The sequence below is a fragment of the Xenopus tropicalis genome, chromosome 8, assembly GCF_000004195.4.
Source record: "Xenopus tropicalis strain Nigerian chromosome 8, UCB_Xtro_10.0, whole genome shotgun sequence".
Taxonomy (NCBI): Eukaryota; Metazoa; Chordata; class Amphibia; order Anura; family Pipidae; genus Xenopus; species Xenopus tropicalis.
Genome location: NC_030684.2, coordinates 70,287,716 through 70,393,135, shown reverse-complemented (window position 1 = coordinate 70,393,135; position 105,420 = coordinate 70,287,716). Strand labels below are relative to the sequence as shown.

Sequence of the window (105,420 nt, the reverse complement as noted above, 5' to 3'; positions counted from 1 at the left end):
CCACTTTATATAAACTAAATGGAATTTAATAAGCTGTTAATATGAATAGACTTAAACAAATTCACATAGTGAATGCAGTTATACAAAACCATTGTGTAATTGCCACAGATACACATGGATAGCTGCCATACCATTGTTGAACATAACGTAGGAATGGTATGTGATCCTTTTCAACAGGAGGGCCACACAACTTTCCACTCTTTTTAGATACCCTTTCATACCCAGATACAGTGGCTTGCAAAAGTATTCGGCCCCCTTGAACTTTTCCACATTTTGTCACATTACAGCCACAAACATGAATCAATTTTATTGGAATTCCACGTGAAAGACCAATACAAAGTGGTTCCACAAAGTGGAACGAAAATCATACATGATTCCAAACATTTTTTACAAATAAATAACTGCAAAGTGGGGGGGGGGGGTGTAATTATTCAGCCCCCTGAGTCAATACTTTGTAGAACCACCTTTTGCTGCAATTACAGCTGCCAGGCTTTTAGGCTATGTCTCTACCAGCTTTGCACATCTACAGACTGAAATCCTTGCCCATTCTTCTTTGCAAAACAGCTCCAGCTCAGTCAGATTAGATGGACAGCGTTTGTGAACAGCAGTTTTCAGATCTTGCCACAGATTCTCGATTGGATTTAGATTGGGACTTTGACTGGGCCATTCTAACACATGGATATGTTTTGTTTTAAACCATTCCATTGTTGCCCTGGCTTTATGTTTAGGGTCGTTGTCCTGCTGGAAGGTGAACCTCTGCCCCAGTCTCAAGTCTTTTGCAGACTCCAAGATGTTTTCTTCCAAGATTGCCCTGTATTTGGCTCCATCCATCTTCCCATCAACTCTGACCAGCTTCCCTGTCCCTGCTGAAGAGAAGCACCCCCAGAGCATGATGCTGCCACCACCATATTTGACAGCGGGGATGGTGTGTTCAGAGTGATGTGCAGTGTTAGTTTTCCGCCACACATAGCGTTTTGCATTTTGGTCTCATCTGACCAGAGCACCTTCTTCCACATGTTTGCTGTGTCCCCCACATGGCTTGTAGCAAACTGCAAACGGGACTTCTTATGGTTTTCTGTTAACAATGGCTTTCTTCTTGCCACTCTTCCATAAAGGCCAACTTTGTGCAGTGCACGACTAATAGTTGTCCTATGGACAGATTCCCCCACCTGAGCTGTAGATCTCTGCAGCTCGTCCAGTCACCATGGGCCTCTTGGCTGCATTTCTGATCAGCGCTCTCCTTGTTCGGCCTGTGAGTTTAGGTGGACGGCCTTGTCTTGGTAGGTTTACAGTTGTGCCATACTCCTTCCATTTCTGAATGATTGCTTGAACAGTGCTCCGTGGGATGTTCAAAGCTTTGGAAATCTTAGCCTGCTTTAAATTTCTCAATACCTTTATCCCTGGCCTGTCTGGTGTGTACTTTGGACTTCATGGTGTTGTTGCTCCCAATATTCTCTTAGACAACCTGAGGCCGTCACAGAGCAGCTGTATTTGTACTGACATTAGATTACGCACAGGTACACTCTATTTAGTCATTAGCACTCATCAGGCAATGTCTATGGGCAACTGACTGCACTCAGACCAAAGGGGGCTGAATAATTACGCACACCCCACTTTGCAGTTATTTATTTGTAAAAAATGTTTGGAAACATGTATGATTTTCGTTCCACTTCTCACATGTACACCACTTTGTATTGGTCTTTCACGTGGAATTCCAATAAAATTGATTCATGTTTGTGGCTGTAATGTGACAAAATGTGGGAAAGTTCAAGGGGGCCGAATACTTTTGCAAGCCACTGTATACTAAAAAGGTGCATTATTCACCCAGTGCCACACAAAAGCCAATACTGATACTTCTTATATACCCTGTAGTATAGTAGATTATTTGTGCCAGTCTCATTACTATGTATTTTTAAAAGACTTACATGTACCAACCTGCACCAGAAAAAGATCTGGTATCTTATTGGGGCTGGAGATTAATGATTACTACAAAACAGTAACATTTTAGAGATATTAGCTTGAGCTCCTTGCAACTGCATTTGTGTCTACAAAGGGAGAATCTAGGAAAACACTTTTTAATCAGCAGTTTAAGTTAACAGCTCCATAATTAGCGAGCAGGCATATGTAGGATCCATCTCTCCAACCACACTGTTAATAAAGACTTTACAAAGATTTACTGAAACAAAATGCAATAACAGACTAAAAAAGAAAAAGCGCAATAGTCTTTTCCTGATTGCTATTCCTTTCTGATGTCCCAATAAAGAAATGATTTGTTTTATTGCTAGAAGTATGGCAGTATAACCAGAAGCCAATTAAGGTGTCAGCGTGTTTTGGAGAATAGGGCAGAAATCCAAGCAAACAGAGAGAACCTATAAACTCCCAAATGGTTAACTTTTGTAGTAAATCACTGCCAAACCCTTTAAGGGGTGGTTCACCTTTAAGTTAAAGGAACAGTAACACTAAAAAATAAAAATGTTTTAAAATAATTAAAATATAATGTACTGTTGCCCTGCACTGGTAAAAGTTGTGTGTTTGCTTCAGAAAGACTACTGTAGTTAATAGAAATAGCTGTTGTGTAGCCATGGGGGCAGCCATTTAAATTGAAAAAAGGAGAAAAGGCACAGGTTACATAAGAAGATACCAGATAAACTGTGTAGAATACAATGGGAATCTGCTACTTATCTGTTATCTGCTTAGTAACCTGTGCCTTTTCTCCTTTTTTCAATTTAAATGGCTGCCCCCATGGCTACACAGCAGGGTATTTATATAAACTGTAGTAGTGTTTATGAAGAAAACACACAACTTTTACCAGTGCAGAGCAATAGTACATAATATATTAATTATTTTTATACACTTTCATTTTTTGGTGTTACTGTTCCTTTAACTTTTAGTGTGTTATAGAATTGCCTATTCCTATTCATTATTTCTTATAGTTTTGAATCATTTTTTTATTTTCTTCTAACTCTTTCCAGCTTTCAAATAGGGGTCACTGACCCCAGCAGCCAAAAAACTATTGCTTGGTGAGCATACAGTTTTATTGTTATTGTTACTTTTTATAACTTGTTTTTCTATTCAGGTCCTCTCCTATTTATTTACCACCCTTTCATTCAAATTGCTACCTGGTCGCTAAGGTAATCTGGACTCTAGCTCTAAGATAGCTGATGAACAAAAAGTGAAAGAACTAAAAAAAATACTACAAATAAAAAATTAAGACCAATTGCAAATTGTCTCAGAATATTACACTCTACATCAGGGATCCCCAACCTTTCATACCTGTGAGCCACATTCAAGTGGAAAAAGTGTTTGGGAGCAACACAAGCATGAAAAAGGTTCCTGGAGGTGCCAATGAGAGCTATCATTGGCTATTTGATAGCCCCCATGTGGACTGGCAGCCTACAGAAGGTTCTGTTTGGCATTATACTTGTTTTTTATGGCTGCAAAACATGCCTCCTTTACCAGAAATTCAAAAATGAGCACCTGGTTTGAGGCCACTGGGAGCAACATCCAAGGGGTTGGAGAGCAACATGTTGCTCGCAAGCTACTGTTTGGGGAACACTGCTCTATATCATACTAAAAGTTAATTCAAAGGTGAAGAACACCTTTAAATCTGCTACGCAGTAAAGCTATCCATTCAGTTATTTTACACAATAGGACACTAAAAAGTGTACACATTTTCTGGTCGGTCTTCCAAATGCTTTTGCAATTCAGATTTGTTTTCAGTTTCAAAGTTATTAAGCATGTTATAAGCGTCTATTATAATTATTATGTAACAATTGCGCCACCTACTGGTATATCCCTCCAATTGCACAATCTGAGAAAACATGGTCAAAATGAAACATGGAACTGTTCTTATTGCGCTCTTTAGCGACTGAATTCCCAGCACAGAGCGTTGCCTTACATACTGGAACAATATTGGAATAAGATTTGCCTTGTCCTATAACCACTCTAGGAACTAGATGCGCCCTCTTTGTTAACTAATCCACCCCGCCTTTTCTCTGTCAGATTACGCCGCTGCCCCTCTGCGTAGCAAACTGGAGGGAACTTGTTTCGTGTCGATCACGTGGGCACGTTTCTACAGGCTTAACCAAATCAAGCAGGAACTAGCCGCTAAAGTGGCCCGGAAGCGGAAGTGGCCCTTCAAAGGAAGCGTTCTACACGCCGGGAAAACGTGAGAAGGGAAAGGAAAGACAAAAAGAAAGATGTGAGTAACTGGTGGAATATCTTCAGCCCAGCTTTAAATACTTAAAAATAAGGAAAAAAACTAGCCTTTTGTATCTACTTAAGTTTAGCTGATTGACGCTTAGAACGAATGCCTCTATGTAGCAGAGCATGCGATTGTACTAGCCGGAACTTGCCTGCACTTAGAAAATGCTGTGTAGTTCTGTGATTTAATTACTGTGGCAGAGATGGCAGTGCCAAAAAGCTTCCCTTGCAGGCTACCAGCACCAGGTCGTGTGTATAAACAGCTCCCCGGGTTTTCTCATTATGCAATTGCATGTGACACTTGCTCACTATATACAGGCATGTTAATAACATGGCTACCTGCAGCAAGTTCTCCATCATCCGGGTGTGGGTGGCACATCGCTATGAGCATTTTTTTGGACAAAATGGTACTGTTTCCCCCAACCTAAGTGCGGGTTCTATTAGCCCAATTCAAATCCGATATGTGTCTTTTAATACTAAGCAACTATTCAGTATACACGATTTAAACATTTTCAATGGTTCTAAATGTTTTCAATCAATTTCTAATCAATTCCATATCTTTCCTGGTTGGACCCACATGACAAGTTTCTACAAAGGAAATATTCTGCAGCTTTATGTGCTTGCACGATTATAGAGATCTGTGTGGTCAACTTAAACACTAATTTGTGTTTAAAAAATGCATATGACTGAAAAATATGCCTTTTAACACATTCAGCCCAGACTTTTTTGTTAGTTTATTAAGGCTTAATTGCTCTAGCAATAAGGGGTGGGACTTCACACATGCTCAGTAATGTTTTTGACTATGGGGCACTCCTTTAAAAACATGGAGGCAGCAAGTAGATAGCGATGGGTAAAAACAGCTTTAAACATGATTATTTGGGGAAAATTAAACCTAGTAATTAAAATCGTACCAAAATGGACAGTTAATAGGGTAACCCATTTTTAATAAAATTGTATTCTCCATTAAACAAAAAATCACCAGTAGACGTTTTGTTGTCAGAAAAATAGTGTTATATCTGATTTAGTACAGTGGTGTGAAAAACTATTTGCCCCCTTCCTGATTTCTTATTCTTTTGCATGTTTGTCACACTTAAATGTTTCTGCTCATCAAAACCGTTAACTATTAGTCAAAGATAACATAATTGAACACAAAATGCAGTTTTTAAATGAAGGTTTACGTTATTAAGGGAGAAAAAAAAACTCCAAATCTACATGGCCCTGTGTGAAAAAGTGATTGCCCCCCTTGTTAAAAAATAACTTAACTATGGTTTATCACACCTGAGTTCAATTTCTGTAGTCACCCCCAGGCCTGATTACTGCCACACCTGTTTCAATCAAGAAATCACTTAAATAGGAGCTACCTGACACAGAGAAGTAGACCAAAAGCACCTCAAAAGCTAGACATCGTGCCAAGATCCAAAGAAATTCAGGAACAAATGAGAACAAAAGTAATTGAGATCTATCAGTCTGGTAAAGGTTATAAAGCCATTTCTAAAGCTTTGGGACTCCAGCGAACCACAAATGGCAAAAACATGGAACAGTGGTGAACCTTCCCAGGAGTGGCCGGCCGACCAAAATTACCCCAAGAGCGCAGAGACAACTCATCCGAGAGGCCACAAAAGACTCCAGGACAACATCTAAAGAACTGCAGGCCTCACTTGCCTCAATTAAGGTCAGTGTTCACGACTCCACCATAAGAAAGACACTGGGCAAAAACGGCCTGCAGGCAGATTTCCAAGGCGCAAACCACTTTTAAGCAAAAAGAACATTAAAGCTCGTCTCAATTTTGCTAAAAAACATCTCAATGATTGCCAAGACTTTTGGGAAAATACCTTGTGGACCGACGAGACAAAAGTTGAACTTTTTGGAAGGTGCATGTCCCGTTACATCTGGCGTAAAAGTAACACAGCATTTCAGAAAAAGAACATCATACCAACCGTAAAATATGGTGGTGGTAGTGTGATGGTCTGGGGTTGTTTTGCTGCTTCAGGACCTGGAAGGCTTGCTGTGATAGATGGAACCATGAATTCTACTGTCTACCAAAAAATCCTGAAGGAGAATGTCCGGTCATCTGTTCGTCAACTCAAACTGAAGCGATCTTGGGTGCTGCAGCAGGACAATGACCCAAAACACACCAGCAAATCCACCTCTGAATGGCTGAAGAAAAACAAAATGAAGACTTTGGAGTGGCCTAGTCAAAGTCCTGACCTGAATCCTATTGAGATGTTGTGGCATGACCTTAAAAAGGCGGTTCATGCTAGAAAACCCTCAAATAAAGCTGAATTACAACAATTCTGCAAAGATGAGTGGGCCAAAATTCCTCCAGAGCGCTGTAAAAGACTCGTTGCAAGTTATCGCAAACGCTCAATTGCAGTTATTGCTGCTAAGGGTGGCCCAACCAGTTATTAGGTTCAGGGGGCAATTACTTTTTCACACAGGGCCATGTAGGTTTGGATTTTTTTTCTCCCTAAATAATAAAAACCCTCATTTAAAAACTGCATTTTGTGTTTACTTGTGTTATCTTTGACTAATAGTTAAATGTGTTTGATGATCAGAAACATTTTGTGTGACAAACATGCAAAAGAATAAGAAATCAGGAAGGGGGCAAATAGTTTTTCACACCACTGTATATATTCCCAATTCTTGCATAGACCAGTATGTTAATGAAATCTAAACTGTGGTGGGGCTAATAGTGACATGAATGGTTTATAATCTCTCTAAAGAGCTGCAGAATGTATCAGCGCGTTATAATAATCTGTATGTATACACCCTTTTATTGCACAGTGCCAATAAATATGTTGACACTTTATAGATCCATGTTAATAACATATTGCCAAATAATTCCCTGCACTTATACACAAAACTAAGAGTTGGACAGCGCATATTGTGATTTTGTTAACTGACACCATTGTTTGTAATTAAAAGGTTTAATAATTTAATGCCATCTCACACTGATTCTAAATCTCTTCAGGAGTCTCCTTAACAAGCCCAAAAGTGAGATGACACCTGAAGAGCTACAAAAGCGAGAAGAGGAGGAGTTCAACACAGGGCCACTGTCTGTGCTTACTCAGTCTGTGAAGAACAACACACAAGTTCTGATCAACTGCAGGAATAACAAAAAGTTGCTAGGCAGAGTAAAAGCCTTTGACAGGTACTATGTTGATAAAAACTTGGGAAATAAAGGGAATGAATCGGTGCATGTTTTCTGCCTCTCTAATAATTCATTATGTGCAAGTGCAAACATTTTTTTTTACAATACCACAACAAAATAAAATGCATTTATTGATGAATTAGTATTATCTCCCCCCTCTAATGTTTCCTAGCTCAGCAAGCCAGATTAATGGGCTTGTAAGAAGACTCAGGACATCTTTTTTTAGATCACAGACTTAATTCCTGAGGTTAGGTCACCTCCATTTTAATCTTGCACCTACGCAAGTAAAGTGTTTTACCACTGACCATTCAGATTTACTACAATCCAATTTTATTTTTTCATGTAATGCCACCTGTGCTGGAGGAGATAAAAGGACAACTAAAGCCTAAAAATGAATATGGCTACAAGGTTTAGCATCTCTTTAGTAGTAATGATCCAGGTCTTTAAAGTTGTCAGACTAGTTCCGTATCTTGGTTTCTGCTAGAAGTGTCCGTGTGTTCCGTGACACTCACATGCTTTGTGTGCTCTGGGCAGTTGTTGAGAAGCTAAGCTTACTGGGGGCAACTTTGTAGGCACAGATCTTCCCTGCTAAAGGGTGTGGTTGCCTTGGGCTGGTACAGAAGTTCAGAACATAATGTATAACATTTCTGCCCTACTTCTTTCATCAAGCTTTAGTTCTCTTTCAAGTGAGCATGTCAAAACATGCAGGGCTGTATTCCTGTCCAGTGCCACCATAGGCATCTGACCTCTAATAGTTCACCCCCGCCCAGGGACTGGTAGGTGTAAAGTAGATTTTGTATACTAAGAATGTAAGGAACAGCAAAGGAGGTCCCGGAGCTCAACCCCTGGATTTTGTCGATAATGTGTCTAAAGTGGGAATTTTTTTTAGTGTTCTTTAATATAGCCAGTTTTAGGCTAATCCCCCCCTAAAGCTGCTGCACTAGGCACAGGCTTAATAGGTGTCTATATTTAAATACTGCTGTGGTCCTCTGTTCTTCCCCATAACTGTTTAATACATTATACAGTGCTCGGCAACAGCAGAAAATCCTATTGACCATGGTTTGCTGAGCTTTACTAATCTACTAATGTCTGTGGTTTGGTGAGCTTAACAAATGTGCAATTTTTATTTTAGTTGCTGACATTTGGTGCATGTTGCTGAGAAATGTATTAACAATCAAACAGAATCAAAGTATTTTGACCCAATCACTCATTTCGATAGACTGCATGAAAGATAATTTTGTGCACACAGTAGACAAGAAATTTGAGGGAACACCAAGGCCAAAAACAGACCTGGCGTACATTCTGCTTCTCTCTGTCTTCGTTTTGAAGGCACGCAAATAGAAGCAGATCTGCTGTTGTCTGCAGCTCTGTGTAACTCCACTGACAGGCACAGCTTTGGGAGGAGCGAAGATCAGTCTGAAAACATAACAGGCATTTTCAGGCCAAGCAGTTTTGCTTCTCTCCACCTGCCTACAAAACACAGGTGAAGAGAAGTGGCCAAGTGTGACTTTGCTTAATTATGTTTTTTTTTTTACACTTGATTGTATCTGTTTTGCTTTAATTCTTTCATTATAACCATATTAGTATCTTTGTCACTTTAGACACTGTAACATGGTACTGGAAAATGTGAAAGAAATGTGGACTGAGGTCCCTAAGAGTGGCAAGGGAAAAAAGAAGTCCAAACCAGTGAACAAAGACAGATATATTTCCAAGATGTTCCTTCGTGGAGACAGTGTCATCGTTGTTCTGCGGAATCCACTGCTTGCTGGAAAGTGATAATGTGTAGCCTCTTTCTAAATTTCCTTGTTCTGGACAAATTCCAACCCTGGCATCAAATTGTTTTAATTTCTTTACTGAGGATCAGCAAATGTAGTTTTTTTTTTTTTTTTTTTTTTTCCTGCCCCCTTCCCCCCCCCCCCGCCAAAAAATACTTGTAGACTGTCACAAAGGTTGTTCTTTAACACCTTTTGTCCCTTCCACCATTATTTTTTTTCTAATAAAGATAATTTGTTAAAACAAGGTATCTTTTGTTAGTTTGTACTTTTCTGTCAGTGTTATGTTTCGTCACATGTTGTCAGTGTAAGAACATGCTTGGTATTCCAGGTGTTGCAAACAACCTCTCCTAATGGATTAGACTATGGGATTGAACTGTCCTGTCCATGTGCCAATCACACAGGGGAGGGGGCGAGATGGGAAACATGCCTAGGGCAGCATCGGATAAAAATCTGGCACTGTATATATTACTGATCAGTGACTGATGTAATAAATATGAAAAAAAAACACACACTGTTGCTTAACTGAGATTTCAGTTTATTATAATACACTTAATTAGGCATAAGCCTTGAAATGGTAATAAAATTATTTCCACTCGATTACCATATGCTAGATTGGCAACAAAGCAAGAATCACCAGTGCTTACAATAAATGTCAGTAGAGGAGTACTCGTCATGCACCTGTTCATTTGTTTAGAAATAAAAGTTCAGCCACAATTAAAGCGACACTGGCAAGTTCCAGATTCTTACATTCAGTATGTCTTCTAAAACTACCAAGAAAAGGGCAGGAACATGGCATTCCCATAATTCAGAGCTTATGAATATGGTTTTCAGATAAGGGATCCTATACTCACATTTAGAATTAACTTTTTATAACAATTTTTAAAAATGTTATAGTATGAACAGTTATGGTATCCCTTATGCAGAAACAGGTTATCCAGAAAGGCTCGAATTATGGGAATGCCATCAATTATAGACTCCATTAGAAACAAATAATATATTATAATAACTATTATAATATATTTTTTAAAATTAGTTACCTTTCCCTGTAAAAACAGCACCTTGTGCTTGATGGTAACTAAGTTGCATAAATTCATATTGATGGCAAAACAATTCAGTTGGGTTTATTTAATCTTTAAATGGTTTTCACTAGACAAGGTATCGTGATTCAAATTATGGAAAGATCCTTTATCTAGAAGACCCCAAGTATTGCAGATAATAGATCTTATACCTGTACTGGTAAGTTACCTACAACTTCCCCTTTAAAAGAGAAGGAAGGGCTAAATCGCTGGGGGGGGGCTAAATGTTATGCACCCCCAATGATTGTAATCACTTACCTGAAACCCCAGGCTGGTGCTCCTGTAAGGAGAAGACTGCACCAGCCCAGAGTAATGCAGGTGAGTGAACCTCTTCCTTCCCCGTTTTCAGTGATCCCGGGGCTGCAGATGCGTAGTTGTGCGAAAACAGTTTGGCTTTTCACTGCACATGCTCGAAAACTGAAGGAGGAAGAGGAACACTCACTCACATATATCCCGTTTTCTCCTAACAGGAGCACTGGCCAGGGTTTTCAGGTAAGTGATTACAGTCACTGGGGGTGCATTTTGGCACCCCCAGTCACTTTAACTTTTGTTCTCCTTTAAATTAACGTGCATTTGTCAACTTTTCAACTGATTTTAATTTTGTATTTTTTTTTTTTTTATTAATTGCCTTCTTATTTGGCCTTTCTTTCTACAACTTGCAATCTGGTTTGCAAAAAAACCAAAGGGTCAGCTTTGTTAAATACCAGACTTGGGAATCCAGAAAGATGGACAGCTTTTTTTTTATCTTATTTGTGATTTATCAAAACCTTTCTGTCTGGAAAATTTCCCCACCAATAAAAGTTTTTACAAATTGTCACAGTAATGAAAGCTGAGCATGTCAGACTGATTTGAGTATGCTTGGTTTAATGGGTCGGTAGTGCTCAGTGCTTTCCAGCAGCAGCGCTGAGCATTATCAATCATCCAAGCTCTTACTTGCTGATGCAAATCTTACTTGACTGGTATTATTTTACAGATTAGTAATCGTTAATATTCTTAAACGCTACAGATCATTAATGAGTTAGACACCAATTCTCTGCAGGGCTGTATTGTCTTTCTGTTTAGGTCCTCTACTATTCATCTTCTATACTATGCCATGGAGTATAAGGCCCCCGCCACACAGGGCTGATTCTCTGCCTGCGGATAAATGCAAGCAAGAATCCACCCCTAAACTGCTTGATTATGCAGTCATGGGCCAATATCTTCGTATGACTGCACCTGGGCCGATGCAATGGCCCTGGGTGCAGGCACAAAACCAGAACGTTCAATTTTAAATGGTGTATAAGAATGCAATAGGGGCATAATTGGTGTGCATCAAGGCTATCCTCTCCTTTTAAGAGATCACTTTCCAGGTAGTGGTTCATTCCTAATATTAACTCCTGTGTTCTCCTCTTTCACAGGTTTGACGTGTGTTGAACCAGTCCTACTTGCTACTGCTTTGGTTGCACAAGAGCAGGACAAGATGGCCTCCACAGCTCTTCGAAATGAACTCATGCGAAACACATAAATGATGGGGTTGAGAGCAGAGTTTACATGGGAGAGAATAACAGCAGAAAGAATTATGTCTTCAGGCACCACACAGCTTGGAAAAAAAAGCCGCACCACATTTAAAAGATGAATAGGAAGCCAGCAGATGACAAAACAGAAGACTACAATGAAAAGTGATGTGGCCATACGTAGTTCTTTCACCACTATTCGTCGCCGCCTTCTCCTCCTGCTCATTTCTACCTCCCATTCAGCAATCTGACGGATCTGTTTCCTTATTTCCAGAAAAATACGGGCATAGAGAACAAGCATGGCTGCTAAGGGTGGGATGACACAACCAAAAAATATAAGATAGACCATGTAGGATTCAGAAATGAGGCTATTAAAGAGGCATTCACTGTTTGGTGGAAATGATTTCCGCCATCCCATGAGTGGCATGAGGCCTGTAATTGCTGCTAGAAACCAAGTACCAAGTATAACAAGAAAAGAGGTCCGGGGAGTCACAAAGGCACGATAGTGAAAGGGGCGCATAATGCAAATGTAGCGCTCTACAGCCACAGCTAATAGTCCAAAGATTGAGGCTAGAGAGAAAGTCATGAGGTTGCACAGCATGAAAAGGCAGCAGTACAGACTACAACGTGCCACACCCATATCCAGAAGAATAGCACAGGGGACAGCCACAGCTCCAACCAGGATATCAGCAGTGGCTAATGAAAGAAGAAAGTAATTGGTGACAGTACGAAGCCTTCTGTCCCTTATCACAGCTAAGCAGATCAAAATGTTTCCTGTCACGGAGAGGACAGCAGTCAGCAATTCAGTGACAAAATAGGGGATGTTGGTAATGGTGACACTGGGACCAGAGATGCCACCCACATGAGGAGATGAAGTAGAGTTCATGTTTGCAAAGATAGTGAATATCTTATCATCCTGGAATTAGTATTGTTTTGAAATACAATGCTGAGCTGATGAACAAAAACACTGTGTTAGTTAAAAAGTCACTTAAATCAAATCATTTGGCAATGTTAATACTACTGTTAACAATAACAATATTAGTCTCTTGTTATTCTACTAGAAATAGATAATGATTGTGATGTGTAGTTTTATGCTACATTACATTTTAATTGCAATCTCAGTTTCCAATTGTCGCTAATTTCCTGGAATGATTCCTGGTTTTCATTTGTCCATGGAATAAATTCTGGGCTCATTGGCTGTTATGTATCTTTTACCAGAGAAACACCCCTACATGAGAGAAGAGAGATTTCATGTCTGTAGAGAGTTCATATCTTGGTGTCCTGTTAGTAGTGACAGTATATTTCAAAAAAGGATTCTTAAAAAACAGGTTCATTGTTAAAACCACTGAAATGATTAAATTATCTATTCCCAAAATAGGATGTGTTTCTCCAAGTGTTATCAAGCATAAACATGTTTAACACATTGGCTAAGAAATGCTCCTTCAAAGGTTATCTCATTGTTAATTGAACTTTCTTCATTACAACATCAATGCAATACAGTTAGAACAAAGTACTTCCAAGCTCGACAGTAGTAATAACTTTTATTGAAATTATAATGTTACTCCAAGCACAATAATGAAAAATTAAAATTTGGTCCAAGCAGTAGAAATTTGTATTAAACTTATATTATTATTAGTCTGCTTCAGGACACAGATATGCTCAGCAGTCTAGGTGGAGATCCTTAGGTGACCACAGCACTTCTGCCTATGTTGTCCTGTTCTGCTACTTAGCTGCATACTTTGTATGTGATTATATTCGAGGTAAGCAATTATGGCAACCCTTAAGGGCATACTTATAAATTTTTAAGTCCAAGGGGCAAAAAAGACAATCTACAACCAAATTTTTTATTCTCGAACATCAGCATATTTAAGAAACAATGTGGGCAGTGTTTTGTGGTTAAAAAAAAGTCACACAAACGAAAATCACATTGTTCCATTTGTTTTCAGTAATGTTGAAAATTGAGACTGTTTTAAACTAGAGGAAAAACAAAAATCTAAACAATTTAAATATGGAAAAAAGAACAAAAAGAAAAAATCTTTTGTGAATTGTCTAAGAACACCACTATCTACACACCATGCTAAAAGTAAATTTAACATGGACTTCCCCTTTTAACATAGAGTAAAATACAAGACAAGTTCTTTCTACAGCATTCTAAGCCTACTTTTGGAAGCTACAGCGTGGTTATTTCTGACAGAACTACACTTAACTAACTGCATTCAATTTGTCAGTGTTTACTATTACTGTTGAATTTCACATAAAAGCAAAATTGTTCCAAAACAGCCACCCACATTAGATTTACCTAAATTACACTAAATGAATCAAATTTTAGTGATGCAAAGTATTAGTGTAGTGGTTTGTACCAGTATTAGCAAGTAAGTCTATTTTTTGCCTTTCATGATTAAAATTAACAGGTCTGTCACTTACCATCAATGTGTCTTGTAGAATGCTTGATCAATACTTGTGTCCTGAAGGGTTTTGTTTTTTATATGATGAAAGCTCTGCATATGGATATTTTCTGAACAACCCAATGTTGGTATAAACTTCATGGAGAATGTTCTTCTAGTCTGTCATGGAGAACACTCAGCTTCTCTTTCTGTGTTCTGATCTTTCTTTTGTGCAGGGGTGTAATTCTCATAGCAAGGGAGGGGCAGGTACAACCTCAGGTCTATTCAACCTAGGCAAAGTGCATGCACTTTTTAAGGTTCTTGTTGTTAGACAGTGTTATACAACGTATTTGGATGGATATGTTCATATAAATGTGTAGATTGCAAACATAAGATATGTTATTGTCACTTTAGATCTACATATTCACGTGTTTTAACACTGCACAGACGATCAGCTGTTTTATCAGCTCTTTTTTTGGCTAAATATTCTTAACCTTTAATATATTTGTGTGTCTGTATATTGACTTAGACCATGATGTCACCAAATGGTACACAGTGAACTATCTGATGTGTACAGTGTGACCTCATGAGTTATTTTTATTGGTTCACCATTAGGACTTTATAGGTTATTTTTAAAATGCTCTATAATAATCTCCAAGGGTGATAGGTGACATTGTCCACCAATGCTTATCACACTTGCGCCTCGATAATTCTCTTTGTGCTTATAATGTTTTAATGCAGGCAAGCGTGAACTCTGGATGTTTACTGAAACAAATGCTAGATGAAGCGTGAGGTAAAAGAAAAATGAGGAGTGTGTTATGGCAGCAGCGAAAATTGCAGGGTGTTTGCAAAAGTTCAAAGCAAAATTTCCATTTCCAAAGTAATCTTGTAAAAGTACCTCATTTTATGGGTTAAAGAGCACATACAGTATGTGCAGTATTACAATGTAAAATAAATTGTTTGTTTAGTTGAATCAGTGCTTGCTAATGATGTACATGGTGCTGCATTTCCTTAAGGAGCAAAGTTAAGGATTGATATTAACAGTTAAGTTAAATAGTGATGTTTTCTTTAAACAACATAAACAGCCTAATCAGATTTAAGCTATATGCAGAATATGAATATAGTTTTCCTACAGAAAAAAGGAGTGGTTTTTCAGTCAATATCTGTAGACGTCAAGTAAACACAGATGAATAATTGGCGTCATCTCTGGATATCCGCAGATTACCACAAAACAGTTGCCTCGTTTCCATGCCATCATAGCACATATCCATTTCAGCTGGGTTTTTTCCCAGCATCTCCTATCAAAATATTTGTTCCAGCCTACCTAATATTTAATTGTATGTCAAATGTATGAACACCTCTCTAGCCACCTGTCTCTCAGTAATTTATATGCTTTCTTATTACAGAATCAAGCAAGGATAGCTCCATTGGTGTTGATAGAAGATTTATTCTGCCCTGACCTTTTTCTAACATAGATTGTTTAGGGATTTAAGATAAACAAATGGGCTTATATTGATACTACAATCCATGCAATAATACAAAATAATCATTTAAACAAATGTTATTCTAATACACTATTGAGCTCAATATTCAGTGAATTATATACTAAAATAATACATATAAACCATGAACAACCTCCATAATATATCATTAATGCTTAGGAATGTAATTAGTCATAAACTGCGATAAGTGATAATAAAATGAATGTACTGTTTAATATAAGGATAAATCACACTAGAGCTTTATGACCAGCAGCTTTGTTCTTGTGTGTATAATTAGATTACCAGTGCACAGATAATCCCCCTGCATAAAATGTCCTGCTTGCAAAACAGTGGTCAAGGAAGGGGGTTGTATTCTGGTAATCTAACTACCTACCTCACAAGGACCAAGCTTGGAGTAACTTTAGTTTCCCCATTTCCTATGTTTAGCTCAAGAAACAACAAAAAAAACACAGTTTTTTTGTGATTAAAACAATAGACAAAAGGTATGTACAGCAGAAGCCCTATTTATTGAACTGTTACAATGGGGGTATCCTACCGGCAACTCGTGGGTACCTGACCCACTGCAAAACTTTACCCTGGAGAATACAACGAATATTCTAGAATCTAGATGAAGCCTTAAAGAGATACTGACACCAGAAATAAAACTTTTTTTTACATCTTCATTGTCTTTGCATGTTATTTATAATTTTGCCATAAAAGTATTTGACTGATGCTTTTACATTACCCATCTGATCCCCCATGTTCTACTATGAGGGTGATGCCATATTTGTATTGCAGTAGTCTGTTAAAATTAGAAACTATAACTGACAGGCTAAAAAGGCACAGTCAGGTTGGCAAAACATTCAGGTTTAGGAACTTCAAGTAACAATTACGTTCAACTTTTTTATAGGTAACTTTTAATGCACATTCAGAATTTGAAGAGTAGTTTTTTAGTGTCAGTATCACTTTAACAGTACATTATAATGTTTATTATCCACAAGCCCTGTAGATTGCCAGATCCTGCTTGAAATTAATTGGCCTGCATCATTTTGCGGAATTGGCTATCATTGCTTACAATGCCCAAACTCAAGTCATTAGTGAACAAATTAAATCATTAGTAAACAAATTAAAGTGAGCCCAATACAAAATGTATGCATCACCCCACTAAGACCCTGACTCCAAGCAGAGATTGTACCACTGAAAACCACCCTCTGTACACAATCATTTAGTCAGTTTTCTATACATATATAAGTAATGTTATCAAGACCCATATGCTTTATCTTAGGGCTCTGGCACACGGGGAGATTAGTCGCCCGCGGCAAAACTCCCTGTTCGCGGGCGACTAATCTCCCCGAGTTGCCTTCCCCTGCCATCCCATCGGCGAACATGTAAGTCGCCGGCGGGATGGCAGACGCGGCGGCGCGATTTCAGGAAATCGCCGAAAAAGACTCGCGAGTTTTTGCGTGAAATCGCGCAGCCGCGTCTGCCATCCCGCCAGCGACTTATATGTTCGCCGGTGGGATGGCAGGGGAAGGCAACTCGGGGAGATTAGTCGCCCGCGAACAGGGAGTTTTGCCGCGGGTGACTAATCTCCCCGTGTGCCAGAGCCCTTAGAAAGCAAAGGTTTCTGCAGAACCGCCCAAATGCCTACTTACTTCATCATAAAAAGGATTAAATGTTTGAAAGTGAGTCTGTATGTTGCAAACTCACAAATCATTATTGTAAATAGTGTAACTATATAGGAAACAGATCCTACAACTGCTGGGGGCCCAGGGACTTTAGGAGGCCCAGTGGAACTGATAAGCAGCTGTAATATATGTTCATGGAAAATGCCTTGTTCCCAAAGTTTAGGAGTTATGTGGGCAGTGCAGTAACTATAGAGGAAGCAGACCCAGTCGCGGGGAAAACATGCATACGCATGTAAATGTATGTGCATGGGGGGGGTTAGGGTTTGGTACACACCGGGCCCCTCCAAAGACACGTAGCAGGGGGGCCCAGCAGTGTGTCATTATGCCACTAACTGTGGGCTCAATAAGTAATTTCACTGCTAAAAAGTTTATGTAAGCTCATATAATCAAGCATATAGGTCACAATATAACCCTATTTACAGTAAGTATTAATCTATTGATAGTTCAATTAATTCATGTGCTAACAAATCAATTTATTGTCAGTGGACTTTACCTAAGTAATTTTTAATTCAGTCGTGGTCAGTGGAATTTTCCTTAAGTTACACAAGTTTAGGTAAGTTTTTTAAACTTTTTAAAAAAGATACATTCATGTAACATTAAGAGCATTTCTATGTATGTTTCTATGTATGTTATGTACGTTTGCACAAAATTGTTCTTTTGTTGTTATTTTATGCTCTTTTATGATTCTTATACACTACTATGTTGTAGATTAGCAGATGGGGTTTGGCAAAGGAAAGGAATGACAGTAGTTTGGCAGCAATGACACATTAAAAGATGTAACTGAAAAAAAGAATGGTGTGTAAAGAAAAGAGGAGAGAATGCTGTGCAGAAGGAAGGGAACAATGAGGGGTGCAGGCATACCCATAACATGCTGTCCTCAATACCCAGACATGGAAATTACAAGGAGGTAAAATATTGGCCATGTGGCAAGCCCAGTACTCTTACAGCTACCATCTGCCATATAAAAAAAAAAGATAGATATATTTATTTATTTATTAACCAAGTAATTAGTTAATTTTACATCTATAGTGTGTAATTCCAGACTATTCATCAATTTTCAGACGGCAACCGTTTATACCTCAAACTAAAATAAATACTTTCAGTCATGACACGTTTGACATATATTTTCTTGGCAGTATATAAAATAACGCTTCTTTCCTCAACATAGAAACGGTGAAAATCTCTTTACTATTATAGCATTTACAGCAACTTGTAACTATTTTTACTTAGGGTACACGTGTTTTATGTTTAAAAACGATGTCAATGGAACAAAATGTCCATCGGCACCGAATCAGCAGGATCTGCTGTCCTGCAAGGGGGAGCGGGAGCTTCAGTCCCCAAGTGAATAGCGCTGTCATTTTGGCGGGCACGACTTCCCGCCCTTATTAGCTGAGCGCTGCTTCACACAGGCAGCCATGGGGCCGAGGGAAGAGCCGAGGCGTTCTAGGTGGGCGCATGTAATGTATTTAGAGTTAAGGTGGGATACGATGTTGTATTATAAACGATCCAGGTAATATCTAAAAGCACAAATTAAAGTGGCAAGGCAAAGTTGACCTTAAAGGTGCCATAGGAAGAATGAAGGGAAAGGAATTGTGGCAGAACTATTAACTAATACCCTTATGATTTGTATGTGAGAAATATTCTTAAAAGTGTTGATAGGTAAAATACCTATTATAGTGATATTTCATGTGAAGTCTTATTTAAATATGTATACTCATTATTCAGGAGTACTAATACAACAATACTTTAATTCCAATACCTTTTAATAGCTCATGGTTTGTTAATTAGCTATGTAGTCACAAATTTTATTATACAAAAAGGGACTTTTCTTGATTTGTTCTTACTTGTGCTTGATTTTTACAGAGGAAAAGGGAATCTGTAAAGAGGCAAGAATTGCTTATTTAAAGGGAAAATAGTGTCAAAAACAAGTTTTTGACATTGTATCATAAGAATCCTAGGGGGCACCCAGCAGCTTGGCGGACCCTGTAGGAAGTGGCAGTTCATCTTTCCCTGTGAGTAGGGAAGAGCTGTACTTCACTCAGGCTCACTGCCCATTTGTAACAGACATGGAACACTGAGCATGTATAGTGAGCTCATGTAAAGGTGTCATTTTCAAAAACATTGATTTCCCAGGGTGAGCCAAAAAAGCACCCCATCATTTCTGATTTGCTTGATTGATGCAGCTGATGTCCTTGCATCAAGATTACAAACCTGAATTCTCTGTGTCAGAGCCCCTATGTCATTATTGATGAACAAGAGGTTTTAAGATGCTTTCTGGCAAAGTGAACTGGGTGCCTGTGCAAACCTGGCGTGCCATCCAGCCTGACAATGACACATTAATGGCAATGTAATTTTGCCTTTCGATTGACCCCAATGCATTTTTGAGAAATGTAATGGTTGAGATTTTTGGCAAAGTGAGCCAGTTTTCGTCATCACTATATGGGACCACCATATAGGGTTTATATTGGTTTACATGTGTAACAAAATGCTTCTGTTTTTGAAAATGTTTACAGCTTGTTGAAGATTCCATAAAATTAAGTAAAATCTACACTTACAGTACAAATTAGTTAAATTGTGAATCATAATTATTTACAAGACAAATCTTGTACTAACTTGCTGTCAGCTTTGAGAAACTTATTGGGGAACATATAATATTTGTGTATTTGGTTAACTGTTACAGGGAGAAGGGGTCCCTGGATTTGGAGGTGTTGGTCAGAGCTCTACCAGGTGGACAAATGCCAAATAAGGGTGGCCAGGTATGTATTAAAATAATCAGCAATTACAGAATAAACAAAAGCATTTATTTCAAAAGTGATATTATAATGACATAAAATGTTATTTTGTAGACCTATTTACTGTTTACACAGACTTACTTCATTCAGTAGTATTCTGTTATATAGTATCAATTATTTTTAGTTATATTATGCATTAAAGCTATTAACAATCAGAAACATAAATACCCATGTATAGTAAAATAATCCAATAACACAAGAGCAACTGAATTTAATTGAATCATTATTAATTAAAATTATTTGAAGTATAAAAGAGCTATCATGGAGAGTTGAAATACTGACTAACCAGCTCAGGTTATCAGGGGTGTTACAAAAAATTGATGTAGGAGCATTTTAGCTATGTGCCCTTATGAAAGCCACTATCAGTGGGGTATAGGATACTCCATAGTTATATAGTTACATTTGGTTGAATAAAAACCAGAGTCCATCAGGTTCAACCCTTTCGAGTATACCCAGCACACACAAACCTATACTGACCTATCTATATACTCACATACATAAACCATATATACAGTGGCTTGCAAAAGTATTCGGTCCCTTTGAACTTTTCCACATTTTGTCACATTACAGCCACAAACATGAATTAATTTTATTGGAATTCCACGTGAAAGACCAATACAAAGTGGTGTACACGTGAGAAGTGGAACGAAAATCATACATGATTCCAAACATTTTTTACAAATAAATAACTGCAAAGTGGGGTGTGCGTTATTATTCAGCCCCCTTTGGTCTGAGTGCAGTCAGTTGCCCATAGACATTGCCTGATGAGTGCTAATGACTAAATAGAGTGCACCTGTGTGTAATCTAATGTCAGTACAAATACAGCTGCTCTGTGATGGCCTCAGAGGTTGTCTAAGAGAATATTGGGAGCGACAACACCTGAAGTCCAAAGAACACACCAGACAGGTCAGGGATAAAGTTATTGAGAAATTTAAAGCAGGCTTAGGCTACAAAAAGATTTCCAAAGCCTTGAACATCCCACGGAGCACTGTTCAAGCGATCATTCAGAAATGGAAGGAGTATGGCACAACTGTAAACCTACCAAGACAAGGCCGTCCACCTAAACTCACAGGCCGAACAAGGAGAGCACTGATCAGAAATGCAGCCAAGAGGCCCATGGTGACTCTGGATGAGCTGCAGAGATCTACAGCTCAGGTGGGGGAATCTGTCCATAGGAAAACTATTAGTCGTGCACTGCACAAAGTTGGCCTTTATGGAAGAGTGGCAAGAAGAAAGCCATTGTTAACAGAAAACCATAAGAAGTCCCATTTGACAGTCTAACCTCATAGTTTAAATCTCCCATCCCCTTTACCAGTTTAGTTGCATGTCTCTGCACTCTCTCCAGCTCATTCTTAAGGATTGGAAGCCAAAACTGCACTGCATATTCAAGATGAGGCCTTACCGAGACCCATAAAGAGGCAAAATGATGTTTTCATCCCTTAAGTCAATGTCTATTTTTATACAAGACAGTACTTTATTTGCTTTAGTAGCCAAAGAATGACACTGCCTGGAATGAGACAACTTGTTATCTACAAAAAAAACCCAGTCAGAGGGCCCATTGCAGAGATGGGCTCAAGAGACAAAAAGGTGTCATACTCTGATCACAAAGAGGGCAAGGCTTGTGGGGGGTTGGGGTGGATCATGGGAGGGATTGTGTCACAATGGGTGTTGGCATAATGGATTGGTTGAATCATGCATGCAAAAGGGCCTTTATTTTTCACTGGGGTGTCAATGAGTTTATGAAACTGTTAAAGGGGACCTGTCACCCTAAAAAATAATTTCAGATTCCTTTCTATTGTGTTTTTCAAGCAAATTAAACTTCACCTACACTATATAAATAATTTAAATCATGTTTCCTTCAGTGCCATTTTGTGGGCACTGTTAACGCAAGCTTTGTATCACCCTAAAATCTTGTTTATGTGCTAGAAGGGAGGAACAGATGGCCACAGGGTCAGGCTGGGGGGTGCAGGGCCCACCGGGGATGGTGCCTCAGGGGCCCCTGCACCACACAAAGGGGCCCCAACCACCTATCTGACCCTTACCTTCAGCGCGTTGGGGGAGGGAGACTGGAGGCTCGAGGGAGATTAACTGGGGCTAGAATGGAAGCTGTCAAGGACAAGGTCGATGAGTTGTTAGCCCAATCCTCTCTGCACACTGATATCGGACCTTCAGCGACAACTGAAAGATCTGAAATACCAAATGGAGGATGTGGAAAACAGGTATCACAGAAATAATATCTGCATCTGTGGCCTCCCAGATACATTTACTAACCTCCAAGATGAAATCCTGTTCCTCCAGGCAGAGCTAGTCCCAGATCTCCCGAATGCTTACTGTTGAACAGAGTCCATAGGGCGTTGGGAAGGGGGCCCTCCCAAATATATTAAAAAAAAAAGCTGATCCTATGACTGAGTTATTTTTGTTTTTCCTTTTTTATGCTATTTTATGGCTATTGTTTTTATCCAAATTAAGGCTGACTACTTTTATGCTACTACCTACTCCCCCCCCCCCCCCCCACAGCTTTCCCCTGCTAAGTGAGGTTAAATGTTAATTTTCCCTTTAAACACAATTTTAGCAGCTGTATATGGCCCAAATGACCATCAAAAAAATTCTACCAAAGTTTCTTTGCATTTCTAAAGAAACACCAAAGAGGCCAAGTTAAGAATAGATCTTCAATAAGGTGGTTAATTCGATCATAGACCGACAAGGCCCATTATCATCTAGCCCACAGCATCATGCACACTAGTTCTCACGATTACTGCAAGATTTTTTCTTAATCGATGCTTGGAGGGGGGAATACCATCCATTTAAGAGAGGTTACATTGGCTCGTACTCTAGATTAGATAGGCTTTTGCTTGATAAGACCCTTTCCTTAACATTGGAGAGCGCGTCTATCCATATATGCCCTTGGTCAGACCACTCCATAGTAAAAATTCAGTTATGAAATAATGCTCCCAGACCCTCTGAATTTTTATGTAAACTAGACCGTACATTATTGGCTAATCCAATAACTCAATATTATGGGCAGCCCATAAAACATATATAAGGGGGCTTGTAATTCATTCTTCAGCAAGACTCAGCAAAAAGAATAAGGAAAAAATAACAACTATTATGGAGAAAATAACCCAATTAAAAATTATTAATACAGCACGATCTACAGCCAATCTGGCATACTATAGATAAACTTAACTTAATGTTTACAGAGCAAGAAATCAGAACTACAATGGAAAAAACAAAAATAATTTCAAAAGGCTAAGGCAGATTTTTTATTGGCACGTAGATTAAAGATCAAATTTTATCAAACTCCCTTTACCCAGATTAGGACCAAAAAAGGTGTTCTGACAGCTAATCCCAATAAGATAATTTCTAACTTTGCACATTTTTACCAAACCTTGAATAAACAGAAGGTAAAACCCCAATGAGAAATGATCTCTAAACCTATTGAACCTGAGGAGATTGTATATGCTATAAAGCAACTTAAGCTAACTAAATCACCAGGCCCAGACAACTTCACTGGAAAGCATTATAAGCAATTTGCCCCATTACGCTCTCCTGTCCTTTTATCTTTTTTTAATGGCATAATGCAAGGCAGAGACACCTTTGACTGGTATGCACAGTTAGCTTATATAACAGTTATCCCCAAGCCTGATAAGGATAAGGCTCAATGCAAGAATTTTCACCCAGTCTTGGTTCTTAGTATAGATTTAAAGTTACTATCGAAAATGTTCTGCTACCGAATTAATAACTTTATAAGCAAGTAAATTCATAAAGATCAGGCAGGGTTTATTCTAAACAGGCCTGTATTTGATAATATAAACCACATGATAAATCTCATATATTTTTCCAAAAAGAATGGTGTTCCCTTTATGCTACTGTTATTAGACCTAGAAAAGGCATTTGACTCAGTTGGTAATATTTATTACAGATTATCTCAAGGTATCGTTTCCACACAGTTTTTATAAATGTTCTCAAAGCATTATACCAGCTTCCAACTGCCTGGGTTAGTCATTTAGGATTTCCTTCAAAGACCTACCAGGGCACTAGACTAGGGTGTCCTCTTTCCCCACTTCTTTTTGCCTTAATTATAGGACCCCTATAGGACGAATAAGACATAGTAATAATATACACGGACTACAAGTTGGAGAAGTTCACCACAAATGTGCCTTATATGCTGATGATCTTATGCTTTTAATAACTAAGCCTATACCAACCTAGCTAAGGCAGATTATTTAAAAAACTATCCCTTGCTTCGATTATGGGTGACCTTACGTTTATCTTGGCTTGGTAGAGTCCACGCTATTAAAATGTAATTACTGCCCCATTTATTAAATTTATTCCATACACTTCCTGTTTTACCTCCTACAGGTTCTATAATCATTTATTACATATTTGTTGGAAAGCTGCAAAGAAATTTTCTTTGACTTCGCTACATAAACCAGCTTTATCTATATTGGCCAATTCTAATTTTCCTCCAGGAATGGAAATAGGAGTTTTTGAATTGTGGCAAAGCAACAATCTCCATACATTATATTCACTGACAAGGAGGAATAACACATTTATCTCCTTTCAGACTTTAACAGAGACTTATGTACCAAATAGAGAATTTTTTTGATATGCCCAGATACTTACTGTATATACTAGTATAAGCCTAGTTTTCAGCCCCCAAAATGTGCTGAAAAAAGTCACCCTCCCCTCGAGTCAGGTGCCATGGGTCCCTCCAGACTAGCACCCTCTCTCCTTTGTGAGACCCTCCAGTGCCCTGGCCTAGGCTCCCACTAGCAATACTTATTTCCCCTTACATCCCTCTGGGTCTTCTGCCAGTTTGCCAATGTGCAATGAGCGTGGGGTAGTACTCATATTGTTTTTGTTGACCCTCTTCTCCACTTACAGAGCTAGTGTACTGTTTTTCTTTGAAATAAATATTGAATAACATATACCCCACTGATGCCTCAATTAATGTAATTTTATTGGTATTTATTTTGATGTTAAAACTTAGCAGTAGCTGCTGCATTTCCCACCCTAGGCTTATACTCGAGTCAATAAGTTTTTCCAGTTTTCTTAGGTAAAATTATGTACCTCGGCTTATAATCGGATCGGCTTATACTCGAGTATATACGGTAATTATTTTGTATCTGTATCAGGAAACAAAACAAAAGAATTTACCCCACCAACAATTTTTGAGTCTTTATACTTATATTTCCTACCCCGCAAAGGAGCTATTTCCAGAATATACAATCTGTGTATACATCAAACTCAGCCTAAGAGATACATTTTGTTACACATTGAGAGAGAGATTTACGTGTCTGTTTAGATGATGATACCTGGTTAGATATATTTAAAGATGTTGTTAAATGCTCCCCAAGCATACTGATACAAGAAACATCCCAGAAGGTTATGAATAGATGGTACTTAGTAACATAAAAAGTATCTTCTTCCTCTTTATGTTTTCGAGGTTGTGGACAGGCTGGGTCCTATTTACATATATGGTGGCATTGCCTGAAAGCTATTAGATCTGGACTAGGATTTATAGAATGATTACTAGTGTTACAGGTTTTATACTGCAAAAATCTCTGTTGAAGCATTGTTACATAAGTGGACTGTAGGTGGGAATAAGTATACACACTTCAAATCAGGCCTATTTTCTCAGCCATAAAGCAGATAATTGCAAAGGGATAGAAAACACCATAATTAGACATTCAAGTTAAAATCAGGTTAGACAAGTATTTGGTAATGGAGGAAAAATATGGGATCCTTGGATCCAATATAGAGGATTCAATAGATTCATACAACATTTCTTTTTGATCCATGGAGGTCAGTTATGGTTATTGTTTTAATTGAGTTTTTCTTTTTTTTTCTGTATTATCTGTATTATGCTGGATGTTAATGCATAATAATTAAACTAAGGTTAACTCTTCATGTCAGATGCTTTGTTCATTGTTGAATGTGGATGCATAATCCTTTAATGTACAACAAATCCCTCATTATTTACTAAGCAGTCTCCCCAATCTACAACTGCACTGTAATTTACATATACAAATTAGAATTTGTTTAGATTTGGTTTATTCTACCAAGTTATCTGTGAATGAATCAGTATTCAGTGAAATGAAACTGGCCTCTGTTGTGAGCAAGTCTAGTTTGGAAATGTCTGGTCAAAAGTATGCATTTAAATTCTTTCAATTCAATAGTTGTCAATAGTATTTTAGCCAAATATTATAAAGATAATATCTCAAATTGCATGTTTTACAGAAGGGATTAATTGATTGCAGAGGTAATGGGCTGAAAATAATTGTTGCACATACATATTCTATTTGGACTAGAATTGTAGATAAATGTTTATTTAATTTATCTTGTGTGCTAGATAATATCTCAAATTGCATGTTTTACAGAAGGACATATACAGTTTTCCAAGTGTTATATATATATAACATATATGTTATTAGTCATAATAGAGTGGTTGTTCAACTGGATCCTTGTTTGTTTGCATAAATTCTTCACATGCCCTACTCTGTTCTTCTCCCCAATAGAAAAGTTACATTTACATGGTCTCCTTGCCCCTTTTTCATATGGATAAGTTTACATCTCACTACAGCTAGGTTCTTCTAGGTGTGAAACTTTGAACACCAAGGCAACTTTTTGTTAGTCTCCAAAAGACTCCTACATAAATATTTACAGTGGCACAGAAATATTGTTTAAAACCTCAGTAAGTTAGAGGCTACACAACAAGTGTGCAAGCTAGTGAGTGATGTTGCATGTAACCAACTTTTAGGCTGATGCCACACCAGGCGTAGGGCTGATTTTTTCGGCAAGCGGAAAAACGCTTGCCGAAAATTCAGCCCTACGCCTGCTACTTGTGCCTGCACCCGAATGAATGGAATACGCTCAGGTGCAGGCACATGTAGCCGATATACGCACGAAAGCGAGAGACTTTGCATTCTCACGCGTTTTCGTGCGTATATCGGCTACATGTGCCTGCACCCGAGCGTATTCCATTCATTCGGGTGCAGGGCTGATTTTTCGGCAAGCAGCCTGGCATCAGCCTTAAAACAAAAAGGCATTTGATGGTTTGCTATGCATGCTGGGAATGATTAATAGGTGTAAGGTGGGAAATAGTGGGCTGCTGTGTTCTGAGTGCTGTCTGTCTGATAGAGATAAACTGATAGAGATAAACTGTGTGTTTCTGTGTGTTAAAGTGAGATTGGGGAGTGGGATTAATTGATTGCAGAGGTAATGGGCTGCAAATAATTGTTGCACATACATATTCTATTTGGACTAGAATTGTAGATAAATGTTTATTTCATTTATCTTGTGTGCTAGAATAGTTATTAGGGGCAGGTTTTGCTGAATTTTACCTCTAGGGAAAATTTTACTGCTAGGGCTAATTAGCATATGCTAATTAGCATTCAGAAAGGCTTAGATGGTCAGGGAGAAAAAATTTCTTCTTTTTATTTTTTTTCCCTGACCATTTAACCCTTTCCGAATACTAATTAGCATATACTAATTTATGCTAATTAGGATTTGGTTACAAAGAGGATAGATTACAAAGAGTGGTGGTAAATGGAACATTTTCTAAATGGACCAGTGTGGTTAGTGGAGTACCGCAGGGGTCAGTCCTTGGTCCTTTGCTTTTTAACTTGTTTATTAAAGGAAATGGAAAGGCAAAATTTATAAATACTACCATTACATAGTGCTAGTATTGATAAACAAAAACGCTACACTTAGGGGCCAATTATATAAAGAAAAACTTATAAAATCTTACTTTAAACTTTTTGCTCTATCTAAAGAATGGCGCGGCCATCTTTGAAGTTGTTCGCCCTCTTCCGTTCCTTCGGCGTCTGTACTGCGCATGCGCAAGCTTCCTTCCTTCCCCCAGCCTAGGCGCGCGTCCTTTTCTGCGCATGCGCTTATGGTGCGCGCTCCTAGAGGCCGGTTCAGAGGGTGAAGAGGGAGAGCGCGCCTGCCTGAGCGCGTCCACGACTTCTGCAGACTGCGCATGTGCTGCCTGGATTAGAAGTCGTGAAGTCTTCAGAAGCGCGATGCATCATGGGAGCGTTCCTGACACAACTCAGTGGTTTTTGCAGCGCTTTGGATTTAGTGCACCTAAACGATCCGGATATGGGGAGACTTAAGGGCAGCGTTGAGACCACAGATGGTAAGCCTGCTCTTAGAGATTAACTCTTGTGTAGCCTTTCCTTCTCCTTTAATGACCTGGAGGTGGGCATAGACAGTACTGTTTCTATTTTTGCTGAAGACTAAATTGTGCAAATCTATAAGTTCCATGCAGGATGCTGCCACTTTGCAGAGCGATTTGACAAAATTGGAAAACTGGGCAGCAAACTGGAAAATGAGGTTCAGTGTGGACAAGTGCAAAGTTATGCACTTTGGCAGAAGTAATATAAACACAAGCTATCTACTGAATGGTAGTTTGTTGGGAGTATCCTTTATGGAGAAGGATCTAGGGGTTTTTGTAGATAACAAGTTGTCTAATTCCAGGCAGTGTCATTCTGTGGCTACTAAAGCAAATAAAGTGCTGTCTTGTATAAAAAAGGGCATTGACATAATTTTGCCCATTTATAGGTCCCTGGTAAGGCCTCACCTTGAGTATACAGTGCAGTTTTGGGCTCCAGTCCTTAAGAAGGATATTAATGAGCTGGAGAGAGTGCAGAGACATGCAACTAAACTGGTAAAGGGGATGGAAGATTTAAGCTATGAGGATAGACTGTCGAGGTTGGGGTTGTTTTCTCTGGAAAAGAGGTGCTTGCGAGGGGACATGAATACTCTGTACAAGTACATTAGAGGGGATTATAGGCAGATAGGGGATCAACGCACTAGAGGTCACCCCTTTAGATTAGAGGAATGGAGCTTCCATATGAAGCAGCGTAGGGGGTTTTTCACGGTGAGGTTGGGGAATGCCCTTCCTAGTGATGTGGTAATGACAGATTCTGTTAATGCCTTTAAGAGGAGCCTGGATGAGTTCTTCAACAAGCATAGTATCCAAGGCTATTGTGATACTAACATCCACAATTAGTATTAATGGTTGTATATATAGTTATGTATGTGAGTGTATAGATTGGTAAGTATAGGTTGTGTGTGCTGGGTTTACTTGGAAGAGTTGAACTTGATGGACTCTTTTTTCAACCCTATGTAACTATTTAGGTCAGGGTTCCTAAAGTTTGCACTGGTTGTTTGTCATTCACTGGTTGACTGCGTATTTAGAACAGGTGGGTGGAGCCACCAACAGCCAATCCATTTCCACCTACTACATTTCATTGGTTTATATTTAAACTGATGCTATTATTTAAGTATTAATTCCAGGGTTGTTAAACTTTCCAATGTTAGTCACTGGGCATTTGCCGTTCGATGTTAGGGGGGAAAAGTGGGCGCAGTCTCCAACAGCCAATCACATTTCACCTATTTACTTTCAATGGTAAAGTGTAAAATGCATTCAGTCTCACAATTTTTATGCCTGAGTCCCCAAACTTTGCAAAATTGGTCACTAGGGGACTGCAGTTCAAAAAATAGGAAAAGTGGGTTGGGCTACTAACAGCCAATCAGATTTCATCCATTGAATTGTATTGGTTTAAATACTCACACTATTTATGCCAGGGTGCCCATTGGAGTGCCACAGGATTATATATTGGGTTCAATTTTATTTAATTTGTTCATTAAATCCATTGAGGATCAATGTCATCCTTGTTGCAGGATTGGGACACGCTAGCAATCTTGGCAGCAAAGTGGCACTGAAAGTGGCACTGAGTGATTACTGATGAATATAAGGTGATGGAATGGGTTCTAGGAGTGCATAATAAACTTCCAATTCCATTTAGCAACTGCAAGGGCCAGCACAGTTTGAGCTGTATTAAAAGGAGAATAGATTTGCAGGAGGAGAGGGTAATTCTCCCCTTTACAAAGCTCTGGGAAGGCCTGATCTTAAAAATAAAATGCAGTTATGGTTATCAGTAATCAAATGGGATGTTATTTAAATAGAGAAAGTCCAAAGAAGAGTAACAACACTGGTAAAGGAGGGTACAGATACACAATGAGCCAAGTTTGGAATGTTTCCTTGAGGAGCTTAAGAGGGTATATGATAACTACATTAAAAAAATAATGGAACCATACAATAAAACATAATGCTTTCTTTATTCACCAGTAAATGCTTCAATTAGGCACATGAAAAAAAGGTTTTGTTTCATAAGAGTTTCATCTTTAATCCAGTGGAGCTTACAATATAGGATCTTCAGATTTTAAGCTCTTTTCGGCAGGGACATCTACACCTTGAAGTTTAGAAATACCCTGTACTGTGCTACTAAGGGACAGTACTACAATGTTTAAAATTAGGGAATTACTCTGTGCACTATTTAACTATATATTTTAAACCTAGGACTCATCTTCCCAGACAAAATGTAAACAAAAGGTGTCTTTAGAGGTACAAATATTGCTTTACAGTTTATGTGTGTTTTTATCTCACAGCGCATACTCCTTCATGTTCTGTCATACATAGAATTTCTTCAGGGAAGAATTTGGGATGAACAAAAGAGACATATTTCAACAACTAGTCCACAAGGTAAAGTCAAAGTATTAAAAAATCAAGATACAGAGAGAACAGAGTGACTTCATTGGTTGTAAAAATTGGAAGAAGAAGAGTTTTTATTGCTGAAATTGCACTGTACAGAGATATGCTATTTCTGGGTTGCACTGGCAACTTGGCAATTCTATGTTTGTTATTAAGATCCTCCTTTATTAGCTTTAAACCCATTTCTAAACTATAAAAAGAAAATTAATTTGAATTGCAAACGTGCTTAGAGGAGCACTCTGTGTGTAAGTGCATATCAACTATTTGAGTTTAAATTCCTTTTAATAAACAGCTCAGTAGTTAATAAAGGAAAACTAAACCCCCCTCAACTGGTCTCCTTCCCTGCTACCTCTCTACACAGTTTATTCCTTTGAAATGTGTTTCTGGCTGTAAATCTGTCACATACATAGCTGCATCACACTTTTCTTTAATAGCTGTCTCTTTCTTTCCTTATCCTCCATGTTTTTTCTTTTAGTTTCATATCTTCCAGTAAGGTCTTTTGGAAATGCCTGCAATGTCACACCCATGCAACAAAAATCACACAGACAACCTCAAAAACCTAGGAAGTGCGGGTTTCTGAAAGGTAAGACACTTGTAATGGTGCTGGGAATTGTAAGTAAATGTATGGTAATGGAAAAAAGTTGGTGACTATAGGGCTCATTATATTCTAAATATTTGGACTGTAGTTTTATACCTAAAAAGCAACAAAGCGTGATCACTGCAAAATTTGTGCTTGATTCTCAAAACCAGGTGCAATTTGCATATGCTTCTTCAATAAGGCACAACTTGTGCGTCATTGTGGACATTTCCACTCTTTGTATGTGATTTAACTGGAACAAGCAGAAGCATCTATAAGTACAACATCCAAAGAAAATTAGAGCATCTTGCATAATTATTCACACACCCCCGTTTTACCACTTTATTTGTATTACAACCTGGATTTAACTGGAATTTTTTGATTTACACTGAAGACGCAAAATATTTTTTATTTTATAGGTGAACAGTATTTGAGATCATTTCATGCACATAGCTGTACTCCAGTTATCAAATTAATTGATTTCTGAAGGCAATTGGTTGCGCCAGAGCATATTTAGGCTTTCATAAAAAGGGGCATAGATTTTTATTGAAGCTAAAACCATTACTACAAAATTTTTACTAAGATTTTGGTCAATAGATTACAAAAGATATTTGCCCGACATCATAATACACAAATAGGACAATATTAGTGCTGCAGGTTACAGTGTGTGACACTGCAATATAAGTGCTAGTTCTCAGACCAGGAGCTGTGCAAGTGCCCCAAAAGGTAGTCTTTGAGTTTAGTTCTGAAACGAGGAAATTAGGGATGCCATTCCAAATGTAAGGAGCAGCAAGGCAGAAAGGTTTAAGGTGAGAAACGGCAGTAGTAGTAGGGGGTGCAACCAAGTGGTTGCTCTGTGAGGAGCGGGAGATTCAGCCAGGAACGTATGGAGACACAAGAAAAGAGATATAGTAAGGGGCAGAGAAATGGAGTGCTTTAAAGTTTAAAAGAAGGAGTTTGCTAGTTATTCTTTGTTTAATAGGAAGCCATGATTTTAGCAGTGGAAGGGCCTGAACTCTCCTAGATGAGAGGAGGAGAATTCTGGCAGTAGTATTTAAGACAGATTGTAGGGGGGATAGATGGGAGGCCAGTTATCAGATTACAGTAGTCTAGTGGGGATAGAATGAGAGCATGCATGAGCAGCTCTCACAGCTTAAAAAAAGGGATGGATTTTGCGTAAGAAAAAGTTAGTAAATGCCCCCTTAATTGTTTAATTTTTATTAGCAAACTTAAAGTATGGTGATCCAAATTACAGAATCCGAATTACAGAAAAATCCCTTATCCCAAAAAAATCTATGGAGATGAATATTTATGAAAGGCACTTATGCTTAAAGGGCACCTGTCACCCTAAAATTGTTTCCCCCACATCTCTGGTGGGGGTAACAATTTTTGGGGACAGGTGCCCTTTAAGGCTTAACTGGTATGTGGTTGTATTCTTACTTGGTACTCCCATTAGATAATTTTAATATGTCTCCTAATGGAGCAGGTGCTCCTTTGGTTAGTGGGTCTGGATTTACAATAATTCATCTACTGCACATATTAGCACATGGTGCAAGTGTAATAGAGTCCCAAAAATCACCAATTTTCTCTTATTTTTTCACCTAACTTTTTGAATTGAGATTGTATATAAAACATTCTATTGTGTATTTGTTTTTTTACAAAATTACAAAGTTTGCAAAATTGTTTAAGGATTTTAAAAGGAAGGATATTTGCACCAATATGGACAATACCCTTTGTGTTAAAAGAAAAGTAGATAACAGGGTTCATCTAGGACCTCTAAGGCAGTGTGCACACCACAGCATGACCATTTAGGCTAATGGCACATGGGATAAAGACAATGAATCAGAACTAGATTTTTCTGGAGGGAATATTTTGCCACAAGTGGAAATGCATACAAGGTGGCCGTAGCCAATATTAAAGCCCCTGAAAATGAGTTTTCAATTTAAAGGGACAGTTTAAATTAAAAACTGCACCCCCTAGTTCTCTATAGAAGTTGATGAAAAACATAATTACACATGGAAACCAATTCAAAGAATTCTTCTGACTGAAAACATTATTAAAGATGCAAGAGAATTGACCAATGAGAATGGTGATTCCCAGCACTATGTCAGGCCTCTTTCCTATAGAAATAATTATGTTACATTTTCCTTCATTATATGACACAGGAATCAGACATGGGGATAAAGGACAGACTTGTTCAGTGCTGGGAAACTGTGCTTAAAGGAAAAGTAACACTAAAATTTTTTAAGTAAAAAATCTATTCTACCCTGCCCCAATAATTGCCCTATCCTGCACACCGTTTATTATTTTGAATGCTTTATTAGAAAATACCTGCTAAAACTTGGCTTTCGGTCATTTGAAATAAGGTGATACGGTGATGCAGGGAAGAATCCACTATGCGACAATCGATTGATCGAAAGGAGTCAGGCTAGGCTTGATCACAGGGAATTCCTTTCACCCTTCATTTTATGTTACATTATTCTGGGATTTGTGGTTTAGCAACAGCTGAGTAAAGTTTGGTTGAGCAGCACTGTGCAGCAAGGTTTAGTGTCCCTTTAATCTCAGTTCAGGCATTGTCCCCTCTTAATCTTGATATGAAAAATGTTACATAAAATCATTACACAGCTTTGTAAATAATGGATATTTTACATGATATAAAGTAATATTAGTTTAGCAGTGTTTTACATAGCCCTATAAATATGCATTACACTCCTTGGTAGAATAATAATAAATTTGTTTTTCAGAGCATTGTGGACCTACCCTGAAGTCACATCAGCCTTTGTCTGTAAGTGCATACAAAGGCACTAAACTGTGGAGCCCAGTAAAGGACAGAGAAAAAAAAAGATTTTTTGAAGGTCTGCAGATGGTATAATTTTGTAATGAGTGAAATCTGTTTAGTGTTGTGTGATGCCCAGTATAGTGGAATCATGCTGGAAAATGTTCTTGTAGGTTTTGATGCACAGTTTGGTATGAATGTAAAGGAGAAACAAAGGTAAGAGTCTTTTAAAACTATTTCTGATAGATAATCCTACCCCTGCCAACTTTAAGGAATACTGTCATGGGAAAACATGTTTTTTTTTTTTTTTTTGGGAAATGCATCAGTTAATATATCTTTTCCAGCAGAGTCCTGCATTGAAACCTATTTTTTTTATAAATGCAAGCAAATATTTTTATATTTAATTTTGAAATTTCACATGGGGCTAGCCATGATCTTCATTTCCAAGATTGCAACAGCCATGTCACCTGTGCTCTAATAAACGTCAGTCACTCCCTTCCTTCCCACCCAGCAGAACAATGGGAAAGTACCAACATAGCAGCTCCCAGTAGATATCAGAAAAGCACTCAATAGTAAAATTTCTAAAAGTCTGGCTTGCGACCCCTCCAGTTACATGGGAGTAGTAGTAACAAAAGGTTACATGAAAGCAGTTTGAATGTGCAGTGCTGGCTCCTTCTGAAAGCTCAGACTCAAGCACAATGCACTGAGATGGCTGCCAACACCCAATATTACAACTAAAAAAATACATTTGTTGGTTCAAGAATAATATTTTAAATGTTAGAGTGAATTATTTGCTATGTTAACAGTGTAATTTAGAAATAAAAAGTACACCATAAAAATCATGACAGTATCCCTAGTATGTTTGTTATATAATATAACACACTCAATAGCAAAACTAAGGTTTGAAACTAAAATTTCTTTCTAAAAAATGCCTGAAAAGATAACCTGAGGGGCCTTACCCCTAAGTTGCTTATAGTTGTCAATCCACTCTTCTCTGTTTATCTGCCTCTTCATGTATCCTCTATCTGCTCTCTGATGTTATCCAAGAACTGTATTCCACATTATATCTGCAGTCCTTCTCCTTTCAGACAAAAACTGGTCCCATATCACTCACCCTCATCATCTGATAATGGTGATAATGGCCCATGGCTTCTGTCCATCTCCCTATCACCAAATTGTCCAGAAGGTGAGTCATATAACTGTTTTGATAGGGTATGGGACCTGTTATCTAGAATGCTCGGGACCTGGGGTTTTCTGGATAAGGGGTCTTTCAGTAATTTGGATCACCATGCCTTAAATCTTCTAAAACTCATTTAAATATTAAATAAACACAATAGGAGTGTTTAGCCTCCAATAAGGATTAATTATATCTTAGTTAGGATCAAGTGCAATGTACTGTTTTATTATTATAGAGAAAAAGTAAATCATTTCAAAAATTAGAATTATTTGATTATAATTGGAGATGACCTTTCCATAAATTAGAGTTTTCTGGATAATGGGTCCTATCATTATCTTGTTTTTCAGCTATCAACCTCCAAAAAACACCAACAATTACTGCTGTTCAACTTGGACTCAGTCCATCTCTCCTTTCACCTCCCACTGAACATTTTCAACAGAGCATTTCTTCTCCAGGTTAGTGTATGCAAAATATTTTACATAAAAGACAAGGTTTGGAATAAAGGTTCCAAATGGAGTTTAGTAACAAAATTTCTTTGTTTATTATACTGATTATATATTTTTATTAGTTAATTGAGTTGGTCTTTTTTTTAGGATAATAATTGATTAGGGCACTTATAATGATGCAAACACTGCATTTGTACTTTGCATTTAATTAAATCTGCCATATACCTTTGAGGATAGGCAGGTAAGAGGTAAAATCCCACATTTTGCACATAAACTCTATTTCTTAACAAAACTGCATACTTATATAACAGCACAGTCAAACTGCAGATCCACCTCCAAATGATTTTTAGAACTTCTGCCGAAAAATGGGCAGGCTATGTTACAGAAAAAGTGATTACAACCTTAAATCCATAGCTCTGGTTCCTTAAAAAGGGTCTAACACCTCAGATATCATACAAACCAAATTAATCCCACTTAAACATAAGACCCAAAAAAAGAAACATTATGTAACTAAATGCAGTTTACTAAAGCAGTTAACTAAATGGCTGTGTGAAAATGGGAAAGTAAAATACTATGTGTAAACCTAACTGATATGAATGTAAAATAAAATAAAATCAGGCATATTACCATCCTTTGCTTTTTTAGAAACAAAAAATGTAATAAAATGATGTCATCCTTGATAAAGTGTAACTCAACAGTGATGGTTGACAGTGCCGAAGGCCACCTCCGGTGTTGAGTGTAATTGTAACCAGGGTCAAAATTAACTAATTTTAACTACCCCTTGCTTGTTCATGTTCTAAAAATGACATCCTTTCATCCTTTTCACTTTTATAATTAGTGGTATTGTCTGTTTTGTTTTCATATCAGTGCTATTTGAAGATGTATTTCTTAGCTCCAGCTTTTCCCCTGATAGTCAGGTAAGAGCTAATGTCTTTTTCTGACTCATGTGATCCAGCTACTTTTGCCATACTATTTACTGGACCAAACTTCATGTTAACTCTTTTTTTTTTTAGAAGTCATTGCATCTTTCAACCTTTAGTGTTGATCACAGCTACCAATCTCAGAGTGAAATTAGCACAGATACTGATTACTGGAGGCACTTTAATCAACCTGAGCATGACAACATTACAGAGTTGCACAGGCATCAGGGAGGCAGAAGAAAAGGAAGAGCCAGACGAATGCTGGTAAAGATTTGGTTATTTTTTCTATGTACAAAAACATTTAGGAGATTAAGGGGGGCAGTATTTGTTGATGGAAGCTGAAAATTACAGACTTTGTTGAAGTTGAGGAAAGTGGTTGCCTAAAACCCCAGACAATAGGGCACATTTATTGAGCTCAAGCGCACCTGTCATGCAACTTTTGAAGCTGTCATTGTATGAACCCATGCCATTCATTAAAAGTGCATGTTTCTAAAGCAGTACTTGCATGTTTTGGCATGAACCATTAATTCACCCCACAAGTCTGTTCCAGTGATTCGTCTATTGATGCACAATAATCTTGGAGCTACCCATGACCCATGTGGCTTCCCCTAAAGTCACTGACTAACTAAGAGGTTAGAGAGCTGAAGCAGGAAGTTGAGTTTTGGCTATTATGTTAGACATCTGCGAACTCCAGCCCATATAGATTATATTTTTGCCTAACTAAATATTTTACAAATATTTTTATTTTGCACAGTCTGTCCATTTTACCCAGTTTCATTTTTGCACTAAACTGTTACTTTAAGAGCAAAAAGACAGCTTTTGCACACTGCCTGGGGGCCAAAGAGGTGAAAACTTCTAATTAGACTTTTTAGACTTCTAATAGAAGGCTTTTGGTTTAATTGAGAGTCAGCAACTGGAAGGTTAGTTGAATATAGGAATTGCATAGACAAGTTTGATGAACTCAAAAAGAGCCCCTAAACCTATTAGCATTCTAAAACTGGCTAAAAGGGCTAATATCTCAGAAACCACTAAAAAAATAAATTAAATTGCTGAAGGGCTCAGAAACAACTTTGAGTAAGTTGACACCAATTAATTTGTTTGTCTTTATTTCCCCCTTTAAGATGTATTACTAGTGCATGGTGCACTTTAATGTGCATAAAGGGGCTCATTTATCAATGTACGAATTTAGATTGTTTAAAATACGATTTGCGAAAATTTGTATAGTTAACGATAATTTCTGATATACGTAAATGTTATGAAAGTTACGTTCCGAAAATATTGTGGTACGATCCGAACATTACAATATTTTCATATCCAAACGATTGTAAAGGGCGCGAAAAACTTTCTCACTTTGGACCTTCAGAGCATGTTTTTGGAAGCCTTCCACTCAATGGCATTCTGCAGCTCCAACCTGGCCAAAGGAAAGTCACCATACTGAAACTTGAATTAATTACAAAACTTTCTTACTTGTTGCAACAAATACGATTTATTAACGAAAATATCGTAGAAAATACACAAAAGTTTTAAACTTTATAAAAAATACGAATTTTTAGTAATCGGACCTGTCATACTTTAATGAATGTGCCCCAAAGGTATAATATTATTTATTTAATATCTACCAGACTCCTGTTTTCTTTGGGCTTGACAGTGCATTGTGAGTATAGTCTTTCAAGCTATAAGATGCATATGCATATCATCATGGCTACAGTTCACAGCCAATAGCAGAGCTGGGATATAAAAACAAAAAGCAGGTTTTGACTCAGGTCACCCAGTAACACCAAGACTAAAGGGTTAGCCTCCCTGTTGTTAACCTTAATTATGAAGTCTTAAAGGAGAAGGAAAGGCAAAGTCACTTGGGGATGCCAAAATGTTAGGCACCCCCAAGTGACTTAAATCGCCTACCTTTTACCCTGGACTGGTGCCCCTGTTCGGAGAGAACAGCACCAGCCTGGGGTAGCTGCAGCGCTTCCTCCTTCCTGTTGCTCGCGCGCGCATGCGCAGTCGAGTGAGAAAGCCGAACTTTAACAGAGAAGTGGGGCCCCGGCAAAACAAAGCAGGAAGGAGGAAGTGCTCGCTCGTATCTACCCCGGGCTGGTGCTGTTTTCTCCTAACAGGGGCACCAGCCCGGGGTATAAGGTAAGCGATTAAAGTCACTTGGGGGTGCCTAACATTTTGGCACCCCCAAGTGACTTAGCCTTTCCTTGTCCTTTAATACCAAGATATAATTAGCTGTGATTCATTTTCATGGAAATAGGATAGAAAAGGAGAAAACTTTTTTCATTTTTTAAAATGATTAAAAAGGGAGACAAATAATGAGATTTATTTTACCTTGGTAATGGGATATGTATTGTCTAATAAGCTGCTTTTAATTAATATGTTAGTGGATTGATTTAGATGTAAATAAAAATATATGTTTTTTTTACTCAGGTATACACCTCTTTGTCCAATGAAGATTCAAATCTCAATTCATCTTTTTCCCCTCATGCAAAGCGCAGACGAAGAGGAAGGAAAGGGAAATCGGGACGTAAATGTGCCCCTCAATCACAACGCTTCAGAAAGAAATGTGTGAATGGGTTTATTATGTTCTGCAGAGTAAACAGGCGTCCTTATCTAAGGTAACAAGAAGGAGAGACAGGCCAAAGGAGAAAAGTTAGATGGAGAATGAGTGATGAGAGAATGGAATGGATGAAAAAGTTGGCAGGGAGTGGGTTTGTGACCTTATTCTCTCTGCTCAGTGCTCACCCCGGCACAGCATCTACAACAGCTACAAAGGAGCTGGCAGAACTATGGAGGGAAATGTCAGCGCAGGAGAGACATCCTTACTGGTGAGGGATAGAGCAAGAAATTAGGGTATGGGAGCAACAAATTTGGAAAGGATAAGTATAATATACTGGTCATATATATAAGGATATGGACTTGGAAGGAAATTCACACTAGTATTTTGCATTGGTATACATTAATTTATATGTCTTCTTTTCTCTCTCCTATTTACAGTGTTAAAGCAATTCAGTACAGTATCTTGCATGGCAGAATGGTTAAACAGTGCTCTCCTGGACTGTCACAGGATAATCTCTCATCACCGGAACCTCTTTCTGTGCTGCTGGCAAAAAGAAATTAGTACCCTTTTACACAGAAATTACACAGATTTTTTAATGACTTTGGTTGTCTTAGTTTTCTTCCCTATAAATATTAACTGAAAAGTTAAAACACATTGGAACTATTACTACCATATTTTCATGAAATGATAATGGAGGTTTCACCTCTGTATTATAAACTAGCAGATGCAACAGTGTATATTTAGTTTCTTTGAGTTTTACAGAAGTGAATTGCTGCAGTGCAGAAATGAATTTGGCCAAAACAAGTGCACCCTTGTCTTGTCTTCTGCTGCTTTGCTGCCGCTGTTCTTTCCTTCTGTTTTATTTTGGATATTGGTGTCCATTTTAATTGTTTTTAATGGTTTGTCCCTTTTTGTATTTTAGCTTTTTAATTTGTAGTATATTAAAGTTTACAATTACTTTATCTACTAATAGTAGATATCACTGGGGAATTTTAAATCATTGCTCATCCATTTAAGTTCAATTCAGCATATACTTTAGTGTGAAGAATCCTTTGTTGTTTGTATAATTATAAAACAATATTACATCTGGAGTGCTGCACATTATTATTATTGATTTGCTACTGATCCCTGAGCAGAAATGGTTTCATGTATACAAGTCACCTAATCTATTTGGTTGTTCATAGTTTCTGCTAGTAAATTCCTCCTTTTAAAAGAGAATGGTAGGATAAAGGGGTTATTCAGCTTCAGGTTAACTTTTAGAAAATAAAGTTTTCAGTTGATCATAATTTTTTATTTGTTGGGGGTCACTGACCCTTTTAGCCAAAAAACTTCCTCTGTGAAACTACAATTTTATTGTAATTGTTACTTTTTATTACTTTCTATTATACTTCTATTTAGGCCCTCCCCTATTTATATTCCTGTCTCTTACAAACCGCTGCCTGGTTGCTAAGGTAAATTGGACCCTAGCAACCAGTTTGCTGCTGAAATTTCAAACTGGAGAGCTGCTAAACAAAAGCTAAATAACTCAAAACCCACAAACAATAAAAAATGAAAACCAACTGCAAATTGTCTCAGAATAGTACTCTCTACATCAGTGATCCCAACCAGTGGCTCATGAGCAACATGTTGCTCACCACCCCATTGGATGTTTCTTCCAGTGGCCTCAAAGCAGGTGCTTATTTGCGAATTCCTGGCTTCAAGGGAAGTTTTAGTTGCATCAAAACCATCTGTACTGCCAAAAAGGTTGGGGATCCCTGCTCTACATCATACTAAAAGTTAATTTAAAGTTGAATACCCTTATAAGAAACTCTGAAGCTGCCACCTCCACGCTAGGCAATAACTGCAAAGTGGGGTGTGCGTAATTATTCAGCCCCCTGAGTCAATACTTTGTAGAACCACCTTTTGCTGCAATTACAGCTGCCAGGCTTTTAGGCTATATCTCTACCAGCTTTGCACATCTAGAGACTGAAATCCTTGCCCATTCTTCTTTGCAAAACAGCTCCAGCTCAGTCAGATTAGATGGACAGCGTTTGTGAACAGCAGTTTTCAGATCTTGCCACAGATTCTCGATTGGATTTAGATCGGGACTTTGACTGGGCCATTCTAACACATGGATATGTTTTGTTTTAAACCATTCCATTGTTGCCCTGGCTTTATGTTTAGGGTCGTTGTCCTGCTGGAAGGTGAACCTCCGCCCCAGTCTCAAGTCTTTTGCAGACTCCAAGAGGTTTTCTTCCAAGATTGCCCTGTATTTGGCTCCATCCATCTTCCCATCAACTCTGACCAGCTTCCCTGTCCCTGCTGAAGAGAAGCACCCCCAGAGCATGATGCTGCCACCACCATATTTGACAGTGGGGATGGTGTGTTCAGAGTGATGTGCAGTGTTAGTTTTCCGCCACACATAGCGTTTTGCATTTTGGCCAAAAAGTTCCATTTTGGTCTCATCTGACCAGAGCACCTTCTTCCACATGTTTGCTGTGTCCCCCACATGGCCTGTGGCAAACTGCAAACGGGACTTCTTATGGTTTTCTGTTAACAATGGCTTTCTTCTTGCCACTCTTCCATAAAGGCCAACTTTGTGCAGTGCACGACTAATAGTTTTCCTATGGACAGATTCCCCCACCTGAGTTGTAGATCTCTGCAGCTCCCCCAGAGTCACCATGGGCCTCTTGGCTGCATTACTGATCAGCGCTCTCCTTGTTCGGCCTGTGAGTTTAGGTGGACGGCCTTGTCTTGGTAGGTTTACAGTTGTGCCATACTCCTTCCATTTCTGAATGGTCACTTGAACAGTGCTCCGTGGGATGTTCAAGGCTTTGGAAATCTTTTTGTAGCCTAAGCCTGCTTTAAATTTCTCAATAACTTTATCCCTGACCTGTCTGGTGTGTTCTTTGGACTTCATGGTGTTGTTGCTCCCAATATTCTCTTAGGCTGATGCTACATGCGGCGTAGGGCTGATTTTTTCGGCAAGCGGAAAAACGCTTGCCGAAAATTCAGCTCTACGCCTGCTACTTGTGCCTGCACCCGAATGAATGGGATACGCTCGGGTGCAGGCACATGTAGCCGATATACGCACGAAAACGCGAGACTTTGCATTCTCTCGCGTTTTCGTGCGTATATTGGCTACATGTGCCTGCACCCGAGCGTATCCCATTCATTCGGGTGCAGGCACAAGTAGCAGGCGTAGGGCTGAATTTTCGGCAAGCGTTTTTCCACTTGCCAAAAAAATCAGCCCTACGCCGCATGTGGCATCAGCCTTAGACAACCTCTGAGGCCGTCACAGAGCAGCTGTATTTGTACTGACATTAGATTACACACAGATGCACTCTATTTAGTCATTAGCACTCATCAGGCAATGTCAATGGGAACTGACTGCACTCAGACCAAAGGAGGCTGAATAATTACGCACACCCCACTTTGCAGTTATTTATTTGTAAAAAATGTTTGGAATCATGTATGATTTTCGTTCCACTTCTCATGTGTACACCACTTTGTATTGGTCTTTCACGTGGAATTCCAATAAAATTGATTCATGTTTGTGGCTGTAATGTGACAAAATGTGGAAAAGTTCAAGGTGGCCGAATACTTTTGCAAGCCACTGTATCTAAACTTTCATACCAAATCAGGGAGGTTAAAGAGGCCCCAGCCTTCTCTACAGCCTTGACAGCAACTAATCTGATCACTTTCCTCACATGCGATGTGCTCTAAAGACAAATTCCATGTTACTGTGCTTGCTGCCCAGTTAATAGCTGTTTAGTGTATTTGGGTGTAGTTTTACTTATAGTAAATGTTTAGTTACACATATACAGCTCTAATGTGGGGTGTTTGTAAAAATAAATGGCCTGACTTGTAAAATCCACTACTATAGTCATCAGTATGACTAAGTACTAGTGTGGCTCATCAACACTGGGCAATATTGCCTGGGGCAGTAACCCATAGCAACCAAGCAATGATATACAATGCTTCAGAAGTTTCTCATTATTTAATATCAATGGATTACCTATTTTGGACTTTTGACTGCATGCAAACATGCCCTTTGTGTTCATATTTTGGTTTCATCCGGCCAAGTCTGATCTGGGGCACACTGCCATGTTTGCAATATGGCATACAATAACTTTATTATAATTTAAAAGAAAGTATTTTTGCACTTAAAATTAATCCCAACAGGCCCAGTAATAGCTAAATATAAAACTACAAATTAACATTTTTCTAAAATACTTAAAGTGTCTCAGGCTGATACGTATTTATATGTATATAAAGCTCATACTTTTTTTAGATTTGTATTTAATATATTGTCTCCCAACTATAAAGAAATCTTCATCTCAAAACGTCTGCCATTCACATTATGTCTACTACCCCTAAGTACGACAGCAGTGGTGCGTCATGTACAAGCTGTCTGCCATTCTCAATGTGGCCGCCGGATGTCGCAGCGTCGCTCTGTTAGTGACGTCTTCACAGTAACCGGCAGCGGGAACATGGCAGAGGCAGAGCGAGCTGAGGAGGCCGGAGGAGAACCAACAATTAGCAGGGAGAAGACTGCTGAAGAGCTAAAGGAACAAGCGAATGAATACTTCAGGGGTAATTAAGGCACTCTGAACTGTATACCGCAATATAAGTAAATAGCTTTACTACTTACGATAGTTGTGTGGTGAGTGGTCAGACAGCTCTTGGGGAATATCGCATGCGCATGTAATGGAGAGACGAATGTAGAACGCAGCCCGCAAGCATGGTGTGCCTTATCTGTGCGTCCTTTATTTCGTGAAACTTCATCTGTGTGCGATTATCGCACATATTGCTTTCTCAGTGTGTTGTAGTTTACTTTCTCTATAGGTAACTTTCTGCCCATGATAAAGTAGCAGATTCATTTCGATACATCTCATCATACATATGCAGCCCATAAACTTTGGTAGATGCATATCACAAAATGGTCCTTTATATCATTGCCTTTACAAGAGGGACATCTCCGAAGTCACACACTTAAATGACATCTGCCCTGCAGTACAAGTACATGAGCAGCAAGGAAGCGATGTGGCACTGAGGCACAGCTGCAGAGAAAGGTCAACGGGAAACATGTTCTGAATAAAAGGAAATCAATAGTTCTACGCTAATTAAAACTGTTAGTGTCTGGTAATGATTTAATATTTTGCTTTGTTTTTGCTACCACTGGATGATAGAGTAAGTGAGGTATTGCATTAGCCACTGAACATGTTCATAGAAGATTTTAAACAGGGCCTGTAATAGAATAGTCAGAAGCAGGTACCAGACATTTTACACAAGGTTTTTATTGTGCAGCAGCTAATTATTTTGAGTGCGTACATTAGAGATGCCAAACAGCCCATCACTTGTTGTTTATTTGCAACTTCTAGATGGAGGGCTTCAGATTTGTCATTCCTTATTTAGATAATTTGTCCATTTCCAAGTAAGAGCTTTAAGCTGCAAGCATTGCCAGGGCCATCACATCTGTAAAGCTGGTCATACATGTTGCAAGATCACCAACCAAGTGGATTTGACCAAGGGCAAAAAGATCAGATCACCTTGGGGCCTGAAAAGTAGTGCATCCATGGTCTTTGACAGTACCAAACTTGATTTATATGTAAGTAAACTCCCAGTGGAATAGAGGTGCCACTTGTCCAATTTTGAACCAGACAATCTGATTTTTACACAGGCTGTCTGGTTTGAAATTGCTTTGCCAGGTTTCTGGTCTCAAAACTGGCAATAGGGCAGAAAAAAATTGCCCAATTATTGTGGGATAGTCATAGTCTGGCACCTGAGTTCCCTTCAGACCTGGACTGGCAATATGTGGATTCTGGCAAATGTTAGAGGGGCTGTTGTAATGCCATAGATTCATAGTCATTATTCATTGGGCTGGTGGGGGTCTGTTTGATCCTCTATGTACTTAAATTGCCAGGGCCTGTTTTAAATACGAGTCCGGGCCCCTAAGTATAAGTGCATCACCCCTGGCATCACTGTCCCTGATGTCACAGCCTGCTTACATACATTGCTGCCCAAAGATCAAGTTAGCCACCTTTAACCCACTGTAGCCTATGTGTGTCTAGGTTAACACTGGTCTTAATTATCATTTAGATTTTCTGTTTGTGACTAGAAAAATTGGCCATCGCCCACAGTGATAACTGTTTGTTTTTGCAAGAGAAGCAGAATTCTTTTTTATAGTTAAAGGAAACATATCCTTTAAAAATTAAGAATGAACCAGTGAATTATACTCCTCTAGATATAGAAGGAATGTGCTTAAATAGTTGTATTTCAGACTGATTTATTGAGAAATTCCACAAAAACCCCACTAGTCCCACCCATCTGTTCCACTTCCTGCTGGCTAAATTCTCTGGATGTGCAGGGGGGCCTGCGGCCCTCCATACACTGCACTGTAGGATAGGAACCAATCAGCAGCTAGGCTGACCTGATAGGGAACTGAAGCCTGTCTTTGCTTGTGTGAGTACAGGGCTGTGATTGGCTCTCCCCCTCCTACTGTGCGTCTGGCAGGGACCGTTAGGACACGCCCACTCTTCATTTCAAACTCGGACAGAGAAGTGATAGGATCTATAGGAAGCTCCAATAAAGGGGCCATTTTTACAGAAAGGATTATTTTTTGGTACAAAGTGAAACCAGCACCGTATATTATTCATAATTGCCTACAAAATTAGGGTTTTTCCCATTTATCCTATATGCCCCCTTTAAATAGTTCAGGTATGTACTGAGCAGTCACACAGCATCCTGGGTAGCGCAAGCGGCCTGAGAATAGTAACCCTTCTTGCATTTAGGCATATTGACAAAGTTCCTTAGACTTACAGCATTTCTAGTGCAGTTTTGCCCAATGTAAAGTGCTCATCCTAGCTGCTTGGGCTGCCATTAAACCGCATCTGTTAAATATACAAGCACGTGAGTACCTGAAAATTCAGCTGCATTGTAATAACAACATTTCAGCTTCAATATTAAAGGAACAATAACACCAAAAAATTAAAGAGTTTTAAAGTAAATGAAATAAAATGTTTTGTTGCCCTGCACTGGTAAAAGTTGTGTGTTTGCTACAGTAAAGCTGGCCATACACGTGGCGATCCGACGATGTTTCGTACGACCATCGGTCGCACGAAACATCGTCAGATCCGCCACACACCATTCAGGGCTGAATCGGCAGGTAAGGAGGTAGAAACAATAGGATTTCTACCTCCTTCTGCGGATTCAGCTCTGAAGGGAGAATTTTGGTCAGGCACCTTCTATGGCGCCCGATCAAAATTTTCTAACCTGGCCGATCGACGAGCCGACCGATTTCAGCAGCTTCCTGCGACATCGGTCGGCTCGCTGACATACCATACACGCACCGATTATCGTACGAAACGAGGTTTTGTACGATAATATCGGTGCGTGTATGGCCACCTTAACTCTACTATAGTTTATATATAATAAGCTACTGTTTAGCCCCGGGGGCAGCCATTCAAGCTGGAAAAAAGGAGAAAAGGCACAGGTTACATAGCAGATAACTAATAAGCTCTGTAGACTACAATAGTGTTTTATCTGTTATCTGCTAAGTGCCTGTGCCCTTTCTCCTTTGAATGGCTGCCCCCATGGCTACATAGCTGCATTCTTTATATAAACCTTAGTAGTGCTTCTGAGGCAAACACACCAGTTGTACCAGTGCAGGGCAGCAGTACATTATATTGGAATTTCTTTCATACACTTGAATTGTTTGGTGTTACTGTTCCTTTAAAGAGAAACAGAGTAGTGCTGGGCGGTATGACCAAAAATTTATATCACGGTATTTTTTTTATTATATCGGTATCACGGTATTTGACGGTATTTTTTTTTCCCCATGCATGATTACGTGACCACCCCAAACACCCCCCATCCAACCCCAAACACCCCCCCCCCAACCCCAAACACCCCCCCATCCAACCCCAAACACCCCCCCATCCCCTTCACATAAATAAACCTTACGGGCCAGGCAGCCGCAGGCACCCCCGACAGCTCACAGAGCCTCCTGGCAATTTTTCTTACTATTTCCGGGTTGCGCGCGTGACGTCAGCGTGCGCGTGACGTCAGCGCGCACGTAACGTCAGCGCGCACAACCCGGAAATAGTAAGAAAAATTGCCAGGAGGCGCCCACACCGGTATGCCGGTAAGTTAAAATTTTTTATCATCTTTTTTAAAAAAACCGGTGTTCGGTATATACCGGTATACCGCCCAGCACTAAAACAGAGGTACAGAATGCAATTCTATGATCAGTTTATTGGTGCAAAACTTGCTCTCTATGCTTACTCTATCATTCAATACGGTCCCATATACCAGGTTTCCTTTAATAAATATGTTTCCAGACTTCTCTACTGGTTGATCTAAAGGTACTATAATACATGCTAGGACGAAAGATATTCTGGTGACAAACTCCTTTCAGCTGACAAATTTTGTGGGTATGCTATTGGGGAAGATTCCTTTGGGGAAAGAAAATCATGTTGTCTGAATGGGGTTTGACATCTGTATGAGTTCCTATTGGTCTTGCATCCTTTGGAGCACCGTGATGCAGCCTAGAAATGCAATTTGCTATTGAATTGCAAGCAAGTGAAATACTCCATGTTATAATGGAGGCAACCTGCTTATAGTATGTAGAGCAAAGTGAGCCCAGAAGGAAGCCAGAGTGTTTGCAGAATGTATTTAATCTATATGAATTTGGCTTCTTAGGTTACACTTACACTGTTTTATTACTTGCACAGTTAGTTATGGTGGGTAGTTTGCACAGGAATGTTTGGTCTGCTTTGAACTGGCTTCTTATGTGCTATATAAATTCAGTATGCAGCATTTTTTTTGCAATGGTGAACTGTTCGACTGTGCCTTAAATATATTCATTGAATTCTTAAAGGAGAAGAAAAAGTATAATCACTGGGGGGACTTCAAAATGTTAGGTCCTATCAGCAGAACACTACACTGGCTCGGGGTAACTGCGCGCAATCAATCCTCTTTCTCCTGTCTTCTTTCTTTGCAATCCCAGAGCCCACATATTCGTAGTACAGTGAAAAAGCTGTCTTTTTTGTTAAAGTTTGTCTTCTCACTCTACTGGAGAAAAATAATATGGGCAGGCACTCCGATTCCCAAAAAACGGTGTATCAAACAGCAGCAGTCATGTTGAATTTAAAAAAGTGTACAAATTTTATTTAATCCATATATAAAAGAAAAACAAAAGCCTTACGCATTTCGTACCAATAGGGTTCTTAATTATAGGCTCACTCTCACTCTACTGCCTGTGCAAAGGCAGAAGAAAGAAGTTCTTTTGCTTGCAGGTACCCTGGGCCAATGCAGGTTTTGGCTGACAGGAGGCACCAACTTGGGGTATAAGGTAAGTAATTACAATCACTGGGGGGTGCCTAATTTTATTGTACTTATTGGCAGAAAGTTGAATAGTAATCGTATAGGTGCTTTTATTGAGTTTTTTTGTGTACTTTTTTAAAGTCTTTTTGGTTACCACATTTGATTTGTTTTAAGATGTAACAAATACATTCTTTCTGTTCTGTTTCCCAGTAAAAGATTATGACCGTGCTGTGCAGTATTACACCCAAGCCATTGGTCTTAGTCCAGACACTGCTATTTACTATGGGAATCGCAGTCTGGCATATCTCCGAACTGAATGTTATGGCTATGCCCTTGCGGATGCTTCCCGTGCCATCCAGCTGGATGCCAAATACATCAAAGGTTACTACAGAAGGGCAGCCAGTAATATGGCCCTGGGGAAGCTGAAAGCTGCTCTAAAGGACTATGAGACGGTAATCTTAACCACATTGTGCTTTATATTTCATTTTTGTCATTACTTTCTCCATCACAGTTCTTTCTTTTACCTCTTATAAGAGGGCTCTCATGCATTTTTCATCCCCTTTTCAACTTTGTGTGGTCTTTTAATTCAGGTAGTTAAAGTTCGCCCTCATGACAAAGATGCCCAAATGAAGTTTCAAGAGTGCAGTAAGCTGGTCCGGCAGAAAGCTTTTGAAAGAGCTATCGCTTGTGAACAGCACAACCGTTCAGTGGTGGACTCACTTGATATTGAAGGAATGAGTAAGTGCACTAGAAATGAGAAAATGGTGAAAAACTTAGCTGATCATTTTTATCTCTTTTTAATGAGAATAATGTAACTTTATATTAATAGTAGCATTATACAATTTCTTTACCCTATATCTTTTTTTCAGCCATAACTCTATAGAGGTAACCAAACTACTCTTCTCCACACACCTAGCTCTTCACATATAAAATAGAACAGTGCTGTCCAACTTCTGTGGTACTGAGGGCCGGAATTTTTTCGGCGTACATGGTGGAGGGCCAATATTGGAAGCCAGTGTTGACCACTCCCCTTTTTTAAACCACACCCACTTGAAACCACACCCATGTTATTACATGACCATACCCATATTAATGGTGGTAGTACAGCTAAAACCTGCCATACTCTGCATTCCCTACCCTGCCTGTGTGTGCGCCATACTCTGCCTGCCCTATACTGCCTGTGTGTTCTATACTCTGCCTTCCCTACCCTGCCTGTGTGTGCCATACTCTGCCTGCCCTATACTGCCTGTGTGTGCTATACTCTGCCTGCCCTATACTGCCTGTGTGTGCTATACTCTGCCTTCCCTACCTTGCCTGTGTGTGTCATACTCTACCTGCCCTATGCTGTCTGTGTATGCCATACTTTGCCTGTCCTACCCTGCCTGTGTGTGCCATACTCTACCTGCCCTATGCTGCCTGTGTGTGCCATACTCTGCCTGCCCTATGCTGCCTGTGTGTATGACACACACAGGAAGCATAGGGCAGACAGAGTATGGCACACACAGGCAGCATACAGTGACACAATGCTGGCACTGCTCCTACAGTCTGCACAATAACTATATATTAAAAAAAACTTTTTAATTGCAGTACCACCTCAGTATATATTCTTTTTATAGTGTGTAGGGTTTATTTGTGGGTTTCTACTGAGGTGTTAACAGCAGAACAATGTGGATGCTTACAGTCTGAGCCTAAGGTGTGAACAATTAAAAGGTGTGAACAACATAGGGCAGTGCTGTCCAACTGGCGGCCCGCGGGCCGCATGCGGCCCGCGACCCCCCTCTGTGTGGCCCCCCACCTGTCTGGCTGCTTTGATGGCTTACCTTTGTGTAAGCTTTAAATGGTATCAGTACTGTGATTAACTGCCCCCCCTGCATGGTTCTCACCTCAGATTCAGGTTGTAATCAGGCTGTATTGTTTAAATATATAATCCCCTGTGTTGTTCACACCTTTTAATCTCTGCATTGTTCACCCCCTGCAGTGTTCACACCTCAGGCTCAGGCTGTAATCACCCCCATTGTTCCCCTGTTCACACCTCAGGAGCAGTAGAAACCCACAAATAATCCCATATACTGAGGTGGTACTGCAATTAAAAAGTTTTTTAATATATAGTTATTGTGCAGACTGTAGGAGCAGTGCCAGCATTGTGTCACTGTAGGCTGCCTGTGTGTGCCATACACACAGGCAGCATAGGGCAAGCAGAGTATGGCACACACAGGCAGGGTAGGGCAGGCAGAGTATGGCACACACAGGCAGAGAAGGGCAGGCAGAGTATGGCACACACAGGCAAATTTTGGCACAAACCAGCCAAGAATGGCACACACAGTGAAAGTATGGCACACGCAGGCAGGGTAGGGAAGGCAGAGTATGGCACACACAGGCAGAGTAGGGCAGGCAGAGTAGGACACACAGAGGCCAAGTTTGGCACAAACCAGCCAAGAATGGCACACACAGTGAAAGTATGGCACACACAGGCAGGATAGGGAAGGCAGAGTATGGCACACACAGGCAGGGTAGGGCAGGCAGAGTATGGCACACACAGGCCAAGTATGGCACAAACCATCCAAGAATGGCACACACAGTGAAAGTATGGCACGCAGGCAGGGTAGGGCAGGCAGAGTATGGCACACACAGGCAGGGTAGGGAAGGCAGAGTATGGCACACACAAAGGCAGGGTAGGGCAGGCAGAGTATGGCACACAGGCAGGGTAGGGCAGGCAGAGTATGGCAGGTTTTTGCTGTACTACAACCATTAATATGGGTATGGTCATGTGATAACATGGGTGTGGTTTCAAGTGGGTGCGGTTTCAAAAAGGGGAGTGGTCAAAACTGGCTTCCATTATCGGCCCTCCACCACGTAGGTCGGAAAAATTCCGGCCCTCGGTACAACAGAAGTTGGACAGCACTGACATAGGGGATTACATATTTAAACAATACAGGGGGTTTACAGCCTGAAACTGAGGTGTGAACCATGCAGGGGGGCAGTTAATCTCAGTTCTGATACCGTTTAAAGTTTACACAAAGGTAAGCCATCAAAGCAGCCAGACAGGTGGGGGGCCACACAGAGGGGGGTTGGCCCACGGGCCGCCAGTTGGACAGCACTGAATAGAATAGAATAAAAGTCTTTAGGAATGTCTTTGTGTCTTGCTTTTTCCACTTAAAGATAATGAATTTATCTGCTTTAAAAGCTTAGGTTAGTCTCCTTTACTCACACTTTTCTCTCTTTAGCTATAGAAGATGAGTATACAGGTCCACAGTTAAAGGATGGGAATGTCACCATAGATTTTATGTTGGAGTTGATGCAGTTTTATAAAGATCAGAAAAAACTTCATCGGAAATGTGTTTATCAGGTACGTTTGTTTTTATTTGCTTCCCCAGCTTTATTTCTTTTCCCAGCTTTTGTCGACATAAGCAAGTCCAGTCCGTATTAATCAACTTCAAACATTTTAGTGTTTTCTTCCTCCATTACTCCCCTGTCACACCCCCGGTACTGTGGTTTAATGGAATAGAAAAAATTATCAGGGTTTTTTTTTTTGTGGATGGGGAGCATCAAAGTTTAAGCCTTAAGGTACTACAGGCCCCTGCCTTGGGTGCTGGTTTGGCTTTGCCCAACCTCAGACTCTATTTCCTTGCTGCTCAATTAGGTTATGCTCATTGGTGGTTGGTTCCCAACCTAAATAACCCAGCAGTAGTTATTGAAGCTGCTGTAGCAGGCTCTTTTGAAGCCATTGCAAAACTTCCTCATGGAGGAGGTTCCTCTCATTACATGACTATTCCTGCTATGACCATGGTCATACAAGCCCTTTGTAAGTCCCTGAAACTAGTTCAGGGTTCCTCTGATGCCTGGTCCCCCTGGACCTCCTTATGGGGCAACATTCATCTTCCGCACTTTCACTCCATACCAGATATTGCTAGATGGGCCCAGATGGGAATTAAACTCTGGGGGACATAATCTCAGATGGGGAATGCAAAAGTTAAGTTGTAATAAGACAAGAGGTTCACCCCCCTCCAGAGAGTTTCTGATATTTACAGGCATGTCTTTTTGTTAGAATTTCCTACACCTCTAGTAAGTTTAACTGAAACAACACTGGAAATGTATTTGCATAGACAAGACTTGACTAAGCTGTTGTCCTGGTTATACATCATACTCTCTGCGACGGGCCCTGCACCCTTAGAGAAAAGCAAGAATAAATGGCAAAGAGATATTCCTGAGTTAGATGAGATGTGGAATGATGCTCTGAAGTTGGTCCCAGAGCTATCTATCTCTATAAGAGACTGATAAATACAAATAAATATTTTTTTTAAAATAGTTTTTACACAGGGCATATTTACCTCCCTACCATCTAGCAGAAATTTATGACAATGTGTCCAATCAATGCCCTAAATGTAGAGATGAAATAGTGCTGGGCGGTATACCGGTATATACCGAACACCGTTTTTTTTAAAAAAGATGATAAAAAATTTTAACTTACCGGCATACCGGTGTGGGCGCCTCCTGGCAATTTTTCTTACTATTTCCGGGTTGTGCGCGCTGACGTTACGTGCGCGCTGACGTCACGCGCACGCTGACGTCACGCGCGCAACCCGGAAATAGTAAGAAAAATTGCCAGGAGGCTCTGTGAGCTGTCGGGGGTGCCTGCGGCTGCCTGGCCCGTAAGGTTTATTTATGTGAAGGGGATGGGGGGGTGTTTGGGGTTGGATGGGGGGGTGTTTGGGGTTGGGGGGGGGTGTTTGGGGTTGGATGGGGGGGTGTTTGGGGTTGGGGGGGGTGTTTGGGGTGGTCACGTAATCATGCATGGGGAAAAAAAAATACCGTCAAATACCGTGATACCGATATAATAAAAAAAATACCGTGATATAAATTTTTGGTCATACCGCCCAGCACTAAGATGAAATAGGATCTGTGTTTCATGTGTTTTTGGTCAAGATTTTTGAGCAATGTTCTCCGGTACCTGAATGAGAAGCTCGCTTTCCCAAACATTCGTTCCCCAGAGCTTTGCCTTCTAGAATTAACAGGGGATCTGCAGCTCCAGTCCTATTCCAGAATGTGTTATTTGCAATTGTTATACAATGCTAAAAAGGCTATTTTAATGTGCTGGAAATCGGGTGCACACCATTTCTGTGTGAGACCGAAACGTTGAGTAATAAACCTTTTATTTTTGCATTTACATATTACTCAAAATTCTTTAAATCCTAGGAGTGCTGTCCTTGTTCCAGTATATATATATATATATATATATATATATATATATACACATATATATATATATATATATATATATATATATATATATATATATATATATAGTACCTATTGGTCTCACCATAAGCCCTGAGAGTGTGGATTCCTTTGGTGCTATGTGTATTTATATAATACACTCTATATTGTGAGTTTGTCCCTAAACTCAGGCAACTGATAGCAGTCCATATAATGTGCTGTAAATCTTCTAAAAAGAAGATGGGGAGCTACAGGAGGTTTCATAGTTACATATAGTTACATAGGGTTGAAAAAAACAGTGTCCATCAAGTTCAACCCATCCAAGTAAACCCAGCACACCTAACCCACACCTACCAATCTATACACTCACATACATAAACTATAAATACAACCACTAGTACTAACTGTAGATATTAGTATCACAATAGCCTTGGATATTCTGATTGTTCAAGAACTTATCTAGGCCCCTCTTAAAGGCATTAACAGAATCTGCCATTACCACATCTCTAGGAAGGGCATTCCACAACCTCACTGCCCTCACCTTGAAAAAACACCTACGCTGCTTCAAATGGAAGCTCTGTTCCTCTAATCTAAAGGGGTGATCTCTGGTGCGTTGATTTTTTTTATGGGAAAAAAAAGAACATCCCCCATCTGCCTATAATCCCCTCTAATGTACTTGTACAGAGTAATCATGTCCCCTCGCAAGCGCCTCTTTTCCAGAGAAAACAACCTCCACTAAAACATCATATCCTATTTAGCCTGCTTAATTTTTATGTTTTGGTTCTACTTTGTCTTGTGTGGGCTTAAAATGTAGTCACTGATGCCACTTAAAAAGCAGGTATATTTGGATAATTTTGTTTCTGTGTGAGAATCTAATTGTTGTTTCCTTTATCTTCCTCTGGTAGATGTTGGTACAAGTGAAAGATATTTTGTCTAAGCTTCCCAGTCTGGTAGAGATCTCTCTGGAAAAGGTTAGTGGTTCAGTAATCTATTCTGCAATTTTGAATATCAGATTCTCTCTTTTCTGTGTCGTGTCTTATCTTCTGCTACCTTTTGTTTTTTGCTAACCTTTGTTTTCTATTGATCCCCCCTTCCCATTTTCTTTACTTTATTCTATCTTTAATACAATGCTCATATCTGCTTTTAGCTGTTTGTCTCTCTACAGTTTTAAATTCTCTTTCTGTTGATCACAGTCTCAGCAGGTAACAGTGTGTGGTGACACACATGGTCAGTTTTACGACTTAATGAACATTTTTCATCTAAACGGTCTCCCGTCTGAGAATAATCCATATGTATCCTTTATTATACCTTGTAACAAATTAGTCATTACTTTGATCGCTGGCCATGTTAGTCCTAGCGACCTGACTTCAGAAATTTCTACAATAATCTGGATCCTTGCTACATTCTTCATGATTTTTAACCTGGTATAATTTACCACAATTATACCTTCTTCTTTTAAATGACATAGCAAGTGACATTCAACACTTTTATTCTGTAAACTCACACACACTATGAATTCCCTCCTAGTTTTGGCCATTGTTAGATTATCAGAGAACTATACTCTGTCTCCATAATCCACCTGTTAATGAATCCTTACACATATGTACCTGGATGCTGAATTGATACACTATAATTTGTTGACTGAAAAAGAACACCCCTTATCTGCCTATAATCCCCTCTAATGTATTTGTACAGAGTAATCATGTCCCCTCGCAAGCACCTTTTTTTCCAGTGAAAACAGCCCCTACCTTGACCTACCCCTAACCCTTATAGTTTAAATCTTCCCCTTTACCAGTTTAGTTGTCTCTGCACTCTCTCCAGCTCAGTAATATCTCTTAAAGGAGAAGGAAAGGTAAAAACTAAGTAAGCTTTATCAGAAAGGTCTATGTAAATACAGTCATAAGCACTCGCAGAAACACTGCACTGAGTTCTCTGGCACAGGAAAACAGACAACAAATCCTGTTTCTTTTGACAGAGACACACGGCTCTCTCCTCTCTCCCCCTCCCTCAAGAATGCTAAGAACTCCCTCCCCCCCTTAGGAATGTGTGATCTTAAGGTCCCCATACACGGGCCGACTATAGCTGCCGATATCGGTCCCTTGGACCGATTCGGCAGCTAATCGGCCCGTGTATGGGGAGAGCAGAGCGGCCTGGCCGACCGATATCTGGCCTGAAATTGGCCAGATCTCGATCGGGCAGGTTAGAAAATCCCGTCGGATCGGGGACCGCATGGGCTCGTTGATGCGGTCCCCGATCCGACTGCCCCATTGCCGCCCACATAATCCGATCGTTTGGCCCCAGGGCCAAACGATCGGATTATTATTTTTTTTTTTACCTAAATGCTCTCCGATATCGCCCACCCGTAGGTGGGGATATCGGCGGATCTGCTCGTGTATGGCCACCTTTAGTCAATCAACAGGAAGCTTCCTCATAGTCTTACACACTGAGCAGGTACACCGGTCTTGGTGCAGGAGCGAGGCATTATGGGAACTTTCTTTACAGAGCTCAGTGTTTTTTTTTCGTATGAGGCTTCTGATCATCTGACCGGGAGAAATATGGGGGGACACTATTGAGAGAACTGAAGGAATGCCTGCAACTTGAGATTAGCTCTTTATTAGCCTTTCCTTCTCCTTTAAGGTCTGGAGCCCAAAACTGCATTGCATACTCCAGGTCACATAGTGGCTTCAGTTTTCCTGTTTGTCCTGTTAAAAAAAGAAATAACAAAAACCATAGATTTTTAATAATTAAACCAGCTTGCAAAGTATATGTTCAGAACAAGTCCTATTCATTTACAAGTGGGTATACTGTCCCCATTACCCCAGGATCTGGCAAAGGTTCTGCTTTTATATAGGCAATTAATACTTCCTGGTGATCAAATAATTGAGCTGCACTTGACTAAAATTAACTACTTAATTCATATGAAAGTGGTAAGGGAATGCTCACTTTTTCTCACATAATTTCTTTGTGTTTGGTTATTTTTTGTTAAATTTTTATATTTATGTAATTTAAAGCTCTAGTGAGGGCTGTATGAATGTGTACTGATATGTATAACCTATGCAGGCATGCCAGGCAAAAGCATTATGACCTTAATCTATATGGCAATTTTTGGGCCATGAAATAAATAAAATGGAGAAAATCTGCCAGGAAAATGGGACAACATTTTTCCAATGTGCAATGGTGCTATGTAATTACCCTGTAATACTTTTTAACTTTACAGTTTGTCTGCAAACCACTTCATTTGCGTGCCCTAATTTACTTACAGAGAAATAGATTTGTGGCTGCCAGGATAAGTGACCACCACTTAAAACATGGAAAGAGGCAGAAGAAGAAGGCAAATATTTCAGAAGCTAAATAAAATGTCAAATCAAAGAATAGGACATTCTATAAAATACTAAATGTTGGCAGTAAAAATGAGAGAACTAGTCAAGGGGATGAATACTTCTGCAAGGCACTGTATGTGGGAAATATATTCCTAAATTTTAGTTTGGAAAAAAATGCTTTCCCACCAGAGACAATGTAAATTGCCAGTGGGGGAAAGCATCTTGTATTTTTCCCAACAACAGTTTACATTATTACTGCTGGGAAAACATTTTCGGGAAATTTGTTGTCCACAGTAGCGTAGATTTATCTGCCATCACCCCTCTGGCTGTATAGCTACTACTGCCCCTGGATACAGTTTTCCTAAGCTATTACAGATATTTAATGGTGACTTTGTTGATCGTGGTTCATTCTCAGTGGAAGTCATAGTGACCCTCTTTGGGTTCAAATTGCTTTATCCAGCCCACTTTCATCTGCTTAGAGGTGAGTCATATGCTTATCTCAATGTGTTGTCTCAGTAATAACCTTACACCAGAGGTTTTCAAACCAAAGTTTGTTCTGTCTCCCCAGATTAGAACAGGATTCAAACTATATGTAAATATGGTTGCAACAATAACATTTCTAGAAATAATTGATGCTCCCCAAGGCCCCTGCTAAACGGGGCAAGTTCTCGGCCTGTGGATAAATCACCCCTTCTCTTCAAAATCTTATTGTTGTGCCTGCACCTGGAGCCAATTCTCCGGCAGGGTGCAGGCACTTGAAGCGGATTTCAGCCCATAACTGCATACTTGAGAAGTTAAAGGCCAAAATCCACTGTGTGGCTGTACACGGGCAGACGCAGTGGTTCTGGGTACAGATTTTTGAAGTGTAGGGCCACATTCTTGGCCTGCATTTATCTGCGTTAATGTCTTGTGGTAAGGCCTAAATAATAGCCTGTTTGGCTTTCGGTGTGGTTATCCAGCAAGCCATCTCCCATATAGCCCATTATAAGCAAGTAGTTCTAATTTTTAAAGTAATAATAAAACAGTGTCTTGTACTGTATAAATCCATATTGGTAGCAAAACAATCCTGTTGGGTTTATTTAAAGGAGAAGGAAAGGTACAATCACTGGGGTGCCAAAATGTTAGGCTCCTGTTAGCAGAGAACTGCACCAGTGCGGGGTACCTGCAAGCGAGCAATCCTCTTCCTTTTTTGTACCATTTGCACATGTGCAGTAGATTGAACAGCCAAGCTTAAACAAAAAAGGAGCACCGGCCTGGGGTATAAGGAAAGTGAATACATTCACTGTGGGTGATTAACATATGGCACCCCAACCCCCCCAGTGATTTACCTTTACTTCTCCTTTAATGTTTAAATGATTTATAACACAATTAAGGCATTAAGATAGAAATTATGGAAAAATCCCTTATCCAGAAAACCTCAGGTCCCAAGCATTCTAAATAATAGATCCTATGCCTATTTCTTTTTTATACATCAAGTTCAAATAAATCTTCACAGTTTTCTTTTCTATGTGATCCCATATAACTTCTATGACTGCAGGTAACCATGAAACAGACACTATGAATCAGATGTATGGATTTGAAGGGGAAGTAAAGGCTAAATACTCAGCTCAAATGTTCCAGCTATTTAGTGAAGTTTTTCAGTGGCTGCCGTTGGCAATGTGTGTAAACCAACGAGTCCTGGTAAAGTACCTCTAAAATAACAATACCCAAATGGTGGTTTGCTTTTCGAAGATTTTAATGTGTTTGCTTTTTTTCTTCATTAAGATTATGCATGGAGGTCTCTTCTCAGAGGATGGTGTAACTTTGGATCAGATTCGTAGCATTGAAAGAAATAGACAGCCACCAGACTCAGGTGTGACATTAGTGTTGCTGCTCCTGCTTTCATTTCCCATTTTCTCAGTATCTAACTTTTTAATTCCTCATGCAACTTCTTTTCCCACACACAAATGTTCCATTTATTATGTCAGTTTCTCTCTAACTCCCTTTTAGGTGTATTTTACTGGGGGAGTTATCGCCTATTGCATTTGTTTTATCTACACACTTGTGGTATTGGTTGTGGGGCATAAGAGAAAACACTTTATCCTCTTAATAGAATCCTATGCTGCAACCACCTATTTCCCCATATAACAGGTCTGTACTAGCGCATATGCAAGATCTACATATACTAAATACAGCAGGTCTTAAAGGAATACTGTCATGGGAAAACATGTTTTTTTTTCAAAATGCATCAGGGGCTAGCCATATTCTTAATTTTCCAGGGTGCCACAGCCATGTGACTTGTGCTCTGATAAACTTTAGTCACATTTTACTGTTGAGCTGAAAACTGGAGATAGTCATGTCCCAAATTGTTGGCACCCCAGAAATTTTTCCAGAAAATCAAGTATTGCTCACAGAAAAGTATTGCAGTAACACGTGTTTTTCTATACACATGTTTATTCCCTTTGTGTGTATTGGAACAGAACAAAAAATGGAGGAAAAAAGCAAATTGGACATAATGTCGCACAAAACTCTTATGTGCTGGACAAAATTATTGGCACCCTTTTAAAATTGTGGATAAATAAGATTGTTTCAAACATGTGATGCTCCTTTAAACTCACCTGGGGCAAGTAACGGGTGTGGGCAATATAAAAATCCCACCTGAAAGCAGATAAAAAGGAGAGAAGTTCACTTAGTCTTTGCATTGTGTGTCTGTGTGTGCCACACTAAGCATGGACAACAAAAAGAGGAGAAGAGAACTGTCTGAGGTCTTGAGAACCAAAATTGTGGAAAAAATATCACCAATCTCAAGGTTACAAGTCCATCTCCAGAGATCTAGATTTGCCTTTGTCCACAGTGCGCAATATTATCAAGAAGTTTGCTTCCACCCCGTGTGTCATTGCCCTTAGATCGAGTAAGCAGTCATTACTTATCACAACTGGTACAACAGAGGATATGATTATGTTCCTTTAAAAGCCAACATTATAAATACTAAATGTGTTAGCGTGTCTTTGTAGATAAAGAAGTATTTTCACAGTATAAACAGATTAATCGCGTCTCCTCTGCTGACTCCATAAATCTGCATGGCCTAGAACAGATCAGACATCCCCTCCTTTAAACTGTTTACACGATACTGAAGGAGTCAAAAGAACTGTGCCATTTGTAGTGTCTTATGTTCTACGGTGCAGAGGGCTAAGGCATAAGCATTATATAAATCCTGATTGCTAGCATTTATTTTTAACTTTTTAAAAAATAATTCATGAATTGCCTTATTTTGCCTAATAAGGCATTTTACTAGCCCATTGCACTATGATAATTGCTTTCACAGTTGGCCAGGATTTCCTGCAATGTTCATTTTTAGTAGTTTAACTTTCCTTTTGTGACTGGCTTTATTTGTGTGCATCATTGCACTACTATTTGTTTGTACTATACTGACTTGAGATGAAATTAACCCTAGTGTAATATGAAACTACAGGTCCTTTTCAAAAAATTAGCATATTGTGATAAAGTTCATTATTTTCTGCAATGTACTGATAAACATTAGACTTTCATATATTTTAGATTCATTACACACAACTGAAGTAGTTCAAGCCTTTTCTTGTTTTAATATTGATGATTGTGGCATACAGCTCATGAAAACCCAAAATTCCTATCTCAAAAAATTAGCATATTTCATCCGCCCAATAAAAGAAAAGTGTTTTTAATACAAAAAAAGTCAACCTTCAAATAATTATGTTCAGTTATGCACTCAATACTTGGTCGGGAATCCTTTTGCAGAAATGACTGCTTCAATGTGGCGTGGCATGGAGGCAATCAGCCTGTGGCACTGCTCAGGTGTTATGGAGGCCCAGGATGCTTCAATAGCGGCCTTAAGCTCATCCAGAGTGTTGGGTCTTGTGTCTCTCAACTTTCTCTTCACAATATCCCACAGATTCTCTATGGGGTTCAGGTCAGGAGAGTTGGCAGGCCAATTGAGCACAGTAATACCATGGTCAGTAAACCATTTACCAGTGGTTTTGGCACTGTGAGCAGGTGCCAGGTCATGCTGAAAAATGAAATCTTCATCTCCATAAAGCTTTTCAGCAGATGGAAGCATGAAGTGCTCCAAAATCTCCTGATAGCTAGCTGCATTGACCCTGCCCTTGATAAAACACAGTGGACCAACACCAGCAGCTGACATGGCACCCCAGACCATCACTGACTGTGGGTACTTGACACTGGACTTCAGGCATTTTGGCATTTCCCTCTCCCCAGTCTTCCTCCAGACTCTGGCACCTTGATTTCCGAATGACATACTTTGGACCACTGAGCAACAGTCCAGTGCTGCTTCTCTGTAGCCCAGGTCAGGCGCTTCTGCCGCTGTTTCTGGTTCAAAAGTGGCTTGACCTGGGTAATGCAGCACCTGTAGCCCATTTCCTGCACGCGCCTGTACACGGTGGCTCTGGATGTTTCTACTCCAGACTCAGTCCACTGCTTCCGCAGGTCCCCCAAGGTCAGGAATCGGTCCTTCTCCACAATTTTCCTCAGGGCCCAGTCACCTCTTCTCGTTGTGCAGCGTTTTCTGCCACACTTTTTCCTTCCCACAGACTTCCCACTGAGGTGCCTTGATACAGCACTCTGGGAACAGCCTATTTGTTCAGAAATTTATTTTTGTGTCTTACCCTCTTGCTTGAGGGTGTCAATGATGGCCTTCTGGACAGCAGTCAGGTCGGCAGTCTTACCCATGATTGCGGTTTTGAGTAATGAACCAGGCTGGGAGTTTTTAAAAGCCTCAGGAATCTTTTGCAGGTTTTTAGAGTTAATTTGTTGATTCAGATGATTAGGTTAATAGCTCGTTTAGAGAACCTTTTCATGATATGCTAATTTTTTGAGATAGGAATTTTGGGTTTTCATGAGCTGTATGCCACAATCATCAATATTAAAACAAGAAAAGGCTTGAACTACTTCAGTTGTGTGTAATGAATCTAAAATATATGAAAGTCTAATGTTTATCAGTACATTACAGAAAATAATGAACTTTATCACAATATGCTAATTTTTTGAAAAGGACCTGTATGGTAGGACCTTACTTAGTTTTAGGACCTTAGTTTAAGTAGAAGAATGGGCAGAAAAAAAAATTGAATTTGAAAAGTTTGAATACATTTGTACAGTCCTGTGTAGCAAAATGCCTTCCTGTCCTTCATTTTATTGTTCAGTTTTCATTCAGTTTCCCACCTATTATACCATACTTTATACTTATACATGTTTTTTCTTTGCAGGCCCAATGTGTGACTTGTTATGGTCGGATCCACAGCCTCAGGTAAAGCATTTCCTGTACTCTGTCAGCCCCATTTTTACAGCTGGAGCTTTTCGGTTTTGTAACCTATAATTTTATCAAAGTTTACATAACACATTGCAACAACTGGTATTGCATTAGAGGATTTGTATTACACAGCTTCATAGTTTGAGAAATTGTAAAAAGTAAAAACAAAGCATATAACTAAAGAGAAAACATTATATAGTCTTGATTCTAATTTAAATTATATTCATGTGTAGAGAAAGTTAATCTCACATAGCACTTAAATCATTTAATAATTCTTAAGAAGAAAGGCCTTGCAGTTCCCAAATGCACCAGATTTCCAGAAATTGTGGGGTTTTCTTTTGCAAGGGCAGCTGCTGCTTTTTTTGGCACAATGTTAATTATGATGTCTTTCTCTGCCAGGATGGACGCTCTTCTAGTAAACGTGGTGTCAGCTGTCAGTTTGGTCCTGATGTCACACGACGGTTTTTGGAAGAAAATGGACTAGATTACATTATCCGCAGCCATGAAGTGAAGCCAGAAGGATATGAAGTGTCTCACAATGGTTTATGTGTTACAGTATTCTCTGCACCTAACTACTGGTAAGAACAGTCTTGCAGCCCATATCAACCTCCACAATTCTGTTTTAAAAAAATCTGTTAAAAATTTATTTTTTTTTTTTGCTTTTTCCCCGACAGTGATCAGATGGGTAATAAAGGAGCATACATACATCTCAATGGATCAGATTTGAAACCTAAGTTTCATCAGTTTGAGGCAGTGGTAAGTCACAGCTTTGTGTTAATTAAAACTGTCCCTTGTTTGGCCTGTGACAGTTGGAGGAAATTTAACAATTGTTAGTAACTTCTTTCATCTATTAATTTGTCTTACAGCCACACCCGAATGTAAAACCAATGATGTATGCAAATTCTCTGCTTCAGATGGGAATGATGTAAGAAGAAGGTGTCTGCTGCTACCACACTTACTGTTGCCCATCTGATGAGGTAGTAAAGGGGTCCCACTGTATTTGCCCCTGCTTTCCTCCGGAGTCAGACAAGCAACAAATAAAGGAAAATAATATTTTTAATACTGTAAAAGAGACATGAGAGGGGGAATAGGAACATCTGCGCTGTATGTTACCTGGTTGTGAGTGAACCTTGCTGTGTGTTGCTGAGTGAGTGTGAATATAACAGTGTAAGTGTGGGGGGGTTTATCAGCTAGAAACGCACAATAACCACACCGCCCCCATTCCTATATGCCTTGTGCGTACACTCTCCCTCCTGTATAAGTCCAATGTAAACATGGCCCCTTTGCTCTGTCTGTAATTAATATGCTTCTAATAAAGATTCTGATAACACGAGTTCCTGCCAAATATCTGCATTTATATAATATCAGCACTTTGACAACCCACCTATCAGTGTGTATGGCAAGAAATCTTTTAGGCTACCTTGTCTAGTTTTGTCAATTTGGACCTAGAAATAGTCATTCTAGTTAGCTTTTTTTTTTGTCTCCATACTATAACTATAAGGGGCTTATTTATAAAAGTGTAAAAATTAGAGCTCACTACAGTATTCTCTCTGTATTCTTCTGGGTTTTTAGGGGAGGTATTTTTTAACAAAATAAACAGATACTGTCAGGGGAAAACATGTTTCTTTTCAAAACGCACCAGAAAATAGATTCTCCGGCAGAATCCTGCATTGAAATCCATTTTTAAAAGAGCTAACAGATTTTTTTTAATTTGGGAATTTCACAGGGGGCTATAGCCATATTCTTCATTTCACAGGGTACCACAGACATGTAATTTGTAAACTTTAGTCACACTTTTATGCTGAGCTCCAAGTTTCCCTCCCTTTCCCCCCAGCAGCCGATCAGCAGAACAATGGGCAAGTAACAAGACAGCAGATCCTTGACACCTCTGCTGAAGGATTCAACTGCCTGAACTGATACTGCCTATATGGGCTAATAGCACTGCTGGTACTGTCCTGAATTTTAGCAAATAGATAAATGGGAAAAATTGCTTATACTGCTCCACAATAATTTGGGATGGCTTCAGGCATTTCTCTACTAGCCTAAAATACACTGTGGAAAAACTGACCCATGTGCCATTAGCCTCAATTAGCTTCTACAGTAAAGGATATATACACATAGTATGCACTTGTAAATACTGGTACAGGTATGGGATCCCTTATCCGGAAACCCGTTATCCAGAAAGTTCCAAATTACGGAAAGGCCATCTCCCATAGACTCCATCATAAGCAAATAATTTGAATTTTGTAGAATAAAAAATATAATTTTAGCAGACTTAAATTATGGAGATCCAAATTATGGAAAGATCCATTATCTGGAAAACCCCAGGTCCCGAGCATTCTGAATAACAGGTCCCATACCTGTACATTGACTTCAATGAAAATAACTCCTGATACTAAATTCTTTATAAAGTGAGGGGCAGAAGTAGTGCCATCCAAAATACATTAAATACAGTGAGAAGCAGTGGAAACTTCAGCCCCAAAGTAAAACAATGACAGGCAATGATTTCTGAAACCCTAGACCCCCTTACCCTTTCAAAAAAGCTGGTTTCTTGAGTACTGGAGAAGATTTCAGCATTATAGAGATTAAAAAAAGAAAGAGAATAGTTTTCATTGCAAAACATGCTCATATATAGTACCACCCAAGCAGGAGAAAAACTATTTTGCTATTATGTGACTTGGGTCCCATTAAAAGTATATTGAGCAGGAGAAACAATAGGTTGCCTACACACCAATATTAAAATGGAAAAAATACCTTTGTTAGTCCAAGATTAAAATTTTAAATGGTAGAGTGAATTATTTGCTATGTAAACAGTGTAATTTGTGAAATACAAAGTGCAGCATAAAATTATGACAGAATTCCTAGTTATTTTAAGTGTCCCACAGGGTATCTTGTCTCATATATAACAGTCAAAGAGACTAGTTCCCAGTGTGGATCATTGCTAGGGTAAAGCAATATATTTGAACAAAAAAGTCTGTCTTTGAATAATTTCTTCCTATGGCCATTCTATAAACAGTGACTAGACTGGAAGCAAGCTTAAATAAATGTTTTTTTTATGCGTTTGCATATAACCTCCCGCACGTTGGTGTGCTAGTTGCTTGTGTGATATAAGTTTAATTAAATTTCATGTACATTGTGAATCGACTCAGGTGCTAAATAGCTCATTGCTTTTTTACATCTGTAATCAACATCTGTAATCGCTTCCTTCAGAAGAGTTTTGGGGGAGGGGGGTAACTATTAGAAACTGATCATTGTTTCTGCCAAAGAAACTGCAGGCATATCATTTTGCAAGAATATGCAGGTGCACTTATATATAGAGATAAATATGCCCTGCTTGCCTAGGGTCCCTCCTGAACACTAAACAGTTCAAGACAACAGCTGAGGATGCTGTGTATTAAAATAAAGAACGTTACTGTTGCTTGGGGCTAAATTTGTTTTGTCATTTCCAAATGAGACACCAGAAATGTATAACAGTGAGAATTTAGACCACAGATTATATTTATTCACTGTTCTTGTTTGTTATGGATAATCATCTCCTATGAAGTTATTATGCAGATTATGCCTGAAATTCTGCTAAATGACACCAGAGGGCAGAAACGTTCACTCGTTTCGCCGACATGGATTGCAGGGAAGGTTTCTGAGCAGAAAGCAGACTGTCTTTGGCAAACTAGCATTAGGTTACCACATTATGCAAAAAGTCTCTTAAAGATCCAGCCATTGCATTTAATTAAAATGCAGTCCGTTACCTATCAGTGCAGCCCAGCAATTTGCATTTATTAGAAGTGTTCAAGTTCAATGGTCTGGTAACCAATTTGTAACAGTTCTTTATTATTCTGGTGTTTGAAATAACACAGTAGCTGGCCAGCCTACTTATAAAATATAGCAATATTACTCATATTATGCACTCTAGGGTTCAGTGTATGGACACATTTTTTTTAAATTATGTATTTACTGCATCCCTAATTGGCCCCTTGTAAGGTTGAGTTAGCATGGATAGCGCTGTAACAAAACATTTTTAGAATTTTATTTTTTTACTTTGTTACTCTGAGGCTTGGAATTTCAACTGGTATCTGGTTGCTAGGGCTTATTTTGCAGCTTTCAGCCATCTCTCCCTCTCACCCCATTGCCCTCTGTCCCTCTCACACTTAAAAATCAGCTGTCTTGTTATGATTCTCACAGAGATTCTAGCTATGGTTCCTGTTTGCAAACCATGTATAAAATAAAAAATAATTTCAAGTCTTTAAGGCAAATGGCACATTGCTAGCAGAGAAAAGCCTGATACATGAAAGGAAACCACTTGTGACATGCACAAAACTGACCAGTCACAAATGGATCTAGACCATTTATCAAAGAGTTTAATATTAGAAAGTTCAGTGTGGCTTCCAGTGGCATCCTATAATAGCTGGATATCTTAAAGGACCAGTAACACCAAATCTGGAAATAAATAGGGTTGTGGATCAAGTTATTGATTTCTATCCTGTACATGTAAACATTTTTTTTGAAGTAGAAAATTATGTTTAAATCATGTTTATCAGTTCTGCTGTGTTTAGCCATCTTTAATTTAATAACATACTGTAGCCATGGGTATGTTGCCCATTTGTAGTATATAAATATGCTAATTGGTTTTGTTCATCTTTGCTTGTGGTTTGTTAGAAGATATTAGGGCTCTGGCACACAGGGAGATTAGTCGCCCGCATTTCGGGGAGAAATCTCCCTTGTCGCAGGCGACTAATCTCCCCGTGTGCCAGAGCCCTTACCAGTCTACCCTTTCTGTTTGACCAATATAGGCTGTCAACTGAGCCCCTTCATGTCCTGTGGTAATAAACTCCATGATCTATAATGAACATCAGCAATATGGAAAGTGAAAATATAAGGTTTGCTCAGCAAAAATGTAGACATCACTGTTATTTGAAATCATTTTAGAATCCATCAAGAAGTTCTTGGAAGCTATAAAGGCCCAATGCCTTAGATCCAGGGTGATATTTAATATACTTACATGTAACAGTAGGGAGTTAAATTAGCGCTTATAAATAAGATTAAATGGTGTAAGGCAGTGCTGTCCAAGTGGCAGCCCGCGACCCCCCTCTGTGTGGCCCCCCCACCTCTCTGGCTGCTTAGATAGCTTACCTTTGTGTAAACTTTAAATAGTATCAGTACTGGCCCCCTGCATGGTACACACCTCAGATTCAGGCTGTAAACACCCTGTCTTGTTCACACCTTTTAATCCCTACATTGTTCACCCTCTGCAGTGTTCACACCTCAGGCTCAGACTGTAATCACCCACATTGTTCAACTCTTCACACCTCAGACAGCAGTAGAAACTCACAAATAAACCCTGCTAACTATAAAAAGAACATATACTGAGGTGGTAATGCAATTAAAAAGTTTTTTTTAATATATAGTTAATGTGCAGACTGTAGGAGCAGTGCCAGCATTGTGTCACTGTATGCTGCCTGTGTGTGCCATACTCTGCCTGCCCTATGCTGCCTGTGTGTGCCATACACACAGGTAGCATAGGGCAGGCAGAGTATGGCACACACAGGCAGGGTAGGGAAGGCAGAGTATGGCAGGTTTTTGCTGCGCTACCACCGTTAATATGGCTATGGCCATGCGATGACATGGGTGTGGTTTAAAGTGGATGTGGTTTAAAAGAGGGGAGTGGTCAAAACTGGCTTCCATTATCGGCCCTTGGTACCACAGAAGTTGGACAGCACTTGTGTAGGGGATGTGTTGTGTGTGGTTAGGGGCCATGGAGCACTGGAAGTGCAGCTTATGGTCTGCATAACATGAAGTCTATAATATAAAATGTGAACATCAGTAATCAAAGTGAATCAAATATTCTTATTTGGAAGTCACAACTGTATTAGTACCAGACATAAGTACAGTATTAAAGTTAATTTGTGTTATAAATAATATTGCTGTGCACAAAAATGACGAAGACCAGGAAAGAATTATGTTACTATTGAAAAATTGGTTATCTCTCTCTTTATTCGCTCATCTTTCCATCCATACTATGCTTTACCACTTACACACATTGATTCACAAGTGCTTTTCTATGACAGCCTAGAACTTCCATCTACCTACAGTATGTATTGTGTTTGGGCTCAGGTTTATTTACTGTAGATCACCTAAAGGCCAGTCAAGTTGAGATTTAGGGGATTAAGCCATTTTGGAATTCTAGATACTTCATCAGCTTAAAACAGCAAAGTTAAGGTGGCCACACACAGGCTGATTCTAGTTGCCTATATCGCCCCCTTAGACCGATTCGGCTGCTAATCGGCCCGTGTAGGGGCAGCAACGACAGGCCTGCCCGACCGACATCTGGCCTGAAATCGGCCAGATATCAATAGGGCAGGTTAAAAAATTTAGTCGGATCAGGAACCGCATTAGCTTGTTGATGCAGTCCTCGAACCAACTGCGCCCATTACCGTCGTTATAATTCGATCGTTTGGCCTTCATTAGCCTAAATTCGCCCGATATTGCTCACCTGTATGTGGGGATATCATGACCTTGCCAAGTGAGTGGATCTTAACGTGTATGGCCAGACCTTCAGCAAATCTTGTACTTTAAATGGCGGCTCAAACCAAAAAAATGCGTAAGACCACTGACATTTAGAAATCCTGGTTTATCCAGGATTGTCCCCCCTTTTGAGACTGTGCTCATAAAGCTGCTTGGTCACTATACAGTATGTACTGGTTTTAGTTAAGTTGCATCTCAAAATGTTTAAGTTACATCTAATTGGTTTAGTCTTTGCATGTCCAGGGTAAATAGGACACTGGCTTTAAAAGTGGGTTTACAACTTTTATTTCCTTTTAGCCCACAATATGTCCCCTTAATATATATGAGGCCTTTTATCATTATAGAGTGCTTTTTGTTTTGCATAAAAAGAATGTCTCAGTGTCTCAATATGTTCCCTTCACCATTGCAGCCCTTTTGGGTAAAAGTTTGATTTGACTTCAGTTTTCTTACTAGGTTCAGTCTCTGTCTCACATCTCCCAAATCTTACGGTGGTGGAGGGAGTAAAGCAGCCTCTCGTTCGCCTGTGCCTTCTCTTTCACTATCTCTTTCTTTTTTAAGATTTCCAGCACAGCATGTGTCTCCCACTGGCACCAGTTCAGGTGATCTTGGTATGAATCCTGGGCTTGAAGGTTCCAGGAAGCTGGTGACACTTGTAGGTTTGTTAGTGTGGCTCCAGCCAGAGCAAAGCAAGGAACGAAGCTTCCTGAATACAGATCCACGGAAGATGATGAAGATCCATGGGTCTAGGATGGGGTTAAAGGCACTGAATCTAAATGCCAATAGATCTGCTGATTCATTATCATCTTCATAAATAGCACCTAGAAAAGCACGCAGCTGTAAGGTAGAGAGAGAGGCAAGTCACCTATTGTGCAAATAACTGAGGGGGCTTGAAAAGATGCATTAAAATACATTTTGGAAAAATATTTAAAGGGCTCATAAATAAATGTATATAAATCGTAATAGCAATAAAAAAAATAGACATTAATAGGCTTATTTATCAATTTTCAAGTTTGTGAATTTGAATTTGCTTTTCTAAATTGCATATCAAATGGTCGCTTGTTTATTAATAAGGAAAACTTATATTTTTTATTTCATGTAAAAAAAAATAGACATTAATGGGCTTATTTATCAATTTTCGAGTTTGTGAATTTGAATTTGCTTTTCTAAATTGCATATCAAATGGTGGCTTATTTATTAATAAGGAAAACAAAATCTCAAAACTAGAGTTGAATATGGCCTGACTTTGCCTATTACAGCCCCCGCTGACTACTATAGAGACTTGCTAGTTTTTACATGGTGAATTTTTGCACTTAAAGGAGAATGCAAGTCAAAATTTATAAACCATACTGCTAAATAGTTCTCATATTGTTTAGTTAAAACGCTATAGTTTTGGCTCACCTAATCAAATATTTACTCCATTACACTTACTGCAAACTTTCTATCCGTTTTGAAAAAGGGATTCCCACTTCCTTTCCCTCTCCTCTCGATACTGCGCATGCATTTCGCATCCCCTCCCCCTGACCCCAGGTGTGCGTCTTCCTTACAGTCTGTTTAATATAAAATTATTTTGGCCCTCGCTGCGCACCGCTCGCACTATGTGGATGCCCCCGTATGAGAGAGTAAGTAAGTAAAGGTGAACGATTAATGAAAAGGGAGCGCTCGATCTTTTCCTATGGAAACGGCTGCTCGCATTTGATTGGCTGGTGGGCGTGAGTAGCGAGTGCAGCATGACGCACATGCTAATAGATCAGGGAGCGCGCCTAGGCAGGAGAGGAAACAGTGTCAGATTGCAGGCATGCGCAGAAATCAGGAACTCCAACCATTGTGACTCAAGGCTGCAGCTGCCCCCCCCCCCATGCGCTCCTGATGTGTGCGCACGTGCTAACTGAAGATCTGGTCGTAGTGTCTGTGCAGGAGCATTGCATTATGGGAATCTTCTCTACCCAGCTCAGCGTTTTTTCTTCCTGTTTGGCTTCTGAACAGGAGAAATATGGGGAGACTTAAGGGCACTATTGAGAGAACTGAAGGTATGCCTGCAGCTTGGGATTAACTCTTTACTAGCCTTTCCTTCTCCTTTAAAAAATATCAGACATTCAAATTTTAAGAACAAAAAAAACTTGAATCTAGAAAAAAGAATCTAACTCCACCATTGATAAATCACCCCCTAATTGTTGCCTCTATAAAAAAAAACACTTATATTCCTTTAATTAGTACTGAAGTTGAAGGAATATATTCCAATAAATTCTGATAAAATTGGCTTAAAGGAGAAGGAAAGTCATTTTGGCATTTTACTGCCAATAGATTTGCCACATTAGTGCCACCTAGAACAATATATTTATTCCGCAGAAACCATTACCATACCTGAGTAAACAGCTTTAGAATTTTTTCTGTTTGCTTAAGATAGCAGCTGCCATTTTAGGTAGCTTCCTTCCTGCAGTCTCTAGCGTTATAGCTGAGATCACATATTCCTAAGGGAGTAGGGAGGGAGTTCTTAGCATTCTGGTGGGAGGGGGGAGCAGGAGATGGGAGAGAGGAAGTCAGACACTGGAACATCATGTTTACAAAAAAAGAGACAAGAAATCCTGTGTTTCTTTTGATAGAGGCCTCAGTGCAGCATTTCTGTGAGTGCTTATGGCTTTACTTACATAGACCTTTCTGATAAAGCTTACTTAGTTTTTACCTTTCCTTCTCCTTTAAGAGTTCAGGAATACATCTCGAATACAGTGGAACCCAGCTTTTATGTACCCCTTTTTAACATTAGCTGAATGAACAGGGCTTGTGATGAACATACTTGTAGTTGTACTTAAACTGTAGTTGTAATTAAAAAAATATCTATGGTTTTTATTCCTTGCACTAAGCATGAATATGAAGCCAGTTTTACTTTAGTACTTCCTGTCACTTCCTGGTCCCAAAGAATTTCAAAGAAGGTGATAGAACTTTATTACCAGTCTGCTGAAAAACCTCTGATAATGAGCTTCTCAAAGGCTGTTGCTTAGAGCAGGAAAGGGCTTTGTTTGTGAAAAGATAGATAGGAAGCTCTGAACAAATTGCCGTGTTTATAAAGGAAGGGGATATGAGTACAGCGAACATTGCCCAACTTTCACTTCTCTATACTTGCTCTTCTGTGTTTCAGCTGTAAATCTTACTATTATCCTTGCCCCTTCTCTGTTCTCCCCAAGCATTTAGTTTTGTCCTCTAGATTTGTTCTAATTTCCATTTGTCATTATTTTTTTAACCCGTTACACCTTTTTTTTACCTATTTTGCCCAAATGATTTTTTAGTATTTACCTGGACCCGGCTGGTGCAATTGCAGGTTACTCTATGAAACCATATAAATCAGATTGATAATTATCTAACATGAATTAGCACAAGCAAGGTCCACTTGATTACCATATTGCCAGCATTTTGCCACCCACCAAGTTAAAAATCATGCAGTTGACAAAACACCCTCAGGAGGTAACCACATTGCTGGTGATAGTATAGCGAATGGACCAACTGCTGAAAATTGGCTACATGGGGCAAGTTGGAAATGTGCACAGTTGTTTTCACAAGATCTGCCAAATGCTTTACCTGCACCAAACTTGTCTTCCATTGCAAACTATGTCAGAGTAACCAGTTCTCTCTTAAATAAAATATGCTTGTATTTTTTATTAATGAGATCAACTGGAACCTGTATCCCTTAATTTTCCCAGGAGTGGCTATTTAAAAAAAAGTGACAAAAAGCAAATCACAATATTCTGAAAGCGGAATATAAATTTAAGTTAAGGGAAGCAAAGCTCAGCAGAAGGGCTGAACTATCAGAAAGTGAAAACCTGCTAAGATTTTGCTGTGTAGTTATAGGATATCCTGTTACTCTCTGCTTTTGTTTATTGGGTGACGCACGATGGAGCTGGAGATAAAGTATAAATCACTGTATGTGTGTTTTATATGTGTATAAAGGGATGCAGAGTTAGGAGCACAGGCACCACCTCTCTCACACGTGAAGCCATAAATCTCCCACGCACCAATAGGCATGCCCTGCCACTCACAATGGAGTTTACAGTACATTCTACTTAAAATTCATCAGCATTATGTGCAAAGTATAGAACTACAGGTATGGGACCTGTTATCCATAATGCTCAGACCTGGGTTTTTCTGGATAAGGGGTGTTTGTGTAATTTGGATCTCTATACTTTGAATCTACTAAGAAATTATTTAATCATTAAATAAACCCAATAAGATTGTTTACCTTTAATAAGGATTAATTACATCTTAGTTGGGATCAAGTACAATGTACTGTTTTATTATTACAAAGAAAAAGGGAATATGTTTTTAAACTATTTGATTAAAATGGAGTCTATGGGAGGTGACCTTCCTGTAATTCAGAGCTTTCTGGATAACAGGTTTCCGGATAATAGATCCCATAACTGAACTAATAACTTACCACTTTTTAATATATTACCCCTTGTTTTAATGGATGTACACATGCTGATTTAAATTCTTGGTTTAACCTTCTAAATGTGATAAATGTGAACACCAGGCATTTTCCATACAGTCTGGATTGCAAAGCTGTGTACAATAGAATCAAAAATATTGCGCACAATATTTTTATGGGCAAATAAAAAAATATCACACAGTAAGATTTGTTCTTAAGGTAAATTCCATTGCCCCCAATTAACTGAATGACTTATTAGCACAATAATGATTTATATGAACTGCTTAATGTAGTGTAACATCAGCTGTTTATATTGGAATCTTTTTTACTGAATTATATCAGCATTTTCATGAACTTTCCAGCAGGGGAATGACTGGTTAGTGGGCCCCACGGGAACATCATTGTGCCCATAAACATACGCAATTTGCGTAGCTTATGTAAGAACATACATTACTTCCATATCAAGCAATGACAGCGCAGAGCAGGGGCAGGTTGGTGGAAAGGGGTTAAACTTAGGGCAAACTCCACTTATCCCCAATAAACTCTTTATATGAACTACTTATTATAGACCAGGGGTCCCCAACCTTTCTTCCTCGTGAGCCACAGTCAAATGTAAGAAGACTTGGAGAGCAACACAAGCATCATAACAGTTTATGGAGGTGCCAAATAAGGGCTGTGATTGGCTATTAGGCAGTGTCTATGCACACTATCAGCTTACAGGAGGCTTTATTTGGTAGGAATTCTTGTTTTTTTTCAACCTCAATGCTCATGTTCATGGGGGGGACACACATAAATAACTTGTGCTGTACCCCAAAGTTTCTGATGGCGCCCCTGCTGACAGGCATAGCTTTGGCCTGAGTTCAACTACACAGAGCAGAGAGGAGAGTAGACCAAAAAAAAACCCACAAAAGTAGGCATTGTTCTCTGTCTGCATTTTGTAGGAAGATGCACTCAGGCCAACGCTGTGCCTGTCAGTGCAGCTACATGAAGCCGCTAATGAGAGTGGATATGCTTCTCTCCTGCCTACACCAGTGTACAAACACAGCCAGAGAGAAGCAGACCTTACACCAAGTCTGACTTTGCCCTTAAGGTAGGGGAGTGAAGGAGCTGTTTTAAAGGAGAACTAAACTTATAATCATGGGGGGTACCAAATGTCAGGCATCCCTCCAGTGATTATATTTTCTCACTTTCTCAACCCCAGACTGGTGCTCCTGTTTGCTTAAAACTGCCCAAACCTGGGGTACATTTCTAAAGGGCCGCTTAGTTCTTCAGGCTGGGTTTACATGTGCAGTAAAGTGAAAAGCTGACATTGTGCTGTCCCAAGTCCATTAGAATGAAGAAACAATAGTAGATGAGCTCTCTGTGGTGTTTGTTAAGAAGTACCACTGGCCAGTGCAGTTTTTACAGAAGCACCAGCCTGGGGTATCAGGTGAGCAATAGGGACTGCCTAACCTGACTGCTTCATTGCCAGAAAGTATTGCAGATTGTAGAACCTATCACCTGCTGCACTACACATGGCACTGCTATACTTATGCCCTAAATCAGTGCTGTCCACCTGGCGGCCTGCAAACTGAATGCTCCCCCCCCCCGTGTGCCCCCCCACCACCTGTCTGGCTGCTGTGACTGCTTACCTTTGTGTAAGGTTTAATTATTGCTGAGATTAACTGCCCCCTCCTGCATTGCTCATGCCTCACATTCAGGCTGTAAACCCCTATAATTCCCACCTATAAATCCCTGTATTAATATATCTTTAAAATCCTGTACTGTTCACAACTCAGGCTCAGACTGTACATCTGCCAGCATTGTGTCACTGTTTGTACTGCCTGCCCTACCCTGCCTGTGTGTGCCATATTCTGCCTGTCCTATGTTGCCTGTTTGTGCCATACTTTGCCTGCCCTATGTTGTCTGTGTGTGCCATACTCTACCTGCCCTATGCTGCCTGTGTGTGCCATACTCTGTGGGCCCTACCCTTTTTGTGTGTGCCATGCTTTGCCTGCCCTATGCTGCCTGTGTGTGCCATACTCTAACCCATGCTGTCTTTGTGTGCCATGCTCTGTCCGCCCTATGCTGCCTGTGTGTGCCATACTCTGCCTGCCCTATGCTGCCTGTGTGTGCCATACTCTGCCTGCCCTATGCTGCCTGTGTGTGCCATACTCTCTCTGCCCTATGCTGCCTGAGTGTGCCATACTCTGCCTGCCCTGTGCTACCTGTGGGAGGTGAAACTGGCAGGGGGTTGTAAAGGGCGTTTGTTAGCATTTGGAAATAATCATTATATGGTCCCTTAGGTGTGTAAGTTTGTTCTGGGGGTTGCTGTGCTATCCACAAGGGAGGAGGAGGTATATGGATTTACGGTTATGTTTTAATATGACATAATGAAAAACTTCTTTCACATACAGTATATAAATGAAGGGTGTTATTCCTGCAATGAGCACGAACCATTTGGCTTTTTGCTGCCCTACCACTATTAATGTGGGTATGGTCTTCAAAGCTCTTGTGATAACATGGGTGGGGTTTGAAGTAGGTACAGTTTAAAAAAGGGGAGTGGTCAAAAGTGGCTTTCATTATCGGCCCTCGGTACCACAGAAGTTGGACAGCACTGCCCTAGATCATAGATTCTATAATCTGTGGTACTTAAACATAAATGAAGCACATCACATGCTTCTCAGAGTCTAATAGAGTACTCACAGTCCCTGTCTTTTAAAACTCACTGTGCCCTCTAATTATCTAAATGTTCACCTGTGCACAACCACACAATTTATGACACCAGTGCACACAATAAATTGTGGAACTCACACAATACTTTGTACACACACTCATCCTTAAATATTGACTCACGCTCAAACACCACTCTGTGCGCACAATTTTTGTGTACATTGCATATAAGAGATTAGGCTGCTGCCACATGGGGCTGATACTTGGCTTGTAGATAAAGGAAGGCAAAGAATCCACCCCTGAGCCAGCACCAGCCTTTGCCTGTGTGTGCATACTCACGCGGCGTTTAGGTGCTGAAATACACTCTGTGTGCCAGCACTCAGGCCAATGCAGTGACTCCAGGTGCACACACAGGAGAAGGGTGATGCTAGCGTAGGGGCTGATTTTCAGCCTGCGTTTATCTGAAGGACGAGAATTATCACTGGGTGGGGGGTACAGGGGGTTAATGGGCCCTTTGTCCACTGCACCAATGGCGATCCTAAGGCTGCTTCCACCTCTCTCTCACTCCGCACTTATAGCAATAGCACTAGAGTCGGTCCAGAGAGGTTTTGCAGTTTTAAAAAAACTGAAAATTCATCTCCTAAAGTTACCAGAGGCAGCTTTTTGTTGCCCCCTGGTAACTGGCTACTCACTGCCAGTTACCAGTGCCGCCTGAGACAACGTTCTCACATTGCCTCATGGCAGGAGATAGCATGCAATGGCTCTGCCCTTGTGATGTCCATAATAATGCTGATAGAGAATATGTGACATTTTATATCAAGTTCAAGAACTGGCGTGAGCCTAGCAGTAGCTGCAGTGACACTGGATTGCACAGCATTTTGTGCAATATCACTTTTAGTAAATAAGGCTCCAGATGCCATGGTTTTCCAAAACAAACTGAAAAATGTGCTTATATAAACACTTCCCTATCGCACTTTTTTTTTTTTTTTACTGGAATGCTGCTGCCATTTTTTAAACATTCTTTTCCATAAAATGAGCTGTAAGTTTTATTCTTTAATCAATGCAAAAAACATGTGGTTTTATTTTAAAAACCCTCTTATTGTGGGAAAACATATTTATAATACATGCTTAAGGAGAGGATTGGGCTTGCTTAGGCAGTTGTTTCACTGTTGGCGAAAACAGCACCAAGTTTTTTCTTACCTGCATTCTCCAGCCATAGACATAGGGGGCAAATTATAACCACTTGGCAAATTTACACTTGGGCTGTAACTCATTGCAACCAGTCAGATAATTGCTTTCAGGTTTCAACCTGCAGCTGGCTAGAAAAATCTCACCACTATTTCTGGTTGCTATGGGTTACTGCTCAGGTGCAAATGGGACCAGTGTTTATAAATGAGCCCAACAATGAGTTGGCAACTTATTGGCCTCCCAACAGTCTGCCTGACCAATATCTGGCCACAAAACATCCAAATATCTACTGGGCAGATTATAAAATCCAGTCAGCCAAGGACAGCATTGGAAGGCTGATGATGATGCTGAGAGGACTGGTTTTATTGATGCCTGGTACCTTTTTGGCAATGTGGTTTTCAAAGGCATTTACCAGAATATTTGCTCTCTGGTGTTGTTTGCTCTCAAGTGTCAGAACACAGCAATCCTCATTTGTAAACACGACCCATGGCGCAAAGTGCAATTTCCAAATGTGGCGGTGAATAAATTGGACACCAATGCTGCTACAGACATGGGATCTATTATGCAGAATGCTTGGGACCTTTTTCGGATGAGGAGGGGTTGTTCCATAATTTGGATCTCCATACCTTATGTCAATTAAAAAAACTATTTAAACATAAATAAACCCAACAGGACTGGTTTGCCTCCATTAAGGATTTATTATATCTTAGTTGGGATCAAGTACAAAGTACTGCTTTATTATTACAGAAAAAAAGGGAATCCATGGGTCATGTTAATAACAACATCAGCATCTGATTTACATGGCCCAAGACAGTACTGACTATCGAGAAGTTATTTGTGTAAAAAACTTAGAAATGGGAATAACTCTTAAGAGCATACTGAAAATATCAGGAAAAAAAACCCAAAATCGATAGGGTCCCTTTAACTCTGTTAAACAGTAGAAGTACATCGAGTACCAGTTGTGTCACCATGCAAACCATCTCCACAACTGAGCAAATACAAAACTTCTGATTTCCACCTATACAAATATAATACATTTTGCTGTCCATATGAAGAAAAATGTAAAACCTTCTTTGCTTCAGATATTAACACAACATAACACGCTGGCCCCCCTCCCTTCTTTCACATATCCACAGCTCCAGCATTCCTGCATGGCAGCAATTTTTACTCCTTCTCATAATCTAGTTTGCTTTCCCCCTAAAATATGCAGTATAGCTGTCTTGAGTTCTGCCAGCCGTGTCCTTTGCATATAACTAATATCAGTGTATAATAACAGCCTTTTTCACACACAAAGACAGTCTTTATACAAAAACAGCACTGTCCTTTCCTATATTGTACAAACAGTGGCAGCCACCACCCCACATATTCGTAGTTTCACTCGTATTTATATTCGTAGTTTGCATTCGTATTTACACACAAACACACACGCTGAAATGTTGATTTTATCTTACTGTCTTATCCACACACATTTCTAGTGTTCACAGTTCTTCAGGCTGATACATACAACTGCATGTAGATTCTGTAGCAACCCAACTGTATACGGAATCAGTCTTCTTGAAGTACTTCTCTTATTTTCCCCATTTAACTTACCCAGGGCAACACTAGAATCCTTTTTTTTCTCACACACCACACAGCCAAATTACCCATTCTTACTCACACATACATTATCCTTTTGCTAATACACTACCTTACACAACAGATCCTACCTCCTATTCAATATAGAATTTATATTCGTAGTTTGCATTCGTATTTACACACAAACACACGCTGAAATGTTGATTTTATCTTACTGTCTTATCCACACACATTTCCAGTGTTCACAGTTCTTCAGGCTGATACATACAACTGCACGTAGATTCTGTAGCAACCCAACTGTATACGGAATCAGTCTTCTTGAAGTACTTCTCTTATTTTCCCCATTTAACTTACCCAGGGCAACACTAGAATCCTTTTTTTTCTCACACACCACACAGCCAAATTACCCATTCTTACTCACACATACATTATCCTTTTGCTAATACACTACCTTACACAACAGATCCTACCTCCTATTCAATATAGAATTTAAGCCTCTTACTAGTTGTCCTTCATACAAGTGCATCCTCTGATCTCCAGTACTTACCGTCAAGGGAACAGTGCAAACCATGAAAATAACTGTCATCAGTACCAAAAGGATTAAATGTTCCAGCTCCTCCTCTCCTGCTCCCAGAAGCCATCCACGAGCACCACATCTGCGCAAGGACCCTCTTCGAGCCTTCTGTCCCTTCCGCATTCGACAAAGGCTGGCAGTCACTGAGGTATTGCAAATCACTATGGCCACAATGAGAAGCCCAGTGAGACTGGCATAAAGCAAGGAAAAGGCTAGTGCTCCGCTCTCTCTGTGTCCTGGTACTGTCATTCTGATGAAACACCAAGTGCCTGGGCAATACTGTTTATGTTCACCTACTCCGACCAGAGGCAGAGCACAGAGTAGGGCTCCAAGAACATAGGAAACAGGAATGGCAGCATGGGCCAGACGGTGACCCCAGGAGTGTTGAGCATACACATAGGGATGACTGATCGCCAGGCACCGCTCCAGTGCCATACAAAAGAGGAGCATCATAGAGGCTAAGCTGAAAAAGGTCATGGCAAAAGCAAAAAGATGGCAAAGAGGTGCTGCACCCAGAGCCAGGATGGATGACTGTTGAGCATAAGAGACAAAGACCATAGGGCTTAGTATACAAGTGCCAAGGAGGTCAGTCACTGCCAGACCAGTCACTAGAACCCAGAAGGGTGATGCACGAGCTCTCCTTTCTCTCCGATGTACACCAAGAATGCCCAGAGCTAAAAGATTGCCCACTACCCCTCCAGCAAACATCAGGGTGCTGACTGCAGGGTGACCATCCTCATGTACTCTTGTTGCGTTCTCACAGGAGATGGACATGGTGGGGGTCCAGACAGCTAGTACTTCAGCAGGGTTCCAAGGTAGGCGGCAGCATTTGCCCGTCTTGCCACTGGAGTTGTTCCCTCTCTACTTTTTTCCCTCCCTCTAAATCCCTCTTACCTGTCTCCCACCCTCTCTTCCCATGCAGCTCACACTGCCTCTGAATAAACTCTTCTCACTATATTTTCTTACTGGTCTTTTTACCTTTTCTTGCATATTTTTGTCTCATTACTGCTATTAATATCCTATTAATATCTTTTATGCAAAATCAGTTTTTCCACTTTAAAAGATTTTCATTTTAATTTTTCTACTTCTCTTTCTGCCATTATCAGCCCCTTTCTTATGCCCTGTTATTTCCCCTCTCTGCTATACACTTGTCTGTGGCTAGCCCTGACTGTAATCTGACAGTGGTTTGCACTCCAGGGAATATGAGATGGGAGGGGGAGGAGAATGAGAATAGGAGGGATAGAGCTTGAGTTAAATATTGGGAGAAACTCAATAAAAAGTGATACAAACAGGAGGAGGACCTGAACAGTCAGACAGGGTCATTAGGACAGCGAGAATCCATCAGAGAGGCAACTGAAGTGACTTTGTGTGGCAATGTACAAAACATAACTACAAGTTGAAGTGTCGGTGTATTTGACAGAGAAATATGTTTTAAGAGGATGGTAACAGTAAAACTGTGTGTATGTGTTAGTAAATGTCAGTCAGTGTGACATCTATACTTCCACCACTATGTTACATTGGCTGCCACTTAAGCCTGACTTTCTCACAAGAAAAATGTAGGCACAGACATAATGCCTTAGCACTAGGTCTCTCACACATGCTGCAGATCCCAGGGGAATGTGACGTGAAAGCAGCAAACAGATAATAACCAGAGACAGTCTGTTTAGAAAGATCAGACAGCAGAAATCAGCCTGTCAGTGCACCGCCTGTTAGTTTATGTGTACAATGTACAGTATATCTCTCTTTCTGCACAAACATGCATAATAAGTTTACCCTAAGGAGCCTGTGATTATGTGCCTCAAGAAACAAAGCATATACTGTATGATGGTTGTTTTATGCAGAGACTGGTCAAAAACACTTTGGCACCCAAGGCAAGAGAGACAGTCTGTACTCTACCCCCCTGGAGGTTAATGCTTCATTACCCACTGTCTGAAAGAGCTAAGAAACTTAAGGTGGCCATACACGTGGCGATCTGACGATGTTTCGTACGACCATCGGTCGCACGAAACATCGTAAGATCCGCCACACACCATTCAGGGCTGAATCGGCAGGTAAGGAGGTAGAAACAATAGGATTTCTACCTCCTTCTGCCGATTCAGCTCTGAAAGGAGAATTTTGGTCAGGCGCCTTCTATGGCGCCCGATCAAAATTTTCAAACTGGTCCGATCGGCGAGTTGTCCGATATCAGCAGCTTCCTGCGATATCGGTCGACTCGCCGACATGCCATACATGCACCGATTATCGTACGAAACGAGGTTTCGTACGATAATATCGGTGCGTGTATGGCCACCTTTAGACAGGAAGGGAGAGGAGAACAATAAGCCATTATTGACAGTTCATTGGAATTTAACAAAAAAAAAATATAAAACTGCAATGAACCTTAATAGGCATTTACTGCATTTTCTAATTGGACCAGTGTGGTTAGTGGAGTACCGCAGGGGTCAGTCCTTGGGCCTTTGCTTTTTAACTTGTTTATTAATGACCTGGAGGTGGGCATAGACAGTACTGTTTCTATTTTTGCTGATGACACTAAATTGTGCAAAACTATAAGTTCCATGCAGGATGCTGCCGCTTTGCAGAGCGATTTGACAAAATTAGATAACTGGGCAGCAAACTGGAAAATGAGGTTCAATGTTGATAAGTGCAAAGTTATGCACTTTGGTAGAAATAATATAAACGCAAACTATCTACTGAATGGGAGTGTGTTGGGGGTTTCCTTAATGGAGAAGGATCTAGGGGTTTTTGTTGATAACAAGTTGTCTAATGCCAGGCAGTGTCATTCTGTGGCTACTAAAGCAAATAAAGTGCTGTCTTGTATAAAAAAGGGCATTGACTCAAGGGATGAGAACATAATTTTGCCCCTTTATAGGTCCCTGGTAAGGCCTCACCTTGAGTATGCAGTGCAGTTTTGGGCTCCAGTCCTTAAGAAGGATATTAATGAGCTGGAGAGAGTGCAGAGACGTGCAACTAAACTGGTTAAGGGGATGGAAGATTTAAACTATGAGGTGAGACTGTCGAGGTTGGGGTTGTTCTCTCTGGAAAAGAGGCGCTTGCGAGGGGACATGATTACTCTGTACAAGTACATTAGAGGGGATTATAGGCAGTTGGGGGATGTTCTTTTTTCCCATAAAAACAATCAGCGCACCAGAGGTCACCCCTTTAGATTAGAGGAAAGGAGCTTCCATTTGAAGCAGCGTAGGTGGTTTTTCACGGTGAGGGCAGTGAGGTTATGGAATGCCCTTCCTAGTGATGTGGTAATGGCAGATTCTGTTAATGCCTTTAAGAGGGGCCTGGATGAGTTCTTGATCAATCAGAATATCCAAGGCTATTGTGATACTAATATCTACAGTTAGTACTAGTGGTTGTATATATAGTGTATGTATGTGAGTGTATAGATTGGTAGGTGTGGGTCAAGTGTGCTGGGTTTACTTGGATGGGTTGAACTTGATGGACACTGGTCTTTTTTCAACCCTATGTAACTATGTAACTATGTAACTATGTAACTGCAAATGTCCCCTCCACTGTTCCCAAAATGGTTCTGCCCTAGGCAGGTGCCTCTGCTGCCTACAACTAGATCCAGTCCTGGTTGAATGCTATGTGCATATTTTAGTGGGTTACTTTTCTTGAAAATGTAAATATTCCTTAGTTGAAGATTTTCTATAAAAACAGCTACAGAGCTGACCAAGTGGAAAGTGTGTGTCATCAGCGTGCAGTGGCAGAGACTGATGATTTCTGTAGCACTACATAAATCATACCCATTCATATTTCCACAAACCAACTTGCCTGGTTCTGAAGACATGGTAGTTGTATGAGACCCTAGCATGAGGTGTTCAAAAAATAACCTAGCCGCAAGGGAACAGTGATATGGGACATTATCCTGCCTACTTGGGTTCAAAAACTCCTACACTTAATTATGTGCCCAAGGATTCTGCAGAATGATGGCATAGTTTATGTATTCACACATGCCAGCAAAGGCCTTGGCACAGACTGACTGAGCAGTCGCTTATGTTTGAACTACTGCTCAGCTATTCTGATGTTGGCATAGGCTTGTAAGGTAGAACTTGGCAGCTAAGGGTGCAACAAATAAAAAGAGTTCTGCTTTTGACGTATTTTCCGCAGAGGGAAATATCATAAGACCTCTGGATATATAAACAGATTTTAACATGTCTAAATCTATATCTAACAGCTACGGTAAGTAAAACCAATTGATTAACACAATAGGCAAGACATACAGATCTATGAAAAAGATAGTTGTACAGCACCAAAATAGATGCCAGTGATTATACTTTTTTATTTTACTTTTGTAACGTCGCACCATGCTGCTGGTTTACATCCTGTGTGCCAGAGCTGTCCCAGTCCAGGTAGTGACAATATGTAGTTGTAACAGGCTGGATTTTGTATATTTTGATGACAGTATCCCTTTAATTCCTGGATGTGTCTAGATTCTTTAGGACAAGGCTGTCCAACTGGATGCCCATGGGCTGGGTTTGGCTCTCCAAAGCATTTTTATGGCCCCCAGTCGGTATGACATCATTTTCATTTTAATCTGGCACACTACATATAATTTGTTGGACAGCACTGCCTTAGGAAATAGTGTATAGCACAATATATCAGTAATGAAGCCTATATTGTGTTTATCTGAGATATGACCTTCCCTGTGCTATATTTTCACCTGTAGCTGATACCTTGCAAGGTCAGTCTTGAGAAAGCTCTAACAGAACTAACCAGGTGTTCCCATAAACAGGTATAACACATATAACTCTGCTGTATGAGATGGTTCACAGCAAATCAAATAAATATGTATTTTACACATTCCCCAAACTCAAATCATTATAAATGCTTTGTGTTTGTGAGTATCAGTACAATATATAAATCTTTTTTCCACATCTTCTAAAATACATATTATTTTTACATCTTGCATTAACCCCGGACCTACCTTTCTTGTTCTTTCCGGGTCTTATCACAAGAAATAAATGCTCACACCCCACATACACACACCTAATAAACATACAGATATCTTCTGGAACTAGGGGTGTGGTTATCTACAGAACACGTCACCTCCAGAATATCCCACAGCCACCACTGCATCTGCAAAAATGAGTAGAGCGGTATAGCACAGAAAGTTACACCACACCCGGCACACCTGGTTTTCTACTAAAAGGCATCACTGAATTACTCAAGGATAAATGTTGTAACATTAATACTCACAGGTTGTATCTAATGACCATAGGTGACCATACACAGATTTAAGTTAGACAGTTTCTTATTAATCAGCCTTTTTTGCACAACCATCTTTGCATGCACTTGGGGCATTCTCAGAAGACCATCAGATCTCAGATGCCTAGATTACTAATTGCTTCTAATCTCAACACACGGACAAGGCACTGGCAGATCCATTTTACTCAGATGCAATTTTTCAGATCAGTGGACAAAGTAATGGGTTAGGGCTGTTTGGTCACTCATGTGGATGGCCAAATTAGACAGGAGACTGTATAGTCTGCACATCAGTCTTCTGGATAATAGCCAAGTTGGCTCATTTCCTAAGGAGCAAATGGAAAGGGGCCTTCAAATATTTGGGAAATGTCACCTTCTTCATATTCTTTGTTTTTAGCTTCTTACAAAGAGTTTCTTAAAGAGGTCCCAAACACAAAAACAATTTGAACACAGTTTATCTAAACAATGTTCAAATATACATCAAATTATTTGTGAATATTATTTCTATTAAAAGCAGTGTCTTTCACTTCACTTTGCACTTGTGTTTCTGACTCCTGAAACAATAAAGCTGTAGCCAGCTGAATAACAAGGGAGGGGGAACTGATTTCTGTGACATTGTTTCGAAACCAGAGATCAGAAGGAGATAAAAAAAAAATACTGCTTTCAATTGCTGTTAGATTTACAAATAACTTTAAAACCACTGAAAATGTTATTTATGTTAAAATTTCAGTTCTTCTCTCCAGCCTCCTCTTGTTTGCCCCTGGGTTTATCCATCTGTCTACCTCTGGAAAATTCTTTTTACCTCCACTATGTTTATTCCCCCTTGCTTAAGAATATGAATACATATGTAACAGAAGAACTACTGGCTTACCATGGTCATAACCTTATGATTAATATCAATCCTGGCATTGCTGTAAAGTACCTTGAAGTGTGTTTATTCACCATTTATGTTACTTTGATCATACCCCTAATTATAACATCCTACAACGCCATGTGTAAAGCACCAACATTAACACCAACATATAAATACTCGCCATTTTAGGAGACAGAAAGGAGAAGAAAACCTTATAAATGGGCATGCATCAGTTTGGTTGGTTCCAGATGCTGCATTGTATATATAGTAATGTAATTCAGGAACAGCTGCAGAGCCCCAACGCTAAGCTCCTTGCCCCGGTGCACGCAATGGCTTTAATGCACCATATGACAAACACACACAAACTGCCAGATAAACAGATTCACTAAATATACACAGGTGCACATATATGTTTATATCACACAAACCAAGCACAGCTGACAGTCCACACCCGTCTCATCACCTCCCATGGAGGTTTTATGTTGTACTGGAGGGACAAACTTCCAGCTACTCTCATCTTTCAACACTAGTTCTTCCCAAATCCCTCCCCTTTCTAATAGTAAAAATCTATGAACTTAAAGAGGGAACATTCCAGTATACATCAATTAAAAATATGCAGCCTTTTTATGATATTTAATGTTAAAATATGGTTTGGAACAGTTACCTAAGCCAAGTCCCTGTTCATCTGCTGATCTGGCTGACTACAAATAAAATACAACAGTAGTCGACTGTCCTCAGCCTGCCTCCAGCCTGCATCCTCCAAATCCCACAATTCCCTGCACACGTGATGTCAGTTGGGAAAGTAACATCACAGTTCAATGCATTGTGGGTTATTTAGTTCCTTAATGCTGTCTGTAAGCTGTGGAGGAGTTGTTACAATTTGTAACATCAATGTTTCCGCCCCTCCTCTGCCTTTAAATGATGCAGAAAGAGAAGCCCTGTTTTGCAGCTGGATTTCAGCATATACAAATGGTATGTGTTCATACTTTTTAAAGGAATAGATTACAGTAATAGGCGGGGCTCTTTATCAAATTTTGGAAACTTTAATTTGATCTGTATTTATTTTAAAATTTGAATTTATAGAAAGCTCAAATGATTGGTTTTATTAGATGATGTTTACCTCTCCCTGCAAAATATGTTCTTTTCACGTTCTAGTATCCAGCTGAAGAACATGACCTTTATTTCTTTCCTTTAATTCTCAGAAATCTGCTTTTATCTAGCTCCTTGCTAAACTCTATACTGTAGTATACATTTCTAGTACCTCTCCCCCACAATTCTTTCCTCCAAGCTGTACATATTTATGTTTCCATTCATTCTATATGGCTTCTCTGAGCAGTGCTCCATGCTAAAAGCCTATTTTTGATCTTTCTCTGGTTTATGTCCTTGTTAGGATGTTGGATCCTTATTTTCGTTGATGGTTAAACGTAACAGAAAAGTTATCTATGTCCGTTTCCTTGGCTGTTAAAGAAAATAAACATAAAATACCTAAATGTGAAGATTAACTCTGCAACTATAATATGGTGTCTCATCCCCTGCTGGAAATAGTTTAACTGTTTTAGGGAGAAAGAATAGGCTCACGCACTTGTGGTGTCGTCTCTGTCTGATCTGAATGTCCCTATTACGTAATCTTCAGCTTTATTTGGCCACAACTACTTAGCACCATGTACTGTATAACTATTACAGATCACTTTTGTCTACTAGAACAAGCAGTTATCTATTAGTGACAGCTGAAATCTGTTTATTTTAGTAGAGTATGCAATCACAGTGTGGATTCACTTGTGACAAAAAAGTCACTGTAAAATGCAAAGTCTATATATCTATATGTCACAGATGTGTTAACTCAGAGGCACAATTTTATTTCTTTAATGATATGTCATTTTGAATGATGAAATGCATGAAACAATACTTTGCCATGAATGCTGCTATTAGTATATACAAAATACAAAAATGTTGTATGTTTTCTAAGTTTTCGAACTGTGCGTATTTTTTGCAACTTTTTCGTTAATTTGCGCGACTTTTTCGTACTTTGCGACAATTTGTACGACAAAATCATATTTGTCGCAATGAGTACAAAAGTTTTGGATTTATTCAAACTTCGGTATCGTGACTTTCCTTGGGCCAGGATGGAGCTGCAGAGTGCCATTGAGTCCTATGGGAGGCTTCCAAAAACATGCACAGAAAGATCAAAGTCAGAAAGGTTTTCCCGCCATTTCCGATCGTTCGGATATGAAAATTTTGTGACACCATTACAATATTATCGTGACTATTACGATCTTTTCATAAGCATTTTCGTGACATTTCCGATCATCAGAAATTATCATATTTAATCTGAATTTTTCCCATTTCGTGATTCAAATTCATACTTTGATAAATCTTCCCCATAGTGTTAGTATCGGAGAATCTATCCTTTCTTTGAATGTCAAACACAGCTCTTGCCTACTATTCAGTCAGTCAGTCAGCCAGTCACTCACGCTACATCTGTGCAATTAGTGATTTTACTTATTATGAGTTGCAAAGCTCCTCCTCCTTTTACAACTCTGTCACCCCTTCTGTCTATTTTGTACATGACTGCATCCTGTTAGCGTTCATCGTTAACTTGTCATTGTTAACTGTAACACTGCTTACTTTGTTATAAATCAGTATATCATACTGTCAAGTCTTAAAAGCGTTTAGTCTGGGTAATGATGTAAAATACCCTACCCAGTATGTACCTACCAGAGCATGTAGTTCAAAAGACAGAGAGAAATGGAAAAATTGAGGGCCAAAAGGGAAAGTTATATACGTCAATAATAATTTACTTTAAATAGACAGATGACATCTGTCACTGTGAAACACTGGGTTTTTTTTACCCATTAGAATAAGACATAGTAGAGCACTAATGAGTAAAAGAATGAGGGACAATGGCACAACAGTAAGAAAAAATGAAAAGGGCTAAATATAATACACATACACACTTTTAAGAAGGGAATAAGGACAAAGAAACTGAAACTGGTTTTGGTACTGAAAAACATTGTGAGGCTGCACTGTGCAATCAGGCCACATTTAGTGAGAGGCCTTGCCTTCTCCTCTTTTTCACACTGACTAACTCCATAGGAAGCATGTGATATTACTTTTTAGTCCCCTTTAGACATGTGTATACGTGCAGCCCTAAGGTCTCATTTATGCTCTGCACCTTTGATCAGTTCTGCTTTTGCTGGAACATCCAGTGAAATTCTCTGAAAAACCCATGGGCTTAAGCTTTATAGTCAAACATTTGTACTTGACAGTAGAGTGGGCAAACAAAGCAGGGGCTATGTTAGTTGTGGGCAAGAAGCAGAGACTTACTGAGCAATTCTAAATATTGCTGGCCAGGGGCCTAGTGATTACAGGAAACTGTTGTTGTGAAGATGTCAGGCTTGGAATTTTAACTGCTATCTTGTCACTAGGATTTACTATGTTAGCAACCAGGCATCAGTGTAGGAGTCAGAATGGAAGATAAAGTCCAGACAGAATGGTGGACTAAAATAGATCCATCTATAACATACTAAATGGCAATTTAATGGTAAACTTCCCCTTTATGTGGGTGAAAGTGTTTATGGAACACGGGTAACATTATGGTTAGAGAACAACAGCAGCAAGATTTTCACCAAGGATTTGTTGTAGTGCTTGTTCCCTGTAGGCATAGTCCATTTCTAAGTTAACTCCTACAAACATTCTGTTTCATTATTGTGGTTCTGTGCTCACAGCCAGTGTGGGCTGCTAGATAGTATAAATAAACATAGGGTTCTTGGTCTGTACAGTGTGTCTCTGCAACTTGATGTATGGGTACAACTAGGTGGCTGGCAGATATGAAAATGCTTTTAGTGTATGTGAAAGGAAAGGGAGCAACCCATAACAACCAACCAGCAGGAAGTATTCACACATCTTACTGATTGGTACGGGTTACTGCACCTGGGCAAACCTAGTGCCTTTTATTACTTATGGGGGCAAGTCAATAAAGAAACTAGGGATGCACCGAATCCCTGATTTGGTTCGGGATTCAGGCCGAATTCAGAATTTTTTAAAGGATTTGGTTTCGGCCGAACCCACGATTCGAACCCAATCCTAATTAGCGCTAATTAGCATTCGGAAGGGTTAAATGGTAGGGGGAAATTTTTTTACCGGATTCAGTTCGGGATTCGTCAGAGTCCGTCGGGGACGGTTCGGGGGTTCGATGCATCACTAAAAGAGACACCTTCTTTTTCCTGTCACCAGTCTTGCTACAGCTGAGAATAGAGAGTGGGATGTGCTACGTTATCCCGCCTTTTTCTAATCAGCACAAGCCTTTAGCCACCTGATTGTTTATTGGTGTCATCCCACCCATATTCCTGCCCAGGGTTTATTTGGAGGTTGCTCTCTATGTTATGTGTGCAGCCTTGGTCTCCTGTCATATAAACCTTGTTCATAAAATTTGTTTCTGTATTTCTTTATCACTTTGTAAATGTATTTCAGCTTTGTGTGCAAGTGCCATGCCTTTTGTCTGAGTAGGCCACAGGCCCTGTATCTCATGTCCTTTACAATTAGTTTTTATATTTTAGTTTTCAGTTTTTATAAAGGAGGACTACCTACCACCTTCCCAAGTACCATGTAGGGGCTGATTCACTAAAGGTCGTTAATGCTTAACGCATAGTTTTATGCGTTAAAAAGTGTTCGATAATTAAGTACCGATTCATCAAAGTCATTTTGCATGCGTTACTACTCATATCGTATGCGCAAAAATCCTGATTATCGCAAAGCATTATTTTCATCGCATTGGGGTAATTATCGAATAGAAATAATACTAATGCATAATTCACAAACATATTTGAAGCGTTAAAAGCATAAAATGTGGCGATAATTAATGTAAAACTTAATGCCTCCCAGGAGTAGGCGTTACTAAACAACATTGAAACTGGTGATTGTCTGTGGTGACAAGATGGAGTTCGCAGTCGGATTTTTTCAAGTATGTGATCGTCCTAGAGTGATGCATCCTCCAGTTTTCAGGGAAATGGTCATTTTCAGAACAGTAGTTTTCAGAAAGTAATGGTTACGTGCGTAATAGCGTGCGCTTATATCGCGTGCTACGAAATAACGCATAAATATATTGCATGGTTTAAAATAACGCTTAAAAAAATGTAATCGCCAGATAAATAATGACAATAACATCGCTTCTTAATTCAGACAAGTGTCCTTTTGGTCAATCGACCGTTAATTCTCAAAATATAAGAAGTGATAATATTTTTAACACATGCTATAAATATCACTTGTTTTTTCGGACTTTAGTGAATCGGCCACATAATGTCTTTGAATATTGTCTATTCTGTTTTGTATAACAAGAGAATGTGTCTCTTTAACAAATTTCTTGGTGTCATTCATTCTTTCACATTGTTTCTACCAACCTTGGTTTTGAACAAATGGAGGGACAGGGGCATTCTGGATTTTTGCCACCCCTAGAAACTTGCAGGGAATTGCCACCTGAGGCTAAATTCCCAACTTGCTTTATAGCAGCAGCAACCAATTCTTTTCCCATGTCTAAAATAGATTCCTACCTTGTGTGGAAATTATAAGTTAATAACTGGTTTCCTGTGGATAATTGCCCATTGTTAGTAAATAGGCCCTAAATCTCCTATAATAATATGCATATCCAGTGCCAGTTATGCATATTATTTGAAACAGTATTCAGTACATTTAACATAACAATAGCATTAAATTACAGGGCCCTCATTATCTAATGTATCAATTTGTTTGTCAATTTCTTGTACCCTTATGTACAGTGAGGAGGAATAGATTGGAACTTTATAAATAAATGTAGCAATAACAAAAAGTTTTGTAGGTAGAAATGCCACATTTTTATTCAACATTGTCATGCCAGCAGTATTGCCCTGGCATTGTAAAGAGTTAAACCTGGCAGCATTTTGCTTTTGTGTCCGCAAGAGACCCTTAATTAATTAAATATGCAAGGGACTTTGGAAGGTGACAAACCTATCTGGGGTAACAGACAATGCGGAGCCAGCCATTTGGGGCAGGGAAGCTGGGGGCCTTTGGTTTCTTTGATCTGTTGATCAAAGAAAGGCAATTGTGGACCTAAGAACAGCAGGAGGGAACAGCCTTGAGAAAATATGTATATAGAAAGGGATCCATATCTCCTTTGCTTTAGGGTTAACTTCCTCATAAATCACATATTGGTTATGAGGAGGCCCCATGCTTCCCAATGATACCAAACAGGGACAGTCTATACCCACCAGTTAGGAGGGATAATTTCTGGGGGAATGGGACATGAGACATCCCTCACGTTTGGTATCATTTTGATTGCCCACATATGGGTTAAAGCAAGCCCATATTTTCATAATAATATTGGATACTGGCAAGTACCAATATTATATGACAAGAAACTGGCATGAGAAGTGCAGCTCTCTACAGGGGGTCCCAAGGGACAAGTTCCTGGACACTCCCTCCTCATGCATACGGTAATGAGGAGGGGTCCCAGTGGGAGATAAAAAGGGCAACAGACCCAGGTACTCATTAGTTCATTCATGGGGTCCCAATTCTGTTGGGGTGTTTGCTCAATTTTCCAAACTCTTGCCTCAGGAGGACACAAAAGATAACTCGGTGTTGTATTTCCTTTTATTTTATTTACTGTTTGTATGTGTATATCTCTTTTTGTAAAATCTTTTTAAATGCACAGTTTACCCTTGTAATATTAAATATAAAATTTGTTATGTCCTTTGGTTCTGTGTAAATACAAATTAACTAGTTGACTGCTAGCAGGAGAGTGTGTTTGACTGTAATTTAACCCTTTGGCTGCTAGAGTGCTTGTTGAATTAGTGAAAGCTAACCCTAAGAGCAGTAAGAGGAAGTTTGTGATACATTGAGATTAGGTTTCTATCACCTGTTAATGAAAGATGGTGGCAGCGAATAGTTATTTGGGGCGGTGGTGTGTTTGGGGGTGCCTGATGTTAGTCTAACCTGGGTGAAAGGTGACTGAGTGTAACCCCTTGTTTCCCGGTGTCAGGTGCGTCTGAGAGTGGTGTGTTCCTGACAAACATGTTTCCTTAACATGGAACCCGTATAAGTTAATACCGACCCACAAAAACATAGCAGACCATGTTTCTAAGTGCCAGACACCTGACAATTACATACAGTAGCATTTTAGAAGGTTTACCAAGCTACTAAAAATCTCAGAGCCAAAGTGCCTGTAATTGTCCTTAATCCTTAATATCCTTAATACTGGCATCATATATTAACTTCAATTACTAGCATCAGGTATTTGTTCATTGGCTCCTTGATATCTTGGTCTTTCTTAAAGAAGAACTAAACCCTAAAAATGAATATGGCTAGAAATACCAAATGTTATGTATTTTAATAGCCCCCCCTCAAAAAAATGTCTGTTTAACAAAGATCTGTTGAGTGTTTCACTGTACGTTTGTACTTACACTAATGTTCATTACTAGCACCAAGGCTGTGCATGTGTTTGTTGAGTACTCCTCTTTGTTCACTATATATTTTGTTGGTTTAAAATACTCAGCATAGTTCATTACTTACTGATATCTCCATGTTTCTGTAATTGTGGACCATATCAAGAAAAGTGGTAGGAACCTGCTAAATGATGTTTCTGATGTTTGATGTCCAGGTTCAGCAAAGATGTCAAATCCTGTTTCATTTACTGTTTACGTCAGTCCCTAGGTACAGAATATATGTGACCTACGCAAGCGAGAGTGTACATATCATTAAGCAATGCCTTAATGTACACAGTGCTTAAAAGAAATAAAATATCTGAATTTAACTTGTATAATTTAAAAGCATTCTTTGAGTAAACACAAGAAAAGAAAATAAGTGCTTTGCAGAGTTTATAATGTAACTGCATGTGTGAAAGCAAATAAAGCTTGATTCAGGCTGACAGCCTTGGGTCCTAGAAAAGTAGTAATTTAGGAAATAAAATGGAGCTCTACTTTTAGGCATATTCCTGAACTTGTAAAAAAGTTCATGTACTATTTTTTTTAAGTCTAGATAATCTCTCTTTCTCACTCTGTTTTTTCTTGCAAGATCTTTCTTTGCTTTAATGTTATGGTTAGTATCAGAGCAGAGGATTCTGGGAATGTGACAAGCCAAGTATTAGAGGAATGCTAAACATGGTATTATATATTCTGCTATTCCTTGAACATTACATAGCTCTGTCACTATACCTCCATCCAGCCATACAGTCCAGTCTACTATTTGAGAAATGCTGGGTCACATCTGGTCTCTTTGCTATACCTACATAGGGAATGCATGGAATTTTGTAAAGTACCTCTTTTTTTCCAGTGAAAAGCTACTAGGGAGTTTTGGTATGCAACAGAAACTGCTCAGAGAAGAAGAAATTATTATTTTTTTAATCATGTAATTTCAGTTTGTATTGTAACCCAATATCCTTTGAGATATCAACAATAATTATACATTATTGCGACCTTTAACAAAATCTAACTTATGTAAATAGACATGAAATATATGAAGTTTAAATATTATGTCTTCTTGTTTAAAGACAAACAGAGGGTGCAGCCAACTAAAAGAAAGTACAAGATGTAGCCCATAGAAAATAATGTGTATACTTATCCAAATAAGACAGTAGGGTGTAGGCTGGGAATTGGGAATCTATTCTAGGTACTAAGAAATAGTAGAAGATACTATTAAGTGACTAGTTTATTTGTATGTATGTATGTATGTACTGTATGTGTGTATAACTTTATTTATAAAGCGCCACAAGGGTACGCAGCGCTGTACAATCTTACAATATACAAAATTACACACAGGGAGGACAAGTGATATAATAAATAAATGCAATAAATATATATATATATATATATATATATAAGTGCCATGTGGTATGAGACACAGTAGGAAGGAGGTCCCTGCCCCGTAGAGCTTACAATCTAAGTGGTTGGGTAACATACAGGCACAAACTGGAAGGTAAGAGTGCACTAGGTATGGGCATTTGCCCTCATGCGCAGGACTGGGCTAAATAATGTTTTAGTGCTCCAGAAGGTAACAGCTGAGCTTTTTCTTAAAGAAATAATGAAGAAATAATGAAGAATTTCTGTGTAGGCATTTAGGATTTACCAATTCATAGTTTAGGAGAAAACCATATTATTATTATTATTATTAACATTTATTTATAAAGCGCCAACATATTCCGCAACGCTATACAACAAGTGGGTTTCATACATTGGACATACAGAGTAACATATAAAGCAATCAATAACCGATACAAGAGGTGAAGAGAGCAGCTTCTTTATTGTAGGTGTGTCCAATGGTGAGTCCATTGTGGGGAAACCTGAGGGCATTTAAGCTGGCCATATATAGGCACCGATATTATCGTACAAAACTTTGTTTCGTGCGATACTCAGTGTGTGTATGGCGGAACAATGGAATGACCGATATCACAAAAGCGTTGGATATTGATCGTCTCGTCAATCAGTCAGGACAAAAGATTTTGATTGGGCACCATTAAAGGCGTGTTTAGGGCTGAATGGTCAGGAAGAATCCCTAGAATCCCTATTGTTTCTACCTCCATATCTGACGATTTAGCCCTGCATGTCAGTGGAGGGTGGGAGCGATCTTTCCTACAACCAGAAAGATTATAATTGTAAGCTGTATGGCCACCTTTACAGTAGGAGAAGAGAGGTGCCATACTCTCTGTTGTAAAGAATAAGTAGTTATTATACATACTTTATGTAATATCAAACCTGTGGCCAGATATCAGTTAGTTAGGCACGTGGTCTGAATCTGGTTAAATAACAGTTACACAGAATTAGCATTCATTTGTTTTGTTTTCTTACCTCTAGAGATATATGTCTGCTATTTTTGCAGTGTTTGCCCCCATCATTACCAAGATAAGGAGCCCTGCATCTTTGGAGGTAAAAACACCCAAGATGGGCAAATTGTCTTCATTAAGAGGTTCGTATGCAAGTTGTTGGTGATTTGGGAAGGAACAGATAAATACTTGTTTTTATTTCCTATAATGTTATGGGCCTTTTTGTAAGGATTGTTGATTTGTTTCCTTTTCTTTTTATAGCAGTTTATTATATAGTTAATTAAGGGTTAAAATAGTGGTTGGACATTCCAAAATTAAACCCTTAATATAACTGATGGTTCTTTGTGAGCCTTAGTACACATGGCTTGAAACATTTTGGGCTGTGTCCTGATGACTTCTGAGTTTTTATGGCTGGAACAATCAACAAAGTATGACATTTTTACCTTATTAATTGCTGCCTTTGGTGTACACTGACTCTTTTTTCTTTACTTTTTTTCTATACTTAAACTGAAAAAAAAAGATTCTGCATCTTTTTGTGTATATGTTATGTATTTGTGTATAATTAGCTTAGTATCACAGTACTGTAACAGATTATAGTGAGGAAAGTAAAACAAATTATAGTACCTTCACTTGGAGAAGGTCACAAAATCCCCCTGGTTGGGTAGGCTCAGTATCTAATACAAATCCTTAACCAATAAAACTCAGAATAGCCTTATATATGCAACAGATGCTAAATACTTTAGAGGATTTAGGACATTTGCCCAGCTCGGCTCAGTTATAGCAATACTCTCATTAACTTGATTTTATCTATGCATGGATCCTAACAGGAGAGAAATGTATGGCAGAAAACTCTTCTGATGCAGAAAATCAAAACATGGCAATAAAAGGAAATGTGTTTAAAATAACACATATAACTTTTTCTTTTTAACAGGTATAACTACTGTATCCGAAAAGGTCCTAGATGTTTATCATTTTTTTCCCCTGAAGAATCCAGCTTAGTCACTTGTCTCTGAGGTCTGGACATGGTCTCAATAATTTGGCTACAAAGAAGGCATATGTTTGGATTACTGACTATGAGCTCACAATTTATCATAAAAGCATGGTGCTGCTGCCTGTGTAGGCTGAAATGGCAATAACTTCCCTTGGCATCTATATTCATTTTTACAGAATATATTTGTTATGGAAAGGGCAGATTTCCCCGTGCTAAAAAGTCCCACGTAAGAACACAGTGTCAGTCATACGCACTGTCACACATTAGGCAAACACGGAGTGACACTAAAAGCTTCCTGTATATTTATACACACAGCGCAGGGAAGAGGACATTAAATACAACAGTGGAAATATAGTAGGGACAAAACGGGAGGAAAGAAAGGGGGCTTGATGGGAATTAGAATGATCATGACGGAAAGCGTTAAGTACTGAAAGCACAAAGTGATAAGGGGGTGGAGCAGAATGCAACAGAATGACAGACTGGAAATGAAGGAGCCAGAAAAAACTAAAATATTAACTTAATGGTAGCTGCCATAGTGTAAGCTGAGATACATATACTTCTGCACTAAACAAAATAAAGCAAATAATCCCAAAGAGAGATAACTATTTCCCCAGTTATAATGGAGATTATTTGCAGCTTTGTAGCAAATTTGCCATTATCCAGCCCAAAGAAAAAAGCAAATATTGCGTATTTTAGCGTTCCATAGTACAACAGTAAAAGAGGTGCATTGAGGGATCTAAAATCGAGAGCTCCATATTATAAGGAACAACAGGTATTGATAGAAACGTGAATATAATTCAGCTAGGAGATAAGACCCCAGTGATACACCAAGGGGCTGATTTACTTACCCACGAACGGGTCGAATGGAGTCCGATTGCGTTTTTTTCGTAATGATCGGTATTTTGCGATTTTTTCGTATGTTTTGCGATTTTTTCGGATTCTTTACGAATTTTTCGTTACCAATACGATTTTTGCGTAAAAACGCGAGTTTTCCTATCCATTACGAAAGGATACGAAAAACTTGCGTTTTTACGCAAAAATCGTATTGGTAACGAAAAATTCGTAAAGAATCCGAAAAAATCGCAAAACATACGAAAAAGTCGCAAAATGTTCGTTTTCAACTCGGAACTTTTCCAATTCGGGTCGGATTCGTGGGTTAGTAAATCAGCCCCCAAGGGGCCGTTTCATTAAAACACGAGTGGGAAAAATTCGGATTAGATACGATAATTTCTGAAGATCGCATATATCACGAAAATGCTTACGAAAAAATTGTATTAGTCACGATAATATCGTATTTGCAATCTGAAAGTCACAAAATTTTCGTATTGAACGATTGTAAACAGCGGCAGAACCTTTCCAAATTTGTCGTACAAGCATAAGAAAAAGTCGCGTAAGCGCACGAAAAAGTCGCGCAGGCATACGGAAAAGTCGCGCAAGCGCAAAAAAATCGGCGAAAATAATACTTATGGCATAAAATGTTGACAACTAGTACAAAAGTGACATTTATCTTTCAAATTGTGCTTTTCTTTGTTTCTTATTGTTGCGAGTTATGACCCCCATTGGGGTCATAGGTACAAGAGCCCCTATAGCCCATTATCAGATAGCTGTGTCCGTCCTACATCTGGACTTCCACCCAAGCTGCACATCCCAGTGGTTGCAAAAGGTATGTAATTATTTTTCACAGCAAGATAGTGAGTGGGATATGGAAACACAGACCTACCTGTATATGTTTGCTGTGCTTTCTCAGCAATACATGGTATTTATTAAGTATCACATACTTATACCACAGCAATAAACAATGATTTTAAAGCCATGTACTGTACTTTACATTTAAAGAACCCAATAGACTTAAAAGTGCAATGTGTGGTCATAAAGTAGGGGGCTTGACTGGGGTGGATCATGGGCATGGTTGTGTGTGCTTAGAGCACTTTTTAAAATTGGGGCTCAATTCTGCTTGCTGACATGGTCCTCACCCAGGGACCTAAGTGACCAGTGGGTTAATAATTGGTGTCCCCTTGGGTGAGGGCCCTGCTTACATTAATGCATTTAATGCTAGATGCTGTTGGGCTTTTAAAAAGCAGTTCACTGTACTATTTAATGCTGTAGGTTACTCCACTACAGTGTCGGACTGGCCCACCAGGATACCAGGAAAACTCCCGGTGGGCCCAGGTGTCAGTGGGCCCTCCTCTAACAACTTAGCCTATTTCATGGTCATTCCCTATTTCTGTATGGGAACAAGGAAGCCTGATAGATGGAAGAGTTTGAGTATAGTATGTAAAAAAAAAAGGCTAGGATAATAAAGAGTTTGAGGGAGGAAAGAAGAAATTAAAGTTTTGAGAGTGGGCTTATGGTCCAGGGTTTTATGGTGGGCCCCTGCCATCTCAGTACGACACTACTCCACTATTCTAGTGTAGGGGACACAGCACCATTTAATCCTGGGTTCACTGTGCCATTTACTGATAGGGGTTATATTTCCATTTAATTCAGGAGGTCATTGTTCCCTTTAAAGCTAATAATGACAGCGTAATTTGTTGCTGGGAGTCCCTGCACCATGTAATACTGGGAGTGTGCCATTTAATGTTGTGGATTGTTGTATCATTGTATGCTGTAAGTCACTGTGCCATTTTATAATGTTGGTTGGCTGGGAGCCACTGTACACTTTAATGTCACAATGCCATTTAAAGCTGAAATTCTGTATGCTATGTAATGGTGTAGTACAATGTAACATTTAATACTGCTGGTCATTGTGCCATTTACTGCTGTGAGTCACTGTACCCATTTTTATGGTGGGGGTTGCTGTGCCATGTAATGCTGTGTGTTACTGTTGCCATGTTATAGTGTAAGTTATTAAATCATTTTATGCTGTGAGTAACTTATTCAGATAAAGCACCATTGATCTTGCTATGAGTTGTGAGAGCAAAGGTGGTGGCCATATGTGGGCCGATTCTAGCAGCGATTTCGGTCCCTTAGACCTTAGACATTTGGCCTGAAATCGGCCAGATATCGATCAGGCAGGTTAAAAAATTTAGTCGGATCGGGGACCGCATCTGCTAATTGATGCGGCCCCCAAACCGACTGCGCCCATTACCGTTGTTATAATTAGATTGTTTGGCCCCAGGGCCAAACGCCCGAATTATCCCAAATTCCCCCAATATCACCCACCCGTAGGTGGGGATATCGGGAGACGATCTGCTCGCTTGGCTAGGTCACCAAGCGAGCAGATCTTGACGTGTATGGGCACCTTAATGTCTTGATTTCTATTTTACACTATAGAATCTCCATCTCTGTTGTTTTCACCAGGAAGAAGAAACAGATGTGTTAATTTTAAAAAAAGAGATAGAAATAGGGGATGAACTATTTAGAGAACTTTTTTAAAAAACAAACATATTTTGAGCAATTTTATTTCCCCTTGGAATCAGCTTGAAACATAAAAGTACATAGGGCATCCCACAAAATCATGTGGAAGGAATAAATAGGCATCCAATCTAATGTAATTTTTTTAAGTAAGTAGGACCTCTCAAGGGAACAGTAACAAAATACAGTACAAAAATGTTTGTGATCGTCAACTGTTTTATTCACACAAATTTGACAATGATAATGTTTTATTTCACCCAATGCTTTGGAGGGAACTGGATTTTATGTGTGAAAGGTGGAGGGGCCAGGTCTAGGGCAATGTGAAAGGAGGACTTGGAGGAGAATAGGCAAAAGAGAAAGTGTGTACTAGTGAATGCATTTCTGTGTGTGACCCTGGGGGGCCTGTAAGTGGTTTCATTGGCTGTTCATGTAGGTGGAAGTGGTATTATTGTGTGGCGGCGTGCTTGTTTAACCCTAATGGCATTTGACATGACCTTTACTAATATAGAAAATATTGAAAATTATTTAATATTTAGCTTCTTTTCTTTCACATTCTGATTTTTGTTTCTGACATTGGAAGGATTGGATGGATGTAGAGAAAATGATTTGTTGGTTGGAATGGTTAGAGAGGTATGAAGAACAACAGAATAACTGAAAAATGATAACATGTAGCTTTAGAGAAACCATTTTTGACATTTTATTTTGTTATCTATTAGGGTTACACTGAATTCATATTTTGTGGGTTTGACACAAACAAGTTCACAAAAACTTTAACACTGAACTGAACCTGCAACATATTCTGAATATTCAAAGAATGGTTGGCATGTGGTTTTTCTGAATATTAGAGAGGAATGTGGAATTATTACCTTAATTAAGTACATCCCTAGTGTTCAGTTCAGTACTACACTAGCAGACAGCTGTTTTTACTCATGTCACATTTCTACTCTTTTAAGAGCTATTAAAGTGAGGGTTTGAAGGAACATGAATATTTATTTACAGAGATAGAATACGACTTTCAGTATTGGATTACATTTTACAAGATACTTGATGGACCAAATCCTTTTTCACAAGGCAACAATACTTTATCCTGTTGTTGTAAACTTCTCAGTGGCCTTTGGTGAACTCCATTTCATATTTCCTGCAGCATCAAGCAGGGTGGGACTGGGGGGTGCAGGGCCCACCGGGACTGCTGCCCCAGGGGCCCTGCAGGTGCCCCCACCTGCCACATCCCCTGCACCGCTTAGGGGCCCCCACTGAGCCTCCTAACCCTCCCGCAGGTGCCCCCACTGAGCTTCCCTAACACCCCGCAGGGGCCCCTGCCTGGCGTCCTCCCCTGAGCACATGTAAGTTTAAAGGACATGTAAAGCCTACATTTGCCTACAATGTATATCAGTTGGGCACGTCTCCCCCACCCAAATGGCACCATTTGTACTGCATATATCCCCAACGTTTGCCAGCACCATCACATGTTCCTAAAGCCAATAGCAGCTTTCACCCAGTGGCAATTTTTCCTCTGATACATAATAAGATACATTTAAATCTGCAAACAGCATACACACACAGACCCTTATTCAACATACATTTCATCAAGAATACAGGCTCACACAGGCAGAACTGTCTGATAAATGTTCTGCTTTGTTTGAGCACTGTAATGGTAAAGCTGAGCTCAGGAGAAAAAAATTGAAGCAGACAGCAAGAGCTGAGTTTCTATGGGAACCAGTAATGCCATCTCTTCACTGGCTGTTAGACTGGGGGGGGCGTGTTTAGTAATCTGAGCTTAGAACAACTGAGCATGCCCACAAGCCAACAGCCAAAGCAAATTCCTGAGGGAGGGGGCCGAGTGGGTTACAGGAGGAGAAGGAAATCTAAGTGATTAAGGGGATGTTGCAGCCTTACTATTAACCTCTGGACAACCAGAGTGGCAGGTATTGAAAGATTTCAAAGAGGCTGTTCACTGATTACATTTTTGTGTGTAGGGTTTACATGTCCTTTAACGCATCAGGGGAGGAACACTGTGGGCCAGTGGAGCACCAGTAAGGGTCAGGTCTGGCCTGTCGGGACCCACTAGAGTCGGGGCCCACTGGATTTTTTTCCAGTGTCCGACCCAGTCCGACCCTGGCATCAAGCACAATATGCTTATTGTTCTCATTATTTACAGACTTAGTGGCACATTTACTAACCCACGAATCCGAATCGGAAAAATTCCGATTGGAATACGAACATTTTGCGACTTTTTCGTATTTTTTGCAATTTTTTCGGCGCCTTTACGACTTTTCGGAAATTGTCGTGACTTTTTCCTTACCAATACGATTTGCGCGAAAAAACGCGAGTTTTTCGTAGCCATTACGATGCGCTCATATCTTGTCGCGACTTTTTCGTATTGAGCGCTCGTAAGCGGCGGGCGAAACTTTCAGACTTAGCATGATTTTGGAAGCCTCCCATAGGACTCAATGGCACCCTGCAGCTCCAACCTGGCCCAAGAAAAATCACCATACTGAAGCTTGAATGAATCCGAATCTTTCGTACTCGGCGCGAAGGCTACGAAAAAGTCGCGACTTTTCGCGCAAGTAGTACCGCTACGAAAAAATTGCCAGATTTTGCGCAACATTCGGAATGGCAACGAAAAAGTCGCGACAATTTTCCGAAAAATCACCAAATACCGATCATTACAAAAAAAAAACGCAATTGGACGCATTCGGCCCGTTCGTGGGTAAGTAAATGTGCCCCAAAGTGTCCATTTCAAGAATCAATGTTTAAAGAATAAATATATATTATGTCTGATCCAGTGAACAGAAAACAAAAGCGTTGGTTAGGTGGTCTTGGGATGCCTGACACTGAATGCAGGTTCTGCTACTGTATTGTCCAAATATGATCGGGGTTCATTTAGATATAATTTGGCCCCAGCAGGAATTACTTTTAACCGTGGATCACATTGGACTGTAGATGTTGTCTTCAGTTATGGATTGGGTGGCTCACTTATATGATACATTTCTTGGCTTTAAAAAATGACTGAGGAAGGTTATATTCTCTCATTCTGATTTGCTGTTGGCATACAAGTGTGAGTTTATCATGACACCTTTGTTTGCCAAAGTCAGATAAGCAAATGGCTAATCCCCTTTCAATAGAAACTAATGTTGGTGACACACATATATATATATATACTGAAATTTCTTTTGTGTTTGGACAAACATCAACCTATTCCCATATCAAAAGATAAAAGTCTAATGGGTTCAAAAACAGCTTTACAGGGAAGGTGGAGATCTTAGTGGCTGATTATGAAATACGGTATATGTGGTTATCAGCTTCTCAGTCTGCCACAGCCTACCTCGAAATCTCAGAAGTTGCCTTGAGAGGAAACTTCAGCACCGCATACGCCATCCCACCGCCCGTGACAAGGGATCTCCCCGTCTGCCACGTTAAAATTTTTAAATAATATTTTTGTTATCGTAGGACCTAGCTTATCCTGAAAGCTTATCAATCAATGAAAACAACCATTTCAAGTGATCCCCAACCAATGGCTCATGTGCTCCCCAACCCTTTGGATGTTGCTCCCTGTGGCCTCAAAGCAGGTGCTCATTTTTAAATTCATAGTTTGGAGGCAAGTTTTGGTTGTATAAAATCCAGATGTACTGCCAAACAGAGCCTTCTTTAGGCTGACAGTCCAAAATGAGGCTACCAATAGCACACCGTAACCCATAATTGACACCCCAGGTGTCACAATCTCCCTGAAGAGACGCCGTGGAGTACCAGGAAATTGGGAGCCTGAAGACTGGGTAACCCGGAGTGTAACCATATCTCACAGGACCGGTGCATGGCACTTCAGTAAACATGGAAGAATATCTCTCATGTATGGGTCCCTGACCGATATCTGGCCACAAATTGGGCAAATGTTGATCGGCAGGCTTGATTTTCCTGTCGGATTAAGGGCTGTATCGGCTCATTGATGCAGTTCTTGTCCCGACTTCTTATATCCCCTTCATTGTAATGCAAGGTGGGCATATTGGGGGAAAGAGTTGCTACTTTGGTGACTTCGCCAAATGAGCAAATCTTACCATGTATGGCCACCTTTAGTAAGCAACAGCCATAGTACGGATATACAATAAGGGTAATGTCCCATGGGGAGATTAGTTGCGTGTGATAAATCTCCGCTACCGCAGGTGATAAATCGAAAAGCTTTCCACTTTCAATAAAGGGAATTGCCTGTGAAAAGGCATACGCTTGCTTCGGCTTTCATCCTGCAGGCAACTTTGAGGGACTTCAGCAAACCGAAGCGATGTATAGGCCTTTCCACTGGCAATTACCTTTATTGCCCTATGGGAAGGCTTTTCAGGCTTTTTCAGATTAGTTGCTCATCATGGTACTGGAGATTTATCGCAGGTGATTAGTTTCCCAGTGAGACATTACTCTAAATTGGACAGGGTATGCAGTTACTGAGCTAAAACTCTCTATTAAAGAAACACTCTGAAATATGATTAGTTTATCAGATAGTGGTTAGTAACTGGGGCATGGCTTGGTAGTTTGGAATATGCCATGCAGAGGAAAGAGTAGCTAAAAAAAGCAAAATGTTTAACTAAAGGGGCTGGGGGCGAAGGCTGCAAGCCAATTATCTTATCAAAGAAATAGCAATCAGAAAGGCAATGCACACATACAATTTGAAAAATAAACAAGTACCAAGTCAGCCATGCAATTCAAACATTAAATAGGGTGGTAAAAACATGGACTTTCCAGGTGAGCTGATAACTCTCTCTGGAAATGTTCCCATATTGTGCAATCACAAGCTATGAGAAAAGCTCTATAATATTATAGTTCTAGCAGCAGGTTTTGTGCCTCATCGCAAACCATTTTATCATCTCAAAGGCTCATACTACACAAACAACACAATAGTAAATGCTGAGATGTACCTTGATTTTAACACATACACTCTCCTTTGTAACCCTTATATTTAAAAGCCTTCTTATGTTCCTGGTTCCCATTATTTCCTTGTTACTGTCATAGGAAAACATGTTTTTTTAAAAGCGCATAAGTTAATATAGCTTTTCCAGCAGAATCTGCATTTTTTAAAAAAACAACAGATTAAATGTTGAAATTTCACATGGGGCTAGCTATATTCACCTTTTTCCACAGATCTTCCAAAGATCCTCAATATAGTTAAATAAAAAAAAAATCTGTACCAATTTTATAAAAAAAATATGCACTTTGGTCTACCCTTCTCTTCACAGGCACTGACTTCAGCCTGCATAGATCTTTAGACAGAGGGTGGCTGTATTACTATCAGTGTTGCTCTGAGTTCTGGGTGGCAGGAAACAGTGTGGAGTTGTTTCTCACTGCGGTTAGCCTGAGAAGTTAGAACAAACACATGAAACAACCACACACACTGCTGTTGAAGGCAGACTTCTTTTTTAGCAATGGACCTGGTAATGGAAATGTATTTTTTTACTTTAATTTTTGACTGGTAATGGAAATGTATTTTTTGACTGTACATCTCCTTTAATGGTAAAAACAGATAGTGAGAATTAATAACAAAGAAGAAAATTCTACCACAGCTGCTCATAACAAAGTATAAAGTTTCTAATCTTTAGTTTGTGTTTTGCACAAAGAGACATCGGATTTCCATGAGCACTTGTGTTAATTCACTTAAGAATTCCACATCCCATCACATTCTTCCTTTCCCTGCAGTTATTATTTGTAATCAGTCCCTGCCCCAGTGGAGCTTACAATATAAGGTCCCTATCACATTTGCAAGGCCCGATTTTATCAGAAGCCAATTAACCTGTCTGCAGGTTTTCATGGTGTGGGAGGAAACAAGAGTACCCGGAGAAATTCAAGCAGACATGGGAAGAACATAATCTCCTTACAGATTGCGCCTGAACTGGAATCAAATTCAGGACCCACTGAGTCACCATGCTGCATAATTCTTTTACTTCTTGTCCCCACCTACTTACTCTGTTCCTAAACATGTACAGAAAAACAAAGGAAAGGGAAGCCCGATACAGCAATTGCTGGAAAAGGGCTCATGACTGGGCGGGACAAACTGCCAGACAAGGGTTAATAGTTGGGGCTTAGTATTTAGCATTTGGGGGGTGGAGCATATGGGATTTGAAGCAGGCGCGGTTAAGGAGGG

At 39.6% G+C, this 105,420-nt stretch overlaps 4 protein-coding genes and 1 pseudogene across 4 annotated transcripts; 3 read left to right on the top strand and 2 right to left on the bottom strand.

Annotated features, from left to right (window-relative positions):
- Nucleotides 1-4,128: 4,128 nt before the first annotated feature.
- On the top strand, nt 4,129-9,373 carry snrpd2 (small nuclear ribonucleoprotein D2 polypeptide). The gene is given in 3 exon segments (NM_001005128.1): nt 4,129-4,201; nt 7,175-7,354; nt 8,956-9,373. Coding segments are annotated over 3 exon segments (357 nt in total). The 5' UTR covers nt 4,129-4,199; the 3' UTR covers nt 9,131-9,373.
- Nucleotides 9,374-10,752: 1,379 nt separating this feature from the next.
- Nucleotides 10,753-13,429, bottom strand: LOC100490356 (annotated as a pseudogene).
- A 5,201-nt stretch (nt 13,430-18,630) lies between these two features.
- Nucleotides 18,631-40,154, top strand: bhmg1 (basic helix-loop-helix and HMG-box containing 1). The gene is made up of 13 exons (XM_012969710.3): nt 18,631-18,698; nt 19,932-20,007; nt 30,508-30,601; nt 31,086-31,193; nt 33,932-34,042; nt 34,137-34,179; nt 35,052-35,149; nt 35,488-35,595; nt 36,454-36,503; nt 36,600-36,770; nt 38,934-39,121; nt 39,242-39,331; nt 39,501-40,154. The coding sequence occupies exons 1-13, from the start codon at nt 18,667-18,669 to the stop codon at nt 39,622-39,624; spliced, it is 1,293 nt and encodes a 430-aa protein (XP_012825164.1). The 5' UTR covers nt 18,631-18,666; the 3' UTR covers nt 39,625-40,154.
- A 3,360-nt stretch (nt 40,155-43,514) lies between these two features.
- On the top strand, nt 43,515-63,514 carry ppp5c (protein phosphatase 5, catalytic subunit). Its single transcript, NM_001007890.2, is given in 13 exon segments — nt 43,515-43,638; nt 48,580-48,821; nt 48,960-49,107; nt 51,594-51,715; nt 54,489-54,554; nt 54,777-54,875; nt 57,279-57,384; nt 58,441-58,583; nt 58,668-58,755; nt 62,138-62,178; nt 62,581-62,759; nt 62,856-62,937; nt 63,048-63,514. Coding segments are annotated over 13 exon segments (1,482 nt in total). The 5' UTR covers nt 43,515-43,535; the 3' UTR covers nt 63,111-63,514.
- Nucleotides 63,515-68,022: 4,508 nt separating this feature from the next.
- On the bottom strand, nt 68,023-80,256 carry ptgir (prostaglandin I2 receptor). The gene is made up of 2 exons (XM_002932631.5): nt 79,077-80,256; nt 68,023-69,534 (listed from the first exon to the last, which is right to left on the bottom strand). Exons 1-2 carry the CDS (start codon nt 79,875-79,877, stop codon nt 69,184-69,186), a joined length of 1,152 nt encoding a protein of 383 aa, XP_002932677.1. The 5' UTR covers nt 79,878-80,256; the 3' UTR covers nt 68,023-69,183.
- Nucleotides 80,257-105,420: the final 25,164 nt, after the last annotated feature.

Coding starts and splice junctions, on each gene's coding strand:
- bhmg1 (XM_012969710.3), top strand. CDS start 18,667: ATGGGGCCGAGGGAAGAGCCGAGGCGTTCTAG. Junction 18,699..19,931: donor GAAGAGCCGAGGCGTTCTAG/GTGGGCGCATGT, acceptor TAACTGTTACAG/GGAGAAGGGGTCCCTGGATT. Junction 36,504..36,599: donor GCTTTTCCCCTGATAGTCAG/GTAAGAGCTAAT, acceptor TTTTTTTTTTAG/AAGTCATTGCATCTTTCAAC.
- ptgir (XM_002932631.5), bottom strand. CDS start 79,877: ATGTCCATCTCCTGTGAGAACGCAACAAGAGTACATGAGGATGGTCAC. Junction 69,535..79,076: donor TTTGCACTGTTCCCTTGACG/GTAAGTACTGGA, acceptor TCTACCTTACAG/CTGCGTGCTTTTCTAGGTGC.